The following is a 144179-nucleotide window of genomic DNA, read 5'->3' on the forward strand; positions in this document are numbered from 1 at the left end:
GTTCATTCCCTCTAGGAGGGGTAGGCCAATATCCCCTTAGAGACGCACAGATGGCCTTGTAGGCCCCTTCCAACCCTACTATTCTATGAACTCTGAGATTCAGTCCAACGCAGTTTTATTTGGCAGGAGACAAACAGCGCTGTTCAGGTGGGTTCTCACGGCTAATGCCACAAAGGAGAACCACACCCTAGATGTTTTTGGTACAGCTTATATACATTTAGCATAATGACCTCATTAGCTATGCAGGGTGGGCCACATAATATTCATGAACTTCATTAAGCATGCGTAGTTGACATGTCTCTACGGCTGCCCTGCCCTTGCAAACTGGGCAGGAAGCGATCTAGCTGGAACTGGTTCTAACCAGCTGCAGGAGTGGCGGCTACTCGAGGGGGGCAGGCTCATCTGGCTGTACCTAATATGAAACAGACAGTTACTGTTGGTGTCAACAAGGCAGTTGATAAGACTATCCTCCTCTGGGATTTTCTGCTGTAGGAGGCTGCCTGAGATGGCTGCCACTGCTTTAAGATGGTGCCTCTTTGATTCTATGATGTGCTCTTACCCTTCAATTTTTAGTGTATGATGGCGCCACCATGGAAACACCAGGATTCAGTTGGTGGATCTTGGACATCTAGTTAAAAACAAAAGTAGATCCCATGAGTCTGAAATTTGCCCACTTCTGCTCCAAACTAATAATAAAAGTGTCAGGTTTGTTTGTAAAAGGTATTCTCTAAAGTGGTACAAGACATGAGAGGACTTTGGTATGTCACTAATCTAATCCTTGGCCATGCTTACTGGATACCTGTAACATGTGCAGACCCATCCCACCAGGTGATCTTACTAGGAATGCTATTGTATTTATTGTTGTTGTTCAGTTGTTAAGTCGTGTCTGATTCTTTGTGACCCCATGGACCATAGCACGCCAGGCCTTCCTGTCCTCCGCTCTCTCCCAGAGTGTGCTCAAGTTCATATTCATTGCATCGGTGATGCTATCTAGCCATCTCATCCTCTGCCGTCCTCTTCTCCTTTTGCCTTCAATCTTTCCCAGCATCAGGGTCTTTTCCAGGGAGTTTTCTCTTTGCATTAGGTGGCCAAAATATTGGAGCTTCAGCTTCAAGTTTCTGTCCTTCCAGAGAGCACTCAGGGTTGATTTCCTTTAGGATTGACTGATTTGACCTCCTTGCAGTCCAGGGGACTCATAAGAGTCTTCTCCAGCACCACAGTTCGAAGGCATCAATTCTTCGGCACTCAGCCTTCCTTATAGTCCAGCTCTCACAGCCATACGTTGCTACTGGGAAAACCATAGCTTTGATTATACGAACCTTTGTCAGCAAGGTGATGTCTCTGCTTCTGACTATGCTGTCTAGGTTTGCCATGGCTTTCCTCCCAAGGTGCAAGCGTCTTTTAATTTCATGGCTACAGTCACCGTCTGCAGTGACCTTGGAGCCCAAGAAAATAAAATCTGTCACTGCTTCCATTTCTTCCCCTTCTATATGCCAGGAAGTGATGGGGCCAGATACCATGACAGTTTTTTTAATGTTGAGTAAAAAAAAAACATTTTAATGTTGAGTTTCAAACCAGCTTTTGCACTCTTCTCTTTCACCCTCAACAAGAGGCTCTTGAGATCCTCTTCGCTTTCTGCCATTAGGGTGGCATCGTCTGCGTATCTGAGGTTGTTGATAATTCTCCCGGCAATCTTAATTCCGACCTGTGATTCATCCAACCCGGCATTTCTCATGATGTACTCTGCATATAAGTAAGCAGGACGACAATATGCAGCCTTGTCGTACTCCTTTCACTGTATTTATAAACCAAGGCAAATCTAAGTGCTGGGTCAATAAGATATGCCCACAGTAGCAGTATAACCTTGACAGAAGATGCCTTAGTGCTCAAGACATGCACTTAATAAAAATGCAATGTTTCGATTATTTTCCCCCTATCATCTGGCAATACAATGTTCTATCATGCTTGTGCTGCAGCAGCTTTCTCCTTGGACTATAACCAGAACACTGTCACCTTCCAGCCTGGCCCTAGTCCAGGGCCTTGCAGATTACGCTTCTGTAGCCACTTCTGCTTCTTCCTGGAGTCCTGTGCTACCACCGTGTAGCTGAAGGGAAATCATTTTTGGGAAGGAAAACAACACCACACAATTTATACTCTGTCCTAAGACATACAATACTTTTTTTTTTTAACTGTCCAACAACTTTGTAGTTACATCTATCCAGTGAAACAGTGAAAAGCTGGCAGTTTACTGAACAAGTTTTACAGTGAACCCGTAATGGGGATACTAACTGGATTGATGAAAATGTAGGAGGTTAGGCCAGAAGTAACCAATGGGAACATTTCTACAGTTAAGACCCAGGTATGGAGGGAGTAAAGTTAAAAGGCAGAACAGGAAAAGAACAGCAGCAAAGAGCTATAAGAGAGGTGAGGCCACAGACTGGTGCTCAGAAACATTTTTTAAGAGTGTAATATGCTCAACACATTTTGGTATTGATCTCTCACAGGGGCAAGAAAGTATTGTTTTAATGATTATTTACTACGTAAGTTTATTTAGCGAATGCTGTTTATCATTAAAACATTAGTGACCACTCCCATCAGGTTCCTCCCCCAACTGTCACGGCCAGCAGCTATTCCACCAACCCAGCTAAGGGACCATTCGCTTTTTTTCTTTTCTTCCTCATCCTTTTTCCCTTTTGTGTCATGGATTGTAAGCCTGCACACAGGGACTGTCTTGGTTTTATTGTGTGTAAACCTCTCTGGGCGTCTTTTTGACTGATGAGTGGAAATGTTTCAAGTAAGCATAATAGACAAACAAATCGTTTTGTTCCTGAGAGATAAGTATCAAAATATATTGAGCACATTGCACTTAAAATGGTTCATTTTGGAGCAACAGTTTGAGGACTCGCCTCTCCATGGTTTTTATAGACAAGTGAATTTGTAGAGCGTTGTTGAGTAAAAGTGCCTAAAACAAATCAAAATAGCATACAAAGCATATTTTGGGATATGGCACGTAACATACAAATATGTAGAAAGCATGGACCTACTGAAGGCAAAGAAATGTGAAGCAGACTTCAAGGTCCAGTGCAAGCTAGACTCAAGAGGATGAAATTTCAAGAGGATGAAATTTTTATCTTCCTGCCTTTGAATCAGAGCAGTGAAGCTCACAGCAGTTCCAATATAGATGAGAAAAGGAGATGGCAATGTGACTAGACAGGCTATTGCTTTTATCTGGTGATTCTCTTCTATAGGAAAGGCAGAAGCAAGAATAGGAGTACTGTTCCACCAAAACCCATCTCACATACATCCCCCCATGTGTTTGGCAGAGGTAAATGGATTTTTTTATACGTATAGGTTAATTCTTACCCTTATTACAAGGAGCCAAGGGATTTAAACTCAGACCTCTAAGGAAAGCACCTGGTCCAAACAACTGAGCCGTTCCTGTCTTGAGGCATCATGGTATTTCAGTTCTGCAGGAGAATGAAGCTGAAAATGGCATGCAGCTATCCAAAATGCTAACTTCTGTGTTTCTGCATGCTACTTCAGGTTTGAAAAAAGGAAATGGAAAGAGAACCCTACTCCTTTTCAAATTAATTAATTACAGAAAAAATATGACTTGTCTGCTTCTTTCTATTTAATATTTCTTGTGTTGTCTACTTATGTGGAAAAACAGCACATACAAATGGAGGTTGAAGACAAACTTTTATTGAATTTGTAAGACCACTTTTTATGTCAAGTGTTTTATGGTAAAAAATTGGATTTTACTAAAAAGTGTTAGTTTGGGATTTCACTGTACAGTTTACACAAAATTAATGCCGTATATAAATATGAAGGTCATTTCCCATGTCTCAGGGACACTGTTGGAATCGCTTCATGAAAATGGTTCAGTTAACAAAAGTGCATGATAGCTGTTCAAACATTTCATGGAACTAACATGGATTTTTTAAAAAAAACAACAAAACACCACCAGTGTGATGGGTGCAAGAGACAAGTACCTTCCTGCAAACACTACAATCAAGGAAAGTGGGTATTTTCATGGGACTGACCAGCATTACATTGAATGCACAGTAGATTATAGAACAACTAATTGAACATGATAGTTCCTTATACTAAATAAGCAATCTTAAGTCAATTATTTTATCCCCTGAATTCTTTCCCCTCATACCAACTTGTCACCTGTCCAAATCAGCCATCATCTGGGACTGATGTTGTTCAGAACCAGAAACATTCCTCAATAAATTCAAACACTATTTTTGTAACTTTTTACTTTTAACACACAAAACTCAATTTTATCAAGATCAAGGTATACTTCAAAATAATTTCTGAGTGCATTATTTTTCCATTTTAACAGCAGCTTTTACAAATAAAATCTTTACTTAAATTCAATTAGAACAAGTTCAAAATGCTTAATAAAGCAGTGACAAGGTTATTTCTGGGTACCATAATAAATAAATGTTTCTCATTTTAACAGTTCACATATACAATTTAAACAAATGAAAATGAGTTATGACGTTTATAAAACATCTGTCGAACATAAAAACATCCTTCATTTAGCTAAAGGCTTCAGACTTCCATTATATTTCTTCAAAAAGAACATTGACTGATTCCAGGGAACCAGTAAGAACATGAAATGTTCTGCATGCACCAAGTAAAAATAGCTGTAATTAACTTATTCAAAGTTGCTTTTAATCAATTCTAGTAACTGACTTTTGTGCCATCTGAGGCCAGCTACCAACCGTTACTACATTTTGAATTGTTGGCAGTTTTTTCATCCTGAAACCCTAAAATCTTTTTACAAAAATAAATCGGGCTGTTTAAGCTGTCAGAAAATGCTTTGTTGAAATTGTTGCATAGGCACACCATTTTTCCATTTGTGCACATTTATATATACCAGACACAATTTCCCCAGGAACTTTTATCTGTACAAGTTCCATTGAAACCAATGTGTACTGTCTAAGACTTAACTCAGTGAAATGAATCAAAATGAGACCCAGTTTAAAACAAGACGCAGCTACGAGCAAAGCACTCACCCATTTAATTATTCCACACAGCCAGCATTGCATTTAAAGCAGGGATGGGGAATGTGGCCCTCCAGATATTGGGCTGCAACTCTCATCATCTCTCACTATTGGCTATGCTGGCTAGGGCTGATGGGAGTTGCAGTCCACCAGCACCTGGAGGGCCACACGTTCCCCACCCCTTATTTTAAGGGTGCTTGCTCTATGTACTGGCCTATACATCTGCAGCATTTATGGCTTTAGCAAACACTAATACACATATATTAAGCAAAATGGGACAAACACTTTTTAAATGTGACACTAAGTCCAGGGAACAACTACACAGGTAAGTTATTTGCCCATGGCTGGGCGTCATTTAAACTGGGCCTAAGTGACCAATTCAAATGGAAGAGGAAAGCTTGATTTTTGAATGGAGTGAAAGAAACTGCTACATAAAGTGCTTCTCTCGATAGCTTAAACTGACAGCAGTTAAGTTAGCTGTTTACTGATTCTTAAAGCTTCATAAAAAATAGTTCAGAACTCTTTTTGCTCAGGAAAAAAGTGCTCTTTCAAATGTTAAATACTTCAACTTGATGTTCTATGAGCTAAAAAAATACTATTGCCTGCTCCAAGCTTTTCACTACAGATCATTCCATGAGGTTAAAGTTCTCATTGCACACCTATGATGTAGTAGCTTGGGTATGGACCAAATGTAAGTGAGTACAACCTTTTAGTACCCAAAGATAATAAAGGGCACAAGTCTCTTTGTTGGCACTGAGTGTGGTACTGTAAACAGTAATTCAATACATGCATATATCCTAATAAATTTAGTCGGAGCTTCTCACTCATTTTTAAAGAGATAAACTAGTCTCTCTCTTGCTACTCAGCCTTAAAGTTACGCACATTTCTGGTTGTATTTAATCTTATTTCCTCAAAGCACAGCTGGCAGGATCACATCCTTGAAGCAGCACCTGCCATTTTATATTATAGTTTGACAGGAACAATTGTTCAATAGTAAAGTAAAGGACTGGAGTAGATAACACTTCTAAGACTGACTTCTGGGGCTTAAAAAACATTGAAAATAGAAAACATTACTGAATGCATTTCCACGTGCTGACAACTTCAACATATAACGTTCAATTAAATACCATTTGTCCTATCTCCAAAAAGGTGATTTGATTTATACATAGAACAATGTAACAAATCTACCAACACATTCACAATGGCTGGCAAAGTACTAGAAGAAAAAACGCCCTTATACCACAGGTAGATACAGAAGAGGGCATTTTCAGTACGAGGAACCCAAACTGACAGCTCAGGTCAATGTGACTGGCATTTTGGAAGAGCCCATCTTTGATAACATTGCAAGTAAACAAATGCTGGAATTCCAAGAATCCTGCTATTTTAGTCCAGTTCTTCTAGCGTTTAATCACTACTTGTTCGTATGCTCCAGATCCCACCCTGAAAAATCAGGAAAAATGTTTCAGAATCAAAAGGCAGTAGCACAGACTGGAGCAGTATTTTACACCCACACATAGTAAAATAGGTGTTAGAGGAGATGCGTGTGCTGTGATGTCTCTTCTCTATAACGTTAAATAAAAATGTGGTGTTACATCATCATGCTGGGTGACCATGTGAGTGGCAGCTAATGAAGTAAACAGGGAAGGAGAAATTGAAGCTCAATGTCATCACATCACGCATTTTTGTAGATTTACGGGAAAGAAAGAGAAGCTTGACTGTTGTTTTTGGCAGCCGCAATGCATCTCTTGTAACATCTAGTTCTGATCCTGGTATGTTGAATAGTGATAAATATCCACAAAATAGTCAAATGGTTTAACCACACAGTGGGTTGGATCCAAACTAAGTTAGTTATACTTAGACTCCATTAAGTTCAATGGGAAGTAAGTCACATTATGATTAACTTTTCATACTGATGTCACTGGGATATTCAGCTAATTTAACCTGGATCCAACCATTGTGAAACTTAATTATTCACAATGTAGGATTAAGAGCCCTATACTGTAGCAAGTGCCAAGGCTCAGATACACACATGAGCTTTGCATCGTCATGGTCGCCATATTTACCATTGAAATCAAATTATATCCACTAAGTATTTAATAAGAGATTAATACCATGAGTGGTACATTAATCCAATTTTGAAGACGTCAAAATATACTTTCCTCCAGAAAAGTATAGTTTATATAGTAGGATGCCCTTTTTATAGGCGTACGGTGTCCTTGGGTATGTTTTTTAAGTACACAGTACATTTCACAGTACATTTGGGCTTATTATTGTTTGTATTCACCACACGAGAGCCAGTGTGGTGCAGTGGCTAGAGTGTTGGACTGGGAGCCAGGAGATCCGGGTTCTAGTCCCCACTCAGCCATGGAAGCTCGCTGGGTGACTTTAGGCCAGTCACAGACTCTCAACCCAACCTACCTCAAAGGGTTGTTGTTGTGAGGATAAAATGGAGAGGAGGAGGTGTAAGCCGCCTTAGGTTCCTTGCAAGAGGGAAAAAGGCGGGATATAAATGCAAGCAAGCAAGCAAGCAAGCAATAAATAAATATTGTGCTGCTCTGCTTCCCATTCTTTCCCACTCCAGAATCCTATTAAAACAAGAATGCAGCGATTGTGTTCCTCTGCATTCTAGCTAAGCAGACTGCCTTTTCACACACTGCAAAGAGGCAAACCCTGATTTGCCACTGTGTACATTAAACTGTGAGCTGCAGCAAACCACATGTCCTAACAAACATATCTGTGTGATTCATGCATTTGTCTAACTCACATTTTACACATTTAAGGTGTACATCTAAAAAAGTGTGTGAATTAGCCCTGAAACAAAGGCTACATTATGCTCTTCTTAAGGACAGCTACTCTAATTTGCCAGTTGACTAGGCTGGCTATATAGATTTTTTTTAAGTTAACATGATTTCTCCTATATTTCAAAAGTTAATGTGTTGTCAACAAGTTAGTCAGTCAATGGCTATAGAAAAAAAGAATCACTCTAGCTATTGTAGGTTTTTTTTTTTTTATCAAAAAGTTAGCTGAAAACTGCAGTCCTGGACAGAAACTGAAAGTGTCTCCCTTCTGGCTGACAGGATTATAGCTTTTCTACATGAGGCTTCTAACTTGCCACCAAGGCTTCTGCTTCCAATTCTTTGTGAGATTAAGACTGGCTCCTTTATATGTGCTTTTTTTCTGGGGGTGGTTCTTGCTCTGCCTTTCAATACGCTCCATTACACAATCACTAGGTGGTGCTGTGGTATAGAGGAATTGCGCAAATACACTAGGTTTTCATGCTGCCATTCACAGAAATACCAGACTTTCCTCATTAGAAAAAACACGCTATAATGGTTGCAAAGCACAGGAGAGGCCCTGCAGGATGATGATGTCATGTAAAGTACCTGCAAACTATCGTGAGTGAGGAATCACGAGCACACAATAAATGCCTCTTGTAGAAAGGCTCTATGACATGACAATTTAGCTTCCCCAGCTACTGTTGAGATCAATCTGCAACTTTTGAACTGGGTTTTTGAACTCTGTCTTTTTTATAGCTCTTCTGCCACCTGTCAGGCCCTTAAGGTGAGTAACACAAAGACTTTTAAATAGGAAGAACATGGGAACTCTGTTCCTCCAGCTAATGTTACTGAGTCCAGTGTCTCTCTTCTGCTTTTCCTGATCTGTCATTTTTTGCAGGCTACAAAAATCTTGCGGTTACACAGCAGGCCTTTTAAGAATAAAAACCTTGCAATCCTTATTGAAATGGGAGATGCACTGAGGAGTTCTCTTTCCCCACCCCCATCTCTAGTGACTTGGAAGTGGTGGTTGGGGCCAGGGAGTCTTGGAGACCAGAAGTCAGGGAACAGTATCCAAGGAGAAGGATTGTAAGGTTTGAGGAAAAGAAGAGACAATGGAAGGTGTGTCATAAGTCTCGATTGTCACCCATGTTGTGGGGGAAAACCCTTGTTCTCAGGACAAAGGAGATGGGAGCAATATTATCTATGAACTGTTGGGAGAGGGAGGTGGTAGGTTGATTGAAGTTCATTTCACTTGCTGGTTGAACCCTTAGATCACTTCAGGTAGGGCCCCAAAGAGGTACCAGACAGGCCTGGGGTGTTGTCAGGTCCCAGGAATATGAACGCTTAAACATTTAAGTATACCCCAAGCCAGTTTGGTAGCTCTTTTGGTCCACAACTGAAGGAACGTAAGGGAGGACTATTCCCCCCCCCCCCCACACACACACTTTAACCAGCAAGTGAAAGAAGCAGCAGATTGATCAAGAAAGGCAGAACAGACATAGAAGAATCCAGCTCAATAACATTAGCTGGAGAAATGGAAGTTAGTATCCAATAAAGCTATTCCAACTCAGCTGGTTCCATTCTATTTGCAGGATGCACCTCTTGCACAACAGGGTATTTGCAGTTCTAAAAATTGTTGGAAAGTCTGGTGTGACTTACAGCAGAGTTGCTTTATACAGAGAAAGCATGACAATACAGTACTTAGTATCGGAGACAATAAACACAGGCTAGCCTTCACTGATGATGTGTATAAAAGCATGAATAAAGTAAATTGATTTGAACTTCTTTTAAACTGGCTCTAGCCTTTGTTTATTGCTTCCAATACTAAATGCTGTGTTGCCACGCATTCTCTGTATAGAACTGCAAATAGCTCCTTTTTCATTCCTTTTCACAAATGAACGAATAGGAACTTTTACCAATCATCAGCTTTATACCCAATTTGCTTGCTTTCCTATTCCTTCCCTTTCCCTTTGTATATTGTGTACTAGATTGTAAGCTTGCAGACATGGACAATGTTAATTTTTAATCTTTGTACAGTGCCTAGAAAGCTTTAGGTGAATAACAACAAGAAGAAAAATCCAAAATGCTGTTGGTGGTCAGTAACCATTACGAGGTTGTGGTAGTAGTGTCTCATGGGAGAACTTGTTTGAGTTTTCACATTTAATACTAAAGAAATCACAAGGCTATGTCTACATAATATCTGGAACATATTGAAATTTGTAAGGGATTAGATGTGGATTTTCAGTGTTTATTATGTCACAGCTAGAGTAACATAATAAAGATAAATAGCATTAATAGACATACCTATTAGGTAAGTGATGACTTCCAAAAGCAGTACTCCCTCCAGGACCTACAAAAAGTCTGAGCCCTTCCTCTAAAAAAGAAAAAGTTAAAGGTTAAAATGTGCAATGTTGTCACATCTGAACTGGATATAATCTACTTGGGAATGGAGTTTTCCTGACCTATCCTCCTTGCTTCAACTCTCTGCACCTATGAAAAGCTGAGCCCAAGGTTTGGGGGACACTCGTGAACAGTGTGGGATATGGTCCAAGAGTTGGCAGAAATTGCAGATCCCTTTCACTCTTGTTAGAGTAGAGGTGCCTTCTGCTCATGCTAGGTTCTCTTTGGATCTAATACATTGTATTTGATGGATATAAAAATATTAACTCTAGAAATTCATTTATAATCTCTTGCACTAAACAACGATGTTGTTCTCCTCCACAATTTCTTCACCTATTCTTCATCATCGATTATTTCTAACGTGTTTTACAAGTAGTAAGCGATTAGTCATTTTGCTCTGCATAGTTTAAGGCTTGCCATGGGACTTCACACGCATGCAATTATGAATGAGAAAGTTTAGAGCCATGCAGCAAAATCTGTGTTCAGATCTTTATTCTCTTGTGCATTACAAACCTTCTGCACTTGAGTCCAAACTGAAGTCTTGACTCTGCAGTATCTTTTCAACAATGTCATCTGCATCAACTCTGGTGGCATCAACCCTCTTTAGCTGTGATTCTACAGAGTCCTGTTTCACTGGGTGCCTATGGAATATTTAAGAGTTTTATAACTTTTTACATTAGTGTAATTCTGAATATTTCTATAAAAGCAAACTGGAGAAAGCTTTTTAAAGTCTTGTACCTGTTGAATTTTTCTGCGGCTGCATCTTTCATGGGCACCTCCAAATTATCCTCACTTCTTTGGGATTCCATCTCTTCACAAGGCTCTAGAATACTACCTATACCAGTTGATGTACTTCCCACAGAGGTATTTCTCTTATGGCAGAGATCAGAGAAACTGGATGATCTGGAGTGGCAGGTGCTATACCCTAGAAGAGAACAATTCAGAGCTATTAGTCTGATGCCAAGTGCTTATACCTCAACTGAAGGGCAGGATTCCAATCTCCACTTCTACTTGAATATGCCATATTTATTTTATTATAGAATACATAAACCGCTCCACAAGAACAGCTATTAGAGCAGTGTACAACGAAGTAAAATACAAAATACAAAAAAAATATATTTATTTGTAAAGAATAACCTAAATATTTGGGATTCATTTAGTAGAGAGTTTTTATTTATTTACATTTATATACTGTTTTACTTGCTAAAAAGCCATCAAGGCAGTGCACAACCATAAAAAACAATAAAGCCCTAAAACAATAAAAAACAAAGACCATTAAAAACAGTAAAACATTAACTATGCAAGTTAAAAGGCTAAATTAAAAAGATGTGTGTTCATACCCCTTCTAAACTCCAAGAGAGTAGAGGACAATTGTAGTTCTTAAGGTAATGTATTTCACAGTTTAGGAGTGACATAGGAGAAAGCCCTTTCACATGCGGCCAACAAACAGGCCTCCCTGGCTAATGGTGCCCTCAAGAAGGCCTCTCCTGCAGATCTTAATAACTGGACAGATTCATAATAAGGCTGGGGATCCCTTAGATAGCCAGGTCTTAAGCCGCTTAGGGCTTTAAAGGTTAAAACCAACACCTTGAATTGAGTCCAGAAAGCAAGTGGCAACCAATGCAGGTCTTTAAAGACAATTGTAATATGATCCTAATACGATACACTGGTTAGCAGGCTAGCTACTACATTTTGCAGCAATTGAAGCTTCTGGACATTCTTCAGGAATAGCCCCATGTAGAGCGTATTACAGTAGTCTAAATGTGATGTAAGCAAAGCATGGATAACTGTTGCCAAGTCAGATCAATTCAGGAAATGTCATAGCTGGCAAACTAGACATAATTATACAAACACATTCCTTCCTACTGTCACTACCTGAAGACCAGGGACGGCATAAGATCAAGGAGGATGCCCAAGCTATGCACATGATTCTTCAGGGAGAATACAAGGCCTTCCAGAACAGGTTGTATTTCAATCACCTAATCAGGCTTCTTGCTGACCAACACCACCTCTGTCTTGCTTGGGTTTAGCCTCAGTTTTTTTCATTCTCATCCATTCCTTGGTATTCGGTGACAAATAGCACTATAAATGGGCTTGAGCAGCATTACTGGGGGTACCTTACTCCAAAGCTCCACATGACCTCTCCCAGCAGTTTCATGTAAGTAGTAAATAACAAGGGGGACAAAGTAGAGCAAGACCACGGGCCATACACACTGCCTTTATCCCCACCCACTAATGACTCAACACATCTTTCAGGCTTCCTGATGACTCAACAGTGTTGGCCAACATTAGCCAGCACGATGATTTCCTTCAAATTTCCTTCCATTTCACTTGTTTCACTTTCTAGATAAGCACAATTTGTGTTTTTTAATGGTTTCCACATTTTAAAAGAATCACCAAATACTGTAATTTTCCATTCAAGAGATTTGCACAAAACAAGATGTTTGAGCTTTTAAGGAGTTTTCCTATTCCTGTTTACACTGCTTGTTAATCCATCAAAACTTTTTACAAAGAAGTAGGTCATTTTAAATCCTTTTGCTGGAACTTTTGGATGTATTAATACATGCCACTAAACCTCCTACCTGACACTTTTGACTGCTGGCTTGCATAGCTGGAGGTCCTAGAATGTCCACTTGCTCCAAGTTCATCTGAGACAGAAGTGCTCTTGGTTGTGAGATCTGCAAAAAAGGAAGATCAAGCAGCACTGGTGCTGAATTACTTCCTCAGATATATGAGGGACTGGATTAAAATGTAAACTTTCTTCAGTAGGTAGTTCTCAGTCTCTTAAGCTATATTACATTATATTTCAGCATGGCATATGAAGACGTAGTATGCAGATGTGGACCACTCTGCTTTCTTTATATAGTTTTCTAGAATGATCAAGAGCTAGAATAGAGAGAGACTAGAGGGTTCCTAATGCAGGAGACATGGGCCATTGTAGGGATAGAGACAGTTTCTGCTAAGAGTATTCTGGGGGTATAAATGTGCCTTGATTGAGTGAGAAGATAAAGTTAGCCACATCTCATTATCAGCAAAATGCAGGTAGCTAAGTAGGCAGTGTTTTGTTCCATTAACAGTCAATTCTCAGCCAATGATGTTGGTCATTTATGTGGCCCTGCAACTTTTTTTTTTTAAAGTCAACCCTACACTTGAGTCAATTTGCGTAAGAACTGGCCTACGTATTTTTTTTAAAAGCACATTACACAGTTTTCCTGGGATTATATCAAGTCAGAGCATAGTGGGATACTACACGTTTAAATGCTGCCTCATATTCAGAACAACCTGCACATAAATAACTGGCATGGCAGGGAGGAGGAATTACCCCACACACATGCTAGCAATCAAGCGGTGCAACACTTTTCCTAAATGAGCAGACCATCCCTCAAGTACGCGTCTCAGCTGTACACTCCTGAACAGTTTTTCTCAGAGAGACTCAGTTATGACATACGAGAATTATGCCACAATACAGTTTTCATTACTTGGCTTACAGCCTAATATCAATAGAAATCTGCATTAGTGGCATTCCCATTTATCCAAACCGCCAGTTACTTGAATATTTTTTTATTTTTCTTGGGCCTTTATCATAGCATAATTCCTTACCTGATATGGTTAGAAGTGATGCTTTTGTGTTCTCTACACCTTTCCTATCTTCATGTAGGGATTCTGATTCTCCAGCAATCGATATGGACATTGCTGTGGATGGAGGCCTGCAATCAAAGAAACAGACTGAGGTTAAACCTAGTCCTATTGATGTTTGTCTGTGGCAACGAAACATGCATTTTACACATACTGAAAACAAGGTTCGGTAGATTCTTAACATCTATTCCAGCACTGCTACACAATTTATCCAGTGCCAGGAAGATCCAAGTACAGTTGATTTGCAGAATTCAAATCAATGAAAGTCCATTTTATTTAGTTCTTGGGGATACAAGGTCCATCTAATAGTCTTTGAAGAAGAATGGTTGTTCTAACTAGACTGTACCTCATTATATTACATGGGTTTTTTTGTTAACTGTTTCATGTCTGACTTCTGTTTCATTTATAAATTCTACTTTCAGTCAATAGAAGGTTTATATTCTTCTCCTTACACCCTTATCACTTCCTTTTTTATTGTTTTCTACTAATTAAAAATCTAAAACAGTCTTTTCTATATGTCATAACACACCCTGCACCACCAGGTCTTCTTAATCTTGGAAGAGAATAATATACAGCTGCAAACCCAATAGAAGATTAATGACTTGAACAATATACGCTAAGTTTAAAGCAAACAGTAAACCCCTGAAATAAATATAAGGCATTATTCCAGGACTGTACAACCTGTGACCCATCAAGTCAAATGCAGCCCACCCCCTGTCTATTGTGGTTCTGTAGTCTAAGAAAGGCAGCAAAAACAGAATGTTTTATCAAACCCCTGAAGGGCCACTATATATGACTGGTAGGCTCTGTGGCTTGGGTCAGACCTTGTGCAGGCCTGTGCTGTTCCAACACATTTGTTACAGTGGGGCCCACGCTGGGGCACACATGCTATTGAAATGAATGGAGAATTGTGCAGTTGCAGTGCTTGCTATATCCTCTCAGGCTTCAAATCTCAGGTGTCCTCATAAAAATGGAGGAGATGATTTCTAATCAGCCTCCAAAGAGATTTTCTAACTGCGAGAATTAACATCAAAAACAAGCACCATCTGGATCTTCTAAAAATGTGTGGCATACTTGGGAAACAAGTTTTTTATGTGTGGAATTTTAAAGAACTGAGTAAGGTTGCAGAGTAGTCTTGAAAGACCAAAGCTCTCCCATAAAAACCAAGTATTTTAAACAGTAACATAGTGCTAGGCAACTAGTAAGCAGAGCCAGTGTTTCCATCCTCCAACTCTAGTTTCCATCCTCCAACCTTGCTCAAGTTTGAAATCCAGCCCCAAAGTCTTCCTAATTGGTCCCTAGTACAGCCTCTGATCCCAAAGCAACTATCCCTCCATGCAAACTGAGACACACAAGAAGTGGCATTTTAACTCCCCCAGTATGAGTAATACAGAATCTATAAAAGTTTCTCCCAACCATGTATTCCCATAAACGAGTGAGCTGTTTGTGAAGAGCTACTGTTCACCTGGCTGTTTGCTGTGACTCACATTGTATGGAAGTGAGTCACTGGGCAGAGCCAGTGCTTCTGGTCCTTCAGCCCTAGCTCAGTTCCAAATTAGGCCTGTATTAAACATCAGTTGCTGACGAGGGCAATAATGAAAGAATGCCACACCCAACAGAGACTTATTGTAATGATTATAGAAGAACTGAAAATATTCAGTTGGTAACTAATCCTCTCTTATCACAAAGTAACTATTAAATTCCAGATTCTAACAGTAGAGTTCCAGAAAATTAATGTCAAAAGATTATACTTGTACATTTTTAACAACCATGATGCTACGTCCTGCTGGAAAGTAACAGTGTTCAATATGCTCTGTTCCAATGCAACATCAAAATAATAAATACTATTTCTAAATAATCAGATACCTTTTAAGTGGCCACATAGGAATCTCTGCCATAAGGAAATATAGATAACACTCAATATCAGTGATGTCTCCATATGTGCTAATAAATCTGACTCAAATATAGAAGTGTGCATTCCATTATGGCAGTGTAGGCAATGCGTGGCCCTCCAGATGTTTTGGCCTACAACTCCCCTACATCAGCCCTAGCCAGCATAGCCAATGGTGACAAATCATGGGAGTTGTAGGGCCACACACTGCACAACCCTGCACTATGGCTTCAGTAGACCAGCTGCCAACTAAACTACAACATGACTTTCTGTACAAGGATACCTTTCAGGTTGAGCCAAGTTAAGAGTTCGGTTTTTAACATTTGTTTGCATTCTAGGTGAGAGGTAGTAGTCTAAAAGGAAAAGAAGCAGTTAGCTGAATGACAGGGTGACCCTGGATTGATGCTTTCATATAAGCACTGAACATGGGTGTTTACAAATTAGTCCACCTCTATCGCAAGGCATAAGCAATGCTAACAGAAAGAAGAGCACAACTGTTTAGGATAAGGGATGCAATAATTGTATTAATTTAATTCCTCAGTCTGAAGTTATTTCACTACTTTTGTAGCAGTAACTATATTTAAGAGATTTATAGGCCATCCTTCACTTTACAAAAACTTTGGACAGCTCACAAGAATCAGTCTAAATCAACTTTAAGAGTCTACTTACACATTATGTTTTTAAAATGTACATCCAAATTATTCTAATAGTGACTAAAAAAAGTGTGACCACAACAAACATGTTTTTGCAAATATGGCCATCATACAGGTATACTTGTCAGGATGCCAAGATTGCCTGCAGCTACCTATTAAGTGTGCACTTGATGGGTAAACCTAGGGTTGCCCCTATGCAAACCACGTTAAAGCAATACCTTACTCTTGGTTTTACTACTGCTATTACTACTGGGTTAAATTATTTTTTTCTTTTTGAAAATAATGATTGGGTTGAAAAGCCATTACAACAATGTAAACATTTCTACAAAACGGATTAAAAACACAACAAGCTCTGAGGTTCTCATCTCTTCATAGCTTTCTGGGGGATTTTAAGAATTTAAGGCAGCAAAAATTTGTCTTCTGAGCACTTTGCTGCTTGAGTCAAAAGTGACATCTATGTATGCTCTTCTGGAAATTGAACTCTAATACCAATACATCCTTATTTAAATCTACGTTTCCCAGAAACTCTAACTTACACGTGAAGCATTAAAAAAAACAGCATTACTTATGATTAAGAATTTATGCTGTGCTACAACACTATTTTTTTTTACTGCCTACATTTAACTTTTGGAGCATGGCTGATGGAAATAAAAGCTTCCCAGCTGCACTGCTACAATTAGACCACTCGCCAAGCCACATGACTCATTGCAAAATACCTCATTAGTTTAGAAATTTATCCTATCCACTTTTTTCCTTCTGGGGCAGGACACATATACAGTTTGCTGTAATGACACACACAGAGCCCTTTTACATTCTTGTAGCTGAAGACCAAAACACAGCAAAATTATAGCATCTTTAATCTGTAACATGTACTTTAAGGAATTAAAACAACATTTTATTTGCTAGTAAGTTCTTGCTAAGAGAACCTCACCGGAAATGTTTTTTAAATAATATTGATTTCTGTGAAGTTATCTAAAAAGCAACACCCTTTTTCACCAGCAGAAATAATAATTTGTCCAATACATACTGCATTTTTCCATTATTATTACTGGGGGTGGGAGGGATTGTGTTTGCGACAGCTGCTGTGTTTCAGAATCCTGCATGTGCAAGATCCATTCAAGTTCCTACGTTTCTGTCCAAATTCTATGAATGCACTAAAGTAATCCACGTCGCATTTAACTCCTCTGAGTCTGTGCTTCTGGGAAGAGAGGGGATGGGATGGCAGCTACACAGCGCACCACAAACGAAACGGTCACACGGCAGTCCAGTTTAGACATTATATCCTGGTCCAACAAATCATAGTTTGTTGCACTGGGGATGCGCTCTGTCCCTTTTCCCCTTAACACACTGGGCTTAATATAACTGTTAAACCAGTTTGTCATGACATCCAAATCAGGAAACTAGTCTGAATTTATTTATTTAAAATATGTATTAGCCACCTTTAAGGACAGAAGCCCTCCCTGAATGCTTCCTTCGAACCAGGATGGTTTAGACATTGTGGCAAATGGTGGCGAATGTGATGTTTGTAGGCTGTTGTCTTGAACATGCATTAAGGGCTCAGACAGATAAAAAAGCAGACCTACAGAAATTAACAGGATAAAGGAGACACAGCCAAGAAAGAAGCAGCTGATATATATCTGCTAGAACAAAATGGATAAAAGGAAAATGTAATTCTCCAAAGTTAATACTTATTATAGCAAGCCAGGGACTAGAGTCACCCTTGGAAGAACAGGTGAAGATTCTTATTACAGAGTTCCTGAATTCACCTGTGGAAATTTTTTTCAACATGAATGGTGTTGGGGAACTGTCTTTATATGGAAGAAATTATTATAAATAGCTTTGTGCAATTACATTTCTGCTTGTCAATTATATTTTTTAATCAGCAGATCCATATAGAGCATTTGCTCTCCCTTTTTTCTGGGGGTCCCCTCTGACATATTATGATTCTATATACTAATAACAAATGCAGGGTTGGATCCAGGATCTGCCTTCCGCAAGAGGAAGGGCTCCACTCATGGAAGGTCCGTCCACCTGATTTTGGGGGATCCACCCACCCCTGTACACTACAGCTCACCCCTTTCAGCAGGGCCTCCTGACTCTTTGTGTAGCATTTTCAGAAAGGCTGTCTTGGGGAGGAGGGGGCGGGGAAGTCCACTTCCATCAGTGCAGTTTATCCAGAGTAAATCAGGATCCAACTCTCATTCCCCAGGCACTATCCATATGTATCTAAAACAGCCCCATCTGTGCACAAGGAGGTGGTATCAGGAGGCCTGGGGGAACCCCAAGGTTTGCAAAAGTACCAAAACAAGCTTTAAACATTACAAGGGAGGGGACCCCAAAACAACCTTATGAGGACTGAGCGTATTTAGTGGCCACAGAATGCTGCCTTGCTTGCAGGGGAAATAGAAAACTGAGGTGAAGGGGATAGAACGGAGTATCCTGGAAAATGAATATGGTTTGAACCCTGAACAGGAGCACACCACACAGCAATATTCTGTTGTAGGCTTCATTTGTCATTAGTTAATCTAGAGCACTGCCTATATGATAATAGGGCATATGCAATTTGTGCAGAATAATCTGAGCCACTCAACAGAGATTTTGAGGCCACCTGTGTTGTAGTATTTACCTGTATTTAATGTGCATGCAGATGTGCTGAATAACAAATATTTAAGTATACTGCTTTTCTGGACAGGCAGCAGTCTCTTTGGAGTTTGAACACGTAATTGCAGTTACGTGTTCAAACCCAGGAAAGGCAATCCAGGTACTAAAATGTTTCCCACATACAGTTTTGCTGCACTACATGTGTAGAAAACTGCACCCAGCAACCCAGTAGCACAAGACTATTCCACTGCTCTAGCCCATAGGGAACCTCATGCACTAGGCACCATTTATTTATATCTTAGCAGTATGCACTGTGTTGTCTTTGCTGCATTTGCCTGAATCTCCATCCCCACTGCCTCCGAACTGGTACAGTGCACAACTACCTGCAAAGGAATGAGCTATAGCAAAGCATCTAAAACAGGCACCAAAGTTTATAGCCTATTAATATCTAATAACCCTTACAACTTAATAAAGTTACTTTTTTCAGAGTATGATTTATACTATTTATTCAAGAATTCCAAAAGTCAATTATGAACATCCTTAACTAAAATGCCATCTGCTGTATCATATATATCTATAAACTTACGTTTTAAAGCAAGGGTCTCCAGACATTAGCTGCATGCTAATCAAGACCTGTAAGTCAGGAAGAATGAATAAAAACAAAATCAGAATAAAGTCCCAAAAATTATGAACAAAGGAACTCTCATGTCTGACACCATATCTCAGTGGCTTACCTCACAGCGTTGCTGTGAGGATAAATGACATAATTAACAGCAAAATGCTTTTCAATCTAAAACCACTTATGGAAATGAATAGTGACATTCTGATAACTGCATATTCTCTGCCTTTAATATATATCTATAAAAGATCATGATATAGAAGCTATTTCAGATGGAAAGGGATTGGAACAAGCAAATATTACACCTCCATAACAAAACCTAGTGCAAATTTATTTGGCACAGTTTAGCAGTGAAGAAGAGGAAAGGATTTTTAACATCTTCTCTACTTATTATATCAACAAGCCACTGATGGCAAAACTGGGAATTTCTGCCTAGTAGCAAGCAAACTAAAGAGCTACCTTGAACATTAATTTCTTCTCTAATTGCATTTATCTGATTGGCATGGTTGCGTTTATATAAAACTCCTTTAATAATTTTCTCTGGTGGATTTATACTGTACTGTACTTGAACAACTATTTCCAAATGTCTACCTCAGCACCATATTATAGCAGCCTAGTTACTCGAGCTGTCGCTAGCAGTTCTATCAATGTTTAGAAAAAAGGTACAACCATGTTAAAATGGATGTTATGCTTTATTTTCCCATTCAACATTTAACAGAAACACTCTACTAAAAAAATAGAAAAGGGGGGAAAAACATGCAATTACTTTGAGAATTGAATTGTCCTGCCTTGTGTTTTTGGTATCATAACCTTCCAGTAAACAACGACGAGTGGTATTTCCTGATCCAGCAAACTCTGCCAGGTTGAGGTCTGCAAAACCCAGCTATTGAAAAGAGATTAAAGTTAGCAGTCACAGAATAATCAAGCGATGTTAGCAGTTTAGGCTTCGGAGGGAGCAATCCTATGGCTGCTAGACAGCGGCTAGACAGCCATAGGATATCTGGTTTTCCAGGAACCGACCTCAAAGCCCGCGCTCCAAGGTCAGTTCCCGGAGAACTGACTTCCCTGCATTTCTGCACTGCGTTGGAGGCAGCACGGAACAACCACATCCTCCGCACCCACAAGAGGAGTGCAGAGCGGCTGAAAAGGGGCGTGGCTGGGGGCGTTCCAGGGCGGGGAGAGTGTAACTGCCTGTATGACACATCCTATGTGTTGTACAGCAGTCTCCTTCCTCACTCCCTGCTCCCGCGGCTAGACAGCCACAGTCGGCTGTTTAGCCGAAAAAGCAGGGCAGGAGAAGCGCGGAGAGAACGATCCCCTCTGTGCTTCTCCTGCCCTGCATTGGATAGGCAGTTGCCTCCGAGTTCAGATGCGGCCGCTTATCTAGATAGGATTGCTCCCTTAGTATTTTAACTTAAAGCAAATTGAAAAGTTTCTCACAAGAATACTAGAAAAACCTTTGTTTGAGATATAAAAAGCAGGGCACAGTCTAACAGGTGGCATACTGAAATAATACAGCTAAGTTTTCTTGGTGCTATGTAACAAATCTCTCTAAAATAATTGTAGCATGTAGTACCTTTTAATGATAGCAACCATAAATCTGAATAAATTTCTAAACTAAAATCATATAGGGATAAGGGGGAAAGGAGGGAAAGTATTTTATTGATATGATTATGTTTTTACCTTTGCATAGGCCTTCCCACCCTTTAATTCCTAAAACAAAACAAAAAATATGGTTTCATAATTACTACTTTTCTGATGAAAAGTAATGCCTTTTGGATGCATATTGATAATGCCTAGGAGTTATCAATATGCATCCAAAATATCAGCTTTATAAGTAAACACATAGCATACAAAATGTATATTTTTTCCATAGCAAGTGTAGACAACTTGTGGCCCTGCAGATGTTTTGGCCTACAATGCACATCATCCCTACTACTGGCTATGCTGGCTAGGGCTGATGAGGAGTTGCAGGCCAAAACATCTGAAGTGCCACAAGTTGCCCACTCCTGCCATACAGTAAGCACCACTACTGATTTTTAGTAAATTATCTTTATTGCTGAAAGTTATAAGCCATCACAATTTTATTAAAATAGAATAAAATACAAATAGGACAATAAGCTAAAATGGAATATCATAAAATAATAAGAGAAAATATGGTAAAAGTGGTAAACAGAAATACAAGAGTAAGCAGAGTATAAAAATGCAAGAACACATTGACATGGCTCAAAAGCTCCCCAACGAGATACTAGGCCGACCCACATAATGGAGAATGAAATACATATGGGCCCCACATTGGGATGCATTATGGGTGGTTTTGGTGCCTAGCTTTTAACTTACTTGCAGACAGGGCAAATTTTGCAACTAGAGCAGTAATATATACATTATCATCAGCCAACAAAACACAAATTTGATCAAGCCGAGGTCGATTGGATAAAGAGTGGGGAATGTATTCAAGGAATTTTTGTCTAGGAAAGGTATATAGAGGGCATCGTAGTACGTAATATTGAATGTCCTCCACTTCCCCTGCGTCACAGATGCAGAGTCTTTGGTGCACAGGATTATTATTAAATCTTCCTTCTAAATAGGTTGGGGGCATACACTGAAAGCGCAGAGCTGTAAATGCTCTTCTGAGTGGTGCCAGAGTAAGGTTAGTAAAATTTTGCTCCAGCATGAAAGACGTTTTATATACTGGGTACCAAGAAGAGTATACCACTTGAGAAATTAGATGTAGGTCCCATCGTTTATAATCAAGGTGGATTTTTTCTTTAACGAGTTGTTTAACTCTATTAAAGGCATAGTTTGGTGGGGTTCCCATATTAATCCCATACGAACAGAGAATCGTACTGACTGAATTTGCCCAAGAACCTTGGGCCAAAGATTGCTGTTGTTCTAGGAAACATTTTTTTGGGAGATGGGTATCACTCGTACTAACCAGCTTCAGCCAGTACAGGGCTAGAGCAACATGCGTACCAGTTTGTAGAGAGTAGCCTTGTTTCAGCCCTTAAAAAAGGAGCTGGTGTGCCTTTAGAGACAACCAACAGAGATTTTAAGAAGGAGTTCTGCACAACCTCCAGAAGGAAGACATTACTGTAGCCCAAGAACTCTTAACCATACACTAATTGTGGAACAATCTTCTTCTGGAATACCTCAACTGTAGGAGCAACTAAGCCCTTGAAATCTGGAGAACCGCAGTAAGGACTGGGTAGATTTCAACTTAACTGCATGCAGGTGTAGCTTCCAAGATAGTTTTGAGTTAAAACCCAGATATTTAAAGTAACATTGTTGTTCAATGGGTTTGTTGTCCAGTCTCCAGCTGTGGGGTTTTCCCTTCTTTCCAAAGACCATGACTTTTGTTTTAGAATGGTTGACTGTTAACTGCTCTTCTGTGCAAATTTTTGAGCAAGACACTCAACTTGCTCAAAAGTCTCCACATCCCACATCCCCACTTCCCAAGCAGAGACCATAACAATGTCATCAGCATATAAAAGAACTAAGAGTTTGACATCCTGAATGGAAACTGGAAAGTATTTAAACCTCTCAGATCTTCAACAATATCACTGATATAAAAATTGAATAAAAAAGGGGCTAGTAAACAAGTAAACATCCCTGCCTGTCTCCCCTATTAGTATGGATATTATCAGTTAACAATCCATTTGCCCCAAGTCTGACCCTAAGGAAAGTACTGGTGTGCAGTAACTGAATTAAAAAGAGCAGCCTTCTATCAATACATTGATGTATAGTGGATTTGCCCTTCATAAACCCTGCTTGTTCTTCAGCAATAATGGCGTTTTCAGTAGCCCAGGACTCCAACTTACCCAATAGACATTTTGAATATAATTTAGACACAATACTCTAATAGGTCTAAAATTCTTCAGGTCTGCCTTGGAACCTTTTTTATGAATAGGGGCAACTATGCTTACACCCCATCTCTGAGGGATTTTCCCATGCTGGTTAATATAAGTAAACAATGTAGCAAGGACTGGAGACCACCAGCCAGGGTTTGATCTGAATAATTCTCTGGGGAGCGTATCCTCTCCAGCGGCTTTTTTAACCGATAAAGAATTAATCAGGGTGTTTATTTCATCAGGGGTTACTGGTTCTCATTCGGGACAGCAAGCAAGCACAAATATGGCCATGGTATAGGGAGGGTTCAGAATGGTCCCAGAGGACTGGCTAAAATGGGAAGCAAAATGAGTGTTTCCTTACTCGAACTCACTAGTACTGATTTTTAAGAAAGTACTAGTGAGTTCCCAGAGTCAAGAAAACACACATTTTGAGCCTCTCTAATATCAGTGATGTTATCAAAGGGAGTTAAAACAGATAGTTACTTAAGAACATAAGAAGAGCCATGCTGGTTAAGACCAAGGGCCCATCTAGTCCAGCAGTCTGTTCACACAACGGCCAACCAGCTGCCCATGGGACACCCACAAGCAGGACATGAGTGCAACAGCACCCTCCTGCCCAAGTTCCCCAGCAACTGGTGTACACAGGCATAGTGCCTATGATTCTGGAGGTGGCATATATCAGGACTAGTAGCCATTGATAGCCTTGTCCAATCCCCATTTAACACCATCCAAATTGATGGCCATCATTAGATTCTGTGGTAGCAAATTCCAGAGTTTAACTATGCGCTGTGTGAAGAAGTACTTCCTTTTATCCACCCTGAATCTCCCATCAATCAGCTTCATGGGATGACCCTGGGTTCTAGTATTATGAGAAAGGGAGAAAAATGTCTCCTTATCCACTTTCTCCACACCATGCATCATTTTGTACACCTCTATCATGTCACATTTATCCCCCCAACAACCCTGTGAGGTAGGTTAGGCTAGGAGTCTGTCACTGGCCAAAGTCATCCAGTGATCTTCTCCTCATCCTCACCTTCAAGGAAATACATACCAAATGCTTGGTTTTATGCCATGTTTCACATTTATCCTCACAGCAGTTTATCCTCACAACTACCCTGTGAGGTAGGTTAGGCTGAAAGGCTGTGACTAGCCCAAAACCAAACGTTTGGTATAAATGTTCTTGGAGGTGAGAAAGAGAAGGGGGACAAGGTGGAGGAAGTGGAAGAGAAGTTCACTGGATAACTGTGGCCAGTCATAGACTCCCAACCTATCCTAACTCACAGGGTTGTTGTGAAGATAAAGGGGCTACATCCCACAGAATTAAACATTTGGTGTAAATATCCCTGAAGATGAGAAAGAGGAGGAGGAATTTCCCACCAGTCAGCTTCATGGGATGACCCCGGGTTCTAGTATTATGAGAGAGGGAGAAAAATGTCTTCCTATCCACTTTCTCCACAAGTTGCATAATTTTGTTCACTTCTCTCATGTCTTCCCTTGCTTGCCTTTTCTCTAAAGTAAACAGTCCCAGATGTTATAACCTTTCCTCATAGGAGAGCTGCTCCAGCCCCCTGATCATTTCAGTTGCCCTTTTCTGCACTTTTTCCAACTCTACAATACCCGTTTTAGGTGCAGTGACCAGAGCTGTACACAGTATTCCAAGTGTGGTCACACCACAGATTTGTATAAGGGGAGTATGGTATTGGCAGTTTTATTTTCAATTCCTTTCCTAATTATGCCCAACATGGAATTTGCCTTTTTCATAGCTGCCACACACTGAGTTAACATTTTCATCGAGCTGTCCACCACAACCCCAAGATCTCTTTCTTCGTCACTGACCACTAGCTCAGATCCCATCAGCTTATACTTGAAGTTGGGATGTTTTGACGCAATGTGCATCACTTTACACTTGCTTACACTGTACCACAATTGGCATTTTGATGTCCATTCTCCCAGTTTGGAGAGTTCCTTTTCGAGTTCCTTGCAATCCTGTTTTGTTTTAACCACCCTAAATAATTTAGTGTTGTCAGCAAACTTGGCCACTTCACTGCTCACTCCTAATTCCAGATCATTTATGAATAAGTTGAAAAGCACTGGTCCCATACAGATCCCTGTGGGATCCCACTGTTTACATCCCTCCACTGGGAGAATTTACCATTTATTCCTACTCTGCTTTCTGTTCTTTAACCAGTTACTGATCCATAAGAGATCAGCCCCATGCCACATCCCATGTTATTCTTGAAATTTCCTTGATCCTCAGGAGCTGTTTTTAAGGAGGAGCAGGGAAAATTAAGTGTCAGGAAAACCCTGTAATCCAAATGGAATTCCATTGTTCAGTGACAAAAGCAGTTTTAATATTTTAATGCATCTTAAAAATATTGAAAACTCAATTTCTAAATACATGCATCTACATTGTTGACTTATTTTGGAGAACTACATTTGCTAATAAAATCATATTGATATCCTTAATTATTTTTTATTCCTGCCCCTCCTCCTGGAAATGCATCAAAACCTGAGCATCTTATGGAAGGTTTATCACTCCCCCAGCCTAGTTTTCATTATTGTTAAAGTAATGTTGTTAAAGGACATGCACAGAGCCTTCAACATAAGGCAGTCTAAGAACCCAGACTATTAATATTGTTCAAAGCTATCAGCGTGTGAAATATATTTTAAAGCAATCAATAAGAGGTTATTCAATATTTAGGACAGAATTATATTTGCAGAGAATTCTGTTAATTATAAGTTTGGTGAAATGAGTAGAAATATATACCTTATCACTCAGTGGTGTGTGGCTCACACAACACGATAAACCCACCATGGCTGATCAGCCATAGTCGGTTGTTATGTCGTGTGAAGCCAGCTCCGTTTCTGCATGGTGGCTCATTTTTCATGAACAAGCCACCCGAAGAACCTATGGCTTGTTGTTGGGTCGTTCATACCCATGGTGACTTCTTGTGAATCTGGCAGGGTGACTTCATCATGGGTTGTCAGGAACAGCTAGAGTGCTGCCTGGCAAAAGCCATGAAAACCTCTGCCACTCCTTGGGATCTTGCTATTACCACTGCCATCCTCCCTCATCCTTTCTCAGTGCCCTCTGCCCCGCGCTCCTAAAAGTCGAGAAGAAAGTGTCCCAAACTCATTTGCAAATTTTTAATTTTTTTTCAGTCCTGTGCAGGTTTGCAGGAGGGAATGTCTGCTGCTAGGAAACTTACATAATTGCCCCTGCAGTTTTACGACTGCCTTGAAATTTTCGCAGTCTGTCCCTCCATTTCGCTGCTTTGCCATGTCATTTGCATATGTTTAGCGATCCTGCTCTATAACTCTGCTCACTGCTCTGTGACAGCTAGCAACAGAGACCAGTAGAGGGAAGCAACAAGCATGAAGGGGTGTGGGAGGAGCCAAAAGCAGCTTATGGCTATAGGAGAGAAGGAGCTTTTGGGGCAAGTGTTCTTACTTCAGTTGAACATAAAGCAGCCTTTAAAAGAAGTGTTCACTAGCAAGGGAAGCACTGAAGTGGGGGGATGAAATTGGCAAGGACATTGACAAGAGGGGATATCAGTATGCATGGCTAAATAGAAAAGGTTGCAAATGCATTACTCCATTTTTAAGGGCTCAGAAAATTAATTCCATTTGCCAACTGCCAAAAGGGTGCTGATGTAGGGACTGAGGAAATGAGGAATTCTGCCACAAAGGCACCTGCTGGGAACCGGCAGGAGGACTGAGGAGAGAAACAAGCCACAGCAAGCCACAGAGCACCTGGTCATCTGTCAGGTTAGTGAGCGAACAATCAACCCCATAGCGGCTTATTCTCAGGGTGGCTTAGCGCAATGTGCAAACCCACCCAATGGAAGGTATACATTACAAGTTCTTTAAAGGCACATTGTAACAGTATAAACTACAATGCAAATATCAGAAGATATACGTTTTTACCTTCCGTACAGACACTCTGCAGATGCAGGGATCCAAAATCCCTGTAGTGGCACTTGCACTCATTTTACACATAAATAGGAATCTCTTTTTCCAATGAACACAATTTGCCTGCACCACTTCCCTGAAAATAAAAATAAATACAAAACTAAGCATCAGCAAGACAAATCAGAAACATTCAGAAAAACCAAGAACAATTAAGATAAATTAAAACAAAACCAGGCAGGGCTCAAGTCACCTCTCACTCCTACATTAATTAATATCTTTGTTTAAATGTTAATAGACCTTTGAGATTATTTTCTACTGATAAAGTGTGCCCAGTATTGTTTTTGTGGCATTCCCATTTATTACAGCAAGGACTGTGCAGGTGCATATTCAGAAGCATGTGCTTCGATACTTTGGCATGCACTTTGTAATAGGCAAATGTAGGTCTTTTCAGACATAATGCTAAAACACGGTTGCCTTTACAAGAGAATGAGCCTTGGGGTCATGTACTTGTTCCTCTACTCACACATGGCCATTAGTAACTTCTGATCCCAATCTTCAGAAAAGCTTTTGTTCTGTCTGAACAGGATTCTTGCCAGGATCAAAAGGCATGTTTTGGCCAGCATTATATCTGAAGAGTTCCAGTATCAAGAAGTAACAGCAAAAAACTGAGAGGTGCAGAGCTTATTATGCCTGCATCATACCAAAACTGCAGCCAATAATTGCTCCCTCACAAATATACTTGTATGACAAATGTTTCAGTTAGGATGCCCAGATCGTGAGAGTTCCTACCTTGGAAAACCTAGTAGGCCTGCTTTTGAACAGCTTTTTGTTGTTCTGTTACGACCGTCTTGTTTTGCCAAGCTTTGGGTTAAGTTTTTGCCTCTTATGGTGTTGTGATTTCTTTTCAGCTATCTATGAATTTTAGGTCCTGTTCTGTTGTTTTATATTGTTATGCTGCATTTTTATTTGATGGGTGAGAGCCTCTTCTGGGGACATGTGAAGTCGTATAAATACCCATGTTAGTCTCATTCTTCACACTTAAGAATGTAAAGTATGGATAACTGTAATACATGAAGACTTTGCATTTACTTCTTTTTCACATGGCTCTATTCCTCAGTTTACATATCAGGTCTTCAAATGTAGAAGATGTTTAGATTCAATTTTGCCACCAATAAAAGACCACCAAGATGAAGTTCTTAATAGTGTTCTCAAACACAATCTTAGATATATTCAGTGATGTATATACTCTTCAATTAATTGCCCCTGACATTTTGGAGCAGTAGAGAATGTCTTATCTTTTGTGATCCTCCATATCCCAAACTGAGGGCACAATCCTGTGCATGTTTACACAGAAAAAAGTCCTACAACTTCCAGCATCCCTCAGCCCACCATGCTGGTTGGGGCATGCTGGGAGTGGTAGGACTTTTTTCTGTCTAAACACACACAGGATTGCGCCCTGTGAAACTTAAATTACCCCATGTTCTTAGACTTTGGGTCCCAATGTACAGATGATACCAAGAATGCAAGAAAATATACCTATGCGGCGTTTCATGCACCCAGCAACTTGGTTAAACTAGATGCACAGGCAGAATTAGGAGATCAGGAATCTGTAGCTGCTGTACTGGCATGCTAAAACATTGTGATAGAGGAACTGGTTTAAATATGGAATACTGCATAGCTATGTTTTTCTTATAAGTTCAGCATCATGCTTAAATCACACTGTGACTTCTCTCATTATACCCTACCTGAAAAGTCCCATTAGGAAGTAAATCCTAGTTCATTAAGGGTGCAATCCTATCCAGATAGGCATCCGCCTCGGAAGTGACCACCTATCCCAGGGCAGGAGAAGCACGGAAGGGATCGTTCCTCCGTGGTTCTCCTGCCCTGCCCTGCCTAGCCACAGGAGGATGGAGTGGGGGAGGAGGCTCCCGGAACACTCCCAGACACGCCCCTTTTTGGCCGCTCCGTGCTCCTCTTGTGAGTGTGGAGGATGGGGTTTCTGCACTGCCTCCGAGGCAGCATGGAAGTCGGGGGAGGTCGGTTCTCCAAGAACCGACCTCGGAGCATGGGCTCTGAGGTCAATTCACGGAAAACAAGATATTCTATGGCCGTCTAGCTGCTGTCTAGCGGCCATAGGATTGCTCCCTAAATAATTTAATTGTCAGGTTTTCTCTAGAAACTGATAAAGTTAAACAATATATGTAATTTTAATTCTATCATTCTTTGTTTCAGTTTACACCACCCTCACCTTTTTGAAACTCTCAATAAATTATTCTGACTCAAGTTTGGTGGTAATCATGCATGAATGTATATATCCATGAAAATTCATCCACTCTGAGACCATGACCTTCCTCTAAGTAGACAGAGACCAAGAAATGAGGAACCACAGAGAAAGAGGATCTGAGAAAAGCCATGTCACTTTAAGGTGAAAAAAAAAACTATCAAAAGATGCCTGGCTTTTCTATACTGGCAGCTAGTCACTAACAAACTGATATAATGAGGCTGCTGAAATCTAGGTTATAAGAAGCCACGATTTCAGAGTCTGCAGCTAACAAATGTGACAGCCAGTATTGAGGTCGAGAAAAAAGTGGAGCTTTGTGTGTGCACAAAATGCTTTGGTGAATTCGCTTGCTCCTTAAAAAGCTCCTGAGTACGTCTTTGTTTTGTATGCCAGGAAGGCATGTATTTTGTAGGCTCTATTTGAAATTTACTTGGCAGTCTGAAAACAGGAAACTGGTGCAGTGGAAATGTCCCGATTGGATTCCACTTAATAATTTTATTTTAGAAAGACCACCTAGATAAATATTTACTCTCTTTTTTGAGGGAAGAGGTAAACTAGATAGCCGTTAGAAAAACTTGCACTACTAGCCAGTACATTTCACAGAACGGATATCTTCACGCGTTAGTGCCATAACCAATAAAGCATTACACATTATGCCTGCCATGTGAAATTAGCATTTTTCCATTTTTAAAACACTGCTGTGCATGCATATTTTATTACTTCCACACTTTTACCTGTTTGGTGCTTTATATAACAATTACAACACAGGCTCCAGTACCAGAACTTGGAAGGCATGGATTGTGATTGCTTTATTTTAGAGCAAGTATTGTTACTGCACGAAAATATGAAGGACAGGACTCATCCCCTCTACAGCCTTAGAGGGACCATTCTCGCAATCACTTCTGGCATTATATCCACTGTACATTAGCTGAGAATTATGAAATAGGATATCAGATTTTCCTCACTATCCCCTAAAAGAAAGATCTATATAAATGCACCAGGCTAAAACATTAAGAGTAAGATTTAATTGTTTGCTTCACTGAAGCACTTAAAGATCCCAATGTATTCTAGTAATGAAATCACAGCCTATATTCAATCTTACTGCAATAAATAAATCCTTGAGTTGTTCTTTTCTCTGCTTTGAGAACTAGATCAAACTAAAAAGCAGGCTATATATTCATGTTTTACAATTGGTATTTTCTAACTGCCCCCACCCACCCCCAACTGTTTGACACCCATACTGATTGGTTACCATGAAAATAAACTGATATGACAGCATACTTGGAAACCGAGTTAAAGAACATGTTGATGAAAACATTCCATTATGGGTCAACTTCCTGTGAACCTTAGAGTATAAGTTTACTATGTACAATGACTACAGTCTTTAAAGTTTGACTAATCAAAATACTTTAGAAAATAGATTCCAGTCTATGTCATAGCAGTTTCATGATCATGTTACAAAAGAGCTCTTTCAGGCTTACTTATCAGGGTTTTTTCCCTTCCTACCAACAGCTCCTCATGTTGTACTGAAAGGAGCTTCCAAAGCTGCCTGAGTCTCCAGTGGAAAGCTTCCCTCTTATTTCCAACAATTTTTAAAATGTTTTAAAAAACTAGTATAAAGGCACTGCATGTTCCTACTGTCCGCCTCTCCACCACACACACCAGAGAGAGAGAGAGATGGAGCCTTGTCTCCAACCTCACACTGAGCTTTGGAGGTGCTCAAAGCCCAACATGTCTGAGAGAGCTAGTCACTGTTGTGTTGAGCTGTGGAGGCACTAGAAGCAAGCAAGAGTAGTCTGCTGCTTTTTAAGTGTCTCCAAGGTTCAGTTTGATCTTGAAGACAGCCTCCACTGTCTTCACAGTTAGGATAAAAGAAGGGCCTTTCCCCAATGGAATGTGTGGACCCTTGTAAGTGCTGTCCTGTCCATGAGCCATACGTTGTTGTGACCTCCCAGGTAATCTGCCATCCCTGTTTTTGCAGTCCTGGGCACGCTGTAAAAATTAGGAGGTTTATCAAATGCCTGGCAGGCAAGCATGTGTACCTGATGGACAGTGTTTGGCTTGGGGGGTGAAATGTTGTGCAGGTCTGACTTACATTATTAAATAAATATTTCACCTCGTCTGTAAACTTCTGCTAGACTCCAGAATGTAAATGTATAGAGTGGAGAACAGTAACTTTATTATGAATTATGATTTATGACACATACTCCACACAAAGATGCAGACACAAGTCTGATGTATGGCACAGGTAAATTCAAGATATTTTTCCTGAACTATTCTATTTAAAAGATTTGCTTCCATGAACAAGCAATATATAGAGGAGAGAGTCACTACAAGAAGTGAACAGTGTTGCTGAACTTACTAAGCTTGCAAGTCATCTTGCCTAGTTGCCTGAAGTGAATATACATTGCCCCAGGCAAGCAGGCATAATCGAGAGGCTGCCCTTTGTTGCCTATTTTCAGTGGGCATTAGACCCTTGGGGAAAAAGTATCTTTAAGCACTAACTGGGTTTTCAGTACCCTTGTAGGAATAGCTGAAGCTTCCTGCTTTGTTTTACAAATAGAGAGGCTGCCCCACTGTTAAGTTTTACATCTAATTGAGACCTTGTAATTGTATGAGTCAGCTTCATTATCTGTGCTAGTCTAGTACTGCAGGATTATCTTGTTCATCTTAGAAATAGTTTATTTCCAGGGACTCTGTTACTATGCATGGGCATAATTCAAAGGGCTGGTTATGACCTATAAAGTCCTCCATGGTTTAGAACCAAGGGTAGAATACAACATCCTGTTCATTTCAATGGGTCTACTCCAAGTAAGACTTTAGTTGTATTCTATCCTAAATTACCTGAAGGACCACCTTCTCCCGTATGAACCTGCCCAGTGGTTGAGCTCTGTCTGGAGAAGCTCATCTCTCTGTCCTGCTAACATCTAAGGTGCGTTTGGTGAGAATTTGAGAAAGGGCCTTCTTGGTGAATGTCCCTAGACTTTGGAACTCCCTACCAAGGGAGGCATGGCTAGCCCCCTTGTTGGCTTTCTGCTGGCAGTCAAAATCTTTTTATTTAGAAAGGAATTTGGCCCATAGAGCTGTGTTGTTTTTTTTGCTGCTCTGTGTTTTAACATATATTTTAATTTAATAATGTTTTAACTGGCTATTTTCATATGATCTTATTTAATTTTTAGATGGTTTAGTGTGTGTGTGTGTGTGTGTGTGTGTGTATATATATATATATATATATATATATAATATGTTACTTTTAATTATGGATTTCACTGTTAGCTGCCTTGGGCATATTTTATGGAAAGGTGGGGGTACAACTATAATAAATATGTTTGCTTGGAGTTGAATCCAACCCTGGTCATTTGCTAGCGGAATGGAAACAGCTAACAGAATGGATTTCCCCTCCCCTCTGCAGCCTCCTGTACATGCCCCAAATCTTCTCCAGAGGGTTGGAGGACCCCCTGGAGATGTGGGATGTGCATGGGGGAGGGCTGCAGGGGGGGGAGACAGGATGTAGATACAATCATAGGGTTGGAAGGGGCCTACAAGACAGAAAGGCCTGTTGTTCCAGAGGAAGTTACAAAGCCTACTTGCATGACGTTGGATCCATCCCTTTGAAATTAAAGTCCACTGTATTCAGCAAGGTATATATCCTATACATCATTCCCTCAAGTAAGCCACTGGTACATAATGTAGCTTACTTAATTTAAAACATTTCTTTACTGCCCTTGCTCATACCAGATTTCCAGGTGGTGTACAGCATAAAACAAATAGAAAAAAACACTGCAATAGCAGATAAAACTTTAAAGCAGACAACTGCTCAATTAAATAATTAAAATCAATTAAAATGCTGGGGAAAATGAAAATGTTTTTGCCTGGCAGCTAAACTATATAAGTATTAGTGAGAATCAAACATCTTTGAGGAAGTCATTCCATAACCGTGGATGCTGCTGCCAAGAAAACCCTCTCCCTTATAGATAATCTCTGTACCTCTGATGGAGGAGGTACACAGAGAAGGACCTCAGCAGATGATTTTAAAGAACAGGCAGGTTGATATGGGAATAGGATTCCTTCAGGTATTTAGGTCCCAAGTCATTTAGGTAAACATGCTAGGATATGGTTGCATATGTCAGTTGTGGCCAAAAAGAGGATTTTTGGAGGAAAAACAAGTGCTTCTTTTAAATTAAAATGAAGCTTTTCATAAAGCGCAGTTCTATGCATGCCCACTCAAAAGTAAGCCCTGCTGAGTTCAATGAAGTTTACTATCAGAGAAGTGTATAAGAATGACGCCTCAGTCCTCTAAGACCAGAACAGCAAGTTTTATACCATTCTTTTTAAGGGTATGACAGCAAAGGAATTAGAAATGTGCAGGCGGGCTAGTAAAATACAATTTTGTTGACTGATTTGTAAGATTAGTACAGTGTCCCAAATATTAGTTAACAGTACAGTACACACTGTACTTTGAAAAGATCAATGTGCACTAATACAGCAAATGTGCATTTCATGTAATGGTGGCATAGTATTTAGCATAAAAACTTGGCATGATCCATCCGGAACTAAGCACTAATCCCATTGATATTGATGGTGAAGATGTAAGCATGTGTTTAACTCTCCAGTTGACACTAATGAAATTCAAGACTTACTGAAGGCAGGATCTAGGATGCAAAATAATTACATGCAAATTTGCACCATCAGCTCAGAGAATACTGCTTTTTTCTGGCAGAGGATTTGAGGTATTTTTAGCTTGTGGAGAACACAAATCCCCAGCAATAGGAAGTGAAGGAGCTATAATCAGTAAAAACTTCCAGAAAGTTCCATGCACGAGACGGGGATTTTATTTTATTTTTTGACAGGGCCACATGACTCTCTTGCTTGGGACCATCCTTACAGAGGGCCATGTTAATCACTCACTCCCATCTCAACACCAACTCTGCTTGCTCTCAGGATTCAATGGGCAACCAGAAAAGCCAGAGTAACGTGACATCATGGCTTGACAGTTCACCATGCGAAGTCCCAAAGCCACAGAAGAATACAGTCTATGTCCCATCAGGTCAAGTCTACATCCCTCTTTATCCACTGGAGATGCATGAGATTTCTGGGATCAACCCTGAGCCAACTCTACAGTGATCAAATTCGGACGTGGGTGTGAAAAAAGAAAGGAGGCAACTTTTTCCTGTACTTTATACATCGATTCTAGACACTTCGAGGTGGATGCCATCAGCAACGGGGCATTCCAAGTCTGTTTCACGTTTGTAAAAGAGTGGGGAGAAAAGGAATCGCTACTGGCACTGATGCCTCAGTATACATGGCGTTGAAGACCAGATCTTATACGTGTTCTGCGGGCTGTTAGAAGTCTATCCCTAGGGTTTGTGCCATTCGTAGCATCTGTTCCGAAAAGTGACCCATGTCTTCTGAAGGCGATGCTCTGTCCCTAGTACCCGCCACCTCAGCTGGTGACGAAATTGAAGAAGGAACAGAGAAGTACGATAATGAGTCTGACTGATAATCCTCCATGGAATCCTGGGAGAGTTCTGCTCAGCGTATTGTTGTTCCTTGTTCCAATTCCCCTTATTTTTTCCTTCGTTCTCAATGTGTCTTGACTTTATTATTTGATTGTAAGCCTCTGGAAAGAGCATTTGGTTTTTGATTTTTGTACAGTAGCTAGAAATGTTAGATGCTTTATAAAACAAGAATATTCTAACATGGGCCATCCCTACAACTGGCATACCATTTCCGATTATCTACGATATGCAATGAACCATCTATTTTCCAAAAGTCAAAGAAACAGACTCCCCAAAAGGGTTTATGTGAACATAAATAAATAAATAAATAAATAAATAAATTCAGTAAAAGATTAGGTTAGAGCTTGCAGTTATTTGAGCTATTGGCAAGGGTCCCAATAACACTTTAGATGGACTTGTGGACAAGCAGAGAAGACAGATTAGAAATAGTAATCTACTTGGCTGCCGTTATTTTTTAACGAGAAAACTGGAAAGCTGTCCAATTGTTTCAAGTTAGCCAGAGAGAATGCAGACAGTAGTGCTAAGCGTTTCGAGTCACTAGTGTGTGAAAACATTTGTTATTCATGATAAAGTAACAATCATTCAGAGGATTATTAAAATATAAAAGGAAGAACTTTGAATATTGAATTGGAGACTAAAATGGAGCCCATTTCATTCCAGATTGTAATGCACATGGTATTTCTATCTAGAGTTAAATGCAAATAATTTAGTCATACCTGTGATAAACAGGAAAATAGTGTCTCTTTCTATTCTGTTTATAGAAAAAAAAAAGCTTCAGCAGGTGAAAATATTCTTTGAAATAAGGGATTCACAAACTTTCTTTCTAGTATTCACAGAGCATGTCTGGAGAGCAAACTATTTACAAATTGCCAGCACTAAAACTATTATTTGATTTCTGTACATTGGTACTCAACACTTTATTCTGCTTTACACATGTAAAAAGAACTGAGCTGACAATTATGTTGCATATGGCAAGGGAAAATGCAGCCAAGTCCTTCACAGCTGAATTTACTCTGCTGCTCTAAATGAATCAAAGCCATTTGCCAGTAAAATAGGCCTCAGACTCAGGAAATGGCATGAATTTTCATACATTTACAACAAGAAAATGCATTGTAGTTCTAAATGGAACTGTATATTTAAAAAGTACACTATCATGTGCATACTATTAAAATAGAGTATATTTTCTAACTTAAAATATATGGCAAGCAGGAACTGTTAACTTAGATATTCCTAAATACTTCTTACACTATATGTATGCTGTTGGTTCTTCAAGAACAGCAAAGAATTGAATGAACAGAAAGAGTTAAGACTGTCATAATCTACTCCTTCCCGCTCCACCCATACCCCCACCCCCTAGGGAGAATGTGACATTTTTCCTTCTCTGTTCTTCTCAAGAAGGCTCATTACAGGCTACCCTTAAACTTTATCCATCCATCCATACCCACAATTAGAGCAGTTAAGGCTACAATATTATGTGCACTTATTGTTAGCCACACTGAACTCAGCTGGAATTGCTTCCAATTGTTCTGCAAGAGTGGTAAAAACAATGGATTTTCCCAGTCTTGAAATGTATGGCTTAATTTATGGCTGTCTAACACGTTTTAGATTGCAAGTTTGAAACCAGCTGGGGAAGTTTAGATCCCAGATTAATTAGCCCACAATACAGTGTTGTGTTTTTGTTTAAGATTTACTGTGCTAGAGAACAAGTATTTCTCCAGTGCTGGACCAGAGCCAAGTCATAAAACATAATATTAAGCCAGCACTGCAGAACACTATGGGCTGACTGGTTCCAACACTTGTTAATTTGCATGTAAAAAAGAAAGAAAAAAGGACAAAATAGAAACATCTTTAATGTCAAATGAAAGACTAAAATCCATTAAAAACAGGCAAGTGTCTTTAGCAAGTCATGCATTTCAGACTCATCTCTCATCAGCTGTATGTGACAGAGGGCCATTCGACATGTAAAGCAGCAGCAAGCCCAGATTTCTCAGCAAGTGCATGCTCAGAAACGCACACACAAGTGTTCACCTTTAAAATGTAGTGTGTAATATAGCCCAAAGACAAACATCTTCTGCTACTTTATACTCATAGTTTTCATAAGCAAACTTTTAAAAAGCAATCAGCCCTAGTTTTGCAAGAAACTATCCTGCAAGATAATCAGCAGCACCCCAACAAATCAGAATGGAAAAAGGGAGGGGGAAAACATATCCCGAGATCAATTTGTGCTATAGTAATTAGTTTTGATTTCAGATGGGTAAATACCCACTGAGACATAAGGCTTACTGAGCCTTGGATACTCCCTCTTATCCTAGCACATTCCCCACAGGGCACTGCAAGTATAAATGAGATATACGCACAACACACACACACACTGAGACACAGGAGATGATCACAACTTCATTGTTGTTATACAGCTGTTTCTTGTAGTACTGTTTAATTCCAAAATTTAAAGACTTTTAAGTGCTTTCCAGAGTGTCACATCAAACCAAATACCAGCCTATAATGACTGCAAGAAGTATACATTCTCATAAGAACTGTGAGATAGGGCAAATGAGACCACTTTACAGATGGGAGAATGTGTCACAGGCCACTGCTAAATAGGAATCTGAACTCAAGTCTCTCAGGCCCAGTTTCAGTTATGCAGTGTACTAGACCACAATGGAAATGCCAGAAAGTATCATTTAAAATACATTAAAGTAATGACAACTGCTTAACAATGGCTACCTTATTTTTATGAAATCCAAATACATTCATTCATTAAAATTTGAAGCAGATAATGCTTCTAAACCAGGAAGCCAATTATCCCTAAGTATATACTTGGAAAGTATTGCTGCCACTTCCCCAAAGAATTCAGATTCAGCACACTGCTATGGTATATTCCCACAGCTCACACAACCCTTATAAGTTAAAGAGCAAAAATGTTACTAGTCTGAGTCAAGAATACTGTCACTGTTCTTTACTCGTACAGCTGTATAATCCAGAACGCTTAGATGTAGGAGTTGCAATAGCAGGATGAGTTTATGACATTTATTGCAAAAAGGTGAAAGTTTTGTAAGTGCTGGTCAGAATATAAAAATTAAGTTTGTGTTCAATGTTGGTTTAAAAAATCCTTTCTATACAAGCCTAGGGCTGGGAAGGCTTGTAAGAATGTTAACTTTGAGGGGCTCCAAAGTGTGGATTTGGGGGAAAAGGCAGGTTTATATATTGACTGGAGGTGACCAATGAGATTTTCAAGTGCATTTCACATCACTTGCAGTTGTTCTAGTGCTTGGATAGATGTAAGTTAGAAGGAAGGTTTATAAGATGCTTTGGTAATCAATGTTTTTTGATGAGATATTAGAGACAGAATGTTTACATGTTTGAAGGGGGCAGATACACATTTGTGAGGGGCAATCATCTTCCTTACATGGATAGTTTTAAGAAACACTGGATAACTATTTGGATTTCTCTTTACAGCAGGGGAGGGCAACCTCTGCCCCACGGGCATAATCCAGCCCACACTGGGGCCCAATCTGACCCACAGAGGGTTGAGCACCCTCCACCCTCCACAAGCAGCAGCATAAAGGGGAATACCCAGATTATCTTGGAATCTCAGAGGTTAGAGATAAACTGGGGATTCCTCTGCAGCTGTTCCTGTGGCTTGCACCCAATCAAGAATGTCTGCAACAAGTGATAAAGGAGCAGCCCCACTCAGTCAGAGCTTTCAAGAGCCAGCTCCTGCAAGCCCCAGCTCCATGCCAATCTCTGCATGAAGAATTTAAGTGGGTGGGACAGCGATGGATGATGGCATGGGAGGGGGAGGGCTTTGGGGGGGAGGCCCCACCCCTTGGAGTCATCTGCCCCACCAGCTTTTGGGGGGTAATCCACCCTCAAGACCAAAAGTGGTTGCTCTCCCCTGCTTTACAGAATGGGGCTTTGCAAGGAGACATGAGGGCAAAGAAAGGTTTTGTAGTGATGTTTGAAAACAGATTTATGTAAGCCTTTTTGTGTTGAGGAGGAAATGTTGGTGGGGGATATTTGGAGAACAGCACCCAAATCTCTTGTAGAGAGGCACTTGTGTGGTTTCATATTTTTTAAGGGAATGGTTTACAGGATCGGAAGAGAGATCAGTGAGCTTGGAGAGGTTTCTTATTTTGTGGGAAAACAGGTCTTGCAGTATCTGGGAAAATAGGTCTTGCAGTATCTAGGAAACTGAATAGAGGGCACAGAGACGTTGTGGGGAGTATCTGAAGACGGATTTCCAATTTCAGGGGTTTGACATTGAGGTACCATTTTATATATCTTGAGAAATCGTGTTTTGAGATAGTATTTGAAGATAATTTAATGCAAGCCAATTGAGGAATGGCTTCTAGTTTTCTATAAGGATAGACTTACTGCACTCAGAGCCAACCTAGATATGATGGCAGCGGAGCTATGTGCCATGGATCTTCCTATTAAATCCTATAAAACAGATGAGGGGGAATTTAAAGTGCAGCAAGGGAAGAAGGGGAGAAAGGTTCCTCCTGTTCAAGCACCGGGTCATTACTGACCCCTAGAGGGACACTGCTTGCGCTGGCGTTTTCATGGCAGACTATGGCGGGGTGGTTTGCGCTAACCTCTATTCCCCACAGTGCCTTTTTTTTTTTTTTTTAAGCTGGAGGATTCAGATTTGAAGTAACCCTTGCTGGATGAACAATGGCTTTAAATAAGTTATAGTATGTGGAAAAACACTGGGTTAGGCAGGTTCAGCTCCTCCCACCTGCCTGCCCATGCTGCACCCCATAGAATCAGTGTGACCCAAGATAATCCTGCCACCATCTCAACTAGTTTCACTCTCTCGGTCAAACGAGTGAACTAGAAGCCACCAATTTGATGTGGCTACAAATCTGCGTTTGGATTGTAAACACAACCTTTTGGCTGGGATGTTTCAGTACTTCTGTATGATGCATGGGCGAGGCCACATCTGGAACTGTTTGATCACCCAGTAGAAAAAGGCAAATAAGGACAAATAGAACGATTGATGAAACAAACAGAAATTGGTCTTACTACGCTAAGGAGAAGAGATATTGTTGCCATTTAAAAATGTCACACAGAAGTGTGGAGAAATGCTATGGCCAGGATCCAAAGAGCTATTTCAGGCAAGCCCAAGGTCTTGGATACATCTAGTGGGATTTTTGCCTTTTTGTTTTTGAACAGCAAATCCCTAAGCCATATCCCAAACCATTTTTGAAAGCTCCCTATTTCAAAAATTGCACTGAGCACATGAACACATGCATTTGCACATATGCACATTGTTTAAGAAACCAAGTCCCAAAACCCTTTGGGAACACAGAACTAGATATTCAGTTATCGGTTCCTGGCATGCAGACATAAGACCTAGTACATACAAATTGGCTCTCAGTAAATTCAGATTAGAAATCAGGAAAAGGTCCCTTATTATTAATTCCTGAAGTCTCCACAAAATAGCTTGAATGTCAAATTGGTTACTAGAAATACAATCCTATACATGTCTACTCAGAAGTAAGCCCCACTGCGTTCAGTGGGAGTTATTGCCATTGGTAGGTAAAGGACTACAGCAGTAGTCTGAGATTTTATTTTTGTTTTCTTGTTTATCTTACTGCTTAAGTCAACTAGAGCACTGCTTAAGCTTTAAGTCAATTAAGAGTTATCTACTCTGCTGGTCTCTTGGTGTGGCACACTGAACATTCCTGCTTTACCAATGGCATTAGACATATATTACTGTGAGGAAGGGTGATAAAGAGTCCAGCCTTGGGTGTCTGGACCTTTTGGTCCCTCCCAGCCCAGAAATTCTATACTTTATGGAGGTATTTTGTAATATATCAGATCTAATATAAAAGCAATCCTTAATATCAGGTCTCAACATTTGTGGGGAAGGTTTCTAGTCCTGTGTTCTTTGATACAGAAACGCAACTGTTAGATCCTGTGGGAAAGAGATGGGTTTGTGGAGTTGTTTCCAATTATGTTAAAGCAATATAGCTGCCTACGTGTGTGTGTTAAACTACGTACTAAAATGAGTTGCCTGGAAACTGCTTCTTCTGGTCTGGAAGCCACAACACTAAACCTTATCCATTTGGGAGGAGATTATTTTGGTCATTTGACAGTGAGGGAGATGCGCTCTGCACCTGGCCAGAAACACTATCTCCATCACCGCTTTACCCATGATGCTTTCCCATGAACTCAGCCCTGGCACTGAAAACAGGTTTGGGAGCTGAGCACTGGAGAGCTTCAGCTCAAGTTGCAAGCCCTGCTTCTGAGAGATATACGAGTTTGCTTCCCCTTCCCCGAGGTCTACAGGAATGGGAATCTATATATTTTACAGGAGAAGGGAGCGAAAGCCGCCTATAACATGTCTCCTGGCCGGCACGAAATAAACATCTTGCGGCACCTTAGAAGGCTAACAGGTGTCTTGTGGCGTGAATAAGATGCCACAAAATACTCTTTTCGTGCGCGCGCCTGTTCCAGCGAACGGCGCTGGTCTCCTGGCCGGGTAGGGGAGCCTCGAGAAATGAGGTGGGGAGAGGGAGGCGGAGGCTGTTCCTACCTGGAGGACTCTCCGCTGAAGCTGCCGCCGTCCAGCAGCCGCACCTTGCAGAAGAGGATCCCGTTGACGAAGGGCACCGAGGAGAGCTCGTCCAGCTCCAGCTCCACGCGGAATTTGAACTTCTTTTTCTTCATCATCATGAAGGCCATGGGGGGGGGTCAAGGAGGAGAGAAGAAGTCAACAAGCAGTTGGCGAAAGGAGCCCCCCGGGCAGCGCCTGCGGCTCCGGCTGCTAGCCCCCTGCCGGCTCCTCCATTACCACAGCCGCCGTTCCTCCGGCCCTTGTGACCCAGCGGAGGAGGAGGAGAAGCTGAGGGGGAGGGAGGCGAGGGGGGGGAACACGCCCGCCCGCCCGCGCTCTCTCTGTCTCCACCTCGGGTAGGCGGCGCTCGCTGGCTGGCCGGCTGCTGCTACGCAGCAGCTCCCAACATTCGTCTTGATGAGCCCGCCCGAACGGGTCCTGCGGCAGCAACAGCCGCTGCCTTTCAAACCAGCCCGCCTCCTGCCCCCGCCCCCGCCGGTTCTCAAGAAGGAGGGCGGGCCGGGCCGGATGGGTCCTCTCTCCCGCCAGTCACAGTCACGAGGGACCCGTCGGGTGCCTGGCTCCCGCTCCCCGCCGCGGGCGCCCCCAGAGGTTCTAGCCGGCACCTGAGGCCGGCAGGGGCAAAAAGATGATACGTCGCGCGCGTCAGCCACTGGGTGAAATCCAGCGTCAGCCCTACTTAGAGTAGACCCACTGAAATGAATGGGATTTAAGTCGGTTATGACGAACCGAAGCCCCGCTCATTTCAGTGAGTCTACTGTAAGTAGGGCTGACGCTGGATTTGACTCGGTGACTGAGCCCATCAGACGTCATCCCCAAGCCTGTCCCGGGCCCCATCAACTGGATCCGACCGGCGAAAACGTTACATTTAAAATAAATAATGCAGTTGGCGCCCGGGGCGGGGGGGGGAGGGCGAGTCGCACGTGTTGAATTTGTGTGGGTCAAGTAGCTCTTAGTATAGCCCTGTCAGAAAAGTGGCAACCCTACAAGGCACAAGAGAAGCAGGGTGCAGCCCCACATCATACAAGTTCCCTTGTATTTGGGCTGCAGTCATACACTCGCCTGGAAGTAAGTCCTATTGAACTCTAAGTGAGGCCTGCTTCTGGGAAGACAGGTGTAGGATTGCACCGTTTACCCTCTTGTAGTCTGTCATCCACAATATTACCCAGTCTTGTACTTTCACAGCCATTGATGCGGATTAGAATTCACCTTTGTTTCAAAACAATAGCCACCCTTTTAGCACTTTTTAATTACCATGACTGAGAGTATAAAGGAGTGTAAAACAATATATTTCATCTTAATATATAATTGGCTTTACCGCTGAGATGTTTGTATTATCAGATCAGTGACTTGGAGAAATTTTTTTCACACCCTTCTTATGACCTTCTTGGTAGAAGTATAGATTTCTTAATGCATTAAGGACATTCAATCAAGGAGAAGTGTCTTAAAATAGCAAGAACCTTACTATCTTAAGCAAAATACACTCAGCAAAAATATGACACTATTAAGACACCACCACCGTCATTATTCACCTTATTTAAATGCTGAAGGGTCAGGGAAGCCTAGTGTTTATGTAATACACTGGACACCAATTATTTCTATTTATTCGTCACCTTTATATCACACCTTTCCTCTGAGGAGCTCAAGGCAGGGTACATGCTTTTCTTTCTCATCCATTTTATTCTTACAACAACCCTGCGGGGTAGGTTAGACTGCAAGATAGTGACTGGCAAAGGTTACCCAGGGAGCATCATGGGATCTCCTTGATCCTAATCCAAATTATAACCCCTGCACCAGACTGGCAAATATAATAATTCCAGATATACATAGTTTTCAATAATATAATGATTATATATCCCTCATGTTACAGAATGTATGTACCCGGTTTAGCATGACCGAGAAATAAAACTAGCACTGGCTCTACATTTTGTGGGGGCTTAGGCAATATGCTCTGAGTGACACCCCCTCCATCACTGTGTGAAGTGAGTGGAGGGTATTTATTTTTTACTTAAAAGCTCTTCCTCCTTACTTCCGTCACTGCTAGTTCACTCAGATACGGAGGTCTGACACTGGACAATGACAGCAAGGAGGCAGAGCAAGTGTGGGGCCTGAGGGGTTGTCACTGGGCCCTCTGCTGGACTGTGAGTGCTGGACAATACTAATTCCTGATACTGGCTCTCAACAGAACACAAGATTATGCAGGCAGGGGCTGGACTGATGCTTAATGGCTGACGTTACTGTGTCACCAGACACAGGGAGCAGGCTATGCCCAACTATTTTTCGAAGTACACCCTTTTCCCTACTCCCCCTATAAGTGAAGGATTACTATTCACCTATAGGGAAAGATAAAGCACTGCAGTTGAGGATACTGCTGTGATGGGCTAAACAAGGCAGTGGTTTGCCAGGCCTTCACTGACAGAACCTTGCAGGGGGTTACACCCCTACTCCAGAGGTCCTTGCAAGCCTTCTATCCATGCACACATTGAGCCTAATAACGATTAGCATTTTGCTAGTTCTACAGATATTAAGTCCTGTGAGCAGGATTGCCAGAGAGTTTATGGAGACTTGTCTTTAACAGAGCCACAGCTGTGAAAGAGGTGCAGCTGTGCCTTCTTTTGCTATGCACCTCCCCTGTGTCAGTGCCTTTCCTGTATCCTGTGGGGCAACACAAGAATGTTGTTTGCTCCAGCAGGTGTGGGGCACAGGATGAGCAAAGGGACTGTGGAAGTAGCGGAGCGAAAGAAAACAGTGGATGCATCCTCTCTCAGCACTGCAGATCCGTTAAAGTGGCAGACACAATCTCTGGGTTGCAGCCAAGCTGATCAGCTCCTAACTCAGAGACAGCACTTATTCAGTTAACAACTCTGAGCAACAATATGTTAATTTCATGGGACTCAGGCAGAGGATGCATGTGAAAGGGATGTGGTGCACTTCTGTGGAACATGATGTGTTTGTGCCACGTGGGGCTATAGAGAAGAGGTTATGCCTGAAGAAATGGTAGAAAACCTAACCAGTGACAGAACAAAAAATACTAACATCTCTGCAGACCACAGCAGGCATCTACATAGGCTCAGTTTGCCACCATGTACACAATGCCAACTGAGATGTCCATACACCAGAAGCTTGGCTATATCTCACTGTAAATCGCCTCATTTCTGGAATCTTGGTAGTGTTGCAGGTAATAAGAGGAGCAAATTATTCTAATACATTGGGCATGGGGCTGCCCTAGAAAATGACATGGGTGCTTCAATTCGTGCAGAATATGGCTGCCAGAATTCCAGCTGGTACAGCCTGATGGGCAGGGCTGGCCCAAGATGTTTTGCTGCCAGAGGTGGAGCAGCAAATGGCACCCCTCACCCATTCATGTTAAGGTGCGTAGTATAGAAACCAGGCAAGTTATTTTGGCACATGAGGCAGAAAATCCAGCAAGCCCCTCTTCCCATCCCCAACAATAAAAATACAATAATAAATCAAGTAACTATTTGCTGCCCATTCATGACATCCCAGTTCTGCTCCCTGGCACAACTGCCTCACTCTGCCCAATGGTAGGGACCGAATCATATTACACTGATCTTTAAAAGCCTACACTAGGTTCCTATTCACTTCCATGCCCAACTCAAGGTGCTGGTGCTTACCTTTACAGCCCTAAATGGCTTTGGATCTAAATATCTGAAGGAACACCTTTCCCACCTGTCTGCGCCTTAAGGACTTTAGAGGAAGCTCTTCTCTGAGTTCCTTTCCCAGAATAAGTTTGGCTGTGTCAAGGTGGTGCCTTGTCTTTTGAATGCTTTCCCCAAAGAAGCTTGACTGGTGCCAACATTACTATCATTCCAGCACAAGCTTAAAACTTATTGATGTGCCAAGCATTTTAAAGTGTTAATGCTGGTTTATGCTTAGTATGTTGTGCTGTTTTTATGTCTCTGATTTGTTTGTATTATGATGTTGCTTTACTATTTTATTGTATTGTATTTGTGGCATGTTTTCATCTCTTCATGTGTCTTGTATACCGCCCTGGTATCTGTTAGGCTGAAAGGCAGTTTAAAAATACTTCAGATAGACCGGTAGATAGATAGATAAAATAGAACAAGAATTCAGAATATGGTAAAAACAACAACAGCAACACTGTGGCAGCTGAACAATCCAAAAGGCTATTTAGAATAAATTAAATACGGATTTTATTATTCAGTACAAAATAAAAGTGGCTGCTATATTTTTTAACTCAAAGCTGTTAACTAAGTTTATAGCCTAATGTTACATCTCCCTCTACTGTATTCACAGTATCACTACAAATGAGGTAAAGTAACATAACACACACAAAAGGTACCTCATGAAATTACAGAGATTGTGAGTATGTGTGAGTAAAACAGGTTTCAGAAACTTTATTGGTTGTTTTGCTTAGCACATCTTGATCAGCTCAGGGATTTCATCTTCATTCTCAACATCTCCTTCACTTCTGGGAAGTATGCTGTTCACCAATCCAGAACCAACATGGAAGGCTCACACGACCACCCACCCCACCCCACCCCACCGGACTCCATGTGTTGAGAGAGCCAGTACAATTACATTGCCTCATTTACAGGATTTTATGGGGGAGGAGATGCCCAGACATAATTGTCTTTAATATGTAGGCCTTCTGTGTTTTCCCACCACTATATCTTTTTTCTTACCAAAAAGAAAAAAAAAACATTAAAGAAAAAAGCACTGAATAGCTACTCAAAACTTTTTGACTGTTAGTGCTAGGAGCCCTTCATCTGGAAGCACTCCAAATGAAGTAAGCTGCCGGCTATCTCCACTCCCCAATGCACCAGTGATCACAGGAGAAATGCTTCCTACACCATCTGTGCATTCAGCCATTGTTGGAGTGGACTCTCCACCCATACTGATGTACACACATAGACCTCCTCCACACAAGGAGGACCCCCAATGGTGCCAGAGTCCATCCTCACCTGGAGGAGCTGTATGTGCATAGTTAAGTATGCATTCCCACACCAGCCAAATGCACAGACAGCAGAGCAGCATTTTTCCATGGGTGACAGTGAGGGAGTGGGGGCTAACTTGGGTGCCCCCCTGACATGCTTTTTCACCATGGGATGGGAGGTTCATGTGAACCTTCCTTATGAAGCTCTTTATTCAGCACAAACCAGCATCATTCTCAAGTGCAATATCCCTGTGCCAATCATTGCCAATATACCCATGAATTAATAGTTTTTAATTTGCTTTATAGAGCAAGGGTGGGGAACAGGTTTCAGGTGGGGGCTGAATTCCCCCCACCCACTGGGCCCTTCATGGGCCAGATAATGTCAGTGTGTGTGGCCATGCCTGCTGACATCATTGTCATGTGTTCCACTAGCACCAGCACCACCCATTTGGCCTTTCTCTGTGCTAAGAGAGGTACAGAGTTCCTCGGAGAAAGGGACTTGAGTCTAAAGAAAAAGTGGCATGCAAGGAAATCCAGGGGCAGGTCTTCGGAAGGGGAGGGGGTGGGGCCTGCTGAAGAAGCCCAAGCCTCCACGGGCCAGACAGGAAACCTGTAGGCCGGAGGTTCCCCACTGCTGTTATAAAGGATACACCTTTCAAGACAGCCTTTATTCAATGGGGATGACATAAGAGGAGTCATGATGAATAATCCCTTTAGACTGGTACATCGGGTATATTCTAATTCTTATCTGTACATCAATCACAAAACCTAAACACTAGGATTCCAACCATCACAAGCACCTCATTTCCATGCATTAATTTGGGGACACGCAGTCACTAGCTAAGCTGTCAGCAGACAGTCTCCCAGTAGTGTGGGGTGTATGAGTAGGGGTGGTCGAAAGCTTATTAGGGACCTCCAGTCCCTAATTCATTTATAGGCTTATCAACAATTATTGGCATGGGGTCATCAGGCTTGAGAGTCGGTTGTGGAAAAAATGAAGCATTGAGCCAGACATGATGCTAGGAGTCTTGTAGGGGAGTTTCCCAGGAGCAGGGCATGTGTTATTTGGGGTGGTCCAAAGCTTATTTTGGAGGGCAAAACCTCTACCTTATTATTCACATGTATATCAACCATATTTGGCATGGGAGCATCATGCTTGAGGGTGACTTGTGCAAAAATGAAGTGTTGGGCAGAACATGATGGTAGGTCATCTTGTACAGAACAGTCTCTTCACAGTGCATATAACCTCTCCCCACCAGTTCCTTATTCCCAAATGTGGATGGGCCCATCACTTGTTGAAACATGCTGCACAACAACAACCCTTTGCTGTGAAAAGATTATTGGTGCATCTTAGAGGGAGCAATCTCCCCATTGTGGAGATGAAGCCCAAAGGTTATTCTGTAGTACAGGGGCATGAAAATGTCAGTTCCTTATTCAGGCTGCCCCTGCAGCTCTAGGTTGAATAAAGAACTAGGAACCAACTTCATCCTCATGGATCAACTTCGGTTGCTCACCTTCCATTGTTATACACTGGCTGCCTATTCACTACCGAGCCATGTTTAAAGAATTAGTACTAGTGTACAAAGCCCTAAACAACTTGGGAAAAGGATACCTGAGAGAGCGCCTTCTCCTTTGCCAACCCACCTGGTCACTGAGGTCATCAGAGGGCATGTTCCTGGTAGTTCCACATGGACCCATAGCCCGGCTGGAGTCCACCAGGAAAAGAGCATTCAGTGTAGTGGCCCCCTTCTTGTGGAACTCTCTGCCTTTGGAGGTCAGGCAGGAGTCTCCTAAAGACACTGTTATTTCGGGAAGCCTTCCTTGAGTGTCCAGCTGCAGTTTATTTAATCAGTCTTATCACAAATTCTTTCTTTTAAAATGCTTTAATTGTTTTAACATGGTTTTTGTTCTTTTATCCTTGCTGTTCACCACTCTGAAATCTTTTGATGTGGAGTGATATATAAATAGGCTGACCATACATACCATTTTAAATGGGACAGTACCGTTTTTTTCATATTTCCTGACCGTCCTGTCATTTTAATATAAATGTCAATTTTGTCCCGTTTTTATTTTTTTGTAAAAAAACTGAACGCGTTTATCATAAGGCTCTATGCTAATCAATGCGTGCAGTAAAACTACTAGTGTGAGGAAAGAGGAAGTTCCATTTACTTTATCCAGTCAGGGCCAGGCTTTTTGAGCTAGCGATGATCAGACGCCGCCCCCTTGCTTGTCTGCAGTGGCGGGGAATTCAAGAGGCAGTTGCTAAGCCCCATTCAGCGTGTGGGAGCCAGGAGGGGGAGTCTTACTGTTATTTCTACCATCATTCCGCCCATATAGATTCTTTCTGCCCTACATTCAGTTTGATTTGGACTTTGCAGACTCATATTTCGGTTCAACAGGCTGTTAGCTATTTTTTTATTACAGCGGAACTCTCCAGTGGGGCATTAGCATATACCAGCTTGTGATAGCAGTTGGAGTGTTCATTCCTTTTCTTTTTCTTTTTGGTGTATGTTTATGATTTTTGGCAGTCTGGCCACTGCAGTCCTAGATTAATCCTTAATCTAGATTAAGTGTTGAGACAATGAGGGCTATGTTAGTTGTAAAACAAAACTGTGTCATGGAGTGTGAGAAGTTTTATGATAAGGTGTTGAAAGACTGAAATTTGCTGCGTAAGATTACTTCATTGGAGAAATATTCATGGTATGATCATGGTGAAATACAGTCCCCCTCTATGTCTACCTAAATTTTTGTATGAGTTCTGTCACTGAAGAATAATTGTTAGCTCAATATGTTCATATAATAAAACTTTTGTTATCGTCTTACTTTTTCATGAATACGGAATATTACATAACCCTGTCCCGTTTTCGTTATCCCAATATCCCATTTTTGTCTCAAAGAAATATGGTCAGCCTATATATAAATATTGTAAATAAATAAATCCATGTCTGTCATCCCTACCTTTGCTGTCAGATTTGTGGAGTTAGAGGGAGGCCAGGATGCACAGTCTTTCTCTACTTCCTGCCTCTCACTTGCACTCTCAGTTGTCAGGTAGTCCACTGGAAAACTCCACCTCATGCACTATTTCAAAAGCAACTGAGCCCAATAGAGCTTTGGTGCTGGTTGACCTTCTCTGGTGAAAGTAGGAAGAATTTGAGTTGATAGATAGGATGTGGATCCTGGAACATAAAACATTAACAATATTTTGAAGTAATGCACCTGGTGCAGACACTACATTGTAAAATGTAGCTGATTTTCTTTTTCTCTCTGAGGTTATTAATAAAATATATTGAAAAGGGTTGCACCCTCTTAGAAAGCAAGCCATAAATATATTGATGTAAGTGGGTGGAACGCTGGAAAGCTGTAGCAGGCTGTCAAGTATATTTTCTTCTGTACCACATTCAGGGGGAGGGGGGAATACAATTCCTGCACCTCCTTTCACCAGCTTTAGTGTACTGGAATGTCTTGCCATTTGATCAGATAAAAACTAGCCTGTCCTGTCCTGTCCTTGTGCCTTTAACAGCACTGCAGGCTGAAGTGCAGAAATCAGCAGCTGAAGATTTCCACAGCATGGGAATGAACACTGGGTTGTCTCCAGGATCTGCTTTCTGTGTGAGGAAGGGACCTTCCACAAAAGGAAAAGCTCCGTTCACACAAGGTTTTCCCGCCCAATTTTTAGGAAACCACTCCCCCACTACAGCTCACTCCATTCAGCAGGGTCTCCTGTCTTTCTAGCCCTCTCAGGGAGCTAAAGGGGCTGTTGGGGAAGGAGTGAGTGGGGAACTCCACTTCCACCAGCACAGTTGCTTCAGCATAAATCTGAATCCAATCCATGATCACCTGCTAATATATGCATACTAAGGTGCTATTATAGCCAGTTTAAAAGTTGGCAACCTTACTGTACACTGAGCAAACAGGGTAAGAGGATACATGGCATTTCTGAGAATCCAAGTTCTAGCACTACATTCTGCTCAGTTCAGCAGGTGCATTTTTGTGAACAAGAGAGTTCTGAGCCTATGAATAAAAGATATTAAGCAGGGGTGTACATGTCTTAGAGAAAGAGCTATAAATATAGTCAGATGTGGGTGGTATTGAGGCTGATGGGAATCACACTAATTAAAAGACTGTACCATACCAGACAATGCATGCATACATATCACATTTTAATGCATCTATTGTTGACACTAATATCAGTACAACACATTTTATGCAAGCATGACCGCTCATAAAGTTAAATATAGCAACAGTAAAAGCCTACATAGCTCATCTTACTCAAAATGACACTCCAGTTACACTACTTCTGGACAACAGCAGAATGAGAGAAACAAAACTTTATATTAACCAGTAGTTCCATAAATCATTCAGCCTCTTATAGGGAAGTACAATATACAGTAAGGGTGATAACTGTGGTGATATGGCAGAACTAAGAGATCTTAGATATATAGTGTTTCTAGTGTGGGCAGCTGCAGAGGTGGACAGGGCTTTTGTGTTCTCAATAGCTACAGAGAAGAGAGATTTTCAGCAAGTGCAGTTTTTCTTACCCATGCATGACAAGCTGCACCTGCCAAAATTCCCTCTTCCATTTAACTATTAAAGGTATGGGGGGGGGACACACCCTCCTTTACACCTGGTAACTGTAGAACTTTGTGCATATGAAGATATGTTAATTTTATTCCTGCATATTTGTAGTAATTATGATTCAGCCTGTTTGCTTAGAGCAATTAACAATGTTACCATGTTTGCTTGGAAGGTATATATACATTTGCGAACTACTTATCTGTGTGCAAGGAATAAGCACTTCCAGAACAGAAATGACTAAAGGAAATTTAACTCAGATGTACTAGGGGAACCATTTGCTACTGCAAAATAGGCTCTGTTCTGCCAAGGGACTTAACTTTATGCTATGGGGCAACATACAATTGTTGTAAGTATATAAATAAATACATACAGTCATGGCCAGAAATATCAGAACAAGGATAACTGTTTTGGCAGTTGGCCTCTGTATACCACCACATTGAAGTTGAAAGGAAACACACCCAGATGGGAGTGAACTCAGGACTTTCAACTGTAATTCAAGGGGTTTGACAAAAGTGAGGCACTAACCATTCAGGAAGTACAGCCAGTGGCATACACACACACCCATTGTTGGTGGCTCATAAGTAATGGAACAAACCAACATCATTTCAAACTTAAGGATCACCTTTAATACCTGGATGAAAATCCTTTGCAGTCAATGACTGTCTGAAGTCTGGAACCCATGGATGTGACCCAATGCTGAGTTTCCTCCCTCGAGATGCTTTGCCAGGCCTTTACTGCAGCTGCCTTCAGCTGCTGCTTGTTTGTGGGTCTTTCTGCCTTCAGTCTTGTCTTCAGTAAGTGAAAAGCATGCTCTATTGGGTGGAGATCAGGTGACTCACTTGGCCATTGAAGAACATCCCACTTCTTTGCCTTGAGAAACTCTTAGATAGCTTTTGCTGTATGTTTGGGGTCATTATCCATCTGCAATATGAAGCGGTGCCCTATCAGTTTGGCAGCATTCGGCTGAATCTGAGCTGAAAGTATAGCCCTATACACTTCAGAATTCATCCTGCTGCTTTGATCAGCAGTCAGGTCATCAATAAACACCAGTGACCCGGTTCCATTGGCAGCCATACATGCCCATGCCATAACACTGCCTTCATCATGCTTGACAGATGATGTGGTCTGCTTTGGATCATGAGCTGTTCCTTTCCTTCTCCATACTTTTCTCTTCCCATCATTCTGATACAAGTTAATCTTGGTTTCATCAGTCCAAAGAATCTTCTTCCAGAACTGGGCAGGCTTTTTTAGGTGTTTGCTGGCAAAGGCTAATCTGGCCTTTCTGTTCTTGAGCGTTACCAGTGGTTTGCACCTTGTTGTGAAGCCTCTGTATTTACCTTCATAAAGCCGTCTCTTGACTGTAGATGTTGACAATGACATGCCTACCTCCGCAAGAGCGTTCTTGAGCTGGCTAGATGTTGTGAAAGGGTTCCTCTTCACCATGAGCAGAATTCTGCGGTCATTCACTTTAGTTGTCTTCCGTGGTCTTCCAGGCCTTTTGCTGTTGCTGAGCTTGCCAGTTAATTCCTTCTTTTTTAGGATGTTCCAAAGTGTTGTATCGGCCACTCCCACTGTTTTTGCTACCTCTCTGATGAGTTTATTTTGTTTCCTCAGCCTAATGATGGCCTCCTTCACTCTCACGGACATCTCTTTGGACCTCTTTTGGGGAGTTCCGGTGAACAGCTACCAAATGCAAATGTAACACTCAGAACCACCTCCAGGCCTTTTATCTGCTTGATTGGTCATGGGTTACCCAGGAAACAGGCCATACCTGGCCATGCAGCTGCTTGTCAGCCATTGTTCCATTACTTATGAGCCACCAACGATGGGTGTGTGTGTGTGTATGCCACTGGCTGTCCTTCCTGAATGGTTCGTGCCCCACTTTTGTCAAACCCCTTGAATTACAGCTGACAGTCCTGACTTCGCTCCCATCTGGGTGTGTTTCCTTTCAACTTCAATGTGGTGGTGTACAGAAGCCAACTGCCAAAACAGTTATCCTTGTTCCAATATTTCTGGCCCTGACTGTACATACATAAATATATACTGTCTGTCTGATACAGCGGGCACAGGAACTAGCACATTTACTGAAATACACAAGAGCACAGCATGTGTAACTTTGGGTCAAAGTCAGGGAAGTGCCTTTGTAAGGTTGAATTACAGCTGCCACAAGCCCCAGCCAGCATGGCCAATGGTCAGGGATGACGGGTGTTGTAGTCTAAAACATCTGAAGGTTGCCTACCCCTGCATTAAACCATCTTATTTCCGATATAATGTTTACACTTCTGTAGGATGTGTGGAAGGCCTCATAAACAGAACTGTATTTGAATAGTTATCCATAAGACTTTAAGATAATAATGGCTAGAGTTTTCTAGGCAACGTACAAAGATTAAGGAACACAATTCCTGCCTGCAGACTTACAGTCTAATAGACTTGATACAAAAAGAACAGGTATAGGTAGGAATCAGAAAAATCAGCAAATTCTGGTACTTATTCTGTATAATTACTGACATGTTTCATGTCCAGGTAGAATGGCCACTGAGACAGTAGTGGGAGAGGGAGGCCCATAACCAGCCTAAAGGGGGGGGGGACTAGGGGGGACAGTTCATCTGCTTTGCAGGCCTTTTAAAGACAAAACTGTAAACTATTTCTTATTTGTTTGTAAAAAAAATTAAGGGGGCAGAGAAAATTTAGGAGGGTCAGGACCTCCCAGCCCACCCCCACTTATGGACCTGGGGAAAGGAGAAGCTAATAGCAGTTGGTTCCAAATGAGTCAATGGAGTGGGCTGTCCTCTCATCTCTCTGCAGCCAAGTGGAATGATTCTGCCAGAGGTGGAGTCAAATGCCAGTTGGACCCAGCCAACTGGATGGACCAATGAAATTCAACCTTTGGGCTTAAAAAAAAAAAAGTAATTACAATGCACTATAGCAATGTAAAAGCTGTTGTACTTGAACAATTTTGAAATGTAGTGTTTGCTTTAACACAGTTAAGAAACTGACAAAGGCAACCCATTCTTCTAAGTCTTATATGTAGTTTATTGTTCAGGCAGATCCAGGGTAATCTCCCAGTCAGTATGGCTGTGTGATCCAGTGTGGTCCTAGGTCTATGTAGACAAGGGTGCAGTCCCATGCACAGTTAATTTCCTAATAGGATATCTTTCCCTGGCTCTTGCAGGATGATACTGTAAGTATCTAAGCAAGCTAAGAAGCTTAGCAAGTTCTTCTTTACAGGTTTTCAAAGCCTCATGGCAATGGCATGTAATGGGTAGCATATTTGTTTTCTACCTGTTTTGGAGACTGTGTTTCTTTCACTATGTGGTCAGGAAGTACAACAGGAGAAGCACAACATCTGTATCTGTGGAGATGACAACTTGTCCTCCATTCAGTTTAGTGATAGCATTAGCATCACCAGCTCATATTGCTGTTGTAATGTATCATGAGTACTTCAGAGAGAAAGCAGGCTAATATCAGCTTTATATTCAGCTTTATATTCATTCAGGGCAATTGATTGTCTACACATCTGTAGTAGTTATAAATCAGGTCCATCAATGTACTGGCTTCTTCAGATCCATTCCTCTGGATAGTGTGGCAGCCTTTGCAGAATCCAGTGTAACTATCAAACTTATCCCATGTCACCAAAGAGAGGATGAATACATCAGCATACTCACCAAATGTCTGACATTCCTGACACTTCCCAATGGCTTGAACTAGCACATAGCCATTTATACACATGCATGTTTTCCAATCTGAATGTACAATCTGATGCACAGTATCCACTCTTGTACTAAGAATGTGGCTAAAGTCTGCCTTTGGCATGGTGTTCATCTGTCCTCCAACTTTTGCAAGCTCAGTGGCACTGGGGATATCTTGTGTGCGTTAGGACATGAATGTCCAGAATGGCCACCAAACAAGTATGAAATACCAGCTTTGTAACTATGGTGATTACATTCCCCAGATATTTATATTGTCTGCTTCCTATTTGTATGGGTGCTTCCAGATGGAGGGCCCTTAGGGCTACAAGTCAGAAAGCATTGTACAGCTGTTCTGTATTTTTCTTTCCTCTGTGGTGAGAAAGAAGACAGAAGAAGTGATGGGAAAACATGGCAGGGTATAAGTGGAAGGCTACAAGCAGAAGATGATGACATCTGGATCCTCCATAAAATTCCATGGATGAGGCAAGGTAATGGAGCCATAAAATTTAGCCAGCACCTGCATTTAGCCAGCACCTGCAGTGTTTCTGTATAAGCTTAACATCAGCCTAGATTATCGACATAGACTATTATGTTCTTCTGTGAAGTAACATTTGATTTCTGCAACAAAGCAAAAGTTTTCAAGTTAAATTTTTGTTCAGTTTCCAATGGGGTAGCTATGTTATTCTATTGGAACCAAAACAACAAAGAGTCTTGTGGCACCTTTAAGTCTAACACATTTATTATGGCATGCATTTTGTGGACTAGAGCCCACTGTATCAGATGTATGATTTATTATCCTGAGTTACAAATATATATATGGGGCGGGGGGTAGGATTGAAGTTGGGGGAAATTGAAGTGCAGAAAGTACAGACAGTGATAGTACAGTGAAAGTACAGAAATTAGGGTGTAACCCTATCGGGTTGCTGTCTGCTAGATGAAAGCCTCCAATCTTGGAGTGCACTTTTAATAAGTTACAGATGCAGTGTGACAAAAATGAACACCTTTGTCCCTGTTCAAGCCACAGGCAACAGAGTTGAACCTTTTGAGGAATTGTTATTCGGTTGTTTTGCACTGGAATTTATCTTTGAAGTTTCTTTGTTCCAGAATGGCCACCAAATAAGTATGAAATACCAGCTTTGTAACTATGGTGATTACATTCCCCAGCTATTTATATTGTCTGCTTCCTATTTGTATGGGTGCTTCCAGATGGAGGGCCCTTAGGGCTACAAGTCAGAAAGCATTGTACAGCTGTTCTGTATTTTTCTTTCCTCTGTGGTGAGAAAGAAGACAGAAGAAGTGATGGGAAAACATGGCAGGGTACAAGTGGAAGGCTACAAGCAGAAGATGATGACATCTGGATCCTCCATAAAATTCCATGGATGAGGCAAGGTAATGGAGCCATAAAATCCTCGTCTGGAAGCATCACTATAGGTTGCCTTGGACCAGACTATACATTACATGGAAACATGTGTAACTACCCCCACAGCCCTTTTTGAAGAGGAAACGCCATTTCCACGTTGGGATATTGGGAGCAGATGTTTTGTGTTCTTTTGATGAAAGATAATTAGTCTGTTGACACCTCACATATTGACTCCAGTATTTGTGAGCTGCAGTGACAATCTTCATTTTAACTGAAAGCATTCCAAGTCCAGGTTTTCAGGTGCAAATGTTGGCAACAGGAGGTATCTTTTGAGAAAGCAATTCTGCCCTGGCTCTGGTCCCTTGGGTGTTGATACTGCCTTAGAAACCATACCTCCAGTCAATATAGTAAGAGAGATGGTGACTTAGCAGCAAAACTCTTACAGCAACTGGCAGTCTGTTTCCCGCAAAAGTGCAGGTAATTTTCAGGACACCTTAAGCCTATCTGGAGGTCTATACATTTTAATTCTTTAATCTGAATACACCACAGTTCAGTATCATGAAATAATCAGGGGTGAAAGAGACTACAGCAGTTCAGTAATGAGGAGGAAAGCTTTGAAACAGAATCATATTTGTGCCTAAAATGGTCATATCATAATAAGTGGCCTCATAATACATCCTTCCCCAAACAGGGACCCTCCAGATTTTTTGACTACACCTCCCAGCATTCCTGATCATTGGCCATGCTGCCTAGGAATTATAGGAGTTGAAGTCCAAAACATCTGGAAGGCATCAGGATGAGGAAGTCTGACATAATATGTTTTAAAAATGCCCATTGGCTATAATCCAATGGAGAGTTAAGCGTGCTTAAACCCACTGATTTTAATATGAGTTAGCATGCTTAAGAGCATTTCTACATGAGGCTTTTATTGCATGCTAATGATTGGTCACTCACATAAGTTTGCAGGTCCTGATGTTGTCAACCTCCAGGGCATCTCCCATGCTTTCTGGCCTTTATCCTGGTTTTAAAAAAATTGGGGATAATGCAGTAATAATGTTAATCCACTTTAATGGCTGTGTAAAATTGCGCAGTTCTGCTATACCACAGTGCCATCTAGTGGCTTTATAATGAATCATGTAGAACTTGCAGACAAAGGGAGTCCCAGAAAAAAAGCCCGTGTGTAATGGCCCCAGGCAAATTCTTAAAGAGATGGGAGTACCAGACCACCTTACCTGTCTCCTGAGAAACCTGTACGAGGGTCAAGAAGCAACAGTAAGAACCGGACATGGAACAACCGATTGGTTCAAAATTGGGAAAGGAGTACAACAAGGCTGTATATTGTTGCCCTGCTTATTTAAGTTATATGCAGAGTACATCATGAGAAACGCCGGGTTGGATGAATCACAGGTCGGAATTAAGATTGCTGGGAGAATGATCAACAACCTCAGATACGCAGACGATACCACCCTAATGGCAGAAAGCGAAGAGGATCTAAAGAGCCTCTTGTTGAGGGTGAAAGTGGAGAGTGCAAAAGCTGGTTTGAAACTCAACATTAAAAAAACTAAAATCATGGCATCTGGCCCCATCACTTCCTGGCATATAGAAGGGGAAGAAATGGAAGCAGTGACAGATTTTATTTTCTTGGGCTCCAAGATCACCGCAGACGGTGACTGTAGCCATAAAATAAGACGCTTGCTCCTTGGGAGGAAAGCTATGGCAAACCTAGACAGCATAGTAAGAAGCAGAGACATCACCTTGCCGACAAAGGTCTGTATGATCAAAGCTATGGTTTTCCCAGTAGTAACGTATGGCTGTGAGAGCTGGACTATAAGGAAGGCTGAGCGTTGAAGAATCAATGCTTTCGAACTGTGGTGCTGGAGAAGACTCTTACGAGTCCCCTGGACTGCAAGGAGGTCAAATCAGTCAATCCTAAAGGAAATCAACCCTGAGTGCTCTCTGGAAGGACAGATTCTGAAGCTGAAGCTCCAATATTTTGGCCACCTAATGCAAAGAGAAAACTCCCTGGAAAAGACCCTGATGCTGGGAAAGATTGAAGGCAAAAGGAGAAGGGGGCAGCAGAGGATGAGATAGCTAGATAGCATCACCGATGCAATGAATATGAACTTGAGCACGCTCCGGGAGAGAGCGGAGGACAGGAAGGCCTGGCGTGCTATGGTCTATGGGGTCACAAAGAGTCGGACACAACTTAATGACTGAACAACAACAAATGGCCCCAGGAGTGTAACCAAGTCACGTGTAGTTTTAGAGGGGCCTAGAGATCCATAAGGCTTTGCTTAGGTTCATTATTGGTGCAATTCCCTTGCTAGTGGGCCTCTGAGCATGTGAGATGAGTCAAAGGTCAATAGCGCGGCCTCAGCACATTCCATGCTAACGAAGGCTAGTATCTTAACAGGGCCTAGGATGTGTCTGAGAAGTGAGGCTATGTTTATGCTGAGTTACAGGTGGCTGTTCTGGGAAAGTTCTGATTGTTTTCCTTCTGAACAAGCACTGTTAGTCTATGCTGGGAAAGTTGCATATGAACGCTAATTAATGCTTGCTTCTGTTATGCTGCCTCACTGCTAACATGTGTGGTGTAAAACCCATTGTACCCCTTGGCTCTGGGTTGAGAGAAGCTGTCTGATCCAACCACTGGGTACGCCTGTGTGCTGATGGTACTCAATAAAGTACTCCTTGTTAAGTAAGCCTTACAAGGAGTACTTTGTAAAGCATAAATCAAAAGCAACTCTACTGAAATTCAGTCCATTTCCAATGAAGAAAGCCAACAGGTTCCCTTTCAGTACTTGTTTGCATGAGCAGGAACACCCAAATGCTTATTAACCCAACGTTTGTTTACACTGAGAAGGAATCACAGGATGCACTTCTACATATTGGGTTGGATTCAGACTGAGTCATGTTTAGAACAGACCCACTGAAATCAGCGGGACAGCCATGGTAAGTTCCATTGATTTCAGTGGGTCTAAGCATGACGAAGTTTGGATCCAACACATTACTTTGAAAACTATTATGCACACTGTGTCACGTTCCAAAGGTAACAAATACCATTCTATAAATATGGGAGAGAATATGCATGGCAACATTTTAGTAATGAACATGGCTGGGTAGGGCATTTCTGAATGGTAGTAAAGCTTGGGTTGCCAACGTTTATATTGGCAAGACTGTGGTGCTTTTACTGGTGTGCAGAAACCCTGCTTTGAATCTTTCCTGGCATGAAGATTCAGTGATGGGGCGAAATGTCACCTGCCGAAACTTTGCCTATTATACAGTTGTTATGCAGGGGTGGTCAACTTGTGGACCTCTAGATGTTTTGGCCTACAACTCCCGTCAGCCCCAGCCAGAATAGCCAATGGTGATGAATGATGGGAGTTGCAGGCCAAAACATCTGGAGGGCCACAAGTTGCTCCCCTGTGTTAAAGGCATGCAAAAATTTAGCAATCCTTAGTATTGCCATTTTGCATTGAAATACACAGGTTAACGCTGACAGTACAATCCTACACATGTCTGCTCAGAAGTAATCTCATTGAATTCAATTAGAATTACTCCCAGGTATGTGTGTATTGTAGCCATAAAAGCAGAGACGAGGCTATGTATTAAATGTCTTGTGTACTTTGCCACTTAGTTGCTTAGCTAAGGAATGCCACTCCCCACCATCTATTACAGCTATATTTGCTGTAATAGATGACTAGATGACGGTCCATGACTAGTAGAAATGCAACCAGGTGTAGGTTTCTCCATCACTGCATCTCCATGTGCGGGAAACTTAACCTGTTGAACGTCTACGTGTCACGTAACTATCACACAACCTTTCCCTACCCTGGGTCCCCAGATGCTGTTGGACTACAGCCCCATAATCCCCAGCTCCCATGACCAATCAGCAGGGGTGATGAGAGTTGTAGTCCCACACCATCTGGAGATCTAAGGTTGGGAAAGGCGGTAGGGGATAGGCCCTGTCAGTTAGCCACTGTCCGGTACAGGGATCCTACATCTGCACGAGGCATTTTATAACAGCGAGTAAAGATGCTGACCACAAAACGCCAGAACTAAACCCAAGCAGAAACCAATGCAATGCGAGGAAGGAGTTATGGTCGGAGTGAACAAGGAAGAGGAGACAAGACGCCTCTTCTCCCTAATCGTCCCAAAAACGTTTAGTCAGAAGTCGCGCTGATTTCAGTGGGGTTATTTCCATGTAAGAATGTGTAGGGCTGCAATCAGCAGCACGGTTAGCTCCCTACGGCAGCCTTCCCCAACTTGATGCCCTCCATCAACATCTGTTTTGGACTTCAACTCCCAGCATTCCTGACTATTGGCCTTGCTAGCTGAGGCTGATGGGGGTTGAAGTTCAAAGGATCTGAAGGGCACTAGGTTGGGTAGGCTGTCCGAGGGCAGGGGTGGGCAGAAAGTAGATCTCCAGTTATTTGGGACTTCAACTCCCAGAAGCCCCAACCAGCATGTCCAGTGGTCAGGAATGCTGGGAGTTGAAGTCCAAAACATCTGGAGATGCACTTTCTGCCCTTGATGATAAATTTCTGTATTAATATAGGATTATACAGCCTGTGATTGCAACCGCACGCGTACTGTTGGCAGCAACGCCTTACTGAACTCGCTGGGGTTTACCCCCAAGTAAACGTGCAGGGATCGGGTGGACTGTCATACCCGAAAGAAAAAACTCACTCCGGAGACTCAGACAACAACCGCCCCGGGCTTCCCAGACTCGGGCTGGCTCGGCATGGGCTTTCTTCGCACAAAGACCACTTCATCGCGCACGGAAGGGAGGAGGAAAGAGGGACTACGTCGCTCCTAGGCCGTGACCTAGCAAGCTCGGGGAACCCAATGAGGAGGAGAAGCCCGCGCTTCCCTTTCCTGCTCCCTCCCTGGGTGTTGGCTCTCGCACGCCGTCGCTGCTAACGTTTTGTTGCCCCTCCCAAAGGCTGGAATAGAGAGGGGAAGCCAAGCGTGCGTCTTCCCTCCGAATCGTGTGCGGGGGCTCCGATTCCCCCCGACCGCGTATTTCTCGGCCTCGTTCTCTGCCCGCTTCTTGTTACTCCGACTTCGTTTCCCCCGCTCCTCTCTTCTCCTTAAGGCTGTGCGATGTTTCGCTTCGTGAGGGGCTTTGTGCTCCCGGAGGCTGCCTGCGAAGCGTCCGAAAGTAATTCGAGGTACGAGAATCTTTTCAAGAAGCTAGACCTCAATGAGGACGGCCGGGTGGACATTGCCGAGCTGCAAGGCGGCCTCAAAGCTCTGGGCATCCCCCTGGGCGATGACGCGGAGAAGGTGGGTGCAAGGGTTGATGGAGGTGTGCTTAAGGGGGCGAAGGAAGAAGGGGAAGACGTGAGGAAGCCAATGCCACTGCTCCAGAATCTGGAGTCCCTTGCAAAGGATCGACCTAGTGGTTTAATGGCTGCTATAACCAAGGCAGGCCATTAGTGGAAACTGTTTTGTTGTTCCGTACATTTTTAAAAATTAAAAATTATGAAGGGACTTGGTTAAGGACACAATCCTATGCAGGTTTAGACAGAGAAAAGGCCTACAGCTCCCAGCATTCCCCAGCCAGCAAAGCTAAACATGCATAGGATGGCGCCCTAAGTCTGGTCCACCCTGCCTAAATATGCTCAGCATGCGGATATATGGTTATAGTAGCCTAACACCCGCGCCCCCCCCCCCCCGGCATTTGCCATTCATGTGGTGAGGACCGATTCAGGCGATCAAATTGACGTTTTGAGACTGAGTGGATCTGTGCAGCTTGGCAGGGCTACCTAGAAAAGTGGGGAGGACTGGACCTATTCACCCTGGCCCTAATAAAGCAAGCCCCCCTCCCTGGCCCCACCCAATTCCTGTGTGTACCCTTCTCTCCAGCCACATTGCTCCTCAGAGCCCTGCACATGCATGGGTTCTTGTAGGGAGCAGCAGCAAGCTTGCTGCAGGCCCCATAAACCCTTTGGGCAGCCCTGTGGTTTGTGTGTTCTGACAGAGGCCCAGCAACTCAACCTGAGCTGACTGTATTGCTTTCACAAAATTGTGGAAAGTAAGTTGAATACCTGTGGTAAGCCTGCAGTCTTAGGCATACTTAAGAGGGACCTTTAAAGAAGCTCTTAATGGGCTCAGACCACAGTACCTGAAGAACTGCCTGTGCCCATATATGTGTTTATATGTACCTGCATACTCTCTTAGGTGTTTGGCAGAGAACACGTTCTGCATCCTCTTGCTTTCAGAGATTAGATGGATGGTTACATGGGTCAATGCTTTTGTCACTGTCATGCTTGGGCTCTAGAGCAGAACTGTCTCCAATGGGATGTTCACCTGGCCTCTGCATTGCCAGGCAGTAAAGACTTAAAAAGGAGATTCTTTTTTTTTTTTTTTAATGTTCCTGCTGATCTGTTTTAATTTGGCCCCCACTGTTCTGATGTTATTTAAGTTTTTGAATTTTTAGAATTGCCTGTGTACTTTTATCACTGTTGTAGGCTGCTTTGGACTCTCTTTGTAAGCAGGATAAAAATATTTTACAAGAAATAAACTAACCCATAACAGGAGATGCAAGTCTGCTGCTGAAAACCACAGGCCTGCATCCCCCCCCCCGCCCCCAGGCAACTTGTAAAAAAGCATGTGATGTTGGTTCACGCTGAGTCCTCATTTTGGAGTACGCTACCATCACATCATGCACTCTTATTTACTACCAGGGGTGGGAAGAGGAGGAAGAAATGTGGGGATCATTTTTGGCGGCAATCATGCATCTGACTCCTCTGTCCCTTATGGTCAGTTTCTGAGATCATCAGAATGAAGTAATAAAGCTTCTATGGAAAGTTTCTCTAACTGTGCTAAATCTCCCAGTAACCTGACACAGAAGTTTCACACTTTACATAGAGGCAAATCTAGATGTGCAAGGAAGTGTACACTCAACAGAGAGCTCTGGTTAATCATGGCTTACTAAGAAGTGTACCATCATGATGCATGATGTGTTTGGGACCATTTTTGTGACATTCACACTCCACATTTATATGGGTACATCTTATATGGCTATACCCTCAACAATGCTTCATGTGAAGTGGCATGCAGTCTGAATGGGCTGCAGATCTGAGGAGAACCGAAACATTTCCTGCCGGAATGTTTTGGGAGAACATTTGTATTCTCAAAGCTTAGTAGTAGTACCAATGAAGGCACAAGGCATTTTAGTGCTTGAGGCAGAAAATTCAAATGGTGGCTCCCATGGTGGTAAAAATATAATAACAAAGAAGTAAATAAATGACAAGTTGTAATGTATTGATGGCACTGTCAACTCACCTGTCTTTATACTAGGGCTGGCCCTATGTTTGTCATTAAACAAATATAGTGAAGGTAATTGTTTTAAACTATGTATCAATAGGAATATGAAATTCCTAGAGCTTTCTATACTTAGGTTACTAAACCTGTTGCACCACATTCTCATTGACAAACTTACCCCTGAAACTACATACCTGGATAAGATGCATGTTTTCTTTTCTTGTCGTATCCTTTGAGGTAGTAACCTGCTTTCAGGACAGGAATAGCAAAAGAACGTGTGGATCAAATAATAGCAAGCAATGTACAAGACTTTTGATTGTGTGTGTGTGTGTGGGGGGGGGAAGGTTGCATCCAGATATTTTTGCCTATGTGAAATATGCTTATGTTTTAAAGCACATTACTACATTTAAGGCACAATCCAATTCATGTTTAGAGAGAGAGAAGCTGTACAACTCCCAACCGTCCCCAGCCAGCCAGGCTGACTGGCGAATGCTAGAAGTTGTAGGACTTTTCTCTGTCTAAACATGCATTGGATTTCACCCTTTAAAGGGTAATATGGTTTTAGTATGCTGAGTTAGAAAATGACAACTAGATACTGGTGTTCACAGCTGACTGTAATGAAACCTGAATCAATAACCTTGTAAGGATGAATGTGGCTTTGGTTTCACCCTCTGTCTGAACTTCTTCTGTTCTATTTTTCTGAAGAATATTAATGAACAATGTATCAGTGGAGTTACTTGTGAATGACTTGTGTGTCATTAATGTAGCATAATTGGCATTACCCTTTGAACCTGATCAGTATCTGTTTTATGTGATTTATTACATAAAAATATGTTGGCTTTGGCTTATCAGCATGAATCAGCAGCACATATTTAGGTAAACAAGGAAATTCTATATATATTATTTGGGGCCACTTGTGTATCACAGCTATTTCCTCACTAGCTTAGCCATAGGTCATGGTGATCGCCATTTATGTGTTACAGCTAGCTGTGTGCTGGATGAGTCATGTAACCTATTGGCAATCACAACATCAGTTGTTTGATTGTATAGTCTATATTCTGTAACTAAGTTTTGCCTTGCTGTTGTACACCATCCTGGTATCTGCAAGGATGAAGTGGGTTCAAAAACATTTTAATAAATAGATAAAATCAAGTGATACTGTGTTGCATGACTCAAGTGTTGTTTGAAGAAGTCCTATCTTTTGTATTGTTGTTGTTGTTCAGTCGTTCAGTCGTGTCCGACTCTTCGTGACCCCATGGACCATAGCACGCCAGGCCTTCCTGTCCTGCGCTCTCTCCCGGAGCGTGCTCAAGTTCATATTCATTGCATCCGTGATGCTATCTAGCCATCTCATCCTCTGCCGTCCCCTTCTCCTTTTGCCTTCAGTCTTTCCCAGCATCAGGGTCTTTTCCAGGGAGTTTTCTCTTCGCATTAGGTGGCCAAAATATTGGAGCTTCAGCTTCATTATCTGTCCTTCCAATGAGCACTCAGGGTTGATTTCCTTTAGGATGGACTGATTTGACCTCCTTGCAGTCCAGGGGACTCGTAAGAGTCTTCTCCAGCACCACAGTTCGAAAGCATCAATTCTTCGGCGCTCAGCCTTCCTTATAGTCCAGCTCTCACAGCCATACATTACTACTGGGAAAACCATAGCTTTGATTAGATGGACCTTTGTCGGCAAGGTGATGTCTCCGCTTCTTACTATGCTGTCTAGGTTGGCCATAGCTTTCCTCCCAAGGAGCAAGCGTCTTTTAATTTCATGGCTACAGTCACCGTCTGCGGTGATCTTGGAGCCCAAGAAAGTAAAATCTGTCACTGCTTCCATTTCTTCCCCTTCTATATGCCAGGAAGTGATAGGGCCAGATGACATGATCTTAGTTTTTTTAATGTTGAGTTTCAAACCAGCTTTTGCACTCTCCTCTTTCACCCTCAACAAGAGGCTCTTGAGATCCTCTTCGCTTTCTGCCATTAGGGTGGTATCGTCTGCATATCGGAGGTTGTTGATAATTCTCCCGGCAATCTTAATTCCGACCTCTGATTCATCCAACCCGGCATTTCTCATGATGTACTCTGCATATAAGTTAAATAAGCAGGGTGACAATATGCAGCCTTGTCGTACTCCTTTCCCAATTTTGAACCAATCGGTTGTTCCATGTCTGGTTCTTACTGTTGCTTCTTGACCCTCGTACAGGTTTCTCAGGAGACAGGTAAGGTGGTCTGGTACTCCCATCACTTTAAGAATTTGCCACAGTTTGTTGTGATCCACACAATCAAAGGCTTTAGCGTAGTCAATGAAGCAGAAATAGACGTTTTTCTGGAATTCTCTTGCTTTCTCCATGATGCAGCGAATGTTGGCGATTTGATCTCTAGTTCCTCTGCCTCTTCTAAACCCAGCTTGTACTTCCAGTAGTTCTCGGTTCGCATACTGCTGAAGCCTAGCTTGTAGGATTTTGAGCATCACCTTGCTGGCATGTGAAATGAGCGCAATTGTGCGGTAGTTTGAACACTCTTTGGCGTTGCCCTTCTTTGGAATTGGAATGTAAACTGACCTTTTCCAGTCTTGTGGCCACTGTTGAGTGTTCCAGATTTGTTGGCATATTGAATGCAGCACTTTAACAGCATCATCTTTTAGGATTTTAAATAGCTCGGCTGGAATACTGTCATCTCCGCTAGCTTTGTTGTTACTAATGCTTCCTAAGGCCCACTTGACTTCACTCTCTAGGATGTCCGGCTCAAGTTCAGTGACCGCACTATCATGGCTATCAGGGACATTCAGATCTTTCCTGTATAGTTCTTCTGTGTATTCTTGCCACCTCTTCTTAATCCCATCTGCTTCTTGAGCCTATTGCCAATCAACTTTTGAATGCAACCTATTTCTTCATATTTAGTTCAGGTTTGTTTTTTTTTAAAAATACCTTTAAAAAAAAGTTGTTTACATGGTCATGTATTTAACGTTACATTTTGTTAAATATGTATCCTGCCCTTCCTAGAAAGCAAGTTAGAATGATGTACTTGGAGCGTTCCAGGCATTGCCTTATTCACGTACTGGCCACATCCAGGTCTACTTATTTTACTGAATTATTTAGATCAGCCTTCCTCACCCAGGCCACCCTCAGATGTGTTGGTTACAATTCCTATCATCCCCAGCCAGTGCTGGCTGGGGATGATGACAGTTGTAATCACACACATCTGGTGGGCCTCAGTTGGGGAAGGCTGATTGGGAACATTTCTTGCAGCCTCATCCCATCAAAAGGTAGGCAGCAGCGTCCAAGGGGGCTGAAGTCTTCTGCTCCTGGTTTCTGAATCTTGCCCCTTCTGGTGTCAGTTTTGTGTCCATTTATTCTTTTGGGCAGAGAGTTAACAGAGACATTCTGCCAGAGGTGGAGAATGTTCAGATGTTGTTAAGACAGGCAACCTTAGCTATGTGTCGTCTTTTGGCTGCCTTTTGCTCTGTTTCATATGGGGTAGTAGTCAGGCAATGCTTATCATGTTGCTAGTGATGTTGTGACAACACAGTGTAGCTCAGTAGATCGAAAGCTTTGGGGAAAGTGGGACAGACAGATACAGAATACTGGCAAAACGGTGGCTCTTTGCAACATGGTAAAACACACTGGAATACTTTTGGAATGATTCCTCTGAAGGGATTTACTCTGAAAACATTAGGATTGAAAATGTGTGGATCTTCAGGAAATATCTGAGAGCAGAAGTTGGACTATACCCTCATAATTCCCAGAGAGTGTACGGACAGGACTTATGCTGTCTGGGGTTGATATTCAGCACATTTGGAGGACACCAGGTTAGGGAAGGCTGGTCTAGAGAAACCCTTGGTCTGGCCCAGCAGACCAGTTATTATTTAATATTCTCATGTGTATTGCTCCATGAGAATTACTCTGAAATAATGCCTGTAGAGGAAACATGACATCAGAACCAGCCCTTTGATAATCCTTTGGTAAACAGATATTTAACAGCATTAATATCTACATGATATCATTAGTCCCACTCCTTATGCAAGGCAGTGTGAATTGTGGTTACATCGATGGTGTGTGCTATAGGTTAGAGGTTTTAACATTGTGATTGAACTCCAGTCTATGATTATGCTCATGGCATATAGGTGTGCATTGCTATGGGCTGGAATGCAGCCTTTGTAATTTTTCAGTGTTATGTCTTGGCCACGAAGAGAATCTTGTTTAGGTAAATTACTTACTGCATTTATGCCATCCACCTTTCCAGGAAATTTTGTGTAGTTTTATTTAATGAAAGATTGTAGAAATAACTATACTTTAGAAAATGAGAATCTTCTCTTCTGATTAAATATTATATGCATAATTGGTAATGCTTCAATATGCTTTTTTTAATAGAAAATTTTCAGAGCTGGAGATACTAACCAGGATGGCAGGCTCGACTTCGAAGAATTTACTCGTTATCTTAAAGACCATGAGAAGAAAATGAAACTGGCATTTAAAAGTCTGGACAAAAACAATGATGGTAGGATCCAATTTGCCCTCTTAGTTGTTTGTGTTAAGTCACTGCTCCCCCCCCCCCCGCAGGAAATCTTTTTCTTTCTGTTAAGAAATACAACATATAAAATAAAAACATTAATTTCTTAAGACAAACAAGACACAAACAAGAAAGCATTATAATTAAAGATTTCATTAAATCAATCGAAAATGTCAATTATAATAAAGAAACTCTCAGTGTCAAGTACTGTTCTAGAAACTGGTGCATAGGACACTAGAGTGTGGCTCTCTGAAATCCTCTGATAAATGGGACGTATCTGCCCTCCCTGGGTTCTCTTCTGGTAGGACAAGGGGACTGAAGCTGGTTTTTGCTGTGAAGTTTTGACCTGTAAATTGCAGAAGAAGAATTAGCACTCAGGTCTGTCATGTGAAACAGCGGGCCGCAGTGTTTACTCATGGTCCTCTGGTGGGAGGGTTCCCACTTAAAATGGAGCTGTTCTTGGCTAGCGGTTCTATACCCAGCTGCAGCAGAATGACTGGTGAGAAAAGCTCCATTCCAAACAGTGGTCTGAAGTTTTCTTTGCCAGCACTGGAACTATAGAACTAAGCTTCTGTGAGGCATACCACTTGAAACAGTAGCACGGACTACATTTCTGCCTAGTAGATCTATGGCAGCCCTTCACCAGAAGCAGGGTTTTGTGGGACCCTTCCCAGTCAGTGGGCCTACTCTCAAAGAGACATTGCTCAGACATTAATTCATTCATTAAAAATATTTTTTATCCTGCTCCTCAGCCAAAAAGGATCCTGAAGCAGCTTACATGCCATTAGTAAAACAAGAAGGGAAGAGGGGGGGGAAAAGTAGTATTTCAGCAGGGCTGGTGGAATGGCCCTGCTTCCTCTCCCATTTCTCTTTGACTTTGCACTGAATGTGTCCGAGAAACTTGTTCCTTTTTTAATAAGAACCAATGTGGTGTAGTGGTTAGAGTAGCTGTGGAGCGAGGGGCTGAGTCCCCCTTCCCCCTGTTTCCTCATCTATTTCTCTGACTGTTAGTGTCAAACTAGGAATGGGCAGACCAAGGCTCCGATCCCCCTCAGCCATGGAGCTTGCTGGGTGACTTTGGCCCAATCACTATCCCTCAGCCTAGCCTACCTCACAGAGTTGTTGTGAGGAGAGAATGGCTGTGTGGGGAGAACCATGTATGCCACCTTGAACTCCTTGGAAGAAAGACAGGATAAAAATGTCATAAATAGCAATAAAAAACCAGGAGCTTGATTTCACACAACTAAACTTGGAAGTGGAGCACGTAGCAGTAACTCCACCCAGGATGTCGCATGACCAGGGATGTTCAGACTGTGTAAAATCTGCTCTGTCTGTGTTTTGCAGATTGTCAGGCACCGTTTTTTCCATTGTCCACTCACAGATAGATGTAATTTTTTTGTCATGCGGAAAAATATGCAAATAATTACGTAAGAGGTTTTGTAACAATTTATATAGTTTACCTTAGTACGTAATATTTATCATATTGTCCCCCATTCTAGTCAACTTTTCTTCAGCAGAAACGTGCATATTTTCCTATGAATAAATATGTTAAATTTTGGGAAAGTAAAAAAAAAAATCCAAAACTCTACAGACTCCGAGCGGCCTGAGGGGGTCGCTCCGCAGCAGATTCCGCAGGTCAGATTCTCAGAAATCTGAGCTCATTTCAGTCCATCTCATATTTCTCCAGCATCCCTAGATGAGGCTAGTGCCAGCTTAAAAGATGCTCAAACATTCCCTGACTTGGTGTCTTTCATTCTATCCTTAAACACTTGTGCTGGCATATCTGCCTGATACCGTTGTGTGGTAGCATGCTTTGGGGTATAGTTACACTCCAGCAGTTCTTAGCATTTATTTGATGATCGAGCAAGTGTTAGGGTTGAGTTGCTAAACACTGAACTCATTTGTATTTCTGTTTCTTTTCCTAATATAGTATTAAATTGGTATGGTAAGCAGAGTAGTCTTCCCCAACATAGTACCCTGTTGCCTGGGGATGATGGAAGTTGTGGTCCAACACGTCTGGAGAGTACCAAGTTGGGGAAGGCTGATGTAGCATGTCATACTGAGACTGGGGAGACCTGGGTTTAAATCCTCACTCAGTCATGAAGCTTGTGGAGTGACTGGCTCTGCTATCTCTAGCCTACCTCATAGGGTTGTTAAAATGATACAGTGTAGAGGGGAGAACCATGTACACTGTCCTGAGCTCATTGGATGAAGGGCAGGATATAAATATAAATATATGCATTTTTAGCTGCCTTTCAGGAATGTGATAAATAGCATAACCATCATGAAAATCTGTATATGAAAACATTCACTGATGTCAATAACAGCTGCATTAAAGTTCTGCTTATGACTACTGTTTGTATTGTAATTCCAGTATATTGTCACAGCAGAAAAATAACCTTTCAAGAAAAGTACCACCCCCACCCCCATTCCCTGGTACTTCTCTCTGTAGAATAAGCCAATATTTTAAAGTCTGTAAGGTATGAGTCAGTTGACCAGGAGCTGCGGAACCTTTCAGTATGTTGTCTTTCCCCCCTCCCTCCCTCTCTTTCTTTCCTTCATAAAGGAATAATTGAAGCGTCGGAGATTGTCCAGTCCCTCAAGATACTGGGTATAAACATTTCAGAAAAGCAGGCACAGAAGATTCTCCAAAGGTTAGCAGTTGCTACTATTTTCTGGTTTAATGGAGAGATTCTTAAACTGCGTGTCATGTGAAAGGCTGAGGGGTGCCTTGAAAAATGAAGCCACCATCTTGGATGTGTCCGCTGCTGTCTGCCATTTTATGGAAAGTGACATTGCCCTGAGGGAGGAAGTAAGGATACCCCAGGGTTTCCTAAGGCAGCTTGCGCTACAGTTGACAGGCCCAAAGGAATCCTAGAAGCATCATTGTTATACCTAAGGCAGACAGTTACATCCATTAGCCCTGACCGGGAGAAGGGGAAGGTGGGATGCTAAGAGACACTATTAACTGGGCGATCCTGTAGTTGCAAGGAGGGTGGCTGTCCATTCTTCTGGAAGCTCATTAAAACACACACATTAAGAGTGAAATGTGCCTCCAGTATTAAGCCTCCACCCTCTGCAACACTGTGCCCCAGGTCTCAAAAGTTTGGGGAACGCTGTAGAGTTGGTAAGACTTGCTAACAAGTGAGGGCCAACAACAAAATGGTAGGGGGGTGGGGTATATCACAAGAGTGTTTCTGATCAGGTTGCCAGTCATCTTGGAATGGGAGCCTGGTAGCATTGTTTGGGGCTCACGGGGTGTGGTGGGGAGGGCAGAGTGATTTCATATGGCACCCTCACTATGCTATGTAGCAGCTTCCCAGCCTCTCTACTTGAATGGTAAGTTTTGCTGGTATTGTTGCTACATCAGTCCTCACCAATCTGGTACCCTGCAGATGTTTTGGACTACAGTTCCCATCAGAACAGTCAAGGGTGATGGGGCTTGTAGTCCAAAACATCTGGAGGACTCCAGGTTGGGAGAGGCTGTTCTGTATGCTCTCTGGAAACATGGTTTAGGTTCGCAAAGTATGCTATGGTTTCGCTGTATGTTTGTGATCTTAACCAGGGTTAAGATAACAACAAACCACGATTAAGTGTGATGTCTGCACTGGGCCAATGAAGGAATAGGGACAAGACAAGTGGGACAGAGGGACAAGCAAGACTTCTGAGAAGACTAAGGGCAGTATCTAGCATTGTCATTCTGCAAGCTCAAATAGTGCTAGCATAGCTCCGTCAGATCTTTCTGTTGTGCAACCTGCGATAATGTTGATCCTCAGGATCCTGACAAGTACAAACAGGATTAAAATTCTGAGGCACTTTGCACATCAAAGCATTATAGGATCAGTAGGCAAAACAAATGTACCTAATGACTGAGACCTAAATATAATGAAAGTTCCAAGTGTGACCACCTGTGCTGTTTCTTGCCCATTATTCAAAGCAGAACAGCTGGCAGAATAGTGTGTGAAATGCTGATTATTTTGTTTTGAATTTTTTAGCATGGATGCTGATGGGACAATGTCAGTGGACTGGAATGAATGGCGGGACCATTTTTTGTTTAATCCAGCTACAGACATTGAAGGAATCGTCCGTTACTGGAAACATTCCACAGTGAGTATGTTTTGCATTTTTATTGCAGTCCTATTGTAGACTGTATGTATTTAAGTGTCATCTCATGTATTGGCTCATGAAGTCGTCATGCCTGACAGAGCTTTTGTTGTTTAACAATTTTTAGCCAAGCAGGTGTATACCCAAAGTAAATTCCCCTCAAGGGAGTAATTTATTATCTGCTTCTACATTTGTTTTTTGGGGGGAAAAGAGGCACAAATCCAGGGAACAAAAGAGCGAAGAAAGTTTTAAAGGTTCACAAGAAATCATACACTTTATGAAGATGCAAGACATGTTGACCCAAATGTCATGCTTGTAGTCCAAAGTGAACAGTGTCCCACCTGAAGAGCTCAGCTGTTACCTGCTTGTATAAATTGGCTCTTTTCTAGGTAAAGAATATTCCATTACCTTCAGAAATTGCAGCTGGCCTTTGGTGAGAACTTAATTATCAGCTGAATACAAGTTGTCATAGCAACACATGTATTGCCAAGATGTCGGTGATCGTAAGGAAGTTCCCTGCATTAATAATTCTTTCTTTAAAAAAGCAATATTATATTTTATGGCACAATCAAAACAGGCAGCTTTTCTTCAAAGGGCAGTTTAGCTTAACTGCGGTTCAGACACTATGGGTCAAACTTGATTATCTTTTATATACTCACCCGCATCATTTGCAGTAGGATGCAGTGTAGAGACGCCAGACTTTGTCATAATGTATATACCTCCTTCCCCATGTGAGGAACGTAGTTGCTAAGCTTCCGAAAACATACAAACAGTTCAGTTTGTGTATTTGCTTCTTGTGCTCTAATTATGGGTGAGCGTAACTACAGGAACAGGAGAGCAAGGTTACCCTCTACCTGTTTCCCCTCTCTCTCAGCCTTTAGCTTCACTATTTCTCTCCCCTCCCCGCTTTACTTCACTGTTTCTCCCCCTTCCAGCCTGTAGCCTTGCTTTTTCTCTCCCTGTTATGCCTTTGCCTTGCTATTTCCCCCTCCCCCCCAACCTCTTTATCTCACTTTTGACTAACCAGACCCCCCAAGCAGCCATTATGTAACTAGCCACATCCTCCATGGCAGCCATTTTGTGATGGTGCCCACAGCAGCTTCTGAAATTCCCAAATGTGCCAGTGGGTCCAAAAAATTTGGGAACCCCTGCTATATAGTATTCTCTGCTAAGGCTGCAGTCCTGTGGACTCTTACTGTAGAACAAATCCCACTGAACTCAAGATTGCTTCTTAAAGTGCAATCGTATGCATGTCTACTGTGAAGTAAGCCACCTGGAGTTCAATTGGACTTATTCCCATGTAAGCAGGTACAGGATTGCATACTTCATGAACATGTTCAAAATTGCACTGCATACCATTCTTGCTTTGGAAAAGCCTTGAAGAATTCTTAGAACATATGTAAAAGGGGGTGCTCAAGCCCTCTTAAGTGAGCAGTTTCCAGACGGGTAGCTATGTTAGTCTATTGCAGGAGAAACAATAAATAGTCTTGTGGCGCCCCATAAAGACCAACAAACTTATTCTGGCATAAGCTTTAATGCGCTATAGCCATTTCATCAGTGGTATTTTCATGCATGGAGTGTATCAAGAGTTTTAGGTGTGTATACACACACACACACACAGAGTACATATAGTGGTGGGAGAGGGAGAGGAAATTGTAAACAGTGAGGTCAGAAAGAAATTGAATGCTGAAAGTATTGGCAGTGACAATTATATTATTAATCGCAGCCTTTCACAAAACGGTTGCTGCTGCTGCTGCTAATACCAACATCCTGGCACAGGGGAAGCAAATTAACACATGTAGTGTGATAAAAATCTTCTATCTTGGTTCAGTCCTCTGGCAATAGAATTGAACCTGTTGACGAATTACATAAGCAGGTTTGTGATTCTGGGTACTAAAAGTTTAACCAATAATCCTTGAGGGATACTTGAAAGTAGTTTTATTTAGAAGAGACTCTTGGGAATGTAAATGCACATCTTTATCCTTGGTATACTGTTTAATGTGTTTCTGGATTTTTAGCGTACAATTCCCTGTAAAAGTACAACTGCTGAGCTGAATTTCATTCATAAAAATAGGGCATTGATCTCCCGCCTCCACCTTTCCAATAGAGTTAGAATTATGGCATTAACAACCAGCTGCAGCTTGAATTGCCAAGGCATTTAAAACAGGGATGAAATCTGAAGCAGAGGGAACATTGATATCTAAAATTAAAATATCAGTATGATTGATAGACCGAGACAGTTGCTTAAATACATTTTAAGTACACATACATTATCAGTAATTACTACTACAATTTAATGGAAAAGTCTTTGGGGCCTACTGAATTATATCATAAAATAGATTATTATAATAGGTAATGGTCCCCAAAAGTATTCTGGTTAATGAATAATGAAAATGAAAGTCTATATTTAAGCTATTTATATAAAAATCATTGCCATCTTTCTTCTTGAGTAATATTTATCAAAGATTAAAGATTTAGAGTAGCACTGTGGCAGCAACTTTTCCTGTTGGCTCATCCCACAGCACTGCTGTAGAAACCCACAAGCCTCATGGTGGAGTCCTTGATGCCAGTGGAGACTTTTTTCCTTTTGTTAACACCCCCCCCCCCACAACACACACAGGCAGGAGGGAATTTGAGGAAGCAAATGTGGAGGGGGGGTTACTTCTCCTCTCCCAGAGCATGGTGGTCCCAATCTAAGTTGGAGTTGTGTGAACTTACGCTACAGTAAATAAAAAGATAACCCTTTAAATCTTTTTCCACGCTATGCAATTAGCATAACATGTAGTTTGGCTCTTAGAGAAGATATTCCATGGAACTCAATGCACTCTGGTGCATAAACATCCTTAACCTTAACATCCTCCTAGAGTGCCTAGTAGCACTATCTTTCTTTCACTCGCTTTGGGACCAAACCAAAGGGCCAGAGCTTTCATTCTTGCTTGTGCTACTTTGCTGCCTTGTATAAGCAGAGAGAGTTTCGCCCCATGAGTCACTCACTGCTGCATTTACATGGCATCCGTTTCAGAAGTTGCTACCCAGTCACACTGGGAGCTCAGATAGCTGCCTGACCCACATGAGGTATATCCACACTCTGAATGTGACTACAGTATTGGGGGCACAGCAGTTTTGTGTGTCACTTCAGACCGAAGAAGCCTGGAAGAGTAAGCAGTGTGACTGTTAAGGACTGTTGTCTTTAACTCCATGGTTTACCCTTCCTGTAGCCAAGCTGAGGGCATCATGTTAGGGTTTCCCTGTGCCAGGCACATCCAACACTTAGCTTCCCTCCTTTGCCTCCTTCTGTTAGTCCCCTTGCCTCCCTCTCTGTGTTATTTTCCTCAGGATAGTCAGGGACCAAGGAAAGGCATCCCTTTACAGTACAATTAAAATGGATTTAAATAATAAAACAATACAGTAAAATACAGTAAAAACAACACTTACAGATTTATTTTTTAAAAAACAGCACCCAACCTGATAGACTGTCAGGAGCGCCCTAGCAGCCTCTTTCAGTACACTCCAATAGCCAACTCAAGACACAGAGGAAAGGATTCTTTTCAAGGCTTTAATCCTTTTACAGCTTAATGACTCTTTCAGATGCTAATCACCAGCGACTAAGCAAGGAACAGCAGAGTGGCCTATGCGCCGAGTAGGCAGTTGATCCCCTTTTGAAGGAGAGTCACTTGAAGACCCTGAACTTATGGGCTAGGGAGAGATCCTCCCTCTTTCCCTTGGGTCCACGGGAGGCGGCCATTGCTTGCGCGCCAAACAGGCGCTACGCCTCCTTTCCACGCCCTCTATCGCTTGTCGTTCTTTGCGTCTGCGTCGAGTGTCCAGCAAGCCCCCCTCCCGCACTTTCTCACTGCTAGGATCACTATCTATCTCAGGAATGCCGGCAGGAGGAATCTCTGCCAGCTGCTGTGCCTGTGAGGGATGAGCTGGCTCCTCTCCTATGGATCGCTGATCCTCCTCAGAATCAGAACTGCTCTGGGACTCTATCGGCTCAGTCTCCACCCTGACATCGACGCACCTACAGGCCAAAGGTCTTCTTGAATAAAGTAGTCTTTGCCTGCCCACAGAAGAACAGCAGAGAGGGAGCAAATCCAGCCTCCCTTGGGAGAATATTCCATATCTTAGGAGTGGCCACCGAAAATGCCCTCTCTCAGGTTGCCACCAAATGTGCCTCTGAAGGTGGTGGTCTCAAAAGAAGGCCTCTCCAGAAGAACCTAGGAACTTGGCAGGTTCGAAGGTGGTCTCTCAAGTAGCCTGGTCCCCAGCCATATAGGGCTTCATAGGTCATAATCAGCGCTTTGATTCTGCTTGGAAACAGACCAGTAGCCAATGAAGCTGCCGTAACAAGGGAGTTACATGGCCCCTGATTAATCCCCACTGAAAGCATTGGAGTGTGACTTAGTAACTAACTTTTGCTAGATTGTGCCCTATACATGTACAAATACTAGTACACAATACTTCATTTATTTATTACGTTTCTATACCGCCCAAAAGTTGAACCTCTCTGCGCGGTTCACAACAATTAAAATCATAAGATACAAGACCATAAAATGCAATATAAAAGTTTAAAACTACATTATAAAAAATAAAAATAGCCAAATAGAAGCTAGCAGCAGTACAAAGATTTAAAATACAGTACCAGATTTAAAATAGAAACTGAAAAACTAAAAGTGCCTGGGAAAATAAAAAGGTCTTCACCTGGCGTTGAAAAGAGCACAGTTTAGGTGCCAGGCGAGCCTCTCTGGGAAGCTCATTCCACAACTGGGGTGCCACAGCAGAAAAGGCCATCTTCTTAGTAGCCACCGACATCACTTACTTTGGTGGGGGCTCCCAGACAAAGGATTGCTGAAGATGTTTCAGCATCCCTAGCCCCATGTATAATCATTGCAGTAATCCAGATGACAGGTTATCAGACCATGGATAACTGTAGCTAGGCTATCTCTGTCCAGATAAGGAAGTAGTTGGTATATCAGTCTAAGATGATAAAAGGTGGTACATGCCACCAAGGGTTTTTCTACAGGAGGCTTTTAACCCGCACCTTTACAGAGGCTTCTGCTTCCAGATTCTTTGTGGGGTTAAGGTTGGCTCTTTTACATGTGTCTTTTTCTGGGGGGTTTCTTTCTCTGCCTTTCTATATATTCTGTTACACAACCACTAGGTGGCACTGTGGTATAACAGAATTGTGCAAATACATGGAGAGTTTCATGGTGCCATTCAGGATATACCAGACTTTCCTCATTAGAAAAAAGTTCACAATAATGGTTGCAAAGCACTGGAGCGGCTCTGCAGCAATGTCATGTAAAGGACCCACAGACTACTGTGAGTGAGGAATTAGAAGTGCACAATAAAATCTTTGCATAGAAAGGCTCCGAGTGCCTCTGGTAACAATGAGCAAGAGCAATCCAAAAACGCCTGCGGACTTGGAATCTGATCTTTAAGGGGTAGTGCAATCCCCTCCAGAACAGGTTGAACGTCACTTAACTAGGGAGACGAACCACCCACAAACAGTTCCTCCATCTTGTCTGGATTGAGTCTCAGTTTATTGGCCCTCATCCAGGCACCGGTTCAGAAAGCCCACTGCCTCACCTGGGTCTAATGAAAAGGAGAGATAGAGCTGGGTGTCATCTGCAAGATGAGGCAGTGGGAAATGCTGAGGTGAAGAAAAATGGAATAGAGGATACTCCTTGGAAAAGGGTGACAGTTAGGAGAAGAAGAACTAGACGCCACTCTGCACCAGTGGAAGCAGTGGAGCTGTGGAACCGATTCCAGGTACTTGCGGATGAGACTGGAGGACAGCCTGCAGAGGAAGAATCACAGGGGAACCTGCATGAGAGTGAGCAAGAGGCTAAAGGTCAGTCAAACAGAGGTGATGAAACCCAGGACTACAAGAAGAAGAAGAGAAGAGTGGTAGTAGTGGGAGACTCCTTGGTGCGTGGGATCGAGACCCAAGTATGTCGCGAAGACCCATGGACTCGCCAGGTATGTTGTCTCCCGGGAGGACAGATTAGAGATGTGACTGAAAGGTTGCCTGCACTCATAAAGCCCACTGACAGGTATCCCTTTCTTCTCATCCATGTGGGAACAAATGATACCGCCAAGCGGAGCTACGAAGAGATCACGTCAGACTTTGAAGCTTTGGGAAGGAAACTCAAGAACTTTGGGGCCCAGATAGTTTTCTCATCCATCCTTCCAGTAGTTAGAAGAGGGCTAGAAAGGGAACGAAAAATACTCCGGGTGAATGACTGGCTACGAAGGTGGTGCCGACGAGAGAGATTTGGATTCTGGGACCACGGGCTATACTTCCTGGAAGATGGGCTGTTGGCTAGGGATGGGTTGCACCTCACAAAGGATGGGAAGAATGTGTTTGGCCACAGCATGAAGAACTTCATCAGGAGGGCTTTAAACTGAATCCTACGGGGAAGGGAGATGTAATGTTGGGGGTAACAATGGACATAGGCGCATGCACTGCAATGGAGAGAACAGCTCTGATAGCGCCCAATAATAGTCTTCAGACACATGTAGGAAGAAAGCCAGAGTATGAAGCACATGGTCTTCAATGTCTATATACTAATGCCCAGAGTATGGGAAACAAACAGAACGAACTTGAACTCTTAATACAAGAGGGAAATTATGACGTGATAGGTATAACTGAGACTTGGTGGGATGACTCTCATGACTGGAATACAGCAATTGAAGGATATAACTTGTTCAAAAAGAACAGGAGGAACAGAAAGGGAGGTGGGGTTGCACTGTATGTGAAAAATACATATCTCTGCACAGAAATACAGGAGGAGGAGCTTGGTAGCCCCATCGAGAGCATCTGGGTTGAAATAAATGGAGCAAAGAATAAAAGGAACCTGGTGGTCGGAGTCTACTACCGGCCACCCAATCAAGGAGAAGACAAGGATGAAACTTTTGAAAAGCAAATAGCCAATGTTTTAAGGAAGCATGATGTAGTAGTAATGGGGGACTTCAATTTCCCCGATATTTGTTGGGAGACAAATTCTGCAAAACATGGCCCCTCCAGGAAATTCCTGACTTGTGTGGCGGATAACTTCCTCCTACAGAAAGTAGAGGAAGGAACTAGAGGATCGGCTATCCTTGACTTGATCCTAACCAACAGAGGTGACTTAGTGGATAAAGTAGCAGTTACAGGAACTCTGGGGGGAAGCGACCATGTTGTACTTGAGTTCTTGGTTCTAAGGGAAGCAAAAGCCGAGTGTAGTCAAACGTGTACCCTGGATTTTAGGAAAGCTGATTTTAATAAACTCAGAACAATGATCTGTAAGGTCCCATGGCAAGCGATGCTAGCGAGAAAAGGAGTCCAAGATGGGTGGGAGCTTTTAAAAAAGGAAATTCTCAAGGCACAATCACAAGCAATTCCAACAAGAAGAAAAGGTGGAAGACAACAGAAGAAGCCAATGTGGCTTCACAAAAAGCTTAGGGATGACCTGAAAACAAAAAAGGACACATTTAGGAAGTGGAAAGAAGGCCAAGTAACAAAGGAAGAGTACAGGCAGGTAGCACAGAATTGCAGGGATGGCATCAGGAAGGCTAAAGCTGAGAATGAGCTGAGGTTAGCAAGGGATGTTAAAAACAACAAAAAGGCTTTCTTCAGCTATGTGCATAGTAAAAGGCAGAGGAAAGAAATGGTGGTTCAGCTATTAAATAAGGAGGGCAAAACGATAACAGATGACAAAGAAAAGGCAGAGGTGCTCAATTCCTACTTTGGCTCAGTCTTCTCCCAAAAGAGGGTCTATGACCCCCCTGGCAAAGGCGAAGTACAGGCTGAAGGGGCAGGATTGCAGCTTGAGATCGACAGGCATCTGGTCAAGGAACACCTAATTACTTTGAATGAGTTCAAATCTCCAGGAACAGATGAACTGCATCCTAGAGTCATAAAGGAAGTGGCAGAAGAACTCTCAGAACCGCTGTCTATTCTCTTTGAGAAATCATGGAGGACGGGGGAAGTGCCAGATTACTGGAGGAGGGCTAATGTTGTCCCTCTCTTCAGAAAGGGTAAAAAGGAGGAACCTGGGAACTACAGACCAGTCAGTCTGACATAAATCCCTGGGAAAATTCTGGAGCAGATGATAAAGCAATCCATCTGGAAGCACCTTGACAACAATGCTGTGATTACTCGAAGCCAACATGGATTTGTCAAAAACAAGTCCTGCCAGACAAATCTGATCTCATTTTTTGATCAAGTCACCTCCCTTGTAGACCGTGGGAATGCTGTAGACATCATATACCTCGACTTCAGGAAAGCTTTCGACAAAGTGCCCCATGATATCCTGATGAGCAAACTAGCTCAAAGTGGGCTAGATGAAACAACGATCCGGTGGATCCACAGTTGGCTACAGAATCGGACTCAAAGAGTGCTTATCAATGGGACCTTCTCAAGCTGGGGAGAGGTAACGAGTGGGGTACCGCAGGGCTCAGTCCTGGGCCCAGTGCTCTTCAACATTTTTATTAATGACTTGGAGGAGGAGGTGCAGGGAATGCTGATCAAATTTGCAGATGACACAAAATTGGGAGGGATAGCTAATACTTTGGAAGATAGAAACAAAATTCAAAGTGATCTGGATAGACTGGAGCGCTGGGCAGAAAACAACAGAATGACATTTAATAGGGACAAATGCCAAGTTCTGCACCTAGGAAAAGGAAACCAAATGCACAGTTACAAGATGGGGGATACGTGGTTCAACCACACGACAAGCGAGAAGGATCTTGGAATTGTTGTCGATCACAAGCTGAATATGAGCCAACAATGTGATGTGGCTGCAAAAAAGGCAAATGCTATTTTGGGCTGCATTAATAGAAGCATCGCTTCCAAATCCCGGGAAGTACTAGTTCCCCTCTACTCAGCACTGGTTAGGCCTCATCTGAAGTACTGTGTCCAGTTCTGGGCACCACACTTTAAGAAGGATGCAGACAAACTGGAGAGGGTTCAGAGGAGGGCAACAAAGATGATCAGGGGACTGGAAACAAAGCCCTATGAAGAGAGACTGAAAGAATTGGGCATGTTTAGCCTTGAGAAGAGAAGACTGGGGGGAGACATGATAGCACTCTTCAAGTACTTGAAAGGTTGTCACAGAGAAGAAGGCCAGGATCTCTTCTTGATCATCCCAGAGTGCAGGACACGGAATAATGGGCTCAAGTTACAGGAAGCCAGATTCCGGCTGAACATCAGGAAAAACTTCCTGACTGTAAGAGCAATACGAGAATGGAACCAATTACCTGGGGAGGTGGTGGGCTCTCCCACACTGGAGGCCTTCAAGATGAGGCTGGACAGCCATTTGTCAGGGATGCTCTGGCTTGGATTCTTGCATTGAGCAGGGGATTGGACTCGATGGCCTTGTAGGCACCTTCCAACCCTACTATTCTATGATTCTATGTTGGTGACAGCTCGGTCCATATCTATAGATAATCTCCCCCAGGGGTTTCATGTACATGTTAAACAGCATGCTTGAATCATGCAACCTGGTAGAAAAGGAGGCAGTGGGGGAAACCTCATGATAGATTTGTCAAACTGATTATGTTGCAAAAGAAGATGGATGTCACACAAACAATTTGCTTTTCTTTTCTTTTTTTTAGAATAACATGATAATTCAATAGAGGTAAAATACTTGGCTGAATTACCAAGTCATTGGACTGATAATCTTTTTAGGAAATTGTCAAGAGGCTAATCTTGGTAATCCTTCAAAGCTGCCTGGAAGAAAGTCTGACTGTGCTTTGTTACCATTCGTATTTCAGCACTTGCTGGAAAGCATCGCATATTCTGACGCAATGTCTTTATTGCAGCCCTAATCAAGGCAGAAATTTATTATCATTTTTAATGATGACGGTGCAGTTTTTGAAATGGTGGGTTTTAGACGGCATTGTTTCAGATGTTGTCAGAAAAAAATCTGTATGCTTCTTTCCACTGTCTCTCTTTTAAATTAAGCTGTATAGAATCACTCTCACATGAGTTTTCTAACAATTGGGCTTTTTGTCTAAGTACAAGGCTGTTGAATTCAACAGTTTTTTTTCTCTCTCTCTCTGCTTTCCATCTTAACAGGTATTGGACATTGGAGACAGTTTAACTATCCCAGATGAATTCACAGAAGAAGAGAAAAAGACTGGCCAGTGGTGGAGGCAGCTTTTGTCAGGAGGAGTTGCTGGTGCTGTCTCTCGAACAGGCACGGCACCATTGGACCGCCTTAAAGTCATGATGCAGGTGGGCCTCTTAAAGCCTCGCACCCAGGATCCAAAGAGCTGCTGTAGACATGCCATGCCCAAAGGCTTGGACAGACCCAGTGAGATTTTATAATTCTGCAGAGTGGACTGCCATTTAAGGGCAGGGGTGGGCAGACTTCAGGCTTGCAGGATCTACATTGATTTTTCTATAACCCCGTGATTCACCAACTGGCGCCTGGTGCAAAGGGCATACACTTAGAATCAAAGAGTTCTGAGCCTAGGAATTTGTGTTGAATATCAGAACTGAATGGTGCTCACCGTCTTTCCACCTAAAAATCTATGGTCACCCCATGCTTTCTTAATTTCAGCAGTATAATTTAGGATGAGGGAGTCATGTTGTTGCTGCAACTTAAACAATTAAGAGTCACAAATCTTGCTGATCTACTGTAAATCACCTAGAGATCTCCCAGCAGATCCAGATCTACCTTCTGCCCACCCCTGATTTAGGAAAGCATCCTTGGTTTCAGTAGCAATTTGCCATGTGTCATTTGGGGGTTGAGAAATCCATTCCCAAAGCCCCAGTGGGCATATGGATCTAGTTGTTCAAATCTCTGGTCTAATAGTATTTTCCCTTGCCCTTCCTAAGAGATCCAAATGAATCATGATGTGTCTAAGGTATTTGAGAGAAGCGCCATAAACAAAGTGCTTACTTATAGGAACCTACTTTTAGAGAACCCATTTGGTGCCTGTAATTATGAAAATGGGGCATACAGACCTAGAGGAATGTCACTCATGTAAAACATGAGTATCTGCATGAATGGAGAAAATAATCTGTGGCTTACAGCAGGACAGAAAGTAGATCTCGAAATGTTTTGGACTTCAAGTCCCAGAAGCTCCTGCCAGCATAGCCAATGGTCAGGAATATTGGGAATTGAAGTCCAAAACATCTGGAGATGTACTTTCTGCCCACACCTGGCTGACAACACACTCTATATCTAGAATCGCCCCCCACCTCATCCCTTTATTTAAAAAGTTAGGATATTTGACACATCTTTCCGCTTGTTTCCAATAATTTAAATGCTGTACTTTTAATGAACTATTAGCTTCTAGCTTTGTTCAGTAAAATTTAATGAGTTTGTTCATTACATGTAACAGGAAGTGTGAAGACCTGGCATTGTACAATGCAGTCATTTCCTGAAAAATCACATTTGTGGGCAATACAATATCTGCAGTGTGTATTTATGCTTGTTTTCCAGGGCTAGGAGATTTTGAAAGGGTGCTTTTCCTTTTTGTTTTTTTTTCTTTTTGTCCCTACCTGTCTAGTACTCTTAAGAAACCAGCATTAAATGACAGAGCATGAATATTCCTAAATCTACACACATTCATTAGAAATCAAGCTCCTTTAATCCTTTCTGAATAAGCAGCAAAAAAATGGAAGTAACTGATGTATCCAATGTATCCGATATAAACTAATACCTTAGTATATTGTTAGTACAGGTGGCAGCTTAAATACTATTTATTTATATATCACCATCAATGTATATCAGGGGTGTTGAACCTTTTTCAGCCTGAGAGCCAAATTCAATTCAGAGAAGCTCTCAGGGGGCCACATTCCTGTGATGGGCAAGGCTGAAGGCAGAATGGGTCAAGGTGAAAGGCAAAGGCCAAAATACCAGCATATTTTAGCTTAAGTCTCTTCCTGCTGGTAATTAACCCTTAGGAGGGGCATTTCAAGCTTTTAGAATGGGAAAAATACTGCAAAAAATCCAGGAAACCACTAAATGGTTGGGGGAAAGGGGGTGGGGCCAGGGAAAGAGGGTATGGCCTTCTGTGAAATCCCAGAGAGCCGGATTTGCCCCATAGGCCTGAGGTTCTGCACCCCAGATATGCGCAGTGTTTTACTGAATATAAGCAAAAAGACAGGGATCTGTCCTTGCAAGCTTGTACTCTAAATTTCAATGGTGGGGAAGAAAACGAAACAAGAGGCAAGGGATAACGTCAGTTACATGTACTTAGCCTTTGTTTCAGTTGGGTATGGGGACTAAAGACTAAACTAGATGTGGAGGTAGTAATTCTCAGTGTTTAAAGAAGGGATTGCCTCATTCATGTAGAAAAAGTGAGGTGAGGAGGTCCAATTATAACAGTAAAAGGGACAAATGGGTGAGGAGTGCTAAACCCTCCTATTGCCCACTGCTTACTTCCCTGTTACTCCCCTCTCTCCAACCAGCCGAGGTTACTTCTGGTGTCAGAGTTTGGCTGAGGAGAAAATTGCTTAGGATGAGAAACTGAGGAGAAGTAAGCCATTGATGGGGAGAAGGTGGGAAGGGGGTTCTGTATTCTTCAACTATGTGCTGTTTTTGGTGTTCACATTTGAACACACGGACCTGTCACAGTCCTGTCTAGTCTGGCCCTACTGGCTGAGGTCATCAGAGGGCATGCTCCTGGTGGTTCCACATGGACCTATGGCCCGATTGGAGAAGAGCCTTCAATATGGTGGCCCCCTTTCTTTGCAATTCCCTGCCCCTGGAGGTCAGGCAGGTGCCAACACTGTGCTGCTTCGGGCGCCTCATGAAAAGAGCTCTTTTCTAGGAAGCATTCCTTAACTGACAGATACATTTTTATTGGTATTCTGTTTTCCAAAGAACAATTTTAATATGGTGTTTTAACTTTTTTCATCTTTTTATCATTTTACCTTTTATGTTCACTGCTCCAGAATCTGTTTTAGATGTGGAGTGGTATACAAATGCTGTAAATAAACAAACCAATGTTTTCACAGGGAAGCTGGGGTTGGAGGAGGGCTTTGAAAGAAGATGGAGATATAGAGTTCAGATGGAGATATAGGTTCAGACATTGTTTTTCCATACTCTGTCTAAGGAAGGGAGAAAAATCACATTGGACTTGCATTTTTGTAATGGCCAGATGAGAATCTTGATGTGTGGATTGGAGTTGGAAGTTCCATCTGTTAAATGTCATGACAACATGTGCATTCTTTGCTTCATGGGTTCAAACTAAATATTTCGTGGAGTCCTTTGTTTTGTTTTTCACCCAAAGCAGCTTGAGGAAACCTGCATCTCAATGAAAGAGTGGGATTGAGAGAGCCTGCTTAACTCTTTCCCTCTCAGTCCTTTAACCACTCAAAATCACTCACCCCATGCGGCTTTTTGATCTGTAGCAGCGAAAGGTCTTTGATTATCTTTCTTCAAGACTCCAGTGGGTGAAGCAGCAGCTTAGGAAAGACAACTTTGAACTGAAAAAGGGCAGGAGGGGAGAGAGGGTTAGTCATCCTCTTCCTTCCTGTCCCTATTTCAGATGCAGCCTGCCCCAGGCTGCTTTTGGGTTTAAAATAAACCAAATAAAAAGCAATGCAGAGGAATTGCAGACCTCTTCTTAAACAGGGTTCCTCAACAGAGAATTTTGAGGCAGTGTCGTGGCTGTCTCACAAAATGGCTGCCATGGCAGGGCTTATCCATTCATAAAATGGCTGCCATGGTGGGCATGGACAGTCACAAAACACTTATTCCCCAGAAGGCAAACTGGTGAGTCTAAAAGAAAAGTAATGTGTCCAAGAACTTAAGTACAAGGCAGAGGTGGAGGTCTGAGCTCCAAAACACAAAATCACTCATTTAAACCCAAATAAAGATGGTGCTTGAGGGCAGGACTTTGCTTTGGAGCATGTCAGCCTCCCAGTTTTAAAAAATAGTTTAAATAATCTTAAGAAATAAAGTATACATCAGGAGAGGCAGAGAGCCTGACAGGCACCAAAAGAAGTATCTGTGGGAACTACATTGGAGACTCCAGGCCTGACATTTATCCTAAGATGTAAGTCAGGAGAGGTAAAGCCTAGCACAGAACTTGGAATGATTCTGACTCCCTTCTTGAAGGGTTTATTCCTTTGTTGAAACACACAAGGGCTTTCTTGTTGTCAAAGCTTTTTGTGTGGGACAAGTAATTATATTTTTCTTTCTGTGATAACTACAGGTTCACGGCTCAAAGGGGAAAATGAACATCACAGGTGGCTTGCAGCAGATGGTGAAAGAAGGTGGAGTTCGTTCACTGTGGAGGGGGAATGGTGTCAATGTTGTTAAAATAGCACCTGAAACAGCTATCAAGTTCTGGGCGTACGAACGGGTAAGATGTGGAATCAAGTTGATCAGCGTTAAGTGAAGGAAGCCGAGCTGAATACAAATGAGACTCCATAAAATGTATGGAGTTACTTTATTTTTCTCAATTACATTGAAGTGCATCACTTAAAAAGAAAAGGTAAAGAAAAATGTTGAACAATTTTGATTTGATTTCAGCAGGACTTAGCCGTGCTTAGCTGCATACAGTGTGTGCTTACCTGTGTGCTGTGACCTCAGCTTTATTTAAGATCTGATTTTGTATTGCAACCTGATCATGCGTGATAAGCCCATCCTTCACTTAATTTACAGGATTCTTCTAAGGTCAGAATTCCTTGAGCGATAGTAAGATGGCCTCACTGTGGATTTCAGAGTTATATTTACCTCTGAATCAGCTTTACAGGTTATGTAAAGACCTAATCCTCCTTTTGGAGAAAATGCCTTCCTGGAATGAGCCGTGTGACTGTCTTTGTTTTTTTGAAACCAGTGTTCTCTTTTGAATTGGAAACTTCCAAAAATTAAGGCAATAAAATGTGGTTTTAAAAGTTGCATTGATAGCCTGCTGCTCCTCCAAGTGGCTCCGGATAACATACACAGAATCAGCCCATTTTATCCTTGCAACAATCTTACAAAGGAAAGGGAGAATATCTTGCTGAGGATTCACCTAGTCAGTGAGTGAGGATTTGTACTTGCTGCAGGAAACCCAGAGTACAATTCACTACATTGGTTTGAACATTACATCTGAATGCTTTCTTTTCCAAAGCTTGTTGTTGTTGTTGTTGTTGTTGTAAAGATGCAGATCACTTACAAGTTATTTTGTGGCATGCATAGCAAAGAGGGGAGAAAATAGCAGAAGCCTTGAGTCTTTGTAATATTGGAATGATTAGATACATTTATATACCTCCTTATTTGCTAAAAAGCCATCAAGGTGGTGCACAACAATTTAAAACTATAAAGCCTTAAAATGATTTTAAAAAATTAAAAATAGTAAAACAGCTACACAGTTGAAAACGCTAAATGAAAAAGATGTGTCTTCTTCACACCCTTACTAAATGCCAAGGGACTAGGGGCCAATTGTAATACTTGGGGATGTTCATGCCAGAGATGATTATGATTCAAATGTATATACTGCTTTCCACAGAGGTGTCAAAGCAGTGAACGTAAAGGGTCATACCATCAAAACAACAGTAAAATATAGCAATAAAACAGCACAACGATAAAGATTTTGGTCAGCAGTAAAACTGCATGCTACCGTGTGATGAAGACCATAGCTGGCTGGGTCCCCCTTCAGAGAAAGCCTGTGTGAAGAGATGGGTCTTCAGAAGATGTCTAAACCTCAGAGCTGTGGGGGTCTGTCTAATGACAGTTGGTAAAGCATTCCAGAGGATGGGTGCTGCAACACTAAAACTCCGCTACAAGTGCTGTTGAGGTGAATCTCAGGAGCATGAGGCACCATCAGAAGTTCTTCTCCTGATGATTGCAGAGATCAGGCAGGGCCATAGGAGGTGAGGCGATCCCTAAGGTAACCTGGTCCCAAGTTGTTCAGGAGCAACACAAAGCTGCCTGCATCCTTTGAGAGCTAGAGATTAAAGATATCCAGGGGAAGGGAGTTCCCGTGGAGCCGATATGGAGAATGCCTCTCTGCATTATCTATCTATCTATCTATCTATCTATCTATCTATCTATCTATCTATCAATCATCTATCTATCATCTATCTATCGCATTTATATCCCACCTTTTTTCCTCTTGCAAGGAACCCAAGGCAGCTTACGTAATCCTCCGCCTCTCCACTTTATCCTCACAACAACAACCCTGTGAGGTAGGTTGGGCTGAGAGTCTGTGACTGGCCCAAAGTCACCCAGTGAGCTTCCATGGCCAAGTGCGGACTAGAACCTGGATCTGCTGGCTCCCAGTCCAACACTCTGGCCACTACACCACACTGGCTCTGAAGATAATATCCTTCATTAGATGTGTGGTTGGCATTGTCACGAGGATGTGCTCAGTCCATTTTGGGAATCAAAGGCATCATAGGGGTTTTACACCAGTATCTGGCAAATGTGGGGGAGAGGGGACATCCTTGTGGCAACGGTGAGCGGATCGTGTGCAGGAGCTTGCTGTGCAGAGCAGCAGCAGCACCCCCCACACACACACACACACGTGGCTTGGATCCCTGCAACTTTAAAATAGCCCTGTCTGCAGTTTGTCAGTCTGTGGAGAAGTAAATACTGTTTTTGTGTCTCTGTGTTTTTAATATACAGTATAAAAAAATGTTCGTTAATGAAGAGGGAAAGATAGGAACAGTGGAAAGGTTTATATCTGGTTCCCTGGCGGGGGCGACCGCACAGACTTCTATTTATCCCATGGAGGTAAGTACTGGATGAACGGCTTGGTTTGTAAGAATGCACTGCTATTTGTCTGCTTTCTGAGAAGCAGCCCTTTGTAGAAAGTGTGGTCTCCACTGTACTCTGGTTTTAAAGTGTATGCATTTTGCAGGCTTTTCCTTGGAGTTTACTTGTCTCTGAGCTAAAACGAACACTGCTGTGAAGCGTGCTGCTGTGGAGGGATCTGAGACCCTTGGCAGGGCGTATGCTTTGCATGCAGAAAGGGCCAAGTTCAATCCTTGGCATTTCCATTTAAAGCTTCTCGGGCAGCAGGGCTCAGAATGAATTCTGCTTGAGCCCCTGGAGAGCTGCTGCCAATAGGAGTACTGGGCAAGATGATGAAGATGATGATTTATTATATTTCTGTACCACCTTTCTGAAGCCAGCCAAGGCAGTTTACAAACATTTTCCAAAATTAAAACCATAATCAAAGCATAGTAAAACTTCAAAAAAAATATTTAAAAGCCACAACACCCAAGCTACGATCCTGATCTTTCAAGATGGATCATTACCCTGAGTTGACATCAAATAGGTCATTATGTTTCATGTCTGAATACAGAAAGAGTGAGAACTAGCAGCAGAGGCAGCAATGCCGTAGTAATGGAATGAACAGGAACAAGTGAGAGCAATGCAATGAAGGATGCTCCAAGCATTTCTCTTTCCATAGCAATTTAACTGCTGAGTTTTCTTTATTCATTGGGACAGGCAGAAAGGCTTGCCTTTAGTTAGATTACAAGTCAGTTTTGGTTCTTTGGGATCAGAGCTAGGCCTCTTGATGGATGTGTGTGTGGTGAGTAAAGAGTTGCTAGTAGTTCCCTTCAGAAATTGAGTTGACCACAACTACACAGTCTTGCCTGCTGAGGCCATCTGCTACTTTCTTCAGATGTTAAATCTCACCTCAGAAAAAAGGCTAACTGCTACCATTCTGTAACAGTCTGGTTTTGTGGGGATATTTAATTATCTTTTTACTATCTTTTACTTGTTTATTTCTGTTCTGCTTTCTGTTGTGATGTGTGGGGGTCAACATCCATTTAACTAGGATCACAGGTTGTGTTTGTTTTTATAAGATCAATATTTGATAAGATAGATAACCAGCCATAAAATCATAATGGCTTAGGGTTGAACTGATATGCTGAAGGGAGTGCCTCCTCTTATGTCCTCTTATGATCCTGCCCTCTTACTGATACCATTTGAGCACCAAATTGTGACTGGGTGTAACAAACCTTGGAATACCCTCCTCCAACATGCTGTCTGGGTTCCCAGTCTACACTGGATAGTGGGGAACAGTGCAGGGATGCACCAGCTTGCACATTACTTGTGGGGATCAATGGTACAGAGGCACAGAGGGATTGCCCCATGCTTGCTGACAGCTCTGGAGTTAGTGGCAATGCCACTGCTGGAACCAACCCCCTAGAGGAGAGCATGGGCACCAGGTTGCCCTGGCACCAGTGCTACTGCACCCTCCATGGGCCATCATAGATGTCTCATGAGAGGCACCAGAACGGCAGGGTACCTGTGTAGCTTGCCAGGCCTTCTTTCAAGGCTGGGCTAGATGGGTCGGGGAGGAAGCCATTTGTGGCTCAGTTGTTCCAGTAGGTGCAGAGTGCAGGCAGGCAGGCAGAACACCCAATTCAGTTAACTTCTGTGCTCCAGTTTTGCAGCCCAGAGTGGCAACCCTGAAGACAGAGGTGTCAGAAGACATGCCCAACAACAGGCAGGTTAATGGTGACGAAGGCTGAACTTTTAGCCCTGTTTTGGACTTGTTGTTATTAATACAGTATTTTGGTTGGATCATTTGATGGAAACATGATTCACCTCAAATATTTTCTCAACCTTTAGGTATTAAAGACCAGGCTGGCTGTGGGTAAAACAGGACAATACTCTGGAATGTTTGACTGTGCTAAGAAGATTTTAAGAAGAGAAGGCGTGAAGGCTTTTTACAAAGGTTATATTCCCAATATTTTGGGCATAATTCCTTATGCTGGCATAGACCTGGCAGTTTACGAGGTGAGTTGAGTTTACTGGCAAGTCCTTTAACAATATAACTAAAGGAGCACTATGTAACCAATAGAGTATTAGACTTGGACTGGGGAAAGAGACCAAGTTCAGATCTGTGCTAATTGGCTGATCATGAGCGAGACGCTATTATTCTATCTACATTACAAATGTACATAGGTTTTATACCATGTTAACTGTTGTGCATTCCCCCAAAGAATCAGAATCCTGGGCATTGTAGTTTGTTGAGGAGACTTCTGATAGAGATCCCTCCCCCACAGAACTACAATTCTCGTGGTTCCCTAGGAAGAGGAAGGCTGTTAACCCAGTTTAAGTCTGGAGTGTGGATGTGCCCTATCTCTCTCTGCATAAACTTCCTGACATGTCTGCTGTGTAGGCGATGTGCTGTGTAGACATAGACTAATGTGCTGTGTAGAAATACACAATGTGCTGTGTAGAAATAGACTAATCCTTATGTGTGCTTCCTGGAGCTCCTTGCTATCTTGATTTTTTCTTCCCAAGCTGTTTACTCTGGAGTAGCGAAACAGACTCCTAAAAAAGTGACTCCTAAAAGTGACTCCTAAAAAAGTGGGCCACCCCCCAGGAGTGGTTTGTGGATTGTAGCCAGGTATTTACCGATTTGTTTCCGGGCCCAGTTTAGGGTGCTTACCTTTAAATGGCTTGGAACCCAAATGCCTGAAGGAGCGCCTCTTCACATACCAGCCTGCCTGTCTCTTAAGATCTTCCACTGAGGCTCTACACCGGGGGTGGGGAACTTTTGTCCAGATGACACCCCACCTCATCCAGTCCTCCACACCCCGCTGATGACCTCAAGGGGCCTATTGGTATGGGGCCATTCTCTTGTTCTGCCACATCTGCCTTCTGAGAACCAGTTTAAATGTGCAGAAGCAGCATGTGGTGTAGTCCTTTATGGACTCTGCCACTTCAGATTGTAGGTGAGCCACTGCACATTTGAATAGTTCCGTTTGTAAAAACTCTCCATGTGGTAAGCTGGCATGTCAGGAGGAAGGGTTTTTAGCATAACTTTCTCCTGGCATGCTAGTTTTCTATGCTCCGGGAGTTTTCAAAAATATGTGTGTAGCATTCAGACATGCAATCCCCTACCTGTAGTCTGAAGTGGTACAATCTGGAAAGGATTGTACCAGGTACTATTTCTATATAGGCCTGTACTGGAACTGGATAAGCAAATATTATTTGCTGGAGTAACAGTTGACCACATCTGGCCTGTGCAGTAGTTGGACTGATTCTGCACTGCGGACAACAAGTGGATATGTGTAGGTGGATCAAACAGTACCTGTCTAAACAGGTACTCTCGTTTTTGGCAGCAAGTAAGGATTCTGGCACCACAATTTCATGTAATGTTAATTTGATAATGAAAGAATGAAGTTGCTGAACTGGAATTCTAGTTGAATTAGGACTTAGTTATGATTGTGGGTGCCTTTCCAACTGCAGAAAGTAATTATCTTTCTTCAGGTGTTTATATGCTATGGCTTTGTCTCTACACGCAACAGAGGGAGGTGGCAGAATCCTAAGAAAGTAGAGTAGACTGTACCAGTTCAGCCGGTAGATGAAGACCATATTTTTGAGTGATGAGCTGGCTAGAACCCTTATCTCTGATATGCAGTTTGTTTTTTTTACTTGCAGGAACATTTTTATGTGGGGCATTCAAACATAGTGTTCTCCGCCTATAGATTGAAGTGGTACAGTCCACTCTTACGCTCTCAGAATTCTGCACGCTCATCGGTGGATCTGGCCTCTCTTTCTTGCTATGTTAATTGATCACCTTTTTTTCTTGTATGTACTTGGGGTCTGCATTTCATATCCCTTTGATTCCAGTCTTTACCAGCTTTTCTTGTTCTCTGTATGTGTGTGTGTGTGTTTATACCTGCCAAGTTAGGATATTACTTCACAAAGTAGACTGTAGTTCACAAAAGCTTATGCTGCAATAAATGTGTAGGTTTTTAAGATCTTACAACACTATTGTGTTTGCTTCAACAGGCTGCTGCATTCAGACTAACACTAACCTATGTTTTAGTGTTACCTGAACAAGCCTAGCCTACTCCCAAGCTCTCATGCTCTCCCCTCCCCTCTCCTCCCGTCAAATAGAAGTTCAGAAGCTTCACTTCCACTTTTAGGTCACTATGGATTGTCATTTCGTCTGAACAGTATGCCTGTACTGGCTTCCAAAAGAAGCCAGGTTCACGAGCCAGGAAACTATGAAATGTTTAAAAGGTCAAATTAGTGTGCAAACAAGCCCTTTTAGAGTTCTGGAGCAGTTTGCAAACTGGTGGCAAACTGGCACTTCTTAAATTTTTTCTTTTTTCTTTTTAAGAGTGCAGCCCACAGCAGGGGTGGGGTCCAGGGGGTGAAAATAGCCCCTGGATCTCCTGCAGTTGCTCAGCCCTGTTTTAAACCATGATTCCTGGGAGAGATGAAACAACAAACCATGGTTAACTAAACCAAAAGCAGAAGCTTTTGAACTCCTCCTCTTGGCCTCATAGGAGGAGATGGGAGGGAGCGAATGAGCCCAGGAGGAAGTGAGGCTCATGGTTTAGTGTTACATCAGAATGCAGTCTAACACAGCTATCCTGAGTTTCATGCCACCTACCTCCACAGCTATGTTACCTGGCTCCACTGCTGTTATAGTTGACAATGCAGCTGCCTCTCATTACAAATGCAGTACATTAATCTTAACACATTTCAGCCCATTTCATTCCAAATTAATTTTGCACTGCTATTTTGCAGCATACGCTACCTGTCAGCCATCTACTCTGCTGACTCTAATTAGTTGGTGTCATGCTTTCTTGTTCTGTAATGCCTTGAGAAGGCTTCACTAACGACTTAAGTCTCATTTCTCACCAATCCACGAAAGTGGTCTTTATAAATGATAATTAACATGTGCTAGAACTTCACAGTGCCTATCAACATCCTTACGACTTCATTTATTTTGCTAGTCCCACAGCATGATTCTAAAGGCTAATAATCTGAACTAATTTAGGCTAGAAACAGATGAGGATTTTTATTTTTTTTTGCCAGAGTTGAAGGTAGTTGAAAAGAGGGAGCGTTTCACTTCAGGCAAACAGGTTTTGCATGCAGGGTCAGCTCCTTGGCATGGGCCCCCCTGGTTTCCTCGCCCCCATAAGAGGCAGCTCCTCCTCCTCCTCCTCTTTATTTCCACCGTTCAGGAGGGTAGCTGGCCAGGCCAGCTTATAAGGAGCAGGAGAAGCTCCTTGCAGGACCACCAGCAAAGGGGGCCCAAGGCAGAAACAACAAATGAGTCAGGGCCTCCAACTGGCTTGGGTGCCCTCCTTGGGAGTGTTCTCTTTGGTGGGTCTTGGGGCCTTGGCAAATGCCCAACCTCTGGTATGTTGTTAAACTTGTCTCTCCCTTCACTCCATCAAAATTTAGATTGTAAACTCCTTGAGGCTGGGACCTTGTTTTATTTTGTTTTTTCCCCCTTATATTGTAAAGCAGCACCATGTGCATTCATTGTGGTTTATTAATAACCACAGTAATAAAGTGCATCACTATTAATTATGATTAAAAAGTATCTGAATCTGGCTTGCTAGGTAAATTGTATACTTTGCTATTCGTAATTGCAGATATAAGTTCATTATCTGGAGCCCCCCCCCCCCCCCACACACATTTCTGTTTTTATAATATCAGTAATATGTGTCTCTTGTGTATCAAATGTGCACCTGTAAAGTTGCTGAGACTGACTTTAATGATTTGCTTGAAATGTCCAAGTTGTTCATCAGAATACTTGACCATGTCCTTTATGGGTTTGAAGTAGATTACAATGAACTGCATCAATATTTTCTTGACAGGCTTTGAAGAAGACATGGCTAGAAAAATATGCAACAGACTCTGCCAACCCTGGTGTATTAGTGTTGCTGGGATGTGGTACTGCATCCAGTACCTGTGGCCAGTTGGCCAGTTATCCTCTCGCCCTTATTCGAACTCGAATGCAGGCTCAAGGTGAATGGTGGTGGTGTGGTATAGGAGATAGTACACCTGTGTTGAACAAGTCACTAAGGCCTTAATATTTAAGCTGACATTGTCCACTAAGATCTTGGCTATGTTTCTCTTTTCTAGAAGATATCTCTAGATGACTCCCATCAGTAGTCAGAACTATATCACCACTTGTCAGCACTACATTTAAAATGCTTGAAACAAAGACCTAGATCTCACAATTAGCGGATGAGGTGGTAAACCTCTGTCTGGAGTGTACCACTTGAGATTATAGGTGGTTGGTTGAATGCTCCTGCTAGGGGAAAAATTCTTGCACATAGGAAGCTAGCATGTCAGGGAGAACCCTTTTCCCTATCATCTGTTTTCCTATACACAGAGATAATTTTTTGTATCTATAAGCATTTGATTGCCCTGCTTGCTGTCTGAAGTAGTGTAGTCAAGAGGAGACACAGACTTACCACCTCAGTCAGAACTAGGCCCTTATCAAATAATGCCAATAATGGTGGAGAAGTATGCTGACCTGAAGAGGATTGGATGGGATGGGAAACTGGTCTCTGATAATACTTCAGTCTATAAACTGGAGTGTGACATTGAAACAAACACAGGGAGAAAAGAGTTAACTGCTTATTTTAAAAAAAAACCTTTTTTTTTAAAGAGAAGTGCTATCTAGTAAACTCTTCATAGAATGTAGACCAGACCTACCCACTTTTAAAAATGTGTTTATTCCTTTATTTAAGTAATTTATACTCTACCTTTCTGCACATCACCTCCAAGCAAGCTTAAGGTGCAATCTTATGCATGTTTAGACAGAAAAGAAGTCCTACAACTCCCAGCACAGCTGGCTGGGGAACGCTGGGAGTTGTAAGACTTCTTTTCTATTTAAAAATGCATAGGATTGGGTCTTTAATGTATATAGGAGAAGGGACACTGCTCTGGTAGTTTTATTTTAATCATGTTCTGAGGATATGTTATATTTTGTTAACTTTAGAATAATGTTTAAATGATATTAGTAATGTAATGTGTGTTCCTCTCTCTTTACCCCTCCCGTAGCCATGGTAGAAGGTGGCCCTCAACTAAACATGGTTGGTCTCTTCCGAAGGATTATTGCTAAGGAAGGGATCCTGGGACTATATAGAGGCATAGCTCCAAACTTCATGAAGGTGCTTCCTGCTGTCAGCATCAGTTACGTGGTGTATGAAAAGATGAAGGAGAACTTGGGGATAGCGTGAAAGGAAGGGGAAAGCAAAGGGAGAGGTCATTGTAGAATATGCGATGAAACCTACTTGGATGCTAAATTCATGTTTACAATTGGATACAAGTCCTAAGAGCAACAAATCTGTGGGGAACTCTTCTCTTGATGGTGAAGAAAGCCTACCTACCTGGTATAGCTATGAGCCAAGTACCTTTAAAAACAAAAAACAAAACTCTCAAGACCCTGAATCCTAACAATCAAGAAATATTTCATCGCTAATTCAACTGTGTGATGGAAGATCTTTAAGAAGTCATCTCTAGTCAAGTGGCTTTAATGTTCTTATTTTTCTAAAATATAGCAGCATCATTAAGATTTGTATTTGGTCATTCAGTGAGTCATGCCATCATTCACATACCAAAAATACAACCATCTCTTTGTATTTATATTCTGGAATGGGAAAAAGATGATATTAAAATGATGTCAAAAGCTTTTTGTAAACTTTAAAAAAATGCCCTGGAGAACAATGCAGAGAAAAACAATGTCATAATAAATAATAAAGTTCGTAAATACATTTATTCATTCACTTTCCCTTGTAACTTACTATATTAAGAAAGATTTGGCACGATCTACGGTTTTGCGGAGTGTCTTGGTGAAATGAAATGTATGCAACTTGGACAGGGGTGTGTTTGCATAATTTCCAGTCATTTCAGTGGAACTTGCACAGGCGGGCCCTGATCCATGTAAAATTAGCTTTAAGTCTCAGTTAAAACCATTGGAAGACATTTGTTATGATCAATTGCTTTCAGTTGGACTTAGCTGTGACTGACTTTGGTAGATTGCATCCATTGGTCAAATACTACAATTAGAATTGAATACAGATTTCAAGTGTCTCATGGGCTACTTTCTTTGTAATTTGTAAATGTTACAATGAATCAAGACTGTTCTTGATGCTGATTGTTTGATTGCTACAGAAAATTGGCACTTAGAGAACACCATAGTATATTTTCTGTATTGATTGCAATCTAAGGAATAATAATAATAATAATATTTTAAACTGATTCTTTATTATATGTTCATTGTCTTGGAATACTCCAGCATAAGCAATTAAAGAGCTGATTTTGTGGGAATTTAACAGATGCAATTCAGTGGCAGAGCAGGAGTGCCATCATTTGTATAGTCTTGCAGAAATCATCCATTTGTCCTCATTTTTTTTGTAGGTCAGGACTGACCTCCTTGATGGAGAGCTATTCCATTTTAATGTTGTAGTGGAAACGATTGATTGATAATTGGAACCCCCCCTCCTCTTCTCGGCACCTAAACTCAAATTACTGGGTATGTTGGCTGAGAGAAAGCAATACACTGAAATTGCCTGAATAGCAAGAAAGAACATTCCCATTAAGTTACTAAATTTAGTAAAATGACTGTAAGTAAACACAAGCCAAGCCGATAAGCTTGTTGGGTCAGGTCAGATGAGCAAGAAAAGTTTAAACTGAAAAATCCCTTCTTGCATGCTTGCTGCAGTGTAACATACAAACATGTATTGAATGAATTCTAAATTTTTACAGTATGTTTCAGTTATCTGTGAAATGGATGACCATGATTGCTGCGTATCGAATATTGCTTTCACCAGCTTTCTCTGAGCTAGTGCTCCGCCAGAAGTGGTGGACTGAAACATCCATCAGTGGCCATGATGGTAGTTGCAGTCCAACACATCTGGAGGGCACCAGGTTGGGGAAGTCTGGTTTACACACATCCTTGAAAGCATGCCCACATAATTTCAGAGACTCAGGTTCACAGAAGCAGATTCTTGCATGGCTTTCATTGTTTCTTCAAGATAGGGCTGTACTTTTTAATTTTATAAAACCTTTTGCATGTGAGAATGCAGTGGACAGTTGCACTCAAGCGAATGTTCTATTTGTTGCTCCTTTGAGCTTCTAGCACCAATTCTAAGATTTAGGTTACACATTCCAGAGAAACTGTGGCTCAAGAGTATTCAAGAGGGCAATGGCCATCTTGAATAAACCTATCTTATTAGGGCTGTATTTAATGTTAGTCCTAATTAGGGTAGAGCCGCTGAAATGAAATGGGAGCGAGGTTAGACTAATGTTGGATAGAGCCCACTGAATACAATGCATACTCACAAACCTGCTCCACTCGGGGTATATATATAACTTCATGTGGGCTAATCAAAGGTTGATTAGGGGAGTCGCTAGGGGTCAATTCCTTCATGCCATTGTTTATGCAGATGCATCTAGATCAGGGCTGGATAACTTGTGGTCCTCCAGATGTTTTGGCCTACCACTCTTGTCATCCCTCCTGATTGGCTATGCTAGGGCTGATGGGAGTTGTAGGCCAAAACATCTAGAGGGTTTGCTTCCCGCTATACATTCCAGTTCGCACTAGCCTCTCTTGATTGTGGTCTGATACCCATGTGGAGCAATTTGATAGCATGAACGGCTTAGATCTAGGAATGAAAAAAAATGATGGGGTAAACAGAAGAGAAAAAAATATTGTAGGCTTAACACGTTTCAGACCATATGGGTCCTCCAGAATACAGTGGACTACAATATAGCTTGTTTGGGGGTTTCCTATTTATTTTCTTTTTTAGATCTAGGACTGCCCCAGATCTGAACATATTTTCTGTCACTATCTTTACCCTACCTCCCTTGGTCTGCATTTCTTTTGTCCCCTTCAAATGTTTAGTGGGTTGGCCTTGTATATTGGCACTAAATGGTTGATTCTACATAGGAAGTGCTCCTTTGATTTGTGTGGGAACCAAAGGATAGAGAAAGTGGTTCTAGTAACATAGTCTTTTCCTTTATAATGCTACCTTCCCCGTTTCAGCAGAAGAACTTTTTCTGAGCGCACGCTAAAGACAAAAAATCCATAAATGGGTTGGGGGATCTAGTCCTATGTTTTGACTGACTTAAGGAGTCCACAAAGCAGAAATCTGTAGAACTGTTAAGAGTTCCAATGCATTTTTTAATCAGTGGCTAAACAGCAAGCACTCTTTAATAATCTTTTTGAATGATCCAGTGATGGGCACAGCCTACAAAGCATGGCTCATATATAACTCTTATTCATTGCAGTAGGGTTAGGTTAGGTGGTGCCCAGTTGATTATATCCATCATTTATTAATGGCAGCTTTTTTGGATGTCCTATTGTAGAAACCTTCACTATTTTTGCACTTGATCAATACCAAAGAATGAATTGTTTAAGTAAAGACTTATTACTAGGTGCCTTGCTTTAAAAAAATAATCTGGTGTTGCATGCCATTATGAATTTGCATGGTATTATGAATTTGCCTGTCTGTGACTGTCTAAAGTATCATTTTCTAGAAATATGCTTATTTTGTATGCAGTTCAAAGATTACGTAAGCCAGGGGAAACCAACCCAGTACCCTTCAGATGTTTGGGACTACAACTCCCACAAGCCCAGCCAACATGGGCAATGGTCAGGGATTATAGGAGTTTTAGTCCACAAGATCTGGAGGGCACCAGGTTGCCTACACCTGACCTAAGCAGCATGTGAACCATACTCAGCCCATTTTCTTGTATAAATGCCTTTTTGAGAACGTTGGTGATCTATTCCTAACTATTGGAAGAATACATGACACAATGCAGATGTGATTCCATTATTATGTGCTTAAAAGGGGCTGGGTTCTAATTCTGAATGCTGGGTCTGTTATTTGGCAAAAGAAAAGCTGATACTTTTTATAAATCTATAAATGTCTGTTTATAATAAATGAGGTTTTGTGAAGTCCTTTTGTAACATTTGGATATTTATTTATTACATTTGTGTGCTGCCTGATGGAACTCAAGAGGTAGGGGGAGTACATAAGATTCCTCAGCAGTCTCCCATCCAGGCACTGATCAGACCCAGACCTGCTTAGCTACTGAAATACATACCATCAGACCATGTACAAAAGAGGCCTAATTTTCTCAGATTACTGTAGCAACAAAATGGGCCAGCCCTACTTCTACTTCACTGAATCAATTGTGTAAACAGGCTTGGTCCTAGGTACTGACAGACCACCTGCTGGAGCTCTTGGAGCTGGTGCCTATCTTGCCTTATTCTGTAGCTCTATGAAGCACAGCTATGCTACTGAGGACCCTCTTACAAGTTTTAGCTCCTCAGTTCCTTTTATCTCCCTTTTCTGTTCAAGCACCCATTGGAAATGATGGTGGTCTCATCTCTTAGCACAGAATCATGGACATTGTGGGTGTTGAACCTCAACAGGCACTGGTTCTTGCTACGGGGTGATATCCAACGTTGTGCAAGTGGAAGGCTGCTCTTACAGATCTGTATCTTTCTCTCCCTCTCTGACGTCCCTGCTGTGGCTTATAACCTTGATCCCTCCTCAAAACATCTCCAAAGGGTCAGGGGACCTACCAAAATTGTGGACGGTGTCTTATGGAGTTGCAGTAGGAGGGGGAGATCGCCTGAAATCAGGTGGAGGAATCTTACATCACTTCTGATTTTGGTGATTTCTCCCCTTCCACTGCAACCCCATAGGGCACAGCTGACAATCTGGAGAGGCTTTTGGGGGATGCAGGGGTGGGGAGGAAAGGGAAAGATCCATTGCACAAACTTGCCTTCCACTTGTGCAATGTTGGATTGTATTTATAGTATACAATACAGATAAGCAACTTACCATATAGCAAGTTACCATGATGTGCATGGAATCACTTGGGAAGCCAGTCGCCTGTATTGTTTTGAATCAGAATTTCACTATGCTTCTATACCTCATCGGAGATCCAGGCTTCCTTCACATGGAGCATTTGTAGTGGAATCAAGATTGGTTACTCACTGAAGTTTTGCAGGTCATTTTCATGGCAACGTCATCCTCCGGTAAATAAATAGTTTGGATTTATTCCATAATAATTTAAGTCACTGAAAATGTAGTAACAAATATATGCCGCTATGAAAGAGCAAGTGAAGGAAGTGTACTTGGATAGTGCAGTAGTGCTGCAATGTTGCATTGCCATCTGCTGGCTGTATAAATAGAACATATGGAACTTCCCACACAAAGGAAACAGCCAAAAAAACAAGGGGGGAGGAAAAGGGGAAGCACGTGTATTGTGCCCATCAAGATTCCAGAAGGCACCACAACAAGAAGAAAGTTTGGTAAGAGAGTGTGATTTTTGCCTCATGTGATGGAGCTCCCAGGAAAGCAGGAGTTTTTAAACGTTTTCATCCCTGGAGAATATTTGTGACAACCTATTCACACATGCAATTGATCACTTGATTCTGCAGTCATCAAGTGATTAATGTGCAGGTATGAACAACTCCCAAGGATGGTAGGCATGCTTCAGGTTGTAGAATAAGGGTTTGTTCACACACGTTGCGGTCTGAGCGATGAGCACACATCAAGTCATAGCTTTCATGTGTGAACAGGCCACCACAGATACACCACCACACATAGAATGTTTACATCTCCTCAAACACAATCATTTTCAATTAAATCTGTTCCCCCATTGAGCGGCCAACCATCGAGGGTACAGTGATCTAGTGCAGAGAAATAAACAGTGTGCAAGCATGTGTGAAGAAGCCCTTAATATGCTGAAAAAGCAGGAAGATGGTCTGAACTAGCAGTTAATGCAACTGGGCTAGATTACTCGTGCTGGTAATCAACATAATTAATGCCGTTTCGTTTTATCAGCTGGTCAGATAGTAAGCCCTTATTTACTAACGATTCGAGCTAAGAATGGCATAAATTTGCTCTAAGTCAATTATCCCAGTTTAAATGGCTTACGGATAGAGCTGTCTGTTTTGCTTGTTTGCTTTTCCCTAACAAATGTCTTCTAAACTCAGTAGCCTCGGGCTATCCTCCAGTCCTGCTTCAATAGGAGCACTGAACATCTAAATATGTGTTGTCTTTTTTAATTTGGGCTCCCCAGCATCGAAATGCCACTTTTATATTGAGTGTAATCCAGGCTGTAATGTCAGCAGTACCACCTGCTGGTGTATTACAGCAGCTTCACAGCAATTGCAATGAATCTGGCCTGCCAAATCCTGCATTGATTATGTCCCACATCCGGCGCAGCAGCGTTGAGACTGAAGATGGTAGGGTCTTGAGTGTCATTCTAAGAGGCAAGAATCAGCAGGTCAGCCAACTAGAGAACAGCAGGATGGCAAACTTCCTTCCTAGTTTAAGAACAACTAAGAGATGGGGACAGGTAGCCACACAGCAACGGAGCTGTCATTGATTTTTTTCCAGCTGCATTTGTGACAGCATGTAATAACTCATGGAAGTAAATGGAATAACTCATGAAAGAGAAAGTGGCACATCTTTCAGATCTCAGCTGGGGGAAAAGAATTACATGGTCATCAGGATGCAAGGCGTGTGGTGAGAGCCAACAGGTAGTCAAAACAATGGGCATCCACACAAGGCCTCCATTCAGCAGAAAAAGAAAAAAAAAGGTCATGGAGAAAGGTTCTTCTTTTTAAAAGAGGAAGTAGTGAGCACTCATGGGATTTTTAAAAAATCATTGTCTTTGTTCTATGATTCATCCTGTCCTGTGTATATTTCGTTATTTGTTTTGATTGTTTACTGCTTGAGGCAGCAAGCCCTCCAGACCCAACTGCATGAGCTCCAGTAATGTCCCAGAGTGACTATAAATATATCGCCTTTTCAGGAAATAAAGGTGGCAGCAATACGGTGCTGTTTTGTGCGTTGTCACTGTCTGATACTGACTCTTGTGTGACCCATTTTTAATTTTTGTTTTTAATATTTATATACCACCTTTAAAGGCCATACAACTGTAAGGTCATATCACATAATTATAATGGGGCTCACACCACATAAATGTGATGATAAATTACAAAATAGACCCGTAGAATCTCCCCTTATGCCTTGGCAGCCTCGAGAAACCAAGAAAGCACTATTTTAGACTTGGCAGTTAATTGCTATAGTGATGTTTTAATTTGATATACCCATCGGTATATTTGGCTATTATGCTGTTCATTGTGTTTTAAGTTTTATTTTCAGGGATTTTTTTATTTGAAATTTAATTATTGGGAGTTCATATTTCTGAAATTTATCCTCTTTTCCTGGGAAGGTTGCAATTGCTGTGGGCTAAAAGCAACAACAACAACAAAAGCTTTGATGTAGTGGTATGAGAGTAGTTGTCCATTTGGGTTGGGATTAAAACCTCACACAGACCCTATGGAAGGAGGTAGTATGCGGAGCAGCCTAAGAACTGCCAAGCTGACTAAAAACAGGTCTGAGAATGCCAGGAACTCAAAGGATGGGTGGCTCAGTGGCAGGAGGTTTGAAAGAAATGTGCAAGGTTGACAGAGAGAGAGGCCTGAGAAAAAGGCTTAGCTACTGTCAGCTAAGAATCTAGTACAGGGGTCCTCAGCATGGTGTCCGTGGAAACCTCCAACAACACCCGCAAAGCTCTTCACTTCCTGACCCCTAAAAAAATTATACTTAATTTTAAAAACTTGAAAAATGTTAGGGCACCAGGTTCTCCTTCCTGTCCCTGAACCTGCTGCTGATCAGCTGTTCAGCAGACAGGAAGAAAAGGTAAGAGTTGCTTCCTGACCTCACCCAATCTTCTTCCATCCACACAGACCTTTCCCTTTGCGCATGCTCTCTCTCTCTCTCCGCACCCAGCCTCTAGCCTTGCTATTTCTCTCCACTGAACCCCATTCCTTGCTATTTCTCTCCCTTCTCTGTCCTAACCTTCTTTCTCTCTCTTTCTAGCCTTCGTTTTTCTCTCCCACTGACACCTTTATCTTGCCATTTCTCCCCTCTCCTAGCCTCTAGCCTCACTCTTTCTTTCCTTTCTACCTCTTTTCCTTGCTGTTTCCCCCCCCACTCCCAGCCTCTAGCATTGCTATTTCTCCCCCCCACAAAAAACCCTCTTTTGACTAGCTGGACTCCCACTAGCCACATCCTCCATGGAAGCCATGTTGTGGTGGTGCCCACAGCAGTGTCTCAAATTCCCAATTTTGCCCATGGGTCCAAAAAGGATGGGGACCCCTGATTTAGGGGTAAGTGGCTGCCACATCTACCTGGAGGCCTCCTGAGCCTTTAAGACAGCCTTCCCCAACCTGGGGCACTCCAGATATTGTGGACTGTTGTTGTTCAGTCGTTAAGTCGTGTCCGATTCTTCGTGACCCCATGGACCATAGCACGCCAGGCCCTCCTGTCCTCCGCTGTCTCCCGGAGTGTGCTCAAGTTCATATTCATTGCATTGGTGATGCTATCTAGCCATCTCATCCTCTGCCGTCCCCTTCTCCTTTTGCCTTCAACCTTTCCCAGCATCAGGGTCTTTTCCAGTGAGTTTTCTCTTCACATTTGGTGGTCAAAATATTGGAGCTTCAGCTCCAGTATCTGTCCTTCCAATGAGCACTCAGGGTTGATTTCCTTTAGGATTGACTGATTTGACCTCTTTGCAGTCCAGGGGACTCATAAGAGTCTTCTCCAGCACCACAGTTCGAAAGCATCAATTCTTCGGCGCTCAGCCTTCCGTATAGTCCAGCTCTCACAGCCATACGTTGCTACTGGGAAAACCATAGCTTTGATTAGACGGACCTTGGTCGGCAACGTGATGTCTCTGCTTCTTACTATGCTGTCTAGGTTTGCCATAGCTTTCCTCCCAAGGAGCAAGCGTCTTTTAATTTCATGGCTACAGTCACCGTCTGCAGTGATCTTGGAGCCCAAGAAAATAAAATCTGTCACTGCTTCCACTTCTTCCACTTCTTCCCCTTCTATATGCCAGGAAGTGATGGGGCCAGATGCCATGATCTTAGTTTTTTTAATGTGGAGTTTCAAACCAGCTTTTGCACTCTCCACTTTTACCTTCAACAAGAGGCTCTTTAGATCCTCTTCCCTTTCTGCCATTAGGGTGGTATCGTCTGCGTATCTGAGGTTGTTGATAATTCTCCCGGCAGTCTTAATTCCGACCTGTGATTCATCCAACCTGGCGTTTCTCATGATGTACTCTGCATATAAGTTAAATAAGCAGGGTGACAATATACAGCCTTGTCGTACTCCTTTCCCAATTTTGAACCACTCAGTTGTTCCATGTCCGGTTCTTACTGTTGCTTCTTGACCCTCATACAGGTTTCTCAGGAGACAGGTGAGGAGGTCTGGTACCCCCATCTCTTTAAGAATTTGCCACAGTTTGTCGTGATCCACACAATCAAAGGCTTTAGCGTAGTCAATGAAGCAGAAATAGATGTTTTTCTGGAATTCTCTTGCTTTCTCCATGATCCAGCGAATGTTGGTGATTTGATCTCTAGTTCCTCTGCCTCTTCGAAACCCAGCTTGAACTTCCGGTAGTTCTCGGTTCACATACTGCTGAAAACTAGCTTGTAGGACTTCGAGCATAACCTTGCTGGCATGTGAAATGAGCACAATGGTACGGTAGTTCGAGCACTCTTTGGCATTGCCCTTCATTGGAATTGGAATGTAAACTGATCTTTTCCAGTCTTGTGGCCACTATTGAGTGTTCCAAATTTGTTGGCATATTGAGCGCAGCACTTTAACAGCATCATCTTTTAGGATTTTAAATAGCTCAGCTGGAGTATTGTCATCTCCACTAGCTTTGTTGTTAGTAATGCTTCCTAAGGCCCACTTGACTTCACTCTCTAGGATGTCCAGCTCAAGTTCAGTGACTGCACTATCATGGTTACCAGGGGCATTCAGATCTTTCTTGTATAGTTCTTCTGTGTATTCTTTCCACCTCTTCTTAATCTCATCTGCTTCTGTTAGGTCCCTGCCTTCTTTGTCCTTTATCATGCCCGTCTTTGCACAAAACGTTCCCTTAATATCTCCGATTTTCTTGAAAAGATCTCTAGTCTTTCCCATTCTATTCTTTTCCTCGATTTCTTTGCATTGTTCATTTAAGAAGGCCTTCTTGTCTCTCCTTGCTATTCTCTGGAACTCTGCATTCAGTTGGGTATAGCTTCCCCTTTCTCCCTTGCTTTTTGCTTCCCTGCTTTCCTCAGCTACTTGTAAAGCCTCATCAGACAGCCACTTAGCTTTCTTGCATTTCTTTTTCTTTGGGATGGATTGAGTTGCTGCCTCCTGAACAATGTTATGGACCTCTGTCCATAGTTCCTCAGCCACTCTGTCTATCAGGTCTAATCCCTTAAATCTATTCCTCACCTCCACTGTATATTCATCAGGGATATGACTGAGGTCATACTTGAATGGTTTAGTGGTTTTCCCTACGTTCTTCAATTTAAGCCGAAATTTTGCAACAAGAAGCTCATGATCTGAGCCACAGTCAGCTCCAGGTCTTGTTTTTACTGACTGTATAGAGCTTCTCCATCTTTGGCTGCAAAGGACATAATCAATCTGATGTCGATATTGACCATCAGGTGATGTCCATGTGTAGAGTCGCCTCTTGTGCTGTTGGAAAAGAGTGTTTGCTATGATCAGCGTGTTCTCTTGGCAAAACTCTATTAGCCTTTGTCCTGCTTCATTTTGTACACCAAGGACATGCTTGCCTGTTATCCCGGTGATTTCTTGACTCCCTACTTTAGCATTCCAATCCCCTATGATGAAAAGGACATCATTTTTTGGTGTTAGTTCTAGAAGGTGTTGTAGGTCTTCATAGAACTGATCAACCTCAGCTTCTTCAGCCTCAGCGGTTGGGGCATAGACTTGAATTACTGTGATGTTGAATGGTTTGCCTTGGATTCGTACTGAGATCATTCTATTGTTTTTGAGATTGTACCCCAGTACTGCTTTTCCCACCCTTTTATTGACTATGAGTGCTACTCCATTTCTTCTAAGGGATTCTTGCCCACAGTAGTAGATATGATGGTCACCTGAATTAAATTCGCCCAAGCTTGTCCATTTTAGTTCACTGATTCCCAAGATGTCGATGTTCCATCTTGCCATCTCATGTTTGACCACCTCCAGCTTACCTTGATTCACTGATCTTACATTCCAGGTTCCTAAACAATATTGTTCTTTACAGCATCGGATTACAACTCCCATAATCCATGACCATTGGCTGCGATGGCTGGGACTGATGAGAGTTGTAATCCAAAATATCTGGAGGACACCAGGTTCGGGAAGGCTGCTTTAAGAGTTTTATAGAATGGAGGATTCTGATAGATCTCTATTCCAATCATTGTAGGTTACAGGGCCTAAAGGCCAAAGGTACATTCATGAGTGCTACATGGCAGTTCCCAACTACTAACCTGGGATTGGTTTTCCCATGTACATAAGTCACTTGAACTCTTGACCCTATGTTACTGATGCACTTGATGACTGTCATATGAATGGGTACAATCTCTCAGTTGAAAAATATTGTTTATGTTGACATTGTGGGATGCAAAAGTTCTTTCTGTACTGCTCTATTGTAATGAACCTTTGATAATTTATTTGTGCATTGCTGCTACCACGACTGATGAACACGCCTGTGTGAAAAGAGGCCTATAATAATAATGTCAAATTATGTTTGTCCAGTAGGTGGTGCACCACACTTAGAAGAAGATGGCTGGCCCGCAGCACCGCAAATGATCAGACATTTATGTGGGACACCTGCAAAAATGGCAAGGACTTTTTCTTTCTCTCTGGCTATAACTTACAGCACACAGTATGGAAACTTATCAGTGACCTGTCCCTAACTATAATTATATGAGACAGCAGGGCAAAAGAGCGCTATTGTTAAGGGAAACATCTGTGGTGTGTTGTTCTGTTATTTGTGCTTAGTTGATAATGGAAAAGCGGGAGAGGGCTGGTAGATGTCAGCATCCCTGCTAATTGAAAAATACCAGTGCTGCGTCCTGTGAGCCTCGGTTCCACTACACTGCTGGTTCATGTCACCCCTGACACCAGCTTAAACAATGTCTTGGCTGAAGACATTTCATCTGGTTCATCCTTTCATCTAGTTTATCTTTTCTCTACATTTCCCCAATTTACCATCTTTGTTTCTTCCCACCTGTCTTCTTCCTAATATCTAGTTGAGGGTCTACACCTACAGCAAAATGGGTGGCAGAATCCTGAGGTGGTGGAATGGGATGTATCGTTTCAGCCTGCAGGTGGAGGATCACTTTTTTGAATACTCCTCTACCTAAGAAACTAAACTAAACTTCCCTGCAAGTAGAAAACTGGCCCAAGAAGGGATGGGTTCAAAAAAGCCACACCTCATTCTCCTTGATGTGTTAGGTTTTTATTTGAAGAGAGAGAGAATTTATTTGTTGTTGTTCAGTCGTTAAGTCGTGTCCAACTCTTCGTGACCCCATGGACCATAGCACACCAGGCCTTCCTGTCCTCCGCTCTCTCTCGGAGTGTGCTCAAGTTCATATTGATTGCATCAGTGATGCTATCTAGCCATCTCATCCTCTGCCGTCCCCTTCTCCTTTTGCCTTCAATCTTTCCCAGCATCAGGGTCTTTTCCAGGGAGTTTTCTCTTCACATTAGGTGGCCAAAATATTTGAACTTCAGCTTCAGTCCTTCCAATGAGCAGTCAGGGTTGATTTCCTTTAGGATGGACTGATTTGACCTCCTTGCAGTCCAGGGGACTTGTAAGAGCCTTCTCCAGCACCACAGTTCGAAAGCATCAATTCTTCGGCGCTCAGCCTTCCTTATAGTCCAGCTCTCACAACCATACATTACTACTGGGAAAACCATAGCTTTGATTATACGGACCTTTGTCGGCAAGGTGATGTCCCTGCTTCTTACTATGCTGTCCAGGTTTGCCATGGCTTTCCTCCCAAGGAGCAAGCGTCTTTTAATTTCATGGCTACAGTCACCGTCTGCAGTGATCTTGGAGCCCAAGAAAATAAAATCTGTCACTGCTTCCATTTCTTCCCCTTCTATATGCCAGGAAGTGATGGGGCCAGGTGCCATGATCTTAGTTTTTTTAATGTGGAGTTTCAAACCAGCTTTTGCACTCTCCACTCTCACCCTCAACAAGAGGCTCTTTAGATCCTCTTCGCTTTCTGCCATTAGGGTGGTATCGTCTGCGTATCTGAGGTTGTTGATAATTCTCCCAGCAATCTAAATTCCGACCTGTGATTCATCCAACCCGATGTTTCTCATGATGTACTCTGCATATAAGTTAAATAAGCAGGGCGACAGTATACAGCCTTGTCATACTCCTTTCCCAATTTTGAACCAATTGGTTGTTCCATGTCCGGTTCTTACTGTTGCTTCTTGACCCTCATACAGGTTTCTCAGGAGACAGGTGAGGCGGTCTGGTACCCCCATCTCTTTAAGAATTTGTCACAGTTTGTCGTGATCCACACAATCAAAGGCTTTAGTGTAGTCAATGAAGCAGAAATAGATGTTTTTCTGGAATTCTCTTGCTTTCTCCATGATCCAGCGAATGTTGGCGATTTGATCTCTAGTTCCTCTGCCTCTTCGAAACCCAGCTTGTACTTCCGGTAGTTCTCGGTTCACATACTGCTGAAGACTAGCTTGTAGGATTTTGAGCATAACCTTGCTGGCATGTGAAAGGAGCACAATGGTACGGTAGTTCGAGCACTCTTTGGCATTGCCCTTCTTTGGAATTGGAATGTAAACTGACCTTTTCCAGTCTTGTGGCCACTATTGAGTGTTCCAAATTTGTTGGCATATTGAGCGCAGCACTTTAACAGCATCATCTTTTAGGATTTTAAATAGCTCAGCTGGAGTACTGTCATCTCCACTAGCTTTGTTGTTAGTAATGCTTCCTAAGGCCCACTTGACTTCACTCTCTAGGATGTCCAGCTCAAGTTCAGTGACTGCACTATCATGGTTACCAGGGGCATTCAGATCTTTCTTGTATAGTTCTTCTGTGTATTCTTTCCACCTCTTCTTAATCTCATCTGCTTCTGTTAGGTCCCTGCCTTCTTTGTCCTTTATCATGCCCGTCTTTGCACAAAACGTTCCCTTAATATCTCCGATTTTCTTGAAAAGATCTCTAGTCTTTCCCATTCTATTCTTTTCCTTGATTTCTTTGCGTTGTTCATTTAAGAAGGCCTTCTTGTCTCTCCTTGCTACTCTCTGGAACTCTGCATTCAGTTGGGTATGGCTTCCCCTTTCTCCCTTGCTTTTTGCTTCCCTTCTTTCCTCAGCTACTTGTAAAGCCTCATCAGACAGCCACTTGGCTTTCTTGCATTTCTTTTTCTTTGGGATGGATTGAGTTGCTGCCTCCTGAACAATGTTACGGACCTCTGTCCATAGTTCCTCAGCCACTCTGTCTATCAGGTCTAATCCCTTAAATCTATTCCTCACCTCCACTGTATATTCATCAGGGATATGATTGAGGTCATACTTGAATGGTTTAGTGGTTTTCCCTACGTTCTTCAATTTAAGCCGAAATTTTGCAACAAGAAGCTCATGATCTGAGCCACAGTCAGCTCCAGGTCTTGTTTTTACTGACTGTATAGAGCTTCTCCATCTTTGGCTGCAAAGGACATAATCAATCTGATGTCGATATTGACCATCAGGTGATGTCCATGTGTAGAGTCGCCTCTTGTGCTGTTGGAAAAGAGTGTTTGCTATGATCAGCGTGTTCTCTTGGCAAAACTCTATTAGCCTTTGTCCTGCTTCATTTTGTACACCAAGGACATGCTTGCCTGTTATCCCGGTGATTTCTTGACTCCCTACTTTAGCATTCCAATCCCCTATGATGAAAAGGACATCATTTTTTGGTGTTAGTTCTAGAAGGTGTTGTAGGTCTTCATAGAACTGATCAACCTCAGCTTCTTCAGCCTCAGCGGTTGGGGCATAGACTTGAATTACTGTGATGTTGAATGGTTTGCCTTGGATTCGTACTGAGATCATTCTATTGTTTTTGAGATTGTACCCCAGTACTGCTTTTCCCACCCTTTTGTTGACTATGAGTGCTACTCCATTTCTTCTAAGGGATTCTTGCCCACAGTAGTAGATATGATGGTCACCTGAATTAAATTCGCCCATGCTTGTCCATTTTAGTTCACTGATTCCCAAGATGTCGATGTTCCATCTTGCCATCTCATGTTTGACCACCTCCAGCTTACCTTGATTCATTGATCTTACATTCCCAATTTTTAAACAATATTGTTCTTTACAGCATCAGACTTTCTTTTCACCACCAGACACATCCACAGCTGAGTGTCCTTTCGGCTTTGGCCCAGCTGCTTCACTCTTTCTGGCGCTACTTGGAAATTCCCTCTGCTCTTCCCCAGTAGTATATTGGACACCTTCCGACCTGAGGGGCTCATCTTCTGGCGTCATATCTTTTAGCCTTGTGATATGTTCCATGGGGTTTCCTTGGCAAGAATACCAGAGTGGGTTGCCATTTCCTTCCCCAGTGGACCACATTTTGTCAGAACTCTCCGCCATGACCTGTCCGTCTTGGGTGGCCCTGCACGGCATAGCTTATGGCTTCACTGAGTTACGCAAGCACCGTTGCCACAACAAGGCAGTGATCCATGAAGGGGGAGAGAATTTATAGAGGGGATCTATTTTATGGCTTCTCCCCCCTGCAGTATGTGCAACTGTACAGTTCACTTTACAAGCTCAGGATTCTACCACTTTTCCCTAGTGTGGACTAGGCTGAGCACTATGTGAGATCCTATGTCATCATGCTGAGCATTGCTCCAGCCCTGCCTCACATCTTTGTCTGGCAGTGGAGAGGCAACAAAGCATAGAATTACATCACGTCACACATTGTGGTCAACCAACCTTTATGATAAAGATGTGGAGGGGAAAGAGAAGAAGAGTGGCAGTGCTCTCACGTCTGTCATGGTGGCCAGTTTATTTATTTGATTTGTGTCTTGCCTTTCCACCAAGCAAATGGTGCTCAAGGTGGCTAACAACCATAGGAACGAAAACATTTAAAAAATAAAAAACTTGATTAAAAACAAGAATAAAACAAATACATTAAACACAGTTTAAAACACAACAACCGAATAAAAACAGCACCCAACCAAGCAGACCAGCTTACATGCCAAAGGCCTACTTGAATAAAAATGTGTTTTTTGCCTGCTGGCAGAAGGACAGCAGGGAAGGAGCCAACCTAGCCTCCCTCAGCAGGGAGTGCCACAGCCTAGGAGCAGCCACTGAAAAGGCCCTCTCTTGCATCACCACCAAACATACCTCTGAAGGTGGCGGGACTGAAAGAAGGCCCTCTCCCAAAGATCTTATAACCTGGGCAGACCCATATGGGAGAATGCAGTCTTTCAGGTAGCTTAGTTAGATCATGGATGGGGAACCTCTGACCTCATGGGCTGGATATGGCTCTCAGGAGGTCCCCATCCAGCCCCTGAAACTGTTAGACTGTAAGGCATGGTTCACTAAGGCTAACCCATGGTTAACCCATGGTTTGTTGCCCTACCCATGATTTGGCTGGCAGACGATTGCACAAACCATGGTTTGTTTTCTTAGTCCCTGGGTTGCTTGTTCCTCTCCTCCTTTGCCTGCTTCCTCCCCGTATCCCAGTGCCTTTGTGGCATAGTAGTACTGGCATGTGAAGTGGCTGGGTTTTTGCCCACTCTTGCCCACTGACTCTGTAACCTAGCTGAACAACCCATGGTTCTGGGTTCACACGTAACAACAAACCATGGTTTAAACAACCCAGAGTTCACAACCCAACAGCAACCTATGGGTTCTCTTTCTGAGTCGTTTGCAGCTAACAAACCAGGGTTTGTTAGTGTGGCTGGGTTTGCACAGCACGACAACCCAGAATTCAACAGACCATACCATGGGTTAACATTATGTGCGAACCCAGTCTAAGGCTCCAATCCAATGTTCACTCACTATGGAGTAAGACTTATGTCCAAGTGTACATGTATAGAATTAGACTGCACATAAGTGAATATGTTTCATTTTTAATACATGCTATCTAGTATTCCAAAACTAGGAAGCATTAATGGGGGAGAAGTTGAAGACCGGGACCCCTAATCCCATTCCACCCCATCATTGGGAGCTATGCAACATACTCAAGGGTCTTAAAAGACAGTTCTAATCTTATACATCGTTCTTCATGCAAAGTGATGGTTAAGATAAGGAACAATTTGTTCCCTTTTCCCTTTTGGAGTCCTTTGGAGCAGCTCTTCCTAATTAATGTGACTATTCTCCAAGGTGTAAGATCTATTGCACCAGTGGCTCAGTACAAAATTTGATTCAGTCCCCTAAAAGGTAGGATGTGGGACTGTACAAATACACTTGAAGCAAGACTGAGCAGGTTCTATACTGAATCTACTTTGGGGTGAACCCTGGCAATTTGATACCAAAGTAAAATCTTTGATACAAGAGCTCTCGTGCTGCAAAAGCAGCCTGTGCCAGACTCCAACAGAACGCTAGCTCATGTAGTGACCTACACACACATTGTCCGGGTTCAGACGATCACGGAGGGAAAAGAAACCGTCGTGGCTTCTCCCCCCACTCCCACGTGTGCCATGCATGTGCCCGTTGTTTACATAATTACCTGCGCTGCACCATGGGTAGGAGTGTTGTCCAAACTTGGCGCGTGGTGCAGCAGGGTAGCTTTGTACCCACCCTACAATGCATGACTTGCAGTAGGGGTTGTAGGGTAAGTACTATGTTCATTCCCCATCTCTTAATAAGGGATGGCTTGTGGCCAAGTAGGACATTATACAGAAAGTAGTAGAAGCAGAAGTATGACCAACTCACACTTCTGGTTTTCCTGGTTCTGTGGCAATGGGAAAAGCAGATACTCTCAGATCTCACCCAAAGTGAGTTCCAGGATCCCCAGATGATCTGTGCAACTCTCAGATCTTGGTACTGGTGAGTCACTAGGGCTTTTACGTCATCTGCTTCTGGATAATATGTAAAACTGGCCCACAGACATCTTGTTACTAATGGTATTAAAACAATTATCATGAAGTGGCCTGAGCTCTGGGATGTGACAATTTTCCATGTGACGCCTATCTGTCACATGAGGAGAGTAACTGCAGACAGCAGGGAAATTTGTATGTGATGAAGTTATTGTCATGTGAATTGTTGTTTACTGGTTACAGAGATCAAACCTCACTCAGAACTCATTTGAAGTCTTCAAGCATCATTCCCTCTATTCCCAATGGTCATGTTGTCAGTGCCATTGCTTATATAGCCCAAACGGTATCAACACAACTGGCACAGCAGGCTTAGGGGAACTCCAAGGTTTGCAGAAGTACAACACATCTGTAGTGGGGGTGGAATGTAAGGGTGGGAGAACTGCAAAAATAGCCCACTGAAGGCTGAGTATGCTCAGTGGCCAAGGAATACTGGCTCTTGTGGGTTGGTTCACACTTTGTGCCTACTGATCTCCATTATTGTGCTTTCTTGCCTGTGGTCTGGCTTTTTTGTAGTTCCATATCACCAATCCTTCCTATGTCCAAAAAAGTGCTGCCTTAGGCAGTCATCTGAGGTAGCAATTAAACCATCCTATTTATCTGCAGCCACACTCCTTGAGCGAGAAAGGTAACAGACACAGGAGTTATCTTATTCAGTTTCTGCTCACTTGCATGATGGCCTTTCTCTCTTTGTGCCTTACTACGCAACACGAAAATGGAGTGGATATAATTACTGTCAACTTCACAAGGATGCATGCAATAAGGACTGTAAAAGCCATTGCATGCTAAAAAGGGGCATCGTAGAAACGAGTATGAATGATGGCAGTAATGAATGTCAACAGTAATCTTTCTAGAGAAGAGCTGTTTTGTGTTTCAAAACAGAATTTAAGAATTTTTTTAAAAGACTGGGTTTGAGTTAGACTTGCTCTCCCACAAGCAGACTTGCTTGCTTTTTCCATTTGTGGAAGGGAATGAGTTCCAGTGTAGGGTCCCACTGATGAAAGTGGGGTGGAGGCAATTTTCACCTATTCCCCCTTTCCCCTACAACCCCCCGTACCACCTCCTGCACTGTCCCAGAGGGTCCCCCTGGAGCACTTTTCAGAGGGCACCAGAAGGCTGCAGGTAGGGATGTATGAAAGTCACTTGCCTTTTTGCGGATTCTGTTCATGGTGGGGGGGAGGCGTTCCGTCCCTCCCCCTGGAATCCTTGACAGGGGGGAGGCGATCCGGTCCTCCCCCGCGGAATCCTTGATGGCCGGCTGTGCTCCGCAGCGGCTCCACGGAGCAGCCGGCCAGGCCCAGGCCAGGGCTGTCCGCAGCCGGATTTCTGGCCGCGGAGGGCTCTGGATAAAAAAAAACAAACGTGTACGCAAATGGCGGCAGCTACGGCCGCCGCCATTTGCGTTCCTTATTTTTCGCCATCTTAGTCTACGTCAATATTTACGTAGACTAAGACGAAGAAAAGAAAGGGGAACACAAATAGTGTAGTGGGCGCTTATGTTTTTTTTATAAAACCCAGATGTGATAGGCTACGTAAGTTTTTATGTAGCCTATCACGTCTATGGGGGGAAAAAAAGAAAAAGACCAGACTGCAAATGGCGGTGGTGGCAGCCGGTCGGAAGACACCTCCACCTCCAAAGCCGCCGCTGGAACCACCGCCGTCCGGAACATCCGCCCCAGGTAAGTCTCGTCCCGGGGGGGATCCGCGGGGGGTGGGGCATGGCAGGCCATTCCGCGATGGATTTCGGGGGCTGAATGCACTGGCATTCGGCCTCACCAAGATCCGTCGCGGAATTCTCTGACATCCCTAGCTTCAGGAGAAAGGAGGATATGGTGAAAATCACCCCCACTCCCTCCAGCAGGAGCATCCCATGAGCAGAGTTCCACTCATGGGAACTTTGGATCAAATATCAGATAAACATGCTTCCGTTGACTCACCCTGATTCTGCTGAACTATAATTTTGAGAAGCAGCCTCAAATAAGAACATTTATTCCATTTCAAACACCGTCTCCTCCCCAACCCCCACCTCCCAAATGCTATGGGTTTGGTGAAGAGCCTGTGAAGAGACGACACAGGCAGAACAATCCTAACACTCTTGGACAGCCATCTGAGGGGGGTTATGATGCAGCAGAAACGCCCCCTTCTTTAGTGGAGAGGAGCCTGCCCAGCAACGGGGCCATATCCACTTCAGATGCCCGTTACACATGCAGAAAGCTCTGCAGGTATAAATCTACTTCTGGCAGTGTTCTTGCTGGTGGTAGACCCGATGCGGAGCATTCCAGGGGCGTGGGGAGGCAGCTTAGGATCCACTGGATCCTAAGCTCTTCAGTTCCCCCCAAGAAGGCCCCAGCCCCAGATCAGGTCCTTCAGCTATACCAGTCTGGAGTTGGTGGACATTATCCCCCCCCCCCGCCATCGGTTTCAATTAGAATAATGAAAAATGAAGATCCACTGGACTAAAAAACCCAACAGCGCCACCATCTCATCTCTCACCCTAGTCAGCATGAGTTGGCCAGGCTTGGGTAGTGGCAGGTGATCTACTACTTCCCAAGACACCACAGCCATTAGGATTTCTCTCTCATTTACCATGTCATCCCTTAACTTTCTCCTGCTTCCCTCTCTTATAAGACACTGATAACTAAAAAAAGGCACCTAGAACTCCTGTACTTGCTTGTCCCATTAAAATCCTACAGATTTTTCCTGGCCTTAAGGTGGCATTGCTGACTTTACAATTTAAAATAGATAATTGCATTGCTGAAAGTTTTGCATTGGCTTTTTTTAAAAAACAAGAAATTATTCAAACCAAATCTTCTTATTAAAAGCTACGCACATTTTAATATACCATTTTACTATTTAATTCTATGACTAATACCTAATCACAGCCAAACCTGGAGGATTTTCATTAGGAGTAGTAATAGTCTAGCTTTAAACAGGTCATTAGAATAATGAATAATACTGAGAGAAGCCATGAAAAGGAACATTTAGTATATAAACACCATTCTTGAGTCTCAATTCTGTGCTTGCAGCTTATGAAATAAAGTCCAAGCCTACTAGTGTTATGATGATACCCCCGATAAAATAATCAGACTGATACACTGCAGACCCATAGAAAAGGGGTCTTGTAACAAAACCTGTGACCTGCAACAAAATGTTGCAGTGTGAAATGCTCCTGTTCACTGTTCCATCAGTCAGCCACTTCCTCTGTCTCAATACTCCATTCCATTCCCACCCAGTTTTTCTATTTCCATGCTTCAGTAGTCAGCATTCCATGGCCACTGAGCATGCTCAGTCCTCACTGGGCTGTTTTGGGGGATTCCCCACCTTTAGTGTGTTTTTTTTCTCCTTTTTTTTTTGTATTTCTGCAGACCTTGGGGTTTCCCCAAATCTGCCGATAGCTTCCTCCAGTGCATGGCACATGCTGCTTTGGCTCCATAAACTACAGCATTCACAGCCTGAACATTGTAAATAGAGAGAATGGTGAACAATAGCTTTCTTATCCTTTGCCCAGGCTTTTGCTTCCTGTGTCAGATTATGTAACATCCTCTTTCAGAAAAACAATTTCCCATGTTTTCACAGGTATGTGAGGCATATCCTTTCTTCATTTTGTAGGTGTTAGGGATGTATGGATTTTGTTAACTCCATTCTGTCCGTGTTTCATAGACTGTCAGGCATTTTTCATTCTGTCATCCACTCCTTGATGGAATCAGATTTTTTTAACCAGAATGTCATTCTACTTGCACAAATTCATATTAGTGCTAAAGTGTACTTGTGCAAATACACTATTCTGCATTTGTTCATGCATTTTAGTGCTAATTTGCATTAACTAATGTGGATTAGCACATTTGCACAAGTTGAGGCACACTTGCACTAATGCAAATTAGTGCAAATCCTCCCAAGAATTTGCATACAACTAAATTTGCGTATAATACCCGGAAAATAAAAAACTGGTCCATAAGTCCACGGAATCTGTGTGACTTGGAAAAAGCCAGTCTGCTGCAGAACCCACCGGTTGGATTCAGAGAAATCCAAACTAATTCCAATCTGTTAATAGATCTCTCTGACATCCCTAGTCGAGGTATTACTTTTTAATATGCAACATTCTAAGCCTTGAGTTGAGACTCCAGAACACATGGACGGGGGAGTTCTGTGGTTCTGGGGTGGGATTCTAAAATACTCAGAACTAGGCCTAGATTCTTACCAATGAAACGTGGTCTAACTATTCTTAGCTATCAAGAATAGTTCCTATTTTCTGGTTTCCATTACTGGTAGATCACAGGAACTGTTTTTGTTTCTTATTTCTTATACATATTATTTATGCCATTTGTATGCTGCCCCATAACATAAGGTTCTCTGGGCAGCTTACAATAAATAAACATAAAAACAACTGACACAAAATAAAACATGAAATGATAAAATCAAAAGCAACATAAAATAAGACAACAAAACAGAACTCATCGCACCCCAAAATTAAAACACACTGATTTTAAATCTGAGACAGCCAGTGTCAAGATTGGGCTCAGGCTCCCTGGTCTGGTTTCAGAGTCTGAGTCAGATTCGGAGGCGGAGCTAGAAGATGCCCAGCCAAGACAAGGAGTGGGGGAGAAAATTCCCCAAGACTATCCAGGAATCAGGGATGAATCTTCCTAGGGGCTTATCGAACAGGAAGCCCAGGTTCAGAAACCATCATCCCCCCTTCCCGTGGGAGCTCAGCCAGTGTCAGAGGGGGAGGGATCACTGGAACTGACAGCCGCCAGAGCTCAGCACAGAATTAAGCGGGCAGAGTTGAGAGGAGGTGGGAGGCAGTCCGCCAGATTGGCTGCCTGTCAGAAGTTGGGTCAGGAGAACCCTCCCTGAAGGAGGAGCCTGGTAAAAGCCTACACACAGTGGGAAACCATCCATTTGAACTGGCAGCCCTGCTTTGTTTCGCTATTAGGCGTAAAGCTACAGGTATGAAGAGTTAAACCTTTAACTGAATAAAGGTTTTGTGGATTGCGCAGCAAGTCTCTGTTGCCTCACTACACAGCGGGGGTATTCCATGAATTATTTAAAAGGTCTAGGTGAACAGAAAGGACTTCACCTGGCACCAAAAAGACCACAGGGATGTTTCTGGGGGATGCCTTAAAATTTTGCTAGCATTGGCATTATTCATAGTTTAGCACCATCTCCAGGGTTTTTAGGTTTTGAGTGCCTGATTGGATAAGACTGGACTGACACTAAGGCTGAGCCTGCCATTTCACGCATTGCAGTTGCTATAACATGTCAAAGTGCTCTTACTTCCATGTGAAACCTATCTATAATTAATTTACAAATTTTGCCTGAAGTCCTGTTTTATGTCCCACCACCGAAAGAGATTAAGTTGGTAAGAACATGGGACAGGTCCTTTTCAGTGGCAGCACCCCAATTCTGGAACTCTATCCCTAGGGAGGTTTTACTAGCCCATTTATTGCTTGGTGTTTGATAGGCAGTAAAACATTTTTGTTTCCATCAGTGTTCAGTGATTGTTAATGAGCAGCTCACAGCTGGCCCTGTTCTTAGGTTTTCTGTTGCTCTGTGTTTTAAGTGTCTTTAAAATCGGCTTTTAATTATTTTTGTTGAGGGCCTTGAGGGCCTGCTGGCTGAATTGTAATAAATATAAATAATGAATAATGAATAACAACAACAACTTACTTTGGGACAGATGCTTTTTTAGAATATCTTGAACAAAAGAAAATCTTGGCTTTTAAATCAGCAGAGGACCTTGCCTTCAACAATGTATAATGCTGGCAGGAAAGGCTTCAGACAGAGATCCTCATTTTGAGAATTGTGAGATATAATCATGTTGGTATTTTCATCTGTGAAATGCTTGATGGTAAAGTGAAATGTCAGCTCCTCACCTTTATTTTTTACCTTTTGTGATTATTCCCAGTCTGGAGCCAGTGTAATGACATGTTAATTTGGTTAAACAAAGGAAAGAACAGCAATATGGTGGTGAATAGCTAGCTGGTCAAGTTCACTCAGCAAAAAGCCAGAGCAAACTTATTTTCCTGATCACTGTTGTTTCCCAGTGTGCCTTTGTGCATACCTTATGTAGGTCTCCAGACTGTTTGAAAATAATTTTTGTGTGGAAATAATTTTTATTTAGAAAGCAGGATGAGAAATGGGAATCATATATTAATCAGGATTATTATATATTTATCAAAGGTTAGAATTGTAAGTACGCCTATTTGGATGCGAGGTCTCTTGAAATCAATGGGATCTATTTGCAAGGAAATGACCTTAGTATAGGGATTAAAGCTTGTGGTTGAATATTTGTAACATCATAACTCTGAAAATGTCTAAGCTAATAAAATTATCTGATTAAACCAAATGTTTCACTAAAGTCTGTGCTAATTTGTTTAATACTTTTGAGTATGTATAAAGGATAGTGGCTCTAATCCAACTAACAATGACTAAAACCTACTAAAACACAGCAATTTAATCATTACTGAAGTAGTATTGTTTTCAGTGGGGCTTAGTTGTGTATAACTATATCTGCATAGAACGATATTTTAAATGTGTTTTTATCCATTCATAAAATGCGTGTGTACACTACTCTTAGGATGTCTCACTGGCAGAAAACAAAGCAAATTGGGTGGGATCCAAAGATTTCTTTCCTCCAATGACTTTCTCAGTTGGAAAAAGACTCCTTCCATTGGAGGAAGCATGTTTTGTTGAAGGAAGGGAACCTTTGGATCCAACCCAGAGTATGCAATCAGGGAGTGTGAAAGAGCATAGAACTGGAAATTGAAAAGAATTAGTGTAGTGCATTCATGAGTAGTGCATTCTCTTTACAGATTCTGTTGCAGTACTTTAGTCTATTGCAGCAAAAGCAACAATCTTGTGGTACCTTAAAGACTAACATATTTGTTCCAGCATAAGCTTTCGTCGACTGTAGCTCACTTCATCAGATGCATCTGATAAAGTGAGCTATACTCCATGAAAGCTTAGGCCAGGATAAAATTGTTAGTTTTGAAGGTGCCACAAGACTCTTTGTTGCTGGTTTGGTTTTGCTTTTTGCCATATTGCAGTTTCCAGAGTCTCTGTAAGGCTACAGGAAGTAAAAGGAGAGGAGGTAGAGGGCTAGAAAGGTTTAGAAAGAGCTGGAGATTAGAAGAATTGTTTATAAAAATGAAGAGCTTAATAAAACTCAGGGGGCCAGTTTGCTGAACCATTATGTGCATAGGCCTCTATGACTCCAAGAGAACCATTGACCTTTCAACACTCCCACTCCCCTTTCCTCATCCTGCAGGCCAGAAGGAGGAATAAACAATGGTTCAGTTCCCATCCCCAGATTTTTCCAAACTCTAGTTTGAAAATAAGCCAGATTCATAAAACCTGGGGCGGATCTACATTGTGCCCGCCATCGCACCGAAGTCAGGGTCCTGTTGGGTTAAACGCACTCGCATTAAAACGTGATTATCCACACTCACCCATTTTCACCATTGGGGTTCTTGATCGAATACGCGAGCTCGGTTCACACTCAAGAGCTGCGCTGGTTTCCTGCTCTTAAAGACGGCGGCTCTCATTGGAGGAGCAGAAACTCTCCCTGTTTCTGCTGATTCCCCACCCACTGTCCCTCTCTTCCTCTATCCCTGTGTGTGTGTGTGTAGGGATGGTGCGAGCATTCTGTTGGGGCTCGAAGCCCGGTGACAGCTTGTCCCTTGCTGCCGCTGCTGTAGCAGGTGGGGGTGGAGCAAAGAAGGAGGCACCTATCCTCTTCTCCCCCCCTCCCACCTGCTGGAGGCCAGGGCAAGAGGCTGGGGGGTGTCTGCCGATGCTCTTTTCCCTGCACCAGCCCTTTGCAGCCAGTGCGAAGAAGAGGGGCAGCGGCGATGGCACCCAGCACTCGTGTTTGGGGGGGGCTACCTTCTCCTTTGAAGCTTTGAGGAAGCCCATGAGATGACATTACATAGGTTCCTTAGGATGGGAAGTTTTATCAGCACAGGGCTAGAGGTGCCCGCCCTTGTCTGATCTGGGAAGCTAAGCTGGGTCAGCCCTGGTCAGAATTTTGGATGGGATACTGCAAGGAAATCAGGCTTCCAGGGCAGGGGGTTGTTTTCTTCCTTCAAATGAACTGTTCTGTCCCTCCCTATTCTTCGAAGAATAGGCTTTCTCCAGCCTGATTTCCCCGCATGCAAGCATAAATTTCTTGACCGGGCAGACTTCGAAGACACAAGCAGCCCCCCCCCCCCCGACCTGAGCATCTCCTGCCTCTGCATTTCTCAGTTGGGGGGACCAAAGGGTAAAATGCCTCCATTCAATGAAGGGAGGCACCTCTGATCCCCCACCCCACCAAGCTCAGAAGCAATGTCCTCTTTTGTTCCAGAGCACCCTATGGGGCTCAATGGGGCTTACTCGAGGCTTGCAGACCTACAGGGTGATCTTATGTCTATTCGGTAGTAAGTTCCATTGAGTTCAATGTGGCTTACTCCTGAGTGAGTGCCCAGGATTGGGGCCGCAAGAAAACATTATAGCACCAGTTACGCTAGAATTGGGGGAAAGGGTGTGTACAGGCACTCAGTGGTGATCCTTAATTTTGTTTTAAAAAAAGGCAAAGCAGGGGATAGAAGAAGGTAAAAGTCAGCATTCCCCATCCAAAATTCTGACCAGGGCTGACCCAGCCTAGCTTTCCAGATCAGACAAGAGCAGGCCGCTGTAGCCCTCTGTTGGTTGGTGATAAAACTTCCAGTGCTAAGGAACCTATGCTATCAGTAGCCGGAAGACCAGACAGGGGCATCTAGAGCTGTGACTGGGCAGGAGGGAAATACAAACACTGCCATATATGGACAGGTGTGGGAGGGGACTACGACCTTATAAGGTAATGAACGCGGAAGAGCAGAGCACATGAATGGGAAATACCGGCATATCAGGGTATTGAGAGCGGGAGCACAGAAGTGGGAAATTACGGTCCCAATTCGAGGCAGGTCCTGCGTAGTGTGAAAGACGAGCAGTGAAACCTTATTGGAAGCGAAAAAAACTGTAAGTGTAGATCAGACCCTGGTTTGAAGTTGTTTTGTTTAGCAATTGACTAGAGTTTATTTTAAATCATGATTCCTGGTTCATATGCAATAGGGACAATGAATCTGAATCATGTTTTACTGAGGGTAAGGTGACAAGGAGAACGGGAGAGGGGGTTCTGAAGCCCAAGGCTTTGCTCAGGCTCGCAGAGACTTGTTCATGCAACACTAAATCATGGCTTAGCGATCAATGTGAATCAGGCCAATGTCTAACAAGACCTCATTAGTCAATTAGATACAACAATTAGACAATTAGTTTACTAAAAATATAGCAAACCACTTTCAGTCCGACGTAACCTCTTTACATTGTTTTCCATGATTCAGGAAATGATGTGTTTTAACTTTAGTGTTGTAGATGTAGGAGTATGGGCTGAATTTGTATCCTTTTGCCATAAAATCATCTTAGATTTCATTTTAGAGGCCCATGATCTCCTGACCAGACTGCCCTGAGTCTGACAGAAACCTCCAGCTGCATGTAAGTCTTTCAGTGAGCAAAACTAGCGATTTCCAGCTTTCACTCAAAAGCGCCAAGTCTATTGTCAGTTATAATCAAAGGCTGGAGGTTGCATCAAGAAGAAAAGATCTGCTGAAGAAAGATGATTCTAGTTGTTCTGGCAAAAGCTCTTGCCCTGTTTAGAGGGGTTGAAAGTGATGGCTGAGAACAGAGACATTTTCTGGAAACTCTGAAGGGCTCCTGACTGGATTAATTAAGAAAGATGCTTCTCTTAACTTTGGAGTTGTGGTTTAAATTTAAAGATCATTTGGTCAGGGGTTTCTCAGTCATTAGTATGGCAACCAATAAGGAATATTTATTAATAATCGTTCTCTGAGTAGATGGATGTTTCCTGCAATTTCATGTACGCAATTTTAATATGTAACCTGAACACCGACTCATGGACACTAAACAAAGATGTAAACTCGTGCCAGAAACACAGAAGACTGTGCCTGGTCTTCTCCACAATTTCATCCTCTAAATAAATTCACCAGGTTTATTTGAGCTTTCTGAAGTACTTGTCTGTGGGCGTATAGTGTGTGAACAAATTCGATAAGGAGAGATGCCTGAGGCTGCTAATCCTGTAGGGTGCATGTACTTTGTTTGGACTGAGTGTGGGGGGAGAGAGATAATGAGAGAGAGAGAGAGAGAGAGAGAGAGAGAGAGAGAGAGAGAGAGATCAAATTAGTGCTTGCAATTGCCATACAGAGAAGCCCCTATGTGTGTGAGACAAAAGATATTTTGGGCATTGGTAGCAGGTCACGTATAGAACAGGGATGCAGAATTTCTTTCAGCCTCAGGGCCAAATAATGTCTCTGATACTGGAGATAATATATAGACATCATGACTACTACTACTAAATAATAATAATAATAATAGATTTTTTAATCTGCTTTTCAGGGCGCACTGCCCTCATAAGGCAGTTTACAATGTTGCAAAAAAAATGAACATGTAATTATAAATAAACACACATACTGGTGGTCTTATCCTCCATTGATTTGTCTAATCCCTTTTAAAGCCATCCAAGTTGGTGGCCCTCACTACATTTTGTGCTAGCAAATTCCATAGTTTAACTATGTGCTGGATGAAGTATTTTCATTTCTCTGTCCTAAATCTCCAACCATTTAGCTTAAAGGCTTGTTTTTTAGGCATGTGATCTGGCTGTCAACAAAAGGAGGAAGTCTGGGAAGAATAGCTACTAATGTTTGCTGTTTCAGAATGAGGATGGATAATATTTTCCACAACCTCCAGTAATTTCTGAGTGCAAATAACACTGGGTGACTATGTCTCAGGAAATTAATGGAACATCGCTGAACATTTACCCTCCCTCTAGGGAGGCAGTCCTGTGGGTAACTATTGCTATCATTAATCTACTTGACACCACCTCCTGTGAGGGAGAGGAGAGATTCCAGGTTCAATGCCTAGTTTAAACTATTCCTGCCAAATGAATGAGAACCATTCTATACATTTGGAGCCTTCATGAATGTAATTGCATGTCTATTTTCTTTCTGCCTTTTGCCTGGGGCGAAATACCATCTAGACAGAAATGTACATAGGGAACAATATAGACTTAGGCTGCAATCCTATAGAGGCTTACATGGGAGTTAGCCCCACTGAACTCAATGGGACTTACTTCTAAATAAGCATGCATAGGATTTAATTATCACTGAAACAGACAGATACATACCTGCAATAATTCTAAACTTCTAAAACAGAAATGTGGGTGCAATCCTATGCAGGTTTAGATAGAAAAAAGACCCTTAGCATTCCCCAGTCATGGGGGATGCTGGGAGTTGTAGAATTTTTTTCTGTCAAAACCAGGATAGGATTGCACTTTTAGACCCACCCCACACCTGTCTGTTCCCTCTACTTGACTTATGTTGAAAGCACACCTGAGAAAATTTAGGTAGATATTTTAATACTTGCATTAACTTAGATTCTGTTTTCAAATTATTGAACAAAATCATTTAATTCACTTAATATTGACATATTATACACAGAAATGGTTATTATTATCATCATCATCATCATTATACATTTTGCACTGGGCATTTGCCTGAAAGCAAAACTTTATCCTTGCTATCTAGTATTTCACATTTAGCAAAAATTATTATAATTAATTCTTAAACAACAGAAGAGCTTGTAAAAACTTCTGCTGGATCAGGTTAATCAAAGCTTATTAAAATCCAAGTGTTGAGCTTCTTAGTTCAAAGGAAAGCAGTTTGCAACACAGCCAAGTTCCTTTGTGAAGTAATTAGCAAGCACAAGAATTAAGCTATGCTGCAAAGTGCTACTAAGTAGCTTGCAAAGGAACCGTGTTGTTGGATGCAAATTGGATTTTGCTGCAGATTGAAACTCAGCTGTTAGACATCTTTCCTCCAACCTGGTGCCCTCCAGATGTTGTTCGACTACAACTTCCACCACCATCTTTGACAATTGGACATGCTGGCTCAGGCTGATGGGAGTTGTAGAGCAAGACATCTGGAGGGTACTAGGTTGGGGAAGGCTGGCTTAACGGAAAAGACTGTTTAAAAGGCTTTGGAGAAGTTGAATTTGACATGAATGGAGACAAAGATGGCTGATCAGATGCAGTTGCTGTAACAACAGTTTGTTTATATAGCGCCATTGTGGTGTAGTGGCTGGAGTTTTGGACTGAAATTCAGGAAAACTGGGTTCTAGTCCCCACGGGGCCATGAAGCTCACTGGGTGACTTTGGGCCAGTCGCTGATTCTCAGCCTAACTTACCTCACAGAGTTGCTGTGCAGATAAAATGGGGAGGAGGACGGTGCATGCCCCCTTGGGCTTGTTGGAGGAAATGCAGGATATAAATGAAACAAACAAACAATAGATAAATAAATAATATAGTTGGGCAATTATGTTTTACTAGGATACCAAAAGAACAATTAAAAATAGGAGTGGCGAGCCATATCAAATGTGGCCTTAAAGCAGGGGTAGGGAACCTTTTTCCTATGAAAGTTGCTGATCCATGGGAAAAGTCCAATGGGTGGCAGGGGTGAGGGAGATGCAGGAAACAGTGGTCAGAACCAGAGCTAAGGTGAGTGTAGTTTGCAGCGTTGCAGGATTGCACACTAGGGTAGCCACTTATGCATTGCTAAAAAAGAGGAATTGCATCACCAAAAAGAAGGGGACACCAATTTGCATAATATTTGCATATGCAAATTTATATGTACAGGTGCAAATGTAGAAAGGATAACTATCATTTAAATAGAAATACAATAGATCTCACCATAGTGGAGAAAGCTGACCAGGTGACCTGTGTGGGTGCTCAGTCTGCTGTTCAGGAGCTAACGGTTGATGGACAACTTCAAGGCCTCTGCTCCTCCTCCTCATAGCTCTTTGACTTAAAACCAGACTTGGACTGGCCAGTCCATCAAATAGAGGACATCTTCAAATAGAGGACTGTCCTCTACCAGCAGTCCAAAATACTGGACTGCTGGTAGAGGACAGCAAAGTAGAAAAAAGTCCTTTGTAAAGTAGAACACTTGGCCACCCGCCCTCCCCTCTTTCTGTATCACCTCATCCCCCTTTCTTTCTTCTCTGTGTCACCCCACATAAAATTAGGCCAAGAGCTGCAGGTTCCCCACAGCAGACTTAAAGGACCAGCAGATGTGTTGTTACCCTGGATACACGTTTTCTTTCAGTTACCTTTGGCCATTATTAAGTACTTACTTTGTGCTTCTTCTTCTTCTGAAAACATATCAAAAGAATATCTCTACTCCAGAACCAGGAGCAATTAAATATGAGTTTTCCTATTCCAGGGCACTGACTTCAATGGTGGTTATTGCAAAATGATGAAGGAGAAGGCACAAGGAAGCCCCGCTTAGCAATAATACAAAGCAATAATAAAATAATTTATTTCTTTTTCAAAGCACATGCTTAGTTAATCCATGGAAATAAAATGCAGCAGGCTGGAGCCAGTGTGCAGGTGCAGATGATGAGCTATTATTTTTACAGCCCCATTAGCTGTTCAGCCACAGGCCACTGCAACCACATGAAAGCACACTTTCACCTTGTTGCAGTCAACCATATGAGTGTGTCAAGGGCTGGCCTGTTAGTTTCTGCTTTCCCACTCACACCGGGGAGAAATGCAAAAAGGACATAACCTTTGAAAATGAAGGAAGGTGGCTGCTTCTTTAGGGACTCTGGGCCTCAGTGCTATAGTATGGTGGCTATATGTCCTCTTTTACAGCCCTCCATTGGAAGGGCTGCCAGAGGACTGTCCTTTATTTGAAGGGCTGTCCTGTCAAATTCCAATTTAAAGACAGGCAACAGTTCTTATGATTCACTATCAGCAGTGAGCACCTGGCCACAGCCTTCTCCACTATGATGCGATGCAATGTATTTCTATTTACATTACAATGATAATAACATTTTCTAATTATTATTAATATATAGTAATCATGATTTCTAATATAAGATACAATAATATAATAAATAATAATTTCTACTTTAAATCATAATACAGATTTCTGAATTAGTATATGCAAACTGTTTTGGTGATGCATTTTCTCCTTTTTGCCAATTCAGAAGTGACCACCCTGTGCTACAGCACATAGTAAAAACGTGGAGGGCAGCTACATCATCGTGCAGCCAGCATGATCCAGTTACTATGAAGTTCAGCACTTTGTAGCATCTTTTCCACATGACACCCATCTGTAATGTTTAGCCTTACAGATTAGGGAAGACACTATACTGAACTATAGAGCGCATATGTTGCATGCTGAAGGTCCCAGATTCATTCCCTGGCATCTTCAGTTCAAAAAGGACCATCCAGTGTTTTTTTTAAAGGATCAGGCAGATAGCAGGTGATGGGAGAAGATTCTGCCTGAGACCCTAGAGAATCACTGCCAGTCAGAGTAGGCAATGCTGGTCTAGATGGGCTGTCTAACCTGATATAAGGCAGCTTCCCATGTTCAGCATCACTCATGACATGCTTTTGAGGCATCATGTAGTGCAGCTGTCCCCAACATGGTGTCCTCCAGATGTTTTGGACTTCAACTCCCATCAGCTCCAGCCCACATGGCCAATGGGCAGGAATGAAGGGAGTTACAGTCCAACACATCTGGAGGGCAGTAGGATGGGGGACATGGATGTAGTGAGTCCCTTGTCGTCCCTCCATTCTATTGGCAGTGGCTGGTGGAGGCAGAGTAATTCTACTACATGATGGTCCTAATTCATGCAGTTAATGCTCCTAAAACTTTCAGCTAGGAGTGGCAACTTGCCACAGGGATGCCAATTCACATGGCGACTGTACTAGACTGGCCATGTGTCCTACTGTAACCCACTGGTATATTTTTCTTTAAGAATTCTGCATATGCTCAGTAAGAGAGTGAGATAAGGAATGGCCACCATTCTGGGCAGTTACCTCAATGCAGTTTGGAAGAAGCTTGCTTCCTCCTCTCTGTAAGGCCCGGAACCTTTGAGATGGGTTAATAGTGAGATTTCCTTAAAATTTTTTAAAGCGTCATGATTTTCCCAAACATGTTGAGTTCCTTGTCTGTTTATGTTCTTTTATATTATATAAAGGGCTGTCTGTAAAGTTTGTTCCTGTGTTACTGGACTCTGATCCACTGAGAAGACTGCTGTGGAGTTGAGGTGAAATGAGAAGAGACTGCTTTCCCTCTTAGGCCAGCAGGAAAAAAAAATCAATCTTCAGGGAGAAGTTTTATTTTATTTTTATTTTTGGTTGTGGACCCAATCTGGAAGACAGAACTTTGGGAGGGCTGTGCTCTGTTTTGTGATATGTGAATTATTATGTATGTATATGTGTATTATTGTTGATAATTTAAAAATTAAAATGATATGTTAATTGTCCCAGTATAAGCCCTTTGCTGTGAGTCTCTTTAGAGACCCTGTAGAAAGTGTTACATCCTACTTTACAAAGGACAATGCTCAGTTTCAAAGGATGCCCAGTCCAAGTCTGGTTTTAAGTCTGAGGGCATCTCTACACCAGCCTAAAATCCTGCATTTAAAACGGGGCTGTCTGCTTCCATTTTAAATGCAGGATCACAATTCATTCATTTCATTTCATTTATTTAATTTCTATACCGCCCAATAGCCGAAGCGCTCTGGGCGGTTCACAAAAATTAACAATGACTCCCTTTTTCACGCGCTTCCCTTTCCCCCATCCCCGTCCCCCTCCTTCTCCCTGTATCAGAGTTTTCCATTATCTTTCATTGATCTCACTCCTCTTCTTGCCACTTTTCCTCTTTACACAGAGGGAACTGAAGCGGAACACAACAGGGTAATTTGATAGCTCATTATCTGTAATCTATTTAAAAATAGAACAAAGGGCATTTAACGCAGGAGATGCCTTGAATGATCACGGCGTTATGTAAAGAGCCTACAAACTTCTGTGAAGAAACAATATCAATCACAGGATAAAAGCTCCATGTGAAGGAGCCCTAAGAACCGCGAGCGGGAAAAGTGGGGCCAGGAAGTCACTTGTCAATAGCACCTGGGTTGAGCAGGCTCACAGGTCACCTGGTCGCAATCTTTCCCACTATGGTGAGATGAACTGTATTTCTATTTAAATTAGACTTACAAATTTACATCGATACATTTTAATGACTACATCTAAATTCTTTGCAAATCTGTGTCCTTTTTTGTCCTTTTTTGGTGACTCATGTCCTCTTTTTGGCCAATGTTTGAGTCACCACCGTAACTGTATAGCCTTCCTCCTGTGTGGAATTGCTAGCTATCTTTCCTCTCCAGAGAAAGAATGGCTAATGATTTCCTAGCAGAATAGCCACTTTTTAATCTGGCAAATCGCAGACAGATTTATTATATCAGTGAGTCATTAAGCCATTCATTATATCAATGGGTCAGGCATCAGTTTTGTTTGAAAGCAGACTTGCTGCTGTTCTTTGCTGCCTCTAGAAGCCAGCCATCTTATTTCTCAAGTGTGTTTTTTAAAAACTGAAACAAAACTAATAACATTTTGCTGGGATACACAATTCTGTCTTCACAAAAATTACAAACCAACTCTATCCATAGTAGGTTTTCTAACGCTTCTGTTATAAAGTTGGTCAACAGATGAAAGATTACGAGAGGGAGGCAAGCTGATTGGTTCCTCCCACTAACTGGTTCCCAGATGAGAACCAGATGATATCTATGGGCCAAAGCACACAACAGTTTAAAGACATAACTAGCAGCACCTTTTATTTTCTCTAGGATACCACAGGGGTCACAATCTGGATTGGAACTCTTAATGTGAGGATAGGGGGCCTTGAACCCTTTCTCCCTCACTCCAGTCCTGATCCAGATTACCCCTCTCCACACCTGCAATGGATCACTATTTGGCAATCTATATTGCAGGCACAGCGTATTGGTGGGGGACATGACCAATCCATATTGAGACCTTAGCATGGTGTAGGTTTAAAAAAAAACTACCTCCCCCCTCCCAGCTATGGTCCTGATCTGGACTGGGGGCCCTGTGTTTATTCTAGAGTAATAAGGGTTGCAACAACAACAACAAATATACAGGGGCTTCTTGGTTGTGGCATCTCATGGAACACCCATCCATCCCCCTGTCCATTCTCTCAGCTCATTCCTTGATGGCCTTTAGGTTTAGGGTCTCTTAGGCATTTTAAACTTGTGATGTGTTCTGTTTTCATGGTTTTCATTGTATTGGTTTTATTTCTTAAATGCATTTTTAATTTTTGTTGTAAGCCACCTTGAGAACCAAGGTTGAGATGTGCAGGATACAAATAAACAAATAAAAGACCAATGCTGGTAGTCAACTTCTCTGTCTAGAGGATCCTTCCTTGCCTGGATTGTCTGATTTGGTCTAGGGCCCCTGACTGTCCCTTTAAATATTTTGAACCATCAGAAAAGAAAGCAGCTGGTGCCCTCCAGATGTTTGGGATGTCAACTCCCATCAGCCCCATCCAGTGTTGCCAATGGTCAGGAATGTTGGGAGTTGTAGTCCAAAGCATCTGGAAGGTACCAGGTTGGTGAAAGACTGCAGTATGGCAACTCTGCGCACACCTACGCACCCACTCCTTGCATCTCTTGCTACTTTTTAGCTGAGATTTTCCATGCCACAGTTCCTGTCTCTTCCTTTGAGACTCAGCTGGACAACGGCCTGGCTTTGGAATAAAGCCACAAACCTGGGCTGAGTTCCGGATGAGATGTCTGCCTTCACTCAAAGCCCGAGGCAGCTGCTGGTGCTTGGATTGTAATAACCCTCCTACACATGAAAGCCTGAACAGTTTTACGCTGTATCACTTCAGCTCAACAAAATATTTTATCTTTAACACATACACCCTTTCCTGTACTGCTTCTCCTGTTAAGGGGGGAAGATTTAGAGTACAATCCTATGTGCCTAATGTTAGACTGTCAAGGTTCCACTTATGTCCTGGACCCCCTGAGCAACTCCTTAAGGATCTCTTGCCTCCTTAAAAGTCCCACCTTCCTTCTTTTAATCCTTTCTTTCCCAATAATGTGGGGTTTAGGCTGTAGATGTGAGCTGATTGACACAACAGACACAGGATTTAACCACAACAGTTTACTGATAAATTTAAAGCTAGCAAATAACAACTAAGGATGCAATCCTATGGCTGCTAGACAGTGGCTAGACGGCCATAGGGTTGGTCTGTTCCTGGAAACCCCCCTCTCCCCCACCGCCCCATAGGCATTGCGGATCAGCCCTGTGCTCTGTACTCGAAAGGGCAGCACAGAGCAGGGGAAATGGGATGTTCCTGGGGACAGGCTGGGGCGGGGAGTTCGGAAGTGCCAGTACAACATTTCCTATGTGTCATCTAGCCTCCCCACCCCATGCTCCAAAGTCCCTCAGCTAGACAGACGAAATCAGCTGTCTAGCTGTGAATGCATGGTGGCTGGAGCATGGAGGAGCTCCTCTGCGCTCCTCTTGCCCTGCATTGGATAGGCGGTCGCCTCAGAGTTAGGAAGCAGCCATCTATCCCCATAGGATTATTCTCTAAAGGTATTTACACAATAGAGCTGAGTGATACAAAGGCCTTAAAAGAAAATAACAGTTGCAAAACACAAGTTCCTTTACCCCAGCTGGCCCTAGACTTTTCTGGGCTGCTTCTTCCTGCTCACTCTTTAGACTCTGCTCTCACTTCAGGCTCTGGCTGTCTCTGCTCTTACTGGCTGTCTCCCTCTCTTTATATACCCTCCTCCCTCAAAACCAAAAGTACTGCTTCCAACTTGAAGAAATGAAACTTAACTGGGGAAATGAAACTGACATTTAACCAGAAAAATGAAACTACTTCTCTCTCCCAACAGAAAACTCCAGGCCTCTAAGCCTTACCCTTTCCCCCTTTGCTTCTGTAGGCCTCAGACCCTCACACAGACATTCATCCATCCATCTACAAGTCTTACATTCTTCTGTTTAATCAAGAGACACAACGTCCCATACTTTTAGGAGCCCAGACTTCATAAGAGGGGTCAGGTATTCATATCAAGACTGATGCTCTGTTTAAATTGGGCCCATTTTTCAAGGGGAAGTAGGAAAAAACTTGCTGCCATTCATGACTGAGCAGCTGACAAGTTTCTGTTCTTCTAAAAATGAAGTATCAGAAGTATGTGGACTATAAATGGTTAAATGAAATGTTTGAACCTTCCATTTTGGGATCCTTACTGACTGACATTTGTGTCCCTCTGCTCAGCAGAGTTAGCTGTGTAGGTCTGGTGGAGGAAGGTAGGAGCATGATGGAGTCAGTGGGTTTTGGGACTATGTCCAGTGAGCTGTTGTAGGAGGAGATGATGAGATTTTTTTCTCTTTTGGAATATGTTCTCATGAAAAGCATCCTCAAAAGCCTGATGTTGAATCTAAGTTAAGTATCCATTTTGTTTTCTTCCAGCTGTGATGGGTATTCTCAAAAGAAACCATCAAGGTCAGGAATTTAAGGTAGGCCATATCCATGAACCTGCTTTTAGAAGAGCAGCGATGATAGGACTTGTACCATGTGGGCATGAAAAAGTCTCACTTGCAAGTTGTGTTGTTGTATAGGTGGTTTCAGAATTGTAGCATTTTACTTAACTCTGGCTTGGTTTTATATATTATGTGCAGTTTCCTAGTTATTCACAAGCCTTGTATTTTTACTTGGACAAATGCACATTTATGACACATCATATTTATTTATGCATTTTTAAATTTGCACCCACTTTTTGACAATATTCTCTTAAAAATGTTTACCATTGTAATGAAACATTCCAATATTGAGACACACAAAATGTTTTTAAAATCCTATTTTAAAAGTTGTGTTGATTGCACACATACATGTACATTCCAACATCTCTTGTGTATAAATGTGTGTTTGTGTACACCCCCAGTCCCACATATGAATCTTGTTTATACAGAATGTTAACTTCCACCCCACCAACAACCTGTGCCTTGACAGTTCACACAACGGGTTCACTCTCTGGACACTACTGTTCAACTACATAATGAAAATATAAGCACTACCTTATATCAGAAAACTATTGGCTGCTACACACACTTATATGCTTCCAGCTTCCATCCAGAAAGCACCATAAAATCTATTGTTTACACCCAAGTCCTGCAATACAACCGTATCTGTTTGTATTCGTCAGGCAGAGACTTGCAACAGAAAAAAGGCCTACAACTCCCAGCATTCCCCAGCCAGCAAGGGAGTTGTAGGCCTTTTCTCTGTCTAAACGTGTATAGGATTGCGCCCTTAAGGATTTAAATCAGGCATTTCTCAGACTAGAATACCCATCCAATGAAGTGAAAACAGGGCCAGAGTGGTACCCAGGAATAATTTACTATAGGACAGACCCCCAAAAGAAAACAGCAGAACACCACTTGTTGTCACCTACACTTCTGAGCTAAAATCACTCAAATGTATCTTCAGTGAGCTGCAGCCCATCCTGGACAATGACTCTTCCCTTGCACAGGTCTTGAGTGGAAGGCCTGTACTTGCTTACAGAGAGCCTCCAAACCTAAAACAGCTACTAACCAGCAACAGCAGGCCACATAACAGAGATACAGACATAAGAAACCTGGTGGCAATCTGACATGTGAATTCTGTTGCCATGTCTACTCTGCCAACATTATTACACTAATAATGTCATCCACAATATTAGGGCCTCAAACACCCGCTAATCTTCCAATCAGATATATGACATCTTTTGCTACAATGCCCTACGGGCCAATCTCCACACAAAAGAATAAATGGACACAAGTCTGAGGTCAGAAATGACACTATTCAAAAATCTGTGGGGAAACTTTTCAACCTAAGGTGACCATTCTTGAGCACAGGAACTTTGAAGACACATTGCAATACAAAACAGTTGAACTATAATTCATCAAGAGGTTCAACTCTTATCTCCTGTGGTTTGAACAGGGGCAACTTAAAAAAAAAAAAAAAATCACACTGCAAGCATTAATCAGCTTACCAGTGCTATCACCTAACATCTGTTTTGTGAATGAGCACTGTTAAGATGGTTATCACTCCCTGTACTTTTTGCAGCTGAATCTACACATAGCAGTTATACCATTATCAAACCGTTATCATAACTATTGGTGCCCACTGGTGTCATGTGTACCAATAGTTATGATAACAGTATGATAATGGTATAACTGCTATGTGTAGATTCTGCCTACATTTCATTAACCTTTGACCTCATTGTTTACCACCACCCCCCGCCCCCACAACCATGTAACTCAGCACACCACTTCATGCATCTGATGAAGTGGACCACAGTGCAGGAAAGCTTATGCTATAATACATTCATTAGTCTTTAAGGTACCACAACACTCTCTAACGTTAATGCTCGTGGGGCACAATCCTATGCATGTTTAGAGAGAAAGAAGTCCTACAACTCCTAGCATTCCCTAACCATGCATAAGATTGCACCCTTATTGGCACTGTTGAAATATGGTAAGGATGTCTAGCAAAAAACCTCCAGTCTATAGGAGTCTAGAAGAAGAGGCCTCTGCTATAACGACAATGCCAACATTAGCCCAAATATTAAAATGAGCCCTCCAACCCCTACCCCCCAAACCAGGCATAGCCATGACTTCAGGGAAGGAAACCATACATGCATGCCTCACTTTGTGTGATGGTAACTTTCCACAGAAGAATCCAGTAGCACATGAGAGAGGAAGCAACAAAGGCCAGGTCCAACCTTGCTGGGGACCTGGCAGGATCAGATTTCAGTCACTGCTTATCCTCTCTGCTTCTCCCACAACTGATACTAGTGTCATCAACGGATGTTATTTTTGTTTCTAATCCTGTTGCCTTCTAACAGTGGCCTGGCATGAAAAAATCAGCAGGTGAAGCTTTTATCTTCACTTCTTTGTCTCCATGGGCTGATCTACACTTATGGGTTTTTTCGCTTCCAATGAGGTTTCACCGCCCGTCTTTCACACTACGCAGTACCCGCCTCGAATTGGAACCGGAATTTCCTGCTTCCGTGCTACCGCTTTCAATACCCTGATATCCCAGTATTTCCCCTTAATGTGCTCTGATTTTCCATGTTCGTTACCGTATCTGGTCCTAGTCCCCTCCCACGCCTGTCTATATACAGTGGTGTTTGTTTTTCCCTCCTGTCCAATCACAGCTCTCAACGGCCCCATGTTGTCTTTCAGCTACTGATTACATAGCTTCCTCAGCACTCAACATTTCCTCAGCAACAAGAAAAGGGCTGGATGTGCGCACGCATGTCTGATCTTGGAAGCTCAGTAGGGTCAGCCCCGGTCAGTACTTGGATGGGAGACTGCCTGGGAATCAGGCTTCCTGCATTGGGCACGGGGTTGTTCTATCCCTTCAAATGAGACTAAATTTTACCCCCTTCTATCCCCCACTTCAGCTTTAAAAACAAATATTAAGGGGCTATCTTCAAATCTTCAAAGAAGTGAATCTTCGAAGAATTGTAGCTTCTCCAGGCCGATTGCTCCACAAACTTGCCCGGGCAAGCCGAGGCAAGCATAAATGTTTTCACAGTCCCATCCATGCTTGCTGCACGGAAAGAAAAACACACACACATATCCAGGCAGACAGTCCTCAGTGTCCACGGACTAACATCGATAAAAATGTCTGTGGACAATTTTAACGCCATGTCAGGAGCGGGGGACAAACACAGGGTGGTCTTCAAAGATGCGAAGCTTCGAAGACGCTTAGTGGTCCCCCCCAAACGCAAGTGCTGGGTGCCGCCGCCCCTCTTCCTTGTGCCGGCTGTCAAGGACTGGTGCAGGGAAAAGAGCATCAGCAGACACCCCCCAGCCTCTCACCCTGGCCTCCTGCAGGTGTGTGGGGGAGAAGAGGATAGGCGCCTTCTTCTTCCCTCCACCCCCACCTGCTACAGCAGCAGTGGCAAGGGACAAGCTGGTCGTTTCCCCTAAGACCAGGAAAACATGTGGAAAATGACCAGCCTCTCCCACGCCACTGCCGCTGTAGCAATGATAGGGGGAGGACGAGAGGTGCTGCCTTCTTCCCCTTTTCTTGGAGGGGAACTGGTGTGCGAGGGGGGGCGGAGTGGTAAATTCTTGCAGGGATTCGAGCCCCAACAGGGTGCTCGCACAATCCTTACACACACACAGGGATAGAGGAAGAGAGGGGAGGTGGGCGGGGAATCAGCAGAAACAGGAAGAGTTTCTGCTCCTCCAATGAGAGCTGCCGTCTTTCAGAGCAGGAAAACAGCACAGCGCTCGAGTATGAACCGTGCTTGTGCATTCGATGAAGTACTGCAATGGGGAAACGGTGAGTGTGGATAATCACGTTTTAATGCGGTGGAATTTACCTCACCAGTCTACTGAATTCAATGCGCTAGCAGACTCAATGTAGATCAGCCCCATGTCAGGAAAACCTTAACCCTATTTATTTTATTTAACCTGCTCAATTAACCTGTGTGATGGCTTTGTGTCAAGCTGCTGTTAAAGACATAAAGACAAGAAAAGGAAGGAAGGAAGCCTATTTTAAAACTCTCTCCTGCCCCACTTTGCAAGGGAGGGCATGTTGGTAGTCTGTGATTGGCAGTCACTATGAAAACTTTGGATTGGCCAAGCTTGGTATAAATACTAGCAGCCTGGCCTTCTAGCCCTGCCTGACCTATTTCACTTCAGCTTCCTGCTGCTTCACGCCTAGGGTGGTGACATACACACTGCCAAAAAAGAGAAAATGCATCACCCAAAAAACGGATAAAAGAGGATACCAATTTGCATAAAATTTGTATGTGTGTCTATATGTGTGTGTGTGTATATATATATATATATATATATATATATACACACACACACACACACACACACACCAGGTGTCCCCAAAGTAGGTATACAGTTGTTTAGAATGTTGATGGGAGGGGGAGAGAATGTGTGAGTAGAAGATGTGTGGGTGGAGTCAGAATGACAGTTGGGAAGAGGGAGTGACAGGGAGTGACAGTTAAATCAGTTAAGTGTAGAGAGTGAGGGGAGTGAGGCCCTTAAGTAGGTATACAGTTGTTTAGTTATTTTTTTACTGATATTGTGAATGATGGCAGCAAACTTGAGTCAAGAACAAAGAAAGTGGATTCTAAAGCAGTACTGGAAGACTGAAAATGCTGAGCGCGTGCACACAGCGTGGCAAGAAGCATCTGACACTCCTCCACCAACACGTCTGACAATTTATCATCTTAGAGATAAATTTGAAGCAACAGGTGCAGTGGCTAGTGCACCGAAATCTGGATGTCCTAGGACGTCTATGAAAGAGGAAAATGAGATGAGATTCACTCTGGCGTTTGTGAACAGTCCGAAAAAGTCCACACAATGTGCGTCTAAGCAGCTATCCATACCTAGAACACCCTTGCAACACTTAATGCGTAAATTGAAATTGAAGCCGTACCATCCAAGACCATTACATGGTCTTCTGGAGGATGACCCAGACTGTCGGTTGCAATTCTGTGAGATGATGCATAACCAAACCTCTAACAAACCAGACCTTCTTGATAAGATCATCTGGTCAGATGAGGCTTCTTTCAAGTTGTCAGGCCATGTGAACAGGCATAACTGTGTGTATTGGGCAGATGAAAATCCTCATTTGACTATCACATCTCAACTGAACCAGCCAGGTGTCACAGTGTGGGGTGCACTGTCCAGCGAAGGTGTTGTAGGACCAGTTTTCTTTGATACAACTGTGGATAGTAACAATTACCTAAACATGTTACGTGACGTGGTAGTGCCACAACTCAGAACTGGGGCTAACTTCGCCGAACAAGATGGGGCACCTCCTCATTATGCTTTTGCAGTAAGAGACTATCTTGACAACACCTTCCCACAGCATTGGATTGGACGATGTGGCGGCACTGAATGGCCGCCACGTTCACCTGACTTAACACCAATGGACTTCTTTTTGAGGGTGTAGTAAAGAATAAAGTTTTTGAGAGGAATCCCCGGACAGTGGACAAATTAAAAGAGTTCAGCTTGGAAGCATTTATGGACATTGATGTGGACCGGAATTTGTGTTGTACTGGGTGTCACAGTGTACTGGACAGATTCGAGGAATGTTGCAATGTTGATGGAATACATTTCGAGCACTTACGAGATTAAACAGTGTTAAACAAATGTAAATGTAATAAACAATGAAATAAAATGCAAATAAACTATACTGTATACCTACTTTTGGGCCACTCTGTATATATACATGTATGCAAATCTAGAAATAATTGCTATAATTTAAATAGAAATACAATACATCTCACCATGGGGGGTGGGGGAGACTATGTATAACCTGTGTGCCTGCTCAGTCCAGGTGCTAACTGTTGATGGGAACTTCAAGGCCCCTAAGAACATAAGAAGAGCTGTGCTGGATCAGACCAAGGGCCCATCCAGTCTAGCATTCTGTTCACACAATGGCCAACTAGCTGCCCACAGTAAACCCACAAGCAGGACATGAGTGCAACAGCAGCTTCCTGTCCATGTTCCCCAGCAACTGGTTTACACAGGCATAGTGCCTCTGATACTGGAGGTGGCACATAGCCATCAGGACTAGTAGCCACTGATAGCCTTGTCCAATCCCCTTTTAAAGTCATCTAAATTAGTGGCCATCACACATGTTGTGGTAGCGAATTCCATAGTTTAACTATGTGCTGTGTGAAGAAGTACTTCCCATCTGTCCTGAAACTCCCACCAAACAGCTTCATGGGATAAACCTGAATTCTAGTATTGTGAGAGAAGGAGAAAAATGGCTGCCTATCCACATTCTCCACACCATACATAATTTTGTACACCTCTATCATGTTTCCCCTTAACCTCCTCTTTTCCAAGCTAAACAATCCCAGATGTTGTAATCTTCTCTCATAGGGGAGATGCTCCAGCCCCTTGATCATTTTAGTTGCCCTTTTTCCAGCTCTACAATATCTTTTTTAGGTGTGGTGACCAGAACTGTACACAGTATTCTAAGTGTGGTCACACCATAGATTTGTATAAAGGCAGTATGATATTGGCAGTTTTAGTCTCAATTCCTTTTCTAATTATTCCTAACGTGGAGTTTGCCTTTTTTACAGATGCTGATGATTGGGTTGACATAGTTCTTTATTTTTTTATCTTGAAAGTAGAATTGGACAGGACAGTTCATCAACTAGAGGGCACCTTCAATAGCTCTCCAAAATAGAGGACTGTCTTCTGTAAAGTGGGACACCTGGTCACCCTATCACACCGTCCAGGCCTAAATACAGATATGACCCTCCGTGGCCCTGAGTGGGTCCTGGCAGGCACTTGAAAATATTAACAAGCCTGACCATCAACCCTCACTCATTCCATTAACAATATCCTCACAGTTAAACAAAACACCCACACCCAAATCCACAATTTGTTTTGGCTTCTACTTGTAATCCTTTAAATACAAAGTCATCTTAACCAGGATTGGGGGGGTGGGGGAAGGAAGGTGTTCATCTCAAAGGCAGGAGTTATCTATATCTAATTTCTTGAAAACCTTGCTTTATAGGTAGGACTAAAGTATATTTCTAGAGCACCAGGTCTTTTCCTTCTGTAAGATTCGAAGCTGGCTACAGTCACAATGAAGCAACCCGTCTGTACGTATAGCCATGAATAAGTCATGAGTTTGCAGTAATGGCTTCTGTAAGCAGTCATCCCTACATGAATGTATATCACTCCAGTGTCTCATTGTGAGATGTCTTTATCAGTTGATGGCTTGCAGCAGAATTTGTGGATTGCCTCTTGCTGTACTTTATTTGAAACCAGGCCGGGTAACATAATGAAAGTTCTCTCCGTGGTGATCCGTTAAGTATCAAACAGTTGTGCCTAACATGTATGGATGTGTGAACTCATCTGAAGTGGTTTTCCAAAGAACTAGGAGAGCCAGTGCATGAGTTGAGTGCCAGCTCCAGGTTTTTGAGGCCCCTTAGGCAAGACACCCTCAGTGAGTCTACCTTCTCACCCCTGCTGTCGACAGCTGCTATCGCTCCTCATCCTCTTCCTCATCCTTGCTACCACTTGCTTGTGTGACAGGCAGAGAGCCAGTCAGCAAGTAGGCAGTGGTATCTATTGTTCCTCCTTCTCACCACCACCATTGTCTGGGCCAGAGGGAGAGTCAGAGGAACAAGCATGTTGCAATGGTGAAGAGGAGAAGCAACTGCAGGGGGCTCTTGTCAGTGGGCTGCAGTGTGCCCAACCATGCTTACCCTTGATGTCAGCCCTGAGTGAGTAGATAGCAGTTGCAAAAGACAAGGTAAATATAATGCAATAATTTAAAAGGTAATTCCCAGTGCATTTCAGCTATTTTCAGCAGAGGGGCTGATCTACATTGCGCCCACCATTGCAATGAATTCGATGTCCCGTCGGGTTAAACGCTCTCGCATTAAAACGTGATTATTCACACTCACCCATTTTCCCCATTGCAGTGCTTCATCGAATGCACGAGCTCGGTTCACACTCAAGTGCTGTGCTGTTTTCCTGCTGTTTTCCTGCGCGTGCTTGTCTGATCTCGGATGCTAAGCAGGGTCGGCCCCAAGCTTCACAACTTGGAATCTTCGAAGATCATGCCTGAATTAGAAAAAAAAACATCACGGAGAAGTCCCGATTCTGCGAGGATAACGCCTTAATTTTAAAAAAAGCACCCGGAGGGGGGGATAGGAGGGGGTAAAACTTAATCTCATTTGAATCTTAATCTTAATCTCATTTGTTTTCTTGCCTGAGAACAACATGGCCTACACCTGCAACAAGTGCAAGTTGATCACGCTGCTGGAGGAAAAAGTAAGTGGACTGGAGCGGCGACTGTCGACCCTCCGGGGAATAAGAGAACACGAAGAGTTCTTGGACAGAATGGGGGAACTACAGCAGCAAAGGGCAGACCAGAAGCTTGAAGAGCAACAGCAAGATGAGGCAGAAGTGGGAAATGCTGAGGAGAAGAAAAATGGAGTAGAGGATACTCCTTGGAAAACGGTGACAGTTAGGAGAAGAAGAACTAGACGCCACTCTGCACCAGTGGAAGCGGTGGAGCTGTGGAACCGATTCCAGGTACTTGCAGATGAGACTGGAGGACAGCCTGCAGAGGACGAATCACAGGGGAACCTGCATGAGAGTGAGCAAGAGGCTAAAGGTCAGTCAAACAGAGGCGATGAAACCCAGGCCTACAAGAAGAAGAAGAGAAGAGTGGTAGTAGTGGGAGACTCCTTGCTGCATGGGATCGAGACCCAAGTATGTCGCGAAGACCCGTGGACTCGCCAGGTATGTTGTCTCCCGGGAGGACAGATTAGAGACGTGACTGAAAGGTTGCCTGCACTCATAAAGCCCACTGACAGGTATCCCTTTCTTCTCATCCATGTGGGAACAAATGATACCGCCAAGCAGAGCTACGAAGAGATCACGTCAGACTTTGAAGCTTTGGGAAGGAAACTCAAGAACTTTGGGGCCCAGATAGTTTTCTCATCCATCCTTCCAGTAGTTAGAAGAGGGATAGAAAGGGAACGAAAAATACTCCGGGTGAATGACTGGCTACGAAGGTGGTGCCGACGAGAGAGATTTGGATTCTGGGACCACGGGCTATACTTCCTGGAAGATGGGCTGTTGGCTAGGGATGGGTTGCACCTCACAAAGGCTGGGAAGAATGTGTTTGGCCACAGCATGAAGAACTTCATCAGGAGGGCTTTAAACTGAATCCTACGGGGAAGGGAGATGTAATGTTGGGGGTAACAATGGACATAGGCACATGCACTCCAATGGAGAGAACAGCGCTGATAGCGCCCAATAATAGTCTTCAGACACATGTAGGAAGAAAGCCAGACTATGAAGCACATGGTCTTCGATGTCTATATACTAATGCCCAGAGTATGGGAAACAAACAGAACGAACTTGAACTCTTAATACAGGAGGGAAATTATGACTTGATAGGTATAACTGAGACTTGGTGGGATGACTCTCATGACTGGAATACAGCAGTTGAAGGATATAACTTGTTCAAAAAGAACAGGAGGAACAGAAAGGGAGGCGGGGTTGCACTGTATGTGAAAAATACATATCTCTGCACAGAAATACAGGAGGAGGAGCTTGGTAGCCCCATCGAGAGCATCTGGGTTGAAATAAATGGAGCAAAGAATAAAAGGAACCTGGTGGTCGGAGTCTACTACCGGCCACCCAATCAAGGAGAAGCCAAGGATGAAACTTTTGAAAAGCAAATAGCCAATGTTTTAAGGAAGCATGATGTAGTAGTAATGGGGGACTTCAATTTCCCCGATATTTGTTGGGAGACAAATTCTGCAAAACATGGCCCCTCCAGGAAATTCCTGACTTGTGTGGCGGATAACTTCCTCCTACAGAAAGTAGAGGAAGGAACTAGAGGATCGGCTATCCTTGACTTGATCCTAACCAACAGAGATGACTTAGTGGATAAAGTAGCAGTTACAGGAACTCTGGGGGAAAGCGACCATGTTGTACTTGAGTTCTTGGTTCTAAGGGAAGCAAAAGCCGAGTGTACTCAAACGCGTACCCTGGATTTTAGGAAAGCTGATTTTAATAAACTCAGAACAATGATCAGTAAGGTCCCATGGCAAACAATGCTAGCGAGAAAAGGAGTCCAAGATGGGTGGGAACTTTTAAAAAAGGAAATTCTCAAGGCACAATCACAAACAATTCCAACAAGAAGAAAAGGTGGAAGACAACAGAAGAAGCCAATGTGGCTTCACAAAAAGCTTAGGGATGACCTGAAAACAAAAAAGGACACATATAGGAAGTGGAAAGAAGGCCAAGTAACAAAGGAAGAGTACAGGCAGGTAGCACAGAATTGCAGGGATGGCGTCAGGAAGGCTAAAGCGGAGAACGAGGTGAGGTTAGCGAGGGATGCTAAAAACAACAAAAAGGCTTTCTTCAGCTACGTGCATAGTAAAAGGCAGAGGAAAGAAATGTTTGTTCAGCTATTAAATAAGGATGGCAAAATGATAACAGATGACAAAGAAAAGGCAGAGGTGCTCAATTCCTACTTTGGCTCAGTCTTCTCCCAAAAGAGGGTCTATGACCCCCCTGGCAAAGGCGAAGTACAGGCTGAAGGGGCAGGATTGCAGCTTGAGATCGACAGGCATATGGTCAAGGAACACCTCATTACTTTGAATGAGTTCAAATCTCCAGGGCCAGATGAACTGCATCCTAGAGTAATAAAGGAACTGGCAGAAGAACTCTCAGAACCGCTGTCTATTCTCTTTGAGAAATCATGGAGGACGGGGGAAGTGCCAGATGACTGGAGGAGGGCTAACGTTGTCCCTATCTTCAAAAAGGGTAAAAAGGAGGAACCTGGGAACTACAGACCAGTCAGTCTGACATCAATCCCTGGGAAAATTCTGGAGCAGATCATAAAGCAATCCATCTGGAAGCACCTTGACAACAATGCCGTGATTACTCGAAGCCAACATGGATTTGTCAAAAACAAGTCCTGCCAGACAAATCTGATCTCATTTTTTGATCAAGT

General features: G+C 42.6%; 2 protein-coding genes and 1 long non-coding RNA gene across 8 annotated transcripts; 1 reads left to right on the forward strand and 2 right to left on the reverse strand.

The window, feature by feature from the left end:
- Window positions 1-1475: 1475 nt before the first annotated feature.
- On the reverse strand, window positions 1476-42344 carry EEIG2 (EEIG family member 2). 4 transcript variants are annotated; one of them, XR_014790459.1, is made up of 13 exons: window positions 41952-42344; window positions 41694-41821; window positions 27368-27488; window positions 21276-21305; window positions 20359-20475; window positions 19560-19606; window positions 13793-13899; window positions 12775-12870; window positions 10931-11117; window positions 10706-10833; window positions 10097-10166; window positions 5226-6455; window positions 1483-5086 (listed from the first exon to the last, which is right to left on the reverse strand). XR_014790459.1 is itself a non-coding variant. In XM_084851593.1 (12 exons), exons 1-11 carry the CDS (start codon window positions 41840-41842, stop codon window positions 7435-7437), a joined length of 1113 nt encoding a protein of 370 aa, XP_084707719.1. In that variant the 5' UTR covers window positions 41843-42344; the 3' UTR covers window positions 1485-6455; window position 7434. The 4 variants fall into 4 exon arrangements, 2 of the variants coding, with proteins under 2 accessions (XP_084707719.1, XP_084707720.1); XR_014790458.1 differs by having other exon boundaries at window positions 1476-5086; window positions 5317-6455; window positions 41694-42344; XM_084851593.1 differs by adding an exon at window positions 7434-7495 and having other exon boundaries at window positions 1485-6455; window positions 41694-42344.
- Window positions 42345-54244: 11900 nt separating this feature from the next.
- Window positions 54245-61554, reverse strand: LOC146347869 (uncharacterized). 2 transcript variants are annotated; one of them, XR_014790460.1, is made up of 3 exons: window positions 60967-61554; window positions 57232-57295; window positions 54245-55535 (listed from the first exon to the last, which is right to left on the reverse strand). It is a non-coding gene; the product is annotated as an uncharacterized LOC146347869 (long non-coding RNA). The 2 variants fall into 2 exon arrangements; XR_014790461.1 differs by having other exon boundaries at window positions 60949-61535.
- SLC25A24 (solute carrier family 25 member 24) lies at window positions 60892-99771 on the forward strand. Of its 2 annotated transcripts, none has more exons than XM_084851602.1 (10): window positions 60892-61566; window positions 67908-68034; window positions 70613-70700; window positions 72042-72153; window positions 82214-82372; window positions 86311-86460; window positions 88710-88817; window positions 90672-90839; window positions 94676-94826; window positions 95871-99771. In XM_084851602.1, exons 1-10 carry the CDS (start codon window positions 61384-61386, stop codon window positions 96047-96049), a joined length of 1425 nt encoding a protein of 474 aa, XP_084707728.1. In that variant the 5' UTR covers window positions 60892-61383; the 3' UTR covers window positions 96050-99771. The 2 variants fall into 2 exon arrangements, with proteins under 2 accessions (XP_084707728.1, XP_084707729.1); XM_084851603.1 differs by having other exon boundaries at window positions 61226-61451.
- The last annotated feature ends 44408 nt before the right edge of the window (window positions 99772-144179 follow it).

Source organism: Heloderma suspectum, chromosome 4, assembly GCF_057233095.1.
Source record: "Heloderma suspectum isolate Gila_16-S chromosome 4, 16-S_ref, whole genome shotgun sequence".
Classification (NCBI taxonomy): domain Eukaryota; kingdom Metazoa; phylum Chordata; class Lepidosauria; order Squamata; family Helodermatidae; genus Heloderma; species Heloderma suspectum.

Excerpts from the sequence above, each read along its gene's own strand:
- EEIG2 (XM_084851593.1), bottom strand. The coding sequence starts at position 41,842 with ATGGCCTTCATGATGATGAAGAAAAAGAAGTTCAAATTCCGCGTGGAG. Across the intron at positions 27,489-41,693 it reads TTCAGCGGAGAGTCCTCCAG|GGAAGTGGTGCAGGCAAATT; the intron begins GTAGGAACAGCC and ends TTTTATTTTCAG. Across the intron at positions 21,306-27,367 it reads GCAGAGTGTCTGTACGGAAG|GAATTAAAGGGTGGGAAGGC; the intron begins GTAAAAACGTAT and ends GTTTTGTTTTAG.
- SLC25A24 (XM_084851602.1), top strand. The coding sequence starts at position 61,384 with ATGTTTCGCTTCGTGAGGGGCTTTGTGCTCCCGGAGGCTGCCTGCGAA. Across the intron at positions 82,373-86,310 it reads GCCTTAAAGTCATGATGCAG|GTTCACGGCTCAAAGGGGAA; the intron begins GTGGGCCTCTTA and ends TGATAACTACAG. Across the intron at positions 94,827-95,870 it reads AACTCGAATGCAGGCTCAAG|CCATGGTAGAAGGTGGCCCT; the intron begins GTGAATGGTGGT and ends CCCCTCCCGTAG.